Consider the following 144,179-nt stretch of genomic DNA (forward strand, 5'->3'; position numbering starts at 1 on the left):
TGATGCACCTTTATCTGCCATGGCTCCATCCTCTGGTATTTTGGGAGACGGATTTCGATTTGTTTTGAATGATGTTAGGTGGTGCATCTACATTGTAGAAATAATGCAGTTTGACACCACTTGAACTGCAAACTGAGTTCAAGTGGAAAAATTCCGCATCCAACCTTTAGTCCATACAGCTCAGTTGTATCTGTTCTGACAGGCAGCTGCATTCCAGGGTTTTCCGCAGGCACCTTTCCCAGGCATTTCTGGGAATGGATTGAACCTGGGACCTTCTGTAAGCAAAGGCTGTGATCAACCGTTGAACTATACCTCATCCCCTGATCCTATCTGGAAGGAGCATTGGCTTATTTTCTTACCTAAAGAATAGGTGGGGAGTGGGGTGGGGGGTACTGAGGAACAGTCCCCCACCAACTGCCAGCATTTCTTCAAATGCTGGGGAAATTAGCTTTGCAAAAGACTTAGGAATCTTTTGGGCCATTTGCACCAGTATATAACAGTACTAACTGGGAAGGATTCCAGGATTTGGATGAATTAAGAAGGTTTCGTTTAGAAAAATGCAGAGTGCAATCATATAAACAAGATAGCAGTTTAAACAAACAAGGTGTACAGAGCTAACCAAAATGGAAATGTGGAAAGGGAATAGTGGAGTTTTAGGGAGTTATAATTACCTGTCCAAAGAGAAGACCATGAAAGGCTGGAGTGGCTCAAACTGGGAGGTCCAAGGGCAACACAGAACATACAGAATGCAGTATGCAGGCTGGGTTGTGTGTGCAGAGGTTAGGTTTTGAAACCATATTTAGACCTTAAAACAAGCCCCTGGCTATAGACTGTCTGGCAAGGTAGCAAAGGAATAACATAACAATGTTATTTCTAGTAACGTTGACCTAGGAATCGACAATGGGATTCCAGGCTGGTTGATAGCTTTAATTTTAGTAAGAAAAAACAGTGATTGAATTAGGACATCCCTGAGATGGATGGACAGGGAAATGTAGCTGAGGACACAACAGAGGGTAGTAGTAAAGTAGTAAAGCTTACTACTTTAGGTGCAAAGAGATCCTTTGTCTCAGTTTTGAGAGGAAATGCAGATTACATGGGAGAAGGAAGGAGTCCTTTAGATTTTATGGTTTTGTTTACTAGATATACACATGCCTCAGGGAAAACAATCCTTTTTTTCCCTGGGAATCTGACCTAGTGTTCCTGGAAGGTCATTGATCTCTTAAAAGCATGCTATCTCCAGCTATGAGATATAAAATGTGAGGATCCCAAGATAGTGCATGGGGTATGCAGGGGTGCTTACCCATTAAGTTATTTCTTATGTGCCATTAAAAACACAACAAACTTAATTCTGGGATGGCAGGGGGTACGGTGAATATGCGTATGGTGCCACTTAAGCATGTTACTGATTGCCCCAATTTTTTACAGGTGGGACCTGTGGATCACTGAGCCTGTGGAAGATTAATTCTGAGGGATTGTCCTTTCTTTCCATGTGGATGCTTTGGAAGAAGTGGATCCAAGCCAGACAGAAAGTGGCCAGGGCCAGTTGGGGGAAGTAAGCAACTACAGCTGTACCTTCAAAGCTGAGATTCCCAACCAGGGCACTAGGATGGCCACATTTCAATGACCAAAGGAAGCAAGTGCAGCATTTCCCCAGGTGGATAGGCGTCTGAGCCCCTAGTGGATAGGTCGGTGGATACGAATCCCTTGGTTTGAGACCCTCTGGAAGCACACAGTCTCACCAGCTGAGTCACCACTACTGCCAGGACTCTGACACAGCCTTGCTTCATCCATCAGCCAAGAGAGCGCCAAGGAGGAAATGCCTGGAAGCAGAAAGCCTTCCTGAAGGTCTATGCTCCATGCTCAAGGCCCTTTGCCCAAAGGTCACCACCAGCAACAGCACAACAGGAAGCCATGCAGGGCTGTCTCTGAGTGCTAGGAAACTATGCAGAGAGCATCCCAGAAAACACACACACATACATAGAGGAGGGAGTCCCTCTGGCCAGTGTTCTGCACAGCAGCTGCCCACTGCCTTCGCATGTCCCAGTGTGAAAAGCTGCCTTCAATGGAAGCCCAACAGGAGCCAGAGAACTGCTACTGTCCCTGGGCAGGAAGATGCTGTGATCAAGTGGCCACCTTGGCATGGAGTTGAACCGTGAGTGCTGGCCAAATGGACATACACACAGCTTTCCATCTGTCTCTCTTTTCCCTTGTTAAAAATATCCTAATATTATTGGGAAATATGATCGGAACTCCTGGGTCCTCAAGGGAGAGGCTGGCAGGGGGCAATGCTTGAAAAGTTACTTTTTAAAACTATAACTCCCAGAATCACCAATGCTTGGAAAAGGTGCTTTCTTGGAAAAGGTGACAACTTCTCAGAACTGGCCATCCTGGTTGGGGAATTTGTGATCCAAAAAACTAACTTTTCCAAACAGTGACTGTCTGGGGGAATCATTCACACCCCTTCACCTTGGAAGCTCTTCTTCCTAATTCTAAAAAGATATGGGATGTTTAGGAACTAAGAGGAAAGCACTCTGTACATGCACAGGTGTTAGGAAGCTGATTCCAGCCAAATGGGCTGAACTTCTGGAGGGTTGGGGCACCACAAGGTGGCTGATCATAATGGAGGAGCATGTCAACAATACAGGCTCAAGCAGTTATGGAACCCTGCTTCGTTTGTGAAGAGTGAGAACTGCAAACCCTGGAAACAGGGTCAGGGAATAAACTGATTCCCAAACCACTTCAGTCTGGAGGGAAACAATATTAAAAATAGAGTTGGCCCTCCACATTTGCAGCTTTGACTTTTGCGAATTTGATTGTTTGAGGTTTTGATTAATATGTTCTCTCTAGGAATCTCTAGGTCCTCCAGCGCAACTCTGCCAAAAGGTAACCATAGATTTTTGATGGAGAACCTAGAACTTCCTAGAGAAAACCCTTCTCTAGGCATTTGTAGATCTTCCAACATGATTCTGTGATCACCTTCTGGCAGACTCACACTGGAGGACCTGGAGATTCCTAGAGAGGTGTTCTCTCAGGTACAAAGAATAGTGTTTTTTTAATCTGCATTTTCCCCACATTCACAAGGGCCCTTCACTAACCCCAGTGAATGTGGAGGGACCACTGTAGTTTGCAACCAATTTCTCTTTTGAACATTGAAGTGCCTGACTCAGAAAGAAACAGAAACCAGATTACATAGTTTATGCCCCATTGATCTCAGATAAATGATTAAGGCCAGAATGTTCAGTTTCACTTTTTCCAGGATCATGCAGCATTGACAAGGGAAAGTGGACAAAATCCGTTGGTTTTGAACAGAGCCTCTTTCTCAGTGCCTGCTTTCTTCCACAGTTTTCCCCTTTCGGTTGTCATCGTTTATCCCATGGGTGGGCAACTGTGGAAGGCAAGAGATCTGTCTGCTTACACCCTTAGACAGCTTTAAAAAGGCTGTTAAGACGGATCTCTTCTGGCAGGCCTTTCCAGAACCCAGCCTCAGGAAACTCCTATGAATAAATAGATACCGCCGCTCCCATTGATTATTGTTATATTGATTATTGTTATGTTGTTTGACCTTTGGGTCAGTTTTAACTTGTATGGTTTTAATTCTCTACTAGATTTAATACCTTTTTAAGGGGGGAGGGTACTAGGGATTTGATATGTTTTGTATTTTTAACTTGTTAGCCTCCCTGATTGTTCTCAGAGGGGCGGGATACAAATACATTTTATTATTATTTATTATTATTATTAATCTGGAGGGGAAAAAAGTGGGAATGTATCATGGATTTGAGGCGAAAAAATTCAGATATTTGGCCATGCGTGTGGACTGCACTCCATAGTGACGTTGTTGTGAGGCCGGAGGGAAGAGTTCACATATACAGATCTGGGAACCTTAGTGTCAATCTTTGCTCTTCCTAGATCTAGCAGTTAGGACCATGGAGCTGATTTGGTGGGTGCCAAACTTCTGACAGGCTGTCTCTTTGTCTCTCCACTCCCTTCCCAGGGCTCCTTCTCCTGACTACCTTCCTGCTCCATATAAAACTAGCCAGGATGATTCCCACACCACTGATCTGTGACAGGAGACTAATCCAGAAGTACATCAGTGAAAGCATAGACCTGGAGGACCAAGTGGTAAGAGGCACCTATTTGTTGTTATCCTGATGACATAAAGACCTAGGTGCACCCTCCCTTTGCAAAATGACGTGTGGGGGTGAGTTTGGGTTTGTTTGCAACTCTTTGTAAGGTTGTACCTCTGGGTGGTAGCCAAGTCCTTGAATGGAGCAAGGACTCTGATTGCACTGTTTGGCATGTCACCTCTGGAAGGAAGGACTGGAACATGGAAGTACAGGCTTAGCCTCCCTTATCTGAAATTCCAAATCCCAAAATTGTCCAAATGGGTAGCTGAGTTAGTGACACCTTTGCTTTCTGTTCAATGTACATAAATTTTGTTTCATGAACAGGATTATTACAAATATTGTGTATAAAATTATCTTCAGGCTCCATGTATAAGGTGTACAGGTAACATCAATGAATTTCATGTTTAGACTTGGGGTCCATCTCCAAGATATCTCATTATGTATGCAAATGTTCCAAAATTGAAAAAAAATCCCAAATCCAAAACCCTTCTGGTCCCAAGCATTTCAGATAAGGAAGACACAACAATAGCTTGTTATGAATAATGAATTGTAGTCGTTGTTGTTGCAATTGTGTTTTACGGTTACTTTTATAGTTACATAAGTATATTGCCATGCCTTAGGTGCATCTTGTACTGTAGGCCAGTGGCTTGCAGCCGTTCGTTTGTTTAAAAAATAGGTATTACTTCGTTATTTTGAATAATAAAAATAAGAAAAGTTACTTTTAAAAAAATCTTGCATGCTTTGCAAGCACACTTCCACACTTGTTCTGACTCCAAACCCACAGTCTAAGTATCTGCCATTTGCACATTGCAGGAGCCTCTTGGGAACCATAGAGAGCTGACTTATTCCAGGCAGTGTCAGCAAAGGGCTTCCATATGATTGTGGCAGTGAGTTCGGTTTTAATCCAAATTGTCCAAAGGGAATTTTTGATCCAAAACACACGATAGAAATAATCAATTCTGAAACCTCTTTAACTGCCTGGCTCAACGCTAGGTAATTCTGGAAACTGTAATTTCATGAGACATTTAGCTTTCTGTGTCAGAGCGCTCTAGTGACACAATAAACTACAATTCCCAGAATTCCGTAGCACTAAATCAAGGCAATTAAAGCAGTCCCAAACTGGATTATTTCTGGAGTATGTTTTGGATCTTTCTGGGAATCACATTCAGCACCTTTGATTGTTGCTTTAAAATTTAGCCTAAACCTAGTGTGGATTCACCATCCCACTCCCACTGTTTCCCGATCGGATAGCTTCTTGATCTACAGCAACGCTGTCTACTATACTACAAGGATCAGCAGCTTTTCCAGGTCTCAGGTATTATAGAAATTTGGCAAACAGAGGAGTTCATCATGACAGTTTCAGTCCTCCAGCAATCCAAAACAGAAGTAGGCAGAGAGACAGAGGCATTGCTTTTCTATTATTTATGCTCAAAGGACTTAACATTGTAATTAAACATTCCAATACTAAACAGACATTACCTTCTCCCAGGTAATAAATAATCTACTATAAAATCTCCCAGTTTATATGTCAGCAATTGTCACAGTTACCAAGGAACATTTTCTCTATTGTATAAAGTAAAATATAGGACTTGAAGACATCTGTTAACTGATGGCAACCCCATGAGTTTCAGAAGGTTTTATTAGGCAAGAAATACTCAGAGGTGGCTTGCCATTTCTTTCCTCAGAAAGATAGCTTACAGCACTTGCTATTCCTTAGTGGTATTCCATCCAAATACTAACCAGGCCTGACCCTGCTTGTCTCCTGAGATCAGATGAGATCTGTTGCCTTCGGGATATAGTGCTATTTGTCTGTGATCTCGTTTATCTGTCTGTGATCTCCAGGTAGTAGAGTCTCACTTATCCAACATGCTTGGGACCAGAAGTGTTTTGAATTTCAGATTTTTTATTTTTATTTTGGAATACCTGTATTTGCATGTACATAAATAATGAGATAGCTTGGAGATTGGACCCTAGTCTCAACACAACATTCATTTATGTTTCATATATACCTTGAAGGTAATAATAATAATAATTTGTTTTATTTATATACCGCTATTCCAAAGATCATAGCGGTGAACAGCAAGTAAGCTAATTAGCAAGTAAGCTAATTTGCCCCCAACAGTCTGGGTACTCATTTTAGCAATCTCAGAAGGATGCAAGCCTGAGTCGAGCTTGGGCCCTTTTGCTGGTCTTGAACTCGCAACCTTGTGGTTTCGAGTGAATGGCTGCAGTACAGGCATTTAACCACTGCGCCACCAGGTAATGTTATACACTATTTTAAAAATAGTTTGTGCATGAAACATAGTTTGTGTCCATAGCACAATCAGAAAGCAAAAGTATCACTATCTCAGCCACCCATGAAAAAGTTTTTGTTTTTGGAGCATTTTGCGGATTTTGGATAAGGGGAACTCAACCTGTATGCATAACTTTCTTCCCCGCCATTCCTATCTTCACAACCGTTTGAACAGGTTGAACGAAAGCGCAACTCATCTATGGTTAGCCAGAGAATTTCAATGCACAGCACTCTAAACACTTTTGTGCCACTTACAACTGACAGCATAGGTTACCATATATACTCAACTATAAGTCAACCACATGTATTAGTCAAGGGCAGGTTTTGTGAGCAAAATTATGGATTTTTATATGACTCCTGGCTAAGTCAAGGGCAAAACTTAGGGACATGCAACAAAGGACCTAAATGATGAAGCAAAAGAAAACAATGCCAAAGAACCTACAAAATTATGGCAGCATAACTGTTTTGGTTCACACTAAAGGCTGGATGGAAGAGAGAGTAAAGGGAGGTCAGTGCCTCCAGGACAAATTGCCTTTCACCAGGGGATGACTCTTTTTTAAATAAGAGTATTTGCATTGACCCGTGGATAAGTCAGCCTAGGTTTTGGGGGTCAATTTTTTGACTAAAATTTCTAGACTTATACATGAGTATATACAATAACTTATAAAACATATTGCTTACAGAAAGATATCCTGACTGCTAAAGGCAAAGTTTAGCTTTTGTTTAGAAATGCAACTAATCTGGCAGAGTGTTAAACTGTTAGCATGAAGGAAGAATCTCATGAAAGAAAGGGGAAGAAATATCCAGATAATTGATAATTGCCCCTTTTCTCTAACATCACTTATTCTTTGTCTGTGTGCCTTCAAATCACCTGTGGTTTTCCACAAACAAGAGTAAAATTTGAAAGCATTGTTATCACTTCATTCAGTTGTCAGCAAAAAGAGGTGATGAGATCTGCACTGAAAAATATCAATTGGTAATGGTGAACAAGGAGAAAATGCAGAAGACTTCTGCTAAGGGAAGCTTTTCTGGGGTGTGAAGTCTTGACGCAGCCCTGTTAGCTGGCCCTGGACTCCCTCTAAATGTCCTTTCTCTTTGCAGAGCCAATGTGAAAACCTTCCCATTCTCCAGCAGCCTGTGCTCTTGCCCCTGGTAGGCTTCAGCCTCCGAGAATGGATGGCAAAGACAGTGAGTATGTAGGAATGGGTAAGAATGTTCACAAATAGTCAGTTCAGTAACTACATTTGTGTATGTGTATGTGTGTGTTGTTGTTGTGTGCCTTCAAATCATGTTCGACTTATGGCAATCCTAAAATGAACCTATCATGGGGTTTTCTTGGCAAGTTTCTTAAGCGGGTTTTGCCATTGCCATCCTCTTGAGGCTAAGAGGGTGTGTCTTCTCCAAGCTCACCCAGTGGGTTTACATGGTCAAACCACTACACCAGGCTTACTGTGACTTACTCTGCAAAAGAAGTTGTGTGGAAAGCATAAGCCTTTGTAGATTTGGTCTGCTTCCTCAGATACATTGGGGGAGAGGGAGGCTGCATCCACACTGTAGAAATAATCATTTCTAACACCATTTTAACAACAATTGCTCAAGGCTATGGAACTCTGGGATTAGTAGTTTTGGGAGGCAATTTAGCCATCTCTGTCAGAGAGCTCTGGTGCCATAACAAACTACAGATCTCAGGATTCCATAGGATGGAGCCATGGCAGTTAAAGTGGTGTCAAAATGGGTTATTTTTGCAGTGCAGCTGCAGTAGAGTCAGGGGGAGGGAGAGGTTTCTCCATGGACTAGGAAACTACTTGAAGGAAATCTTAGGCATGAAGAGATTCTTCACATTCATAATTTCTTCAGTGCAAAAATTGCCATGTGTTGGTTGGTTTTGCACATAAGAATGAGATTTTCTGCACAGGAAACATCCCCCCCTCAATAGTACAGAGAGGATTGTCTGTACAGGAAGCTTGCTCCCAGAGCAGAAAATCATGTTTTTAATTCCAAAGCAACAAAACCCCACCATGTGCTTTTTTTTTGCACAGTGTTGACCTGCAAATACTCCTCAAAAACTGTAAAGCTTTCAATGAGTCACTCTCACTGGAAAGAAAAACTGCATGATTTGTGGAGGAGAAAGACAAGTTATAAAAATTACATCAAGAGTGGATGAAAGAAGGGATGAGTTGGGTTTATCAGATGGTGCAGTCTAGTCGATTTACAAAATACAGTATGCAATGCTAATATCCTGCGATCTTGTCCTTTTGTAAAATCATGATTTGGCTGCGAGAGGAATCCAATTAACCCTCCCACAGGTCTTCCCAAATGTATTTGACTGTAAAAACCTGTATTCTTCTAGTCCATCATATTGGGATGAAGGTCGGGAGAAGGGCAAGAATTAAGAGGTTGTACATTTGGTTGTCTTGTCTTTCTTAGAATCAGGTCAAAGCTCAAGAAGTTCTCCGTGACCTGCTTACACTGGTGGATGTCATAGCTATCACCCAGCAAGAACTGACGCAGGCCTGCCCCTCTCTACTTCTTCAGAAGCTTTATGAGAAAGCCAGCTCCTTCATTCTGCATCTACAAAGTTATAGGTCACAGGTGAGACTACCAGCAACTCTTCCAGAGCACTGTCCAAAGCTCCACTGTCTTCTTCATCAGGCAAAAGACTTTTTTTAAAAATCATACAGAAGAAAAGCGACGATGTTAGTCAGAAGTCAGTGTTTAGTATCAGGTGCTGTTTCTGTTGTAGTTGACTGGAAGGGATCTCCCGATTCAAAATGCAGGGTGTATTTTCATCATTTTGGTTGGCCAATAGAGGTATCGCTCTTTTGTGCATTTTGCATTTTGTTATTTTGCTACATGGCCAATACAGCTATCCCTGAATATGTCTTTTGGGCATGATGATGGTGATGATTGGCAATTTAAGTTTTCTTAGGTTTCAGCCTTTAGTAAGGAAACAAAAATATTCAAATGTCAAAGCCAAGCCTCTTAGGGTCTAGCTTTAAATCAGCAGAGTAGCAGAAATGTGATCTTGCCTAACTATGGCCGGTTACAAACCGGCACTTGGGACGTCTCTTCTAGACGCCCCTGGGTCTAATACGGACTCTGTCCGTACAATATGGCACCGGCCGTTCCACATGGCCGGCGCCATCTTTACGTATCGGACGCTGTGCGTCCGAACGAGTCGCGGTGCCTGTGACATCGCGAATGCGCCCCTGGCGCCTCGCGACATCACAGAGGTGCCGCAGAAAGAAGCTCCATTTTGGAGCTTCTTTTTTGCTCCGTAAGGGAGCTGCGCGGTGTGGCTGCGACGGCTCCCTTACGGAGCAAACGGCGGCGGCGGCAGACCGCCTCAAAGCGGCGGTCTATAACCCGCCTATGATTCCCTAAGAACTGATAGTGACTCAAAAACAACAAACATGTAGCTTGTAGTTTAAAACAAAAGTTTACTAATGGCTTTAATCTATACCTACATAAAAGCTATATCCTAATCTAGTTAGTGAATACTTCAGGTAAAAAGAAATCTTTATCTCACCATGTCACCCTTAGAAAGTCTAATGTCACGTAAGATTTTCTTGCAGTTAAGGAGCTACTTGTGATTCTCCCCCTTGAACTTGAACCTGATTGTGGCAGACAGCTTGGATTCCCACCTGCTGTCTCTGAAGTGCTGGGTTTGGACAGGCACCCAAATTTGTTTTTCTTGTTCCAGGGACAGGAAATGACAAGGCAGACAGAAAGAGCCCCTCAGCTTATCCCAGAAGGAAACCTCAGGACTATTTTCCAGACCTACAAACAGCTCTTGCAAGGAAAGATCCACTTCCTCTTCAATGACTTGAGGAAAGATTTCTCTTGCAGCCTTGGTCGCCAGGCTAGGGCTGCCGTGTGGGCTCAACATCCTTCCAGCTGGGCTACTTCAAGGGGCCAGCAGTGAGAGACCCTGCAGGTCTAAGCCATTTGGAGAGAGTGGCTGGCCCTTTCGTGGCCAAGAGCGGAACAGCGAATGGAAGAGCAGTGCAGTCCAGACCCTTGAGATGATGGTCTTGGGGAAAAACACTGGGAGAGGAATATAACAATGGCTTCAGAGAAGTCGGAGCCCTCAAGTAAATAGCTGCTTGCTTTAGCTGCCTGCAAGAAAAAGGAATCCCAGAGTCAAGTGAGTCCAGCGATGCTCTCCAAAGGACCATGCTCTTTGCTCCCCTCATTGTACTTGGCTGATGGCTATCCAGAATTTTAGCACCTCTGATGCAGTGTATGCAGCTAGAGAGAGCAGAAGGGAACTGGTATTGACCATTCTCTTGACAGAATTGTGGGCTTTCTTTCTAGCCACGCACACTGGATGCCACTTGGCATCATTCCCGTGCAAGAAGGTGACATTACCAGTTGATCACTATGTCATTTAAGGGCCCAGTGTATTTTAGGCTTCTTGCCAAGACCAGACAGGCACACTTGGTTTGTTTGTTTGGATAGATTGCAAGCTGCACCCACTTAAAAAGCACTAGTAGCTCAAGGAAATTGAGACACAGAATAGCTAGCCATGAATTCCAGCTCCTCAGTAAGTCCTAGATACATTCTCCTAGTTATGGTTCCAGCTTCATTTAACAGACTACAGAAGCCATGTTTTGGTAGGTAACAAGTGACGAAACACTAATAAATTTAAGAGCCAAGTAACACAATTATTGACTTTGGGACTTTTCACTTTATGCCAAGACCTGCCTCAAGAATTTGGAAAAGGCACAGCAAAAGCATTTTTGATACTCTAATAATTAAAACGGAGCCAACAGGGACACACTTCATGGATGTTCTCACTTCTATCCCCAGAAACAGGACACAGGGTACTTGGAAATGTAAGCTGACAACTGTAAATAAGAGATGGACTCTTAGCAGCAGGTACAGAAGAAAGAAACCTCTTTGCCTCTCGCAGACACTTTGTCCTGTTACACCTTTATTCCCAAGTGTCTGCAGGCCACTGCGTCCACCCATGGCAAGGCCAAGAAGAGCCAGATCGCATCTCTGATGCAGTATATGCATAAAAGTCTGTTACAGAGACACTGCTTGGAAGGGAGCTATAAAAGGCTTTCTGTCTATACTATTACCACAATAAAGACTTGCCTTTTTTTTTTAACAAAAAGAAGTGTCTCATCATATTTTCCAAGGCACATAAAACTAAAGGTCAGCAAAAGAGATGGCCAAGGTCTTGCACACAGCAGACCAGATGTAGAATCATGGAATCTTTCACTGAAAGGGGGCCATTATGGCCATTGGATCCAACCCGTTACACAGGAATACACAAGTAAAGCACTCCTGAAAGATGTCCATCCAACCTCTGTTTAACAGCCCCCAAAGAATCCACCACCTTCTATTCCAATATTGAACAGTAAAGAAGTTCTTCCAAATTTTTAAGTAGTTCCTGTGCTAGTCCTTGGAGCAGCAGAAAACAATCCATTTTTATAGGACATCCCTTCAGATATTTAAAGATAGCCACCATGTCATCTGTCTTTTCTCAAAGTTAAACATACACAACTTTCTTTCATTCCTCTAAAGATTTGGTTTCTAGATCTTCTACCATCTTAGGCTGTATCTATACTGCAGAAAGAATCTGGTTTGACACTTTAACTGTCATGGCTCAATGCTATGGAATTCTGGGAATGGTAGTTTCTGGGACACCTGACAACTACCATTCCTAGAATTCCACAGCATTGGAATAAAGTGGTGTCAAAACAGATTATTTCTGCAGTGCAGATGCAGCCATTGTTACCTTTCTCTGGACATGGTCCAGCTTGTCCACATCCTTCTTGAATTGTGGTGCTCAGAACTAGACACAGTATTTCCAGGTATTTCTTCCCTTGATCTGGATACTGTGCTTCCCTTGGTTGATGCATCTAAAATTGCATTTGTTTTCTCAACCAGTGCGTCACACCACTGACTCATATTTTTTAGCTTGTGTTCTACTAAGAACCCCAGATCCTTTTTGTATGTATTGCTGTCGTCGGGCATCTCCCAGCCTATAACTGTGAATATCAATTTTCCTGCCTAGATGGGAGTACCTTGTATCCCTGTTGAAACTCATTTTGTTAAGGCCCACCTCTCTAAACTGAAGGTCATCAAGGACAAAAAAGCTTCCAGATGGGCCTCCCCTTTTAAAAAGTTGCACCCCTCATCCCTTTAGCTACTGAGGGTTGGAAACTAGTCTCCAGAACATTAGAGCTTGCCCATCCTTGCAGTAAGACTTGAGTGATAAACTTCTGGCCTCAGAGCCTTGAAGTGTGGCTTGTACTTTCTCTTTGTTGTTAGGAAGGGGAGTGGATGGGAAATAATTAAAAAAGAGAGGACCTCTAGTTTGTGCAGGTATTTTAAAGTATGCACATACATTAGGGGGGCTCAATCTGTGTCTTATCTTCTTACTGCCATAGCATTAGAGTAAGGCAGAAGATCTGCAGGAGCCACGAAAAACAGCAGAATACAGTTAGCTATTAACTTTGTTATTATATTTTGTGTTGCTACAGCTGAGCAAAGGCACACCTGTGAGATTTTCTGTCTTATATGCCAAGCTAACATGGCTGGCTTTTGAAACACTACATCATGGCTTGTACAAAGGAAGAGAGGAGATGATGGTTGCCATTTGCTGCTTCAACCCAGGAACAAGGTGTCTAGGGTTGCCCGTGTTGTTTAGGGGTGCTGTTTCCTTCCCCATTTGTGATGAAATCTGAAGAAGGGGAGAAGAGGGAAGGGAAGGAGAATATTCCACGAGTTTTGGCAATTTTCAAGTGTGTGGAAATTACCTCTGCCTCATTTTCCAGCACTGGGTCTTTGTGGGGTACATTAATTTTCTCTTCCACCTCTTTTTTTTAAAAATTGAAAATAGAAAAGAAAATAATATTGGGGCTCCCAAAAATAGATGGCCAAAAAAAGAGATTAAAACAGACTAAGGCCTGAAACAGACAGGCCAAATAAAGCAGCTTTTAGCTGCTTTGGGGACGTGGCGTTTAGACAATGCATACCCCTGAAGCGGCTGGAGCGGATTTAATCCACTCCTGCCAGCAGCCTGCTTGGGACTGAAGTGGTGGCTTGCTTCGGGAGTGGGCCATCCAGTCCCCATGATCCCAGAGTTCACTCCTTCCGAGCCATCTGCTTCAGCCCTAAGTCTCCTGGAATCTTTTGTGGGGCAGGGGTGTCCAGTGTTGATGAGACTCTGATCTAAACCCTGAAGAAAATGCACTCCTGGTTCAGAATATGGAGGCCCAATCCATTTGTTTTACTTAAAAAAAAGAAGGAGTAACTAATCTCAGTCTGCAGAATGTGGATGCCTCTTGCAGGTCTCTAGCTCTTCTAGTATAAGTGGACTGCACCAGACAGAAGTGCAGCAAGTACAAAAAAACCTCTACGTTTTTAATTAAGGCAACAAACTAAAGTCAAACAGAGCTGCCCCCTACATTTGCTATACAGCAAAGAGATTGTGTCCACAGTCTACCTGAAATGTCAATAGTGACTCTCAGGGAACAGAGGTCCCTGTGTAATAATAATTAAAAAAAGAGTCTGTTAACCACAGCTGTGTAGACACTTGGAGAATGAAATGGAATCTCTCCAATATTAGCAGGGGGTTTTCTTCTTTAGCCTGGCGCTTGACTTGCTCATCATCTGGGGCATCTCGGACCAATTTTAGCAGCAAAGTCTTTATGCAATCTGAAGAAAAAATAGTTTCCTCTGAAGATGCCAATTGGGAGGGCAGGAATTGTTGGTGGTGGGAAACACAAGAAATACTGGTAGGCCAATAGTCTCTCTAGCCCTCTCTTTCTATACTTGAGGGGCAACATTTCCACGGTGTCCCCAAGAGTCCAAGCTGCTTCTCTAATCTCCAACCATGCAGCACCTCAAGGTGATTAGAAGGCCAGTTTCTTCATCAGGAGATAAACTCTGGAATCAACTTCAAAACCATGCAGGTTGTTAGCATCTCCCTGGAGCCTCATGAGCAGACCCCCATAGGACACGTAGGCAGAGCTAAAAGGGGACAGAAACAAAGCCTTTAGGTTGCATGAAGAACCTTTTGTTGTCCAGGAGTCATGGACTACAACTCCTATAAACCCTTACCATTGGTTACTTGGTGGAGCTTCTGGAAACTGAAGTCCAAAACACTTGGCGAGCTTCATGTTTGCAAAGCTTGCGTTGGGCTATATCCATCTGACCAGCCCTCTCAGAACTATACTGATTTTCTCAAGCAAGAAATTCTTACAATTGTGAGACACTTACAGGCGTGTGGCGGCTTCTGTGGATGTTTCATCCCCCTCGATTCTGTAGACTTTCCCATACATCACATACTCAAATTGATCAGCCCTGTGGAGAAGAACAGCACAAATGAAAGGAATGTTCTTTTTTTTACAATCACATATATTGTATAAGTTCAGAGACACACAAATTATGGTTAAAAGATCTGAACTGGGATGTGAACCAGCTTACAAAAATTGAAGGACGTAAGAACACATATGGCTAGAAACATAACAAAAGTTATTGTTACAGTATAATTAAAAATTAACAATAGAATTGAGAAGAATTTAATTTATTTATTTTTACTTAAATTTTACTTTTCTATTCTCCTGACATGGGATCCAAAGTGGCTTACATAATAAATTTATTTTATATGTATGCATTTTTAAAATGTATGCACTAAAAATCCAAGATGTACAGATAGAACTAACAGTTCCAAAAACCTGCCAAAATTAAGTATTTTCCTACCACTGGAAGGATAACAAGAAAGGGGCCATTTTAACTTCTTGAGGAAGAGGCCAAGGGGCAGCCAACAAGAAGGCTCTCATATCTCAAAGCCTCTATGGGCTCATCTTGGAGAATACCATCCTTTAGACAGCCTGGATCTGAATTAGGTATGGCTTTGTTGTTGTTGTCAATAGTCATAAAGTTGACTTCAATTTATGATGATTTATGAGAGGCCTCCGAGTCACCCTGCTGTTAACAGCCCTGTTCATATCTTGCAAATTCAGGGCTATGTTTTTCTTTATTGAATCAATTCATCTATAATGTGGTTTTCCTCTTTTCCCTCTGCCTTCTACCTTACCAAGCATCATTGTCTTCTCAAGTAAGTCATCCCATGATGTGTGCAAAGTATGACAGTTTTGTTATCTTGGCTTCTAGGGAGAATTCAGGCTTGATTTGCTCTATAACCCATTCCATGGTATCCAGCACCACGTTTCAAATGAGCTGATTCCTATCAACTTTCACAATCATACATAAAAATTGGAAATACAATGGGAAGTGCAGCTAATTAAGGCATGCAGATTCATTTCTCCTGCACAGTTTAAGGCCAGGACAAGAAATACATATCATGACCTACAGATTTTCAAGAACCCCTCATCTTGTGGAACTGTAAACTTTGCTTGCCTCCCTTTTTCTTATGCAGCCCAGTCTGCTGTGATGGCTAGAGTGATGGACTAGGATAGAGGAGGCCCAGATTCAAATCCTTATTCAACCATGAGGCTCACTTTGGCCTAGTCACATAAACCTTACAGGGATGCTGTGAGGACAAAGGTGGTGAGAACCATGTATGCTGTTTCCTTTAGGAGCTTGGATACTTTGGGGCCATTCCCACTTGCTGTTTAAATTGCACTAAATCAATTCCTCGCTGCGCTTTAGAATTGAATCCCAAAAGGTCCCTTGTTCCCACTATCCAAGAGATTTTTTTTCGTACCCCAATGGAATTGGTTCATTTTGTGGAAGGCTTGTTGTTCCCACTTGGCACCCCTCTTCGAAATACACATCAATCAAATACGAAATACATGTCCCCCATGCGGGGGATATCACACACGCACACACACCTTTCCCCCTTCACATCTCTCTCTCTCTCTCACACACACACTCCACACACACACACTTTTCTCCCCTCACATAATGGCAGCGGTGGCTGGCTCTGGCCCCTGGCAGTCCCCAAGGCCCCCAGCCGAAGCACAGTGAGCCTTGGAGAATGGTTGGAGCTCCCCGGGTCTGGGCTGCTACTGGACAGCTCCATGGAGGTGCCGGGGCTGCGTTCTACATGGGGACTGTCGGGAGTGAGGAGAGGAAGGCAAGACAAACCTTTGGGTTTTTGTTTGTGAAATCAATAGAGCAATTTCACAATTTAGCAGTTGTGACATCACTCTATTACTATGTCAATCAAATTTTCTTTCTTTTTTTTAAAGCAAAAAGGCAGCACTGGGGGTGTGCGACATCTCCTGCCCCTCTGCCATTCGTCCCTCCCACTCCAAATGATACAATTCTGATCTGTTGTTCCCACTTGTTGAACCCACTGCAGAATCGTTATTTTAAAAAAAGAGCGCCAGGGAACTGCTCTTTGAACAATGCGGGCTTTTTTCATTTGCCTTGCATCGTGACAACTGCTATCGATAGCACCGGGATCAGAACCGTTTCCAAATGGAGACGAGGGTCATATAATTTGCTTGCCAATTCGTTTTTTTCATAGTAAGAATGAGGCCTTAGTAAAACAAAATATGATGCTGTAAACCCATTGCAATATAAACAACAGCTGCACTGCTAGCTCCTACTTTCTAATCTAGGATGAAAAGCATGGAGACCCCAGAGGACTCTCATGAACTGAATAACCTGGAGAATTCTACAAACAGCTGCTGCATATAGGAGGAGCAAATTGCATAGAATGTAGCATTATATACACTGAAACAGTAATATTTGCACTCTTTTTACTGAGGCCTGAGAGAGAACTCAAGCAAAGCATTGACTTGCACACCTTGTATTGGTTAATTCCCTTTATGTTACTCAGTGCTGTACGGTAGTCCAAAATGTTGTGTTGGGACATGGGAGATTCAGGTCCCAGTTCCTCTTTAATCTCATTGGTGACCTTGGATTACTCACTCTTTCTCATCCTGGCCAAGTTTATAGAACTGTTCTGAGGATGATTGTAAGGAAGAGGAAAACCACACAGATCTTGAGCTCTCTGGTAGAAAGGCAGGTTATTAATTAATAACAATCTCTTCTAGCTTTGAGAATTAAGGCTAGTCTGGATGAGGTGGAAACAGAACATTAGATTCATGATAGAACTGTGGCTGTATATACTCCCCAAAGAATGGAAATTTCTAGCAATACACAGATCTATCTCTCCATTTTTGACTTGCCACATTAAGTTTATTCCAATCAGTTTCTGCATGAGTTTGTGATGTTCCTCCCACAGAAAATTCTTCCATACTTTCACATGCATTTATTTCAATATATGTCTCTTTGTATGCACTTTTCCTAATATATGCATTTCTGGTGAGGGATTAATCTAGTGTTATAATGAGGTTTTATGTGCACTTTCTCCTAACCTATGTATGCCTGTGTGTACTCCCCCCATCATATGTTTTCCTCAAAGTGTGCAAACTATGTTGCAAAATTCAGGGAAGTGCAACTGTCACAGTATAGCCATATCCCCATCTGTTGATAGGCATGAGAAGTGTACATTGTATAAGTCTGCATGAAAATATGAACTAGGCACATTTCTCTCCCATCACTCACCCAGCACCCATCCATTTTGCAGAACTAGCTCCCCATTACCTGGATGGTCTATCATCTGTAGGGTTATATTCTCCATCATCCAAGGTTCCATCTTCGTACAAGGTGCTGGCAATCACTAGGCGGAATTTGTCGCCTGACATGAAAGAGTACATAAGACATAAGAGCTAGCATAGTGTAGTTGGACTGCAACTCCAGGAGACCAGAGCTTGACTACCAACTTGGCCATGGAAACCAGTTGGGTGTCTTTGGGCAAGTCAGACTCTCTCAGCCTCAGATGAAGACAGTGGCAAATCTCCTCTGAAGAAATCTTGCCAAGAAAACCAAAACATGGCATCAAGCAACAGTTGACATTAGGCACATAGCCAACAACAGTTGAGAAGGAAAAGATGATGCTCTCCACTCAAAATAAGGACGGGCAACTTCAAATGGTCTGGGACTATTTTTGCAGGTGGCACGGTGGCTAAAATGATCATGCATATTGCTGTCTTTATTTCAAATACTTCAAATTCTGCAAGTCAAGAAGCTTGAATTTGCAGGGAGAAAGGGCTTAAGAATAAAGACATAGACATTCCACCAACAAAAGCTTAGCCATTAACCAGCATTGTCAGACCAGTTACTGAAACCTCACTTACCAAGATCAACAGGGTAGATCTGTACATTGACATCCAAGATTAAATCCATCTTGAAGGACTCACTCTCACAATGCAGTCGGGAAACTGGTGAAACAAATCTGGGTGTCAGTTATCGGAGGGTACAACATTGGGTGTGTATTGTCATTAGGATGGAAGTGGGAACTTTTTCTAGAAGTCACAGCGACAGACATGGGTGGGTGGAAGCAGAGGGTCCCTTATTTAGATTTCACTATTAAACTCAGGGGGTGACTTTTTACTATGTACTAACTTTTGGCCTACCTCACAAGGTTGTGGTCTGTAAGTGGGGAGGGGGACTATATTTAGCACCTCAGGTATGTGGGGGCAACATTGGGCATAAGGACAACAAATGAATGCGAGGGTTGAGGGAAAAAAAGAGAGACTGAGAGAAGAAATAGAACTTGGGAAAGATACTTTTGGGATGACAACTCCCAGAATCCCCAGCCAGCATGCACAAAACTGTGTGTTCAAGAGCAGCAAAATGGGATGGGAAAGAAGAAGGGATATGGCTGCATCGATAGGAGTGCAGTAGCTAGATGAAGTAATACAGTAAGCCCTCCTTATCTATGGATTTTTTATCCACAGATTCAAGCATCCACGGCTTGAAAATATTCATAGAATCCTAGAGTTGGAAGAGACCGCAAGGGCCATCCAGTCCAACCTCCTGCCATACAGGAACACATAATCAAAGCACCCCTGATGGCTGTCCAAAAAACGTAGACATTCCAAAAAGCAAACACTGATTTTTCATTTCATATAAGGGACACCATTTTGCTCTGCCATTATATTTAATGGGACTTGAGCATCCACGGATTCTGTTATCCACGGGGGATTCTGGAACCAAACCCCAGTGGATAACATGGTCCCACTGTAGTATCGTTCTATTCTGCTTTTTCAGACCTCAAATAAAACGCTATGTCCAGTTTTGAGCAGCACAATTCAACAGGGATGTGGACAAGCTGGAGGGTGTCTAAAGGAGGGTGACCAAAATGATGAAGGGCCTGGAAGCTATGCCTCATGAGGAGAGACTTAGGGAGCTGGGGATGTTTAGCCTGGAGAAGAGAAGGTTAAGAGGTGATATGATAGCCCTGCTTAAATACTTGAAGGGATGTCATATTGAGGAGGGAGCAAGCTTGTTTTCTGCTGCTCCAGAGACTAGGACCCAATGGAGCAATGGATGCAAGCTCCAGGAAAAGGGATTCCAGCTCAACATTCGGAGGACCTTCCTGACAGAAAGGGCTGTTTGACAGTGGAAGACACTCCCTCAATGGAGGATGGTGGAGTCTCCTTCCTTGGAGGTCTTTAAGCAGAGGCTGGATGGCCATCTGTCAGGGGTGCTTTGACTGAGACTTCCTGCATGGCAGAAGGGGGCTGGGCTGGGTGGCCCTTGGGGTCTCTGTGCTGCTATTACCATCTCCATGTATAACTTTAGTCTAGAGGCTCACCTTGATAAAACAATGCGCACCATCCTCCTGTCAAAGCACAGCATTTAATCGCTGAATCACTTACTACTTTGACCCCAGACTAGTCAGAGAAAGGGAGCCTCCTCAGGTCCTCCTTTTCCAAGGCATGTCCTACATTCCCAACCTTCTTATATTTTATTGTGTTTTTAATATTGTTGTGAGCCGCCTCGATCTCGTTGGAGAAGCGGAGTATAAATAAATATTATTATTATTTAATGACATGACTCCAAAGGACGAAGCCACAAGAAGGCGAGATATCCTACAAATCCCAGGATTCCCTAGCACGAAGGCCTACAAATCCCAGGGGCCCAAAGGCCAAAGCGTGGGGCTGCCTCCTTCTTCGTACCTCGGTCGAACTTCTTGCCCTCGGGGTCGATGTCTTTCACGTCGAAGATATCCTCGAAGAGGATGCCTGCCATGGCCAGGCGGAGGAAGGGGAAGGCTTGGGGCTGACAAGGCAGACGCTGCTCTATCAGGGAAGGGAGGAGGGGATGAGGCCGGAAACCCAGCGCCAAGCCAAGAAGGAGCAGCAGAAGCCCCAAACCCCTTCCGCTCTCCTTGGAGCCAGGATTGGAACTGGACCCGCGTGGATGGAGATTCGAAACGCTCTCTCAGAGACACACTTCCGTCGCTTTCCGTGCGGGCACTCGCAGATGACGTCAGAGGACTGAAGCTCAACCAGCCATCTTGGAAGCGGGCAAAACGACGTTGAACGGAAGGTGGTGAGAAAGTGGGAGGGGAGCATGGCGGGCGGAAGCTCGGGCAGCCATCTTGGTAGCGGGCAGAGGGAGGGAAGCGGAACTGAAAAGGCAGCGAGAAAATGGAGGCGGGCGGCGCTGGAGTGGAGGTTTTTTGCGCATGCGCAGAAGAAGGCTTTTCAAGCTCTGAGGCGAATCAGCGATGTTTTGCTCCAACGGAAAAGAAAGTCAAGAAGAGTCTTATTCATGTCTTGCCTCAGAATCAATGAGATCAATATATTGATAAAAGTGGATATATAATTTTACTGATTAGAATGGATATGTCTTTATATATATACATACATACATACACATATGAGGATAATATAGGGATAGCCTTAATTTTAGTCGAATTAGATTGTTTCTTTTTTATATATGTAGTAAGAGAAGAACAGTTTGGTTTAAAAAGAAACAGTCTATTTCTACTAAAAGTAAGGATATCCTTATAGTCTCCTCAGATATATATATATATATATATATAGAGAGAGAGAGAGAGAGAGAGAGAAATACATATCAATTCTAATCATTAATCCTATATATCCACTTTTTTATCAGGAAGTTAGGCTTATGGTGATAGATGGAAAAAGAATATCCCTTATTAAAAGATGCTAAACATGATAGAAGATAGGTTTATCAATGACAGGTGTATGTAAGAAAATGTGGATAATAGACATAGAAGGAAATGTACTTTTTCTGTTTAGATAGTGATGTAATTTTAAATGGATTGTTTGTTTGTTTTTACATATGTTTTATGGGTTTTTTAATGTCAAATCAATAAAAGAAGCCATGGGGCTACGTTTATTATAGCATGAGTTCTTTTCTTTTCAAGTAATGTTTTTATTAAGGTTTTCTGCTGAAAATGAAAACAAAACACAAGAAGGAAGAAATGGAAGAAAGGAGGGAAGAACAAGCCAGACGCCTTCAAGAAACGAAATACAAAAGCGACTTCCAACTTTCTCTTCTGTCGTGTGTATATAATACATATACAGTAGGTTATGAATGTTTGTTTTATGGTGTTATTTTAACATGTTTTATATTTATTCTGTTGTCTAATGGCCTTTTGGCTGAAATAAAGGTATGGAGAAAAATATATACATTTTTTATTTGGATAAAACCATTAAAAAAGGGACACCCACCCGCTAAAAAAAAGCTGTAACAAAACAAGGTTAAAATGGTAAACATCTAGTATTTACTTTCTAACCCAAAAGACTCCCAGACTCTCTTAACTATAATACCTTTGTTCAAATGACTCTTTAAGTCTACTCTGGTCTTCCTCTTAACCGACATTCTAAGTTAAAACATAAACATTTGATGCTAAAGTAGCAACTCAGGTATAATCATTATCCCATTACTTAAAGGCTAACAAATTAAAACAGAGAAAAATGAAATACTTGGGGGGAGATGCTTGGGGCAGAGCTGGGTTGGGATGGATGTCCTCCAGGTGCCCTGCCTGCCTCCAAGAAGAAGAAGAAGAAGAAGAAGAAGCTTCCCGGGGGAGGACCAGGAGGAGGATGCAGCTGCTGCTGATTGGTGGGGCTCTGTGAGGAGGCGCGCTCTGATTGGCTGCCGTTGGCTTTCCAGGTGACAGCCACCGCAGGGCTGGTCCAGGCGAGGAGGCGCCCTCGGCATTGGAGGCTCCTCTCTCCTCCTCCTCCTCCTCCTCCTGGCTCCTGCCATCCAAGTTTCCCCAGGTTGCCTGGCCGGCCAGAAAGAGAGCCGTTTCCCTCGGGACTGGGAGGGCGAGGGTGCCCCTGGCCATGTACAGAGTGCCCCCCTGGGCGAGGAGCATGGCCCTGAGCTTGTGAGGTCTCTTTGGAAAGGCCATCGCAGCCGCCAGCCCCTCTCTCTCTTCCATCTCTGCCGGCCAGGAAGCCCCCCCAGGTTGCATGGATGAGCAGAGGAGGAAGAAGAAGCTGACCAACTACACCATTGGTCTCCTCTTCCTCTCCGGAGGGATTGAGTATGGTAAGGGAAGGATCATGCCTGGGAAACGGGCAGTGTCGCCTAGTGGTCAGGGTGGGAGGCAAGAGGCCCTGCTCTGCAGGAGGGTCCCTCCACGCTTTTAGGCCAGGTCCTGGGGGCCAAGGCAGGCTGACCAGCCGTCCTCCTTTTCCAGGACAGGCCCTACATTTCCATTTCAGCCAATATTACAGTCAACAAACCTACATTTTAGGTTTGTTGGCCAAGGAGGATCCCCAAACGCCCTCCATGTTGAGCTAAGGACCTAAGAAGCTGGGTGACCTTGGGCAGGTCACACTCTCTCAGCCTCAGGGGATGAGCCCTGCCAAGAAAAGCCCAGGATAGGACTTGCCTTAGGGTCGCCCTAAGTCAGAAACAACCTGAAGGCACACAATGAAGAAGAAGCAGGGATTGACATTTCTATGAGTGTTTTGAAGCTTTCCGTTTGGTCACGTCCTCCATTTTTCTGGGATGGCCCTCCACTTGGCCAGTGCCTTGCCCTCCTTTGCAGTGAGGACATCTGGTCACCCTGCCTTTTCCAGGACATGTCCTCCGTTTTGACCTTCCATCCAGGAGAAATTCCAGCATGTCCTCCACGTTCAGCAGGACAAAGAAGCGTATGTTTATATTTCTATGAGCATTTTGAGCTTTTCTTTGGTCATGCCCTCCATTTTCCTTCAGCGTCCTACAGTTTTTCTTTTGGGGGGGGGAATGAAGGAAAGGGGTTGTTTTTATTGTGTGCCTTCAAGTTGTTTCTGATTTAAGGTGACCTTAAGGTGAGATGACCAGCCGTCCTCCTTTTCCAGGACAGCTCCTCCATTTCAGCCTTCTGTCCAGGAGAAATTCCAAAATGTTCTCCATGATGAGCATGGATTTCCATTTCTAGGGAGTTTATCGCATGAAGGAGAGCAGGAGTTTAGTCCGTGAACATCCCGGGAAAATCGCGTAATTACACGTAACAATTTCACATGACGTCGCACAAAACCCGCCATTAAAGTCGTCACAAAGAAGCTTTAATGCACATCTTTTTACTTTTGGGATTTCAGGGACAATGCATTTCCAATATCAATTTTTTTGCACAATTACTCGCCATTTCTGCTTTATTTGTGGGATGCTTTAAATGCACTTTCATCTCTCTTTAATGCCGAAATCAGCCCCAGTGTGATAAAGTCCTATGAGTGTTTTGAGCTTTTCTTTGGTCATGTCCTCCTTTGTGGAAGGATCCCCAAATGCCCTCCATGTTGAACAGGGCTAAGAAGCATGCGTTTATATTTTTAGGAGTGTTTTGAGTTTTTCTTTGGGAATGTCCTCCATTTTTCCTTGAGCGTCCTGCATTTGGCACTGCCTTGTCCTTCTTTGCAGTGAGGACATCTGGTCACCCTGTGCCACCATTACTTTCAGCTTTTACCATGTTCCTATGAATGAGAGTCCTTTAAGAGCCCTTGTTATATATAGGTCTTGCAGACTCAGGGCCCTGGTTTTCTTGGAGTGCATCTACCCCAGCGGTTTCCAAACTTTGGTCCCCCAGGCATGTTGGACTTCAGTTCCCAGACTCCCCAGCCTTTTTGATTGATGCCCAGGGATTCTGGGATTGCTGTTGTTGTGTGCCTTCAAGTGGTTTCCAACTTATGGCAACTCTAAGCGGTTTGAGGGTTGAACTATGACTCTGGAAACCAGGCTCAGCCATGGAAACCCATTGGGTAACCTTGGGCAAGTCACACTCTCTCAGCCTCAGAGGAGGACCGTGGCAAACCCTCTCTGAAGAAACTTGCCAAGAAAACACCATGATAGGTTCACTTTACAAGTTGCTGCAAGTCAGAAACGACTTGAAGGCACATAACAACATCATTGTCTCAGGACATGTCCAAAGTACAGTAATCTCAGTTTAGTTATCATGGTTTCTAGATAGACTTCAGACTTGATTTACTCTCAGCCCCATTTGTTTGTCTGTCTTTGGCAGTCTGTGGAATCTGTGGATCTCTCCTCTGGCGCCATAGTTCAAATGAGTTCATTCTCTTTCTCTCTGGTTTCTTCACTATTCACTCCTCACACCCATACGCAGTAATCGGAAATACGATGGCATGAATCATTCCGCTTCTGATATTTTAATGATATATTTTTACACTTGAGGATCTTATCCGGTTTGTCATAGCTGCCTTTCCAAGCTGTCGATTTCTTAGCACGCTCACCATTTTCATTTATGAGTGAGCTAAGGTATAGGAAGCCTTTTAACTCTTTTGCTGTCTTCTTCACCCGTGTAAAGATTCTGTAAACCGTCTCTGGTCATTTATTTTTGTTCATTTGGTAACCGAGCTTCAACACTTCCTTCCTTGACATTTATCAGTAGTGGTTCTGAGTCTTTGCAGCTAATATTGTGCCAGCTGCATGTTTCTTAAACTGTTGATATTCTTTCCCCCGCCTCCTTCTTCTTGAGTCTAATCCCAGTTTCTGTACGGACTAGGAAAGGTTTTCCACCCACTTTATTTTGAAATAAAGGTATGTGTTGCCATCTAAACATTCCTGCCCTTCATAATGCTATTAAATCCAGAGTTTTCAAATTGCACGCCCAGCATGTGGCAGCATTGGGACCTTCGAACCCAAATACTTAGTGGTGAAGTGGTTTGAGCATTGGACTACAACTCTGGGTTCGATTCCTGGCTCGGCCATGAAACCCACCGGATGATCTTGGGCAAGTCACATGCTCTCAGCCTCAGGGGAAGACACTGGCAAACTTCCTCCCCACAAACTTTACCAAGGAAACCCCACAATAGGATTCCAAAACAACATTGTACAAGCAGCTCATGGCCTGAACAGGGCTCATCCTGTCATTGTGGGGCGAGTCTCCTTCTCTGCTTAGTTGTTATTCAAGTTATTTCCGACTTGTGGCAACCCTAAGGCGAACCTGTCACAGGGTTTTCTGGGGCTGAGAGTGTGTGACGTGCCCAAGGTCACCCTGGGGATTTCCATGGCTGAATGAGGAATCAAATGTTCATCTCTAGAGCTGCAGTCCAACGCTCAAACTACTATAGCACACTGCCGCTGCTCAGACCATGAGGTATTATATATTGGTGCTTGGCTGTTTAGGCCAGAGTGGAAATCCTGCAATCCTCCAAATGTAGTTAGAGTGCAGCTCCCAGCATTTGTCACCCTTAGCAATACTGGACTGTTGGGAGTTGCACTCTGATAGAGGACCACACAATTTCCAGCCCTCTTTTTGCCAAAGTTAGGGAAATGGTGGCTATCTAGATATAGTTGGAAATCAGTTCCCATCAACTTGTCTGAAGTTATATTTGATACTTTCAGAAACCTTCTCATTCTCTCTATGGTATTTAGTGGCCCTAGATTTCATTTTATTACACTATAGCACACTATAGCATGTATGCAAATCCAGAACAGGGTAGGAGGTGTCTGTTGTTATTGTGTGCCTTCAAATAGTTTCTGATTTATGGTGATCCTATCATGAGGTTTTCTTGGTGAGGTTCTTCAGGGAGGGTTGACCGTTGAGGCTGAGAGTGTGTGACTTGCCCAAGATCACCCAGTGGGTTTCCATGGCCAAGCTTGGATTCGAACCCTGGTCTCCAGAGTCATAGTCCAATGCTCAAACCACTGCATCACACTGGCTCTTTCAGGAGGCATTGACAAACATTAAAATGGCTTGACAGTATAGGGATAGGAATTGTGTGGCCTTCCAGATGTTGCTTAACTACAGTCCCCAGCAACTCTCACCATTGGCTATGCTAGGGTTGATGGGAGTTGTGGTCCAGCTCTACGTAGAAAGCTGCACAATTCTCACTCCTGCTCTTGTAGATGAAGTGGTGGGATATGTCCTTATTATAGAATGTGTTTTCATGGACTAAAGGCCATTTCATTAAATAGCCTATTGTCTATGAAAAGACATGCTAGAATAAACTTGTTTTTCTTTAAGGTGGCACAGGACTCTGGGTTGATTTTTCTGTAACCTGGTATCTATGTTGTAATGGAAGAAACGTGAGATATTTATGTAAGGAGTCAATAATCTATGAAGGTCACTTGAGAGATGCAAGTTCAGTAGAAGGTGGCTAAGTGCTATGTGTTTCTAAATTAAGATCTCTGACAGGACACAGGGTACAGTGAAAGTGTGAGCCAGTGTGACGTAGTGGCTTAAGTGTTGGATCATGACTCTAGGTATCAGGGTTTAAATGCCCACTTGGCCATGAAAACCTACTGATTGACTTTGAGCAAGTCACATTCTCTCAGCTTCAGAGGAAGCCTATTAGAGTACTCTGCTGATCTGATTTGTGAGAATCCTATTTCATTCCAGTCTTTTCCTACGTAAGATCAGAGATTTTTAAACCCCATCTCCTGCAGACTGTATTGTGACCTGAGTTGTTGTCTTATTTATCCTTTTACCTTAATGATTTGGGGGAAGCAAATGACAGCCTAGCACTGTGCTGTCTCTCAGAGTCCCTTATGGCTTTGGGCTGGTGACATCTTCCTCATTGCTATGCCTGTTAAGATCCAGCCACAAACGCCTTGCTCTCTTCCTTTCTTTTCTGTTGTTTGGAGTTTGGGATATTAATATGCACAGGTCAAATGGGTGCAATAACATTTCAAGGTTCTTGTGCTAACCTTGTGCATGTCACAGCCCAACCTACCTTGCGACACTCAGAAAAAGAGGCTGGCCTGGGTGGGGAGATGTAAACTGTAACAATAAAAGGATCAAGTTGTAAAACCAGTGCTACAACACAGTTAAAATGAGGTGGCACCACAACTAGGGCCGAAACTGCAACATAAAATTACGTATTCAGGACCTGTCGAGCTTTTGTTTCTAAAAACATGTTTCGAATTCTGAACTCTACCCCAAAGATAACCGGCAGAAAAATTCTCAAAAGGTCAACTAACAGTACTATTCTGGAACTGGGGACATTATCAGACAAGGGAAATTGGAAGTATAATCCAATGGCAATCTGAATGCAATCATTGGGTTTAACCTTATTGCATGATAGACTACCACACGCAATTTTGGGCAATGGGAAGTCAGTCCGAACGCAATCATGGGGTTTCACATTATTGCATGAAAAGTGATCACACGTAATTTCGGGCAATGGCAAGCTATTTTCGGGCAATCGGAAGTCAGTTCGAACACAATTCGAATTCACGTAAATTCACTGAACTAGCGAATTCACGTGAATGCGTTCTGGCCCCACTTTCTTTTCATTTGAAATGAAAAGAAATTCCTCCCGTGTGATAAACTCCCTGGTCTGAAAAGCAGGAGTATGCAGTAATACCCCAGTGTACACCCTACAAATCTACCTCTGTAAAACAATATATATGTATAAAATAATGAATATGTATATATCTTGTTTATAACAAAAAACAATATTCACATAACAAAAACATAAAGTATTCACATAACAAAAAATTAATGTATTTCTGTTACATATGGTTACTGTAAATTATTGGTCAACACAGCTTTGCTATGTTTTGTATTTTATTAGAATGCATGTATATGAATTGTGAATACATTATTTTCTGTTATGAACAATCAAGATACATGCATATTTATTATTATGTATAGGTTTATAGAAGTAGATTTACAGGGCATACATTGGAGTGTTATTGCATACTCCTTGTTGTTGTGTGCCTTCAAGTCATTTCCAACTCCTGGCTACCCAAAGGCAAACATATAATGAGGTTTTCTTGGCAAGTATCTTCTGAAGGGGTTTGCCATTGCCATCCTCTGAGGCTGAGAGAATGTGACTTGACCAAATCATAGTCCAGCACTCAAACCACTATGCCACGCTGGCTGATACTCCTACAGTGTGCTTTTCAGACCAGGTTCCATGAACAGTGCTTTCAGTTTAAAAGCTAAAGGAACGGTTGAGCTGTAGTAGTAGTAGGATGAGGGGGATCCTGGAGCAAATGGCATGCCCTCAAAGGATCCCAAATTGGCAGGGGCACCTCTGAGTAATCCTCCATCATCTGGCTTTCCCCCAGATTCTTGTAAAATGCTCCACTTTCTCCCTCCTCTTCCTGCTTTCCTCCTTTGCCCTCAGTTTACATCCATTATTCCAAACTTTGCACTCAGTTAAGACAGCAGAAGAAAGAGAGGAAAAACAGAATCGTTCCTTTCCCAGTAGGCTCAGGCAAAAGTCAACTGCTGCAGCATTTCCTAGGTTGCCTGTTCTTTCTCATCAGTAACCTTTGCTATATTGACTAGTCAGATGTTGCAAGCCATACACCTTTTGGTTTTCATCTGTGGTAGGTTGAAGGGTATTAAAATTTTGGCTGTTCTCCATGGCATTCCCATTAAATAAGTGGATATGTGCAAAATACCCAGAAATCTGTTTTCATTTTGATGCCAAATATTCACAGCTTGTTCTGCAAGTGAAACCATACAGTTATACCACATTGATATCAGTTGAACTGTCATGGTTCCATCCTGTGAATTCCTGTGATATGTACTTTAGTAAGAATCCTCTGTAGGGAGATATTACAAAGAGAATTTTAAGGATCTCACCAAACTGCAAAAATCAGGCTTCCATCTGGCAGTAAAATTGGTATCAAACTGCTGTAGTTGTATAGTGTAGATATATCTTAAGAATGAAACTAGAGAATAGAAAACTCTCTAGTGTGACATATGCAAACAAATTCTTCCTGGCCCTTTGGACAGAGTGAGTTCTAAATTCAGAGCTAAGGATTGCCTGTAAAGGTCAACAACAAAACCTCAAATGAAGGTGAGGATCTCAAAGTTAGAATGGATAGAACACCAGCGTAGTAGGGGGGAACATATTTATGCATTTGTTTCACTTACTAGTTATGTGTACAGACAGTCGTCCATTTGTATCCACTGGGGATCTATTCCGGGCACCACCACTCCACGGGTAATGAAAAATGCGTTATTCGTTTCTTCCTAATGTTCCTAATGATACTGCTTTTCATGGATGCTGTTTTAGAGAATTTTCCTTACTGAAATGTTCCCCCCCTGTCCTCTTTTCCTCCTGTTTCTTAGCGGTGATCCTGCCAACCATCTGGGCCTACTTGCAAACTCTGAATGCTGAGCCCTATTTCTTGGGCCTGGGCATCTCTGCCTTTAGTTTTGCTGGACTGATCACAGGACCGCTTTTTGGATATTGGTCTGACCGTACCCGTCAAACCAAGGCCATCATCCTCTTTGCCAACCTGTTTCAGATAGCAGGTAGGTGCTTCTTCTTTTTCTTTCCAGTTATATATCTCTTTTCATTTTTGTTTTAAAAATCCCAGACAGGTTTAAAATAATAATAAAAATAAAAACCTGTGGCAAGTATAATAGTGGCAAGAAAGATAAAATTGGGGGGGTGGTTTGAAAGCAGTTTATAGTCAGCCCTCCAATATACACAGATTCTTTATCCATGGATTCAGTCATCACTTGAAAATCTTCCACGTAAAGCAAACCTTGATTTGCCAGTTTATACATTTTACTATGTCTTTGTATTTAACAGGATTTGCGCATCCTCACATTATGGTATCAACTCTCTCTCTCTGTATGTGTGTTCTGGAAATAAACCCCAGTAGAAACCAAAGACCCATTGTAATTTTGGTGCTGGAGGACAAATTTGGCCCCAACAACCAAAGGCCTGTTACAGACTGCCAAAATAAAGCTGCTTTGGGTCTCTTTGGAGATATGCTATTTAAATGATGCATGAGTCCTAAGAGTCCAGAAGTCGTGCCAAAGCCACACTCCATTCCTAAGCACTGGAGTGCAGCTTTTGGTGCAGCTTCCGGATTCTTAGGATACATGCATATTTAAATAGCATATCTCCAAAGAGATCTGAAGCAGCTTTATTTTGGCAGTCTGTAACAGGCCAAAATTTCCCACTCCTGTTTTGCAGGTTACCTGGAGAAGAAGGGAAATAGGAGAAAGATCATCCATTGGTCTTTCCTTTTTCCTTTACTTTATATAAACATGTTTATATACTGCTTTTTCATACCAGTTTTAGCCATTGATCTTCCCTTTTTTGTTTGCTTTAAACATATTTGTATACTGCCTTTTCATACCAGTTTTAAAATCTTTTCTGCAGAAAGGAATATATGCAGAACAATGCTGTCAGTAATAAAAGCAAAAAGGAAAATACAGAAGCAGTTTTCATATAAACAAGGATCATACAGAGAGAGGTTTTTTTTGTTATCATTGAAAAGTCTCTTTTCATGCATCATAAATGTACAAATTAGAGTCAGTTTTTGCTTATCACAAATACATACATAGGGTCATTGGTATCTTTGGAATTTGGTTACGGAAGCTCCCATGGATACCAAAATCAATGGATGTTCAAGTCCCTTTAAATACAGTGGATAGTAAAAGGGTATTCCTTATACAAAATGGCAAAATCAAGGTTGATTTTTATAATTTATATATTTTTGAATATTTTTGATCCATGAAATCCTGTATCTGTGGATATGGAGGGACAAATATATAAGCAAGAGCCACAAAGAAAGATAATTTTCTTTTATTTACAAAGTCTCTTTTCATGCCTCAGAAATACACAGTCTGGAGTAATACATGGTTTTTGGTATCACAAAGATTGCAGAAAATTAAATAAGCCTAGTGTAATAACAGAACAAAGAAAAGCAGGAGGTGAGTATTCTCATATTTTTCACTGACATAGGAATGTCAACTGCTTGCTCATGCAAAGAGGGCAGAAGAAGAAACAGGCACTGAGAACAGCTGGTGCAACACGGCCAGAACAAAGTGTGTTTGGAAGTAGTTAGTGGATTTCTCAGAGGCATGCGTCCTGTGATATTGACTTTCACCCCAGCCATGTACACAGCCAGTCACTCTGGGCCCTTGGCTATTTCGGGCTCTGATACTAGAGAGGTTATCTTTCTGCTTCAGACAGTGGGATGTATTTCAACGAAAGATAGGGTTCCAAACTGGAGACAGCTCTTGTACCTTTAATGGTTGTGTACAAAAGGGAAATTCAGCAGGTGTTGCTGCAGCACTTCCTGCAATAACCTCTTCTATGCATCCATTAAAGGAACAGGAGCAGTCTCTAGTTTCTACTCTCGCTACCTTAGAAAAGGGCATATCCATTGCATGAATGATGTTCCAGGTGCAGTTCTTGTTATCTCAAATGGGAAAGACCTAGAAATTGTAAAGTGCAAGGGGGGGGGGGAGATTGAATTAAAAAAAAAACCACAACCTTTCTCCTCCCCCATTATTTTTTTCTGAAGTAATTTTCCCCCCAGGAAAAACTGAAAAATGCATTATGATATTTTATTTTCAAATAATGGATCAAATATTTAAGGTGTGTTATTCTATTCACTGTTCTCACATTATTTCTAAAATGTATGTAGTTGGCAGACTTTTAGAAAAGTCTGTGTATAATATCTCACTTCACTGCAGTTCTAGGTCTTGGTTTCCTTTTCTGAATTGGTTTTATAGGAGCGAGTGCTTTATGTCTGCTTGGCTCTACAGAGGGCAAGAGGAGTCAAAAGGATTTTCTTTCCTTTGTTAATATTGATTGTTTCTTCTTTTTTGGCTGGCTTTTAAATATTTTTCCCTTCATCTCATTGGCTGACAAAACTGAAGGAGTGCCTTTTAGTTCAGGTTGAATGCCTTGTGGCTACATTTTAACCTAAATAAATAAATAAATGTTAAATAAATACATTCAATTTTCTGAATAAATAGTAGTTTTAATATATCATAATTATGTCAAACCAAGTTATATCAAGTTTATTTGATGTTTCTATAATAACCAAGTGAATTTTAGCCTGTAAAGGGTATTACTATTAGATTTTTTTTCAAATGCAATAGATTTTAAAGCATTGCAGTCCCAAAAAGTACAATTTCCATGCTCTGCAACAAATAGATATGGACAGTCTCTCTCTCCATTTTATAAATAGTTATAGGAAACTACTTTTTATAAGTATTTGTGGGGGGGGGAGGAGAAGTACTTTCCAGATGAGGTCTTCTAAGAAGAAACAATCTACATTCATCTAACTCTGGAGTCAATATACAGTGGTCCCTCCACATTCACTGGGGTTAGGGATGCAGGACCCTGGTGGAAGAGGAAAAACTGCAAATAAACAAGTACTTTTCTTTTAACTTGACACAACACCTCCCTAGGAATCTCTAGGTCATCCAGTGCAACCTCTGGCAAAACATGGATGCTGGAGGACCTGTCCTAGAGATTCCTAGAGAGAATGTATTAATCAAATCCATGAATAAATCCGCAGATGTGGAGGGTCGACTGTACAGTGCATACATCAGCAGCAGTGCATATTCTGTGAACTTAACTGGCATAAATCACACCAGATGAAGGCCACATAAGACTATGCTACATAAAGCTTGTTAATCTTTAAAGTGCCATCAGATGCAGGCTTAACACAGCTTCCTACAGGTTGAGTATCCCTTATCTGGAATTCCAAATTCTGAAATACTCCACAAATTGCAAAGCTGTCCACATGGGTGGCTGGGATAGTGACACCTTTGCTTTCTGGTGGTTCAGTGTACACAATCTTTGTTTCATGCACAAAATTATTAAAAACATTATGTATAAAATTATCTTCAGAGCTATGTATATAAGGTATATATGAAACATAAATGAATTTCATGTTTAGTCTTGGGTCTCATCAACAAGATATTCTGTTATGTGTACGCAAATATTCCAAAATCTGAAAAAAGAAACAGCAGCAACAACAAAAAACAAATCCCAAACATAGCTTTTTGTGGGTTTTTCGGGCTATGTGGACATGTTCTAGAAGAGTTTCTTCCTGACGTTTCGCCAGGAACAGAACAATACACATGCAAATCACTCCTGCATTCCCAGGCTCACACAGTATATATATATATACCCAACTCCTTTCCAGGCAAGCATTCTCTGAAGATGCCAGCCACAGATGCTGGTGAAACCTCAGAAAGAAACTCTGCTAGAACATGGCCACAGAGCCTGAAAAACCCACAACAAACTATGGATGCTGGCCATGAAAGCCTTCGACTTCACAAATAAACACTTCTGGTCCCAGGTATTTTGGTTAAGGGAAACTCAACCTGTACTTCATATTCCTGGAAAACTTGCTTTATCTCTGCTCTCTCTTTCAGGGAATTTTATGTACTTTGTTGGGGGTTCCAAATGGATGCTTCTCAGCAGTCGACTTGTGGCAGGTAAGAGCTGTAATGGAAACAACGATCAAGTTGAGCCTTCCTCAGTCTGTGCCCCAAGCAGGTATATTGGGCTACAGAATCCATCCATCCCCAGCCATCCTGGAAAGGAATAGAAGCTAGTACATTGGGCAGGGAAGGATGAGTGGCTTTGTAACAAACGTTCTTATCTTGTTCTTATTTTCTCTGTTTCTTTGGATTTCTCTTGCAGGTGTGGGGACTGGTGTGGGAGCATCCATTTTTGGCTACCTCACACGATCCACCACCTCTCAGGAGCGTGCCACTGTGTTTGCAGCTGTCATGGCATGCCGGCAGGTTGGGCTACTCATTGGTAAGGCTGATTGCTCCACCAGTTCTTGACAAGATCCTAAATACCTGCAGTTTTGTCTATTTTCTTGAGAATTTCTTTTGTCTTGCCTTCATTATGATATCACTAGACAGAGATGTCTTCCTTTAACTTTACTTATTAAAATGGCCAGAATGCTGGCCAGGGTCAGTTATAGGGAGCATATACCTCCCCTGGCTACAGTTTTTTCCCCAGGCAAATTCAAAGTGCTGGTCATGATATATAAAGCCCTAAATGATTTAGATCCAGACTATCTGAATATTGGATCTCCCTATACGACTCTGCAAGAGCTCTAGATCTTCAGGGTTTCATTACCATCACAGGCCTGTTTGGTGAGAACACGAGAGAAAGCTTCTTGGAGCCTCTGGAACTCCTTTCCACAGGAGGCTAGGCTGGTCCCCTCCCTGCTTTCCTTTTTGTTTTAGCAGCCTTCAATATGTAACTGCATCATGGAGGTTTTTTTTATTGGTGTGTGTGTTTTATTTTCTAAACTTTTTATATGTTTTCAATAATTTGATATTGTTTTAATGGTAATGATTTTAACTGTTTTTTAAAAATGTATGGGTAGATTTTAATTGATTTCTTTATGGGAACCACCTTGAGCCTCACTCCAGGAGAAAGGCAACTTATTAAATAAATACATAAATAACGTATTTTCTGGCGAATAAGACGACTGGGCATACAGTATAAGATGACCCCCAACTTTTCCAGTTAAAATATAGAGTTTGGGATATACTCACTGTATAAGACTACCCCTCTTTCAACGCATACCAAATAAAAATTAAAAAAACATCAGATTTGATTTCAATATGGTAATTTTAATTCAAATGACATGCAGATACTTAGCAGGAAACCTTGTTGTATACAAAGCCTACTTGGATTGGTCAGATCTCCCTGCCTGCTCAGCCCTCCCTGTTTCCAAGACTATCAGAGCGGTAGCTGCTTTCATATGATCGTCACATCCGGTGGGGATGTGGTCGCGGCTGTTTTTGAGCTCCCCCCACCATATACGGCGACCGCAGATTCTCCATTCGGCTCAGACGTTTCAGCACCTGCCCTATAAGATGACACTCGGCTTTGGAGAAGATTTTCCTGTGTTAAAAAGTAGTCTTATACACCAGAAAATACAGTAAATCCTCCTGAAGCACTGACATTAAAGAAACATACAGTTATCAGAAATAGGTTTGCTGCCATTGAGGCCTTCTATGGGCTGTAAATAACAAGGTGCATGTTTAACAAATATGGAATTTATTACAGCTGCTTGATCTTGGCCATGCTGGTGTGACATCTCTTACCTTAAAGTGTTTGTTATTGTTGCTGGGTGCCTTCAATTCATTTCCAACTTATGGCAACCCTAAGGCAGGTACCATGTTAAAGAAGGATGTTCTACAGACACACAGGGAAATATCCAAAGGGTATTGGCTCTATGCATTTAAAACATTTTAATGAACAGACCTACTAGGAATCTGCGAGGAATGCCAGAAAATTTCAACCAGCACCTTCCCAGTTCTCTCCCTCTCAACAAATTACCCCAAATGCTCCACCTAAGGTGAACTTATCATGGTGTTTTCTGAGACTGAGAGTGTGTGACTCGCCCAAGGTCACCCAATGCATTTCTGTGGTTGATCAGGGAAGCAAATTTGCAAGGCTTCCAAATGAGGCTGCCCATAATTTCCGTTCATTATATATCTTGAAACCATGTTACATGTCCCCCTCTTAGAGAGTCATGAGAGAATCTGCATGGTGTCATGCTTTGAGTGTTGGACGACTCTGGAGATCAGGGTTCAATTTTCCCTTGGCCATGGAAACCCCCACACTCTCAGCTCCAGAAAACCTCATGATAGTTTGCCTTAGGGTCGCCATAGGTTGGAAATGACTTGAAGGTACACAACAAGAACAACAGACTTGAGCCAGGACATCTTGTATAGTGGCACCTCGCTCTTGTTCAAATACTTCTTTTATCAATTAAGCAGCTGTTAGTAACAAGATGGGTTTGCTGAACTTTTAATACTTATATACCACTCTCCAATTTTACTATTTAATCTCTGGTTTTATTGTCCAAGAAATGGTCAGCATTTTCTCGTATTTCATATATTTTATTATTTCTACTATTTGCTTCTTTTTACATCTCCTCAAGCACTAATTGAGCAAGAGGAAGAGCCAGTAATATTCTAAACACCAAAATAAAAATGTGTGCTGAATCAAAATGCCTTATTGTGTGGACTGCAAAATAGAGGTGGAGCATTTCTGACAATTTGATGAGTGATGGAGAACCTTTTACAGACCGAGTGCCCAAACTGCAACTCGGACCCCACTTATTTATTGCAAAGTGCCACGTCCCTCTGGCTTTCTAGTAAGAAACTCTGGCAAACTCTGTGCTAAGGCAATAGCATGTGTGCCCACAGAGAGGGCTCTGAGTGCCACCTCTGGCACGCGTGCCATAGGTTCGCCATCACTGAGTGGAGATTTAGGGGGAGCTGGCTGAAATTGACTGGCATTCGTTGTAGATTCCTAGCAGTCTGTTATAACCCTTATCATACCCAGCCAGCATGAGCCTCCTGATCTCGGAAGGTTTGTAGAGAAGCAAGATGGCCTATAGTTTTGGATGGTAACTCTCATTAATCCTTCACTATTGGCCATGCTTGCTTAGGGCTTCTGGGAGCTGAAGTCCAAAATGACTGGAAGGCTAATGGTGTAGAAGATCCAGGTTTGCCTAGCTTTGGTATTTTTTTTAACACCTCCCCCCAAAAAAATCCAAACAGCTTCTAGATTATTTTGAATTGATTTTATCTCTGTGTTACATGAGATGACAGCAACAACAACAACTTGTCCTGCTACATTTGCTCCTAGGACCAGCCTGCAACCTCTTCCTGCGACTCTGTGACTTCCGGGTTGGGCCCTTCGTGGTCAACAAGTTCACATCACCGGGGGTGAGTAGCAAGTATTTGAAAGTAAGGCATGGCTGCTTCTTGAATGGAGCATTTCCTTCCTATGATTTCACAAAGCTGAACCATATTCTGAGATAATGCCTTCATTCTGTGCCCCACCAACAGAGTAATAGAATCATAGAGTTGGAAGAGATCGCAAGGGACATCACGCCCAACTCCATCTTTGTCTTTCTTTCTCCCCTGAGCTGCATTGACCCATAGTTAAGTCAACCCAGTTTTTTAAGGTTAATTTTTTGACTAAAATTTCTTGACTTATAGTCGAGTATATACGGTATTTGAATTATATTATTGTTTCAAACTTAAATGGTTTAAATTGATTATATTGTAAGCTGCTCAGAGAGCTTATGATATGGGGAATATAAATATTTTAATTAATGAATAACGTTTCAGGTGCATTCTCCCTCTCCCTGACTTGAGTCCCTTTTTGGAGGAAAGGTAGATCAATCAAATCAATAAGTAAAAATAAAGTGTTGATATCGTTCTGTGTCGGGACTGCAGAGATAAACATGCTGAAGAATCTTTCTGTTCCCTTATGCTTTTGCTCTTGCTTCTGTGTGCAGCTCTTCATGTGTCTGGTGTGGATCCTGCTTCAAATCCTTGTTGTGACCATGTACTATGACCTGCAGCAGCCACTTTCTGCCCGCTCCTCCAGGGCTGTGCCGACAGCATCGCGGGATGCCCTGGAAGAAGAAGAGGAGGAGCCTCTCATGAAGCATGAAACTGGTCAAGAGGAAGCTGCAGAGACTGGCAGCTATGGCAGCACAACTGTGGAGCATCAGGGACCTTACCTGGGGGACGAGTGTCGGTATGTCCCCAATGGACACCTGGCGGATGAGGATGCAACCGCGGAGAAGGACAAGAACCCCTTCCATGATTTCAGCTCCATCAGAGGTTAGCATTTCCATGGGGTGAAAGTGGACATGTGGCTATCAAACACTTGTTCTCCAGTGGAGAACATGGGACAAGCCTGAGATAGGCAGATTTTTGCTGTTTGGCTTGGCAAGCTTATTATTATTGCCATTTACATATATAGTGTAGATGGTCCATATAATTTTTATCATAATGTAAACTAATCTTGAGAATACTTTCCTTAAGTCCTGGTTTTAGTTCTGACACTGCTGCTGCTGTCACGTAAAATACTTATTATTCAAGATTCAGATGAGAAAGGATTTCTTCTTGTGATGGAAGTCCTGAAGACCAAATGCTCCCCAAGTGGAGCTCAAAAGAAAAGGAAAATGGAGGCAGGGCAGAATTAAGGTGATTATGGCCCGTTACAGACAGACAAAATGTGGCGTGGTGGCGGTGGTATTAGGGTTAAGGAGCGCGCACCAATCAGTGCTCCCTAACCCTAGTACGTATTCCGTAAGTCAAAATGGCGGCACCCTGTACACATGTGCGCCGCCATTTTGACACGACCGACGCTTAGCGTTCACACGTCGTGGCGCCCTTGTGACATCATGAGTGCGCCATTGGCATACTCAGACGTCACAAGGGCACCAGAAAAAGAACCTGCTTTTTGCGGGTTTTTGCCGGTGGGAAACTGCATGGTTTATCTGCTGTGGCTTCCTGCCAGTGGAAAAGGAGGCACCGGCAGGGCGCCCTTTTTGGGCAGTCTGTTCCACGCCTATTTTATTATAAGACTGAAAAAAACTGTTTTTATTCTTTAATGGGTACCTGGGTAGTGTAGAACTAAATAAAGTCAATAAAAACACTAGCCATAACTTAAACTAAGGAAAAGCAAATATATTAAAGCAAAGAAAGTCAGCTGGGGTGCCACAGGTGAGAAAGTTGTCTTCCCTCTTAATGCATAGTGTACCCAAAATACTTGTAGAATAGATTCTTTAGATAACTTGCTTAAGATGTGATAGCAGTGCTCAATTTTTAATTAGCCCTGGCTGTCTTTCTATGGCAGGAGATCTTAACTAAAGGGACCAGATCCCATCTAATCTTGGAAGCTAAGCAGAGTCAGCGCTTGTTAGTACATGGATGGGAGACCACCAATGTATCCCAGGTGTGGTAGGCTATATTTCAGAAGAAGTACCTGGCAGAACCAGCTCTGAATATTCTTTGCTTGACAAAAGCCTGTGAAATTTATGGGGCCACTATAAGATGACAGGCAACTTGAAGGTGCACATGTACCACTGCCCTACACACAGTAGCACACACCCTAGTAGCACACAGCATCTAGCACCCTGATGTCAGCATGAATATGACAAAGGCAGACAGAACTTTTCTTGTTGTTGCAGAGTACCTGAGGGAGGAGGTGGTGGTTCTTCTCACTGCCCAGTTTATCACACTCTTCAATCAAACAGCACTTGAGGTAGGAGTGTATATGTGAATGGCCCTCTGTTCCAGACAAGTGTCCTTTGTTTATTTAATGCAGAAACTAGAAAATTAATAAGTTGGGCATATGGAACACATTTTGCTTTCCTTCCTCCTCTCGCTGTTAGTCTCTATACTGTCTAACCATTTTTGAAGTTTAGAGATGTATTGACAGGGTGAAAGGGTTGAAAGTGGTGATTTGTGAACGATCTTGCAATCTAGATAGACCTTAGAAGCAAGTGATCAGGCTTGTGTTCATGTCCATTTTCTTCTTTAGACCATGATAACCCCAGTCACACAACGGTACTTGAACTTTGGGGAACTGGAGAACAGCATCATGTATTTCCTATGTGGTGTGGAGGTGAGTGTGAAACGCATTAGAGAAGGAGTCTAATAGTATTCTAGCAATCAGATTTGCAATTATTGGCTTCCTGCCTGGGCCAGGTTAATTATTGTTAATCAATTACAGAGCTTTGTTTTTTTGGTCTGTCTATATGTATTTACAACTATTGTTTTTTGGTCTCTCTACATGATAGAATGATAGAATTGGAAGGGACACTCTTAAGCTATCAGGTTCAACTCCCTGCTCAATGCAGGAACTCCAGGTAGAGCATCCCCTGCAGGGGTCTTTTCTGTTCCTGTATCAAAGCCCATTGTTTGCACATGGAACATTTCAAATTTTATCCTAACCATTTAAAAGATCGGGTAACAAGTAACAGGAAAGGCTGTCTTTCTGAGAGGCTTCAGAGATGCTGCCAGCCAGAGCAAATAATATTAAGGTAGATTGGCCAACAAGCTGGTTCAGTGTAAGGCAGATTCCTGAGTTCTTGTCTTTCTTCAGGTCATTGGTGGCTTCTTCCTGGTGCGCTGCCTTAGCACTCGCCTGACAGACCGTGTGATCTTACTCCTGGGTCTGATCATCTGCAACATTGCCTGTATCTGGTGCTTGGTCTTCCTGGCGTGGCCCCGAGGTAATGAAGCTGGACAACTGGAAAGAGGGAGTGAAGTCTTTGTGCTGATCTCTGTATGACATCCTTTATAATACACTGGGTCCTTTGGTATCCACTGGGGTTCGGTTCCAGGACCCCTTATGGATACCAAAATCCATGGATGCTCAAGTCTTACTGTATAGTGTTCACTATATACAATGGCAAAATCAAGGTTTGCTTTTGGAATATATTTTTGAGGGGAATATTTTCAAACCATGGATAGTTGAATCTGTGGATGCAGAATCTGTGGATACAGAAGGCTGACTGCCTTGAAAATATTTCTTTTTTGATTGCAGCTCACAGAATCCTCCAGAGGCTCTGCTAACTGGGAGATTCTGGGAGGTGAAAAAAGCAACTTTCCCAAGCTCTGCTGATATGATAGCCAGCTCTAATAAAATTTCAGTTCCCAGTCTATATCTGAAAGATTTTGCAGCTGGAATAAAAATGGGGGAACATAATATTGAGCTTGGTGTTTTGTCCAGTGGTTGTTAATCCTTCCAGATCTGAGACTTACTTTTGCACCAAAATATAGATTTATAGACTGGGTTCTTACTTTTATTTTTAATGGTATATTTTACTAGTGGTAAGGGGGCTGGTGTAACCCACTTTGTCCAACTGCAACCCAATAGTGGATCCTTGATTAGAGATGTACACCGTTGTCTCTTTCATCCTCACATGCAAAACTGAATTATTTCAAAAGTTTTCTTGTTGCTGAGAGAGATCACAAGAATTTTTATGGGATTTTTGAAGGAGGGTTTTTTTTGCATGTTGGAATTTTGCAAAAAAAAATTGCACAAGAACATTTGTGCAAGACTGAAGATTTTTGTACAGATAATGGTTTGTTCTGTGCAAAATAAAAAGCTGTAGTGCTTTGTAAAAAAATGTTTTTGTTTTTTGTTTTTTTGCATGAAACCAAGACAATAAACTTTTCACAAAAGATGCCCTGACCTGTATAAAATCTTGTGTACTTGCCCATTTTCTTTGTGGTGTGTCAAGACACAATTTTTGGTTGTTGTTGAGAACAAGAACATTTGGAAGTATTATTTATTATTTAAATTGTGACCCAACAGCTTAAGAGTAACAGTCTAGCTCAGGATCCTGCTTTCAACAATTGCCAGCCAACTGTTTGCCAAAAAAAAGGGACTTTGCTTTCCCTTGTTTGTTTGCAGCAATATTCAAGATGTAGACTGCCTCTGGAACTCAAAGTTTCATTTAGGCTGGAAATAATTTCTGGTAAACCAGCATGCCGTGAATTTGTCTAGTCAAATAAATCATGTAATTTATTTATTTAAACCCTTTGTGTAATCCATTGGGGCCCCTGAGGAGATATAGAATGAATAAAATAATTTTAAACATATACAAATAAAAACATTTGAAACTGACCAAAACACATTAAAAACAGTAATTATCCCCACAGTAGGGTAAAGCTCCTGTGAAATACAAAATAGTGCCATCACTGGAAATCTTAATTATAATCTTTAAAAAAAACACAGAAATTTTAAAAATCTGTATTTTAAAATTAAATTTGCTGTATTCCACCTCGAGAACCTGTGTGTTCCCATGATAAAAGACAGATCTCTGAGTTTCTGACAGCCTTGTGTTTTCAGACATGGACACTAACTATTGCCTCTCCTTCCCAACATGCAATGGTAGTTTTAACCTAATACTTTCATATCCTTAGTGATCCATTCAGTCACTACTCTCCATCTTGGGACTATACATTAACTGCAGACCTCATGGCCATGACATCTGGCTTTTAAGCCTTTTGGTTTCTCCTTCCAGTCCCCTTATTTTGTTACTGTTTGGAAGGACAATTATCCCCTGAAAAGTGATCCATAAATCCCGATCTTTTGGAAATAGGTTGAATGCAAAACATGCATGCATTTGTGTGTTGAAACAGATATATCTCATTGGTTTTCCTCACATTTCCCCACCCATGGGTGCAGTATTTGAGCATTTTTGTAATTCGGTCCTGATGTGCCAGAGGCAGATGCAGTTTCATCTTTGCAGGATGTGGAAGCAAACAAATGGAGTGCTAGCTTTGATTTCTTACCTGCTTGTCTTGTTTCTATTGCTGGTCCCCTGGTTATGAGTGTGAATTTGGCAGGTGCACAGAACATTCCTAAGTAAAGCTTTGTGGGCTGAATTTTGTCTATGCAGCATAAAATGCACCATCTGTGACTGGTGCTGCATCTTAGTATCCATAGAGCACCATAATGCACACCTGGCTGATTGCAGCATTTAATGGAAATACAGTGGGCTATCCATATCAGCAACTAGCCATTCACAGGTTTGAGTGCCCATGAATCACCCTTCCCAATATTAGCCAATGGTGGTTTGTGTGGACACAGGTGTAGCTATCTATTGACTAATATGGGGTTTGTGTATCTATGTTTTCCCCCATCCATGGGGGCAGCACTGAACCCATATAGATGGGAGGTTCCTTATATAGAATGAGAGCTTGAAAAAGTTCCTTATGTTGGATTACAGCTTTCAAAATTCTCTAGCCAATGTGGATATTGAGAATTGTAGGAGAAAAAGGAATTTTTCAGACTGAATGAACTTTAAATAGGCTGACCTCAATCTATTTGAAATGTTATTGGGCATGTGTTTAATTTTTCAAATGTTTTCATTCATTCTGTATTGCCTGTGCATGTTCACCCCACTCACCCATCCTCTGATGGGTCATTTCACACAGAGAGATCAGAGAAGTATGTGTGTGTCAACCAGCCTCTATTACATATAAATTAAAGGCATTGAAAATTCTTACAGTTGATGTAGGAGTGGCCACTAAAATAACAGATATTTTGGTCACCATGTGAGTCAGCCCGTGATCCAGGTTGCCCCACAAACTATTAATTATGTGTGAATCAGTCCTGAGGAAAAACCTCCTCCTTACCTTATTTCATCATCATCATCATCATCCTTATTTATCCTCAGGTTCCTTTGCTGTCCTCCTGTCGGAGCTGGTGACTGGCATATTCCTGCAGGTTCTAGGCCTGCCCTTTGTTGCAGTCTCCCAGGTGTCACTCTTTTCTAAAGTCACAGCTGAGAGAACCCAAGGTAAGCTCATGGGCATCCCACTCATGATGGCCTTCTTGTGAGGGCATAAAATGCTGACTTCTTTCTATTTCTACTTTTTCTTAGGAAACAAGTCATGATCAAGCCATAGTTGTGGGTTTGGATGTCGCAGCAAGCTATGGTTTAATCAAGTCAAAGTTCAGAGTACAACAACAGATCATGGGTTCTGATTGTGGTTTGTGGATGATAAATAAACCATGGTTTATTAGAAGTAGGTTCACGTACACAATAAGCCAGCTTTCAGTGAACACAACTCTTTGAAAATCATATTTAAAAACAGTAAGTTACAAGTATTGTTCCAAGTCACTTGGAAGTATTTACTTCATGGTATAATTGGCCCGGTACATACCGCCAATAAATGACATACCTGGGCCGATTCTAGGGTTGCCGTGTGGCCCCTAACCCTAGAATGTAATGGCAGCATAACAGTGGTGGCGCCCTCTGTACATGGGTGCCGCCATTGTTACGTAAGCGCTGCATGGTGTCTGTATGTTGCCGTACAGCGCTTACGGAATGAGTGTTCCAGTGGCGCACTTGTTCCACTGCCCCTGCGGCTTTAAAGCAACCCACTTTTTGCGGGTTCTTTTTCTGCCGGAGGGAAGCTGCGTGGTTTGACAGCTGTGGCTTCCCTCCAGAGGAAAAACAGGTGCCGGCAAGCCGCTGTTTTTTGGCGGTCTGTACAGCGCCATTGCCACTTTAAAATGGAACACTTTTGCTTCCAGTTTTTCAAGAAAAGTCAAAATATTTCTTCTTTAGTTACACAACAATATAATTATTAGAAGGCAAAGGTCTTTGGTATTAAACACATTCTTTTCCCATCCATTGTTATTCTTGTTCTTTTGTGCCTTCCAAATTGTTTCTGACTTATGACAACCCTAAACCAAACCTATCATGGGGTTTTCTTGGTAAGATTTGTTCAGAGGAGGTTTGCCATCGCCTTCCCCTGAGGCTGGGAACGTATGACTTGCCCAAGGTCATCCATTGGGTTTACATGACTGAGTTAGGATTTGAACCCTGGTCTCCAGAGTCCTACTTCAACACACAAAACCATTACACCTCCATCTACCTCATTGTTATTTAACACCCACAGCAGAATAAGAAGTGCCAATATGAGCCAGCACCTAAACCAAATAATACTCTTCATCCTCCCTACATTTAGTGAGGCCCTTTTGCTATAATTCTGCATGTTGTACTGTAGAAGGAGATTATTCATCATTTAGCTACAGTAGTAAAGTAATGTATGATTTGTTGGCATATCACAACAATGCAATTATAGTTGTTGTGGTGTGTCAATGTAGTTACATGCTGTTGCTGAAACATTTGCCAGCATAGAGCTGGAGTAGTGTAAGGACTACTGAGGATTGTATAGGTCCCGCTTGGCTGTCGAAAACCTGATACAGCCAGACTGTATAAGGACTGTTGGTCCGTGTAGATTAACATTTGCTGGCAAACAGTGGCTGAGGCTGCAGACAGGAGTCTTTGTCATACCTTTAAAATGTTACTTTTTAAGACTACAACAGTCCGAGTTGTGAGAGTTTCAGCAAAACAACAAGCCCACAACTTTTCTGAGTGCAGGTCATGAGGTTCTGCCTATCCTTCCACTGCCACCAAATGTGAAGTTTTCCACTTATCCCCACTTCTGCCATTCATGTGAAGATCTCCTCCTGTCCTATTTCTCTGGCCACCAGCTTTGGGGACTACCTAGATGCCCACATGGTTCCTGTGAAATGTTACCTATCTTCTATCCGCACCAGACAGGACCACCATTCTTCATTATCTGCTGCCATCACAGACACTGTATCTGAACTCAGCTTTCCAATATGTAGCATTTCTGGAGGCAAAAGCATATAATACAAAAATAACAATTTTTGAACAGAAATTGAACATCACAGATTACTTATTTAATGATTCTAAATTGCGTATCTCATTCTCTCACACACCTATCTCTTAGCTAACTCTGACCCTGAATCTAACTCTTCTCTGTCTCTAACCCTGACTGACTCTCCTAACCACTCAAACTCCTCAACTCCATTAATTCCTACTCCTACTCTTAACAGACTACTCACTCAGTCCCTGTCACACACCAACCTTTTCAAAATCCCTTCAGCGATTCCATAAATCATCACTTACTCCCAACATTGTGTTCTCTCAGACCCTCCCAGCCAATCCTTATACACACACACTCACACTCACACTCACACACACACTCACTGTATTATCTACATTACCATATATCTGGTTATCTGTACTGACTATTTTGTTTTATTTTGCATTATGTGTGTGTGTGGAGGGGAGGGGGTAATTGTATTTCAATATTGTATTTTAGTGCAGTGGGCCCTTGGTATCCACTGAGGTTTGGTTCCAGGACTCCCTGTGGATACCCAAATCCGTGAATACTCAAGTCCCATTAAATATAATGGCACAGTAAGATGGTGTCCCTTGCATAAAATAGCAAAACAATTATTTAAAATATTTTCAAACTGTGGATGCTTGAATCCATGGATAAAAAATCCATGGATATGGAGGGCTGACTGTATATATTATTGGAATAGTTATAAATGTTTTATTCTGTAACTGTAAAGTGCCATGTACATGGATTACACTATATAAAACAATAATAATTAGAACATCTAATACACAGTGCAAACATAACAATTTGACCTTAATATCTAATAAATGAAGCAACCGTTTCCCAACTATTTTTCTCTGATGGCAGCCTCTTTTTATTCCACCTCTGCCACCAATATGTGACAGCTACCTCCCTAGCTGCCACCAATAACTAATGGGGTGTCCTGTGAGATTTGCACTCCAAACCCCCTGGTTAGTTTTTTTCTTATTTCACCCCACTGCTTGCCACCAAATTGCATGACGAGACTCTCGAACTTGGATCCCTCGCTTGAGTGACACACTTTTCCTTGCCTCTGGGCCACTTTGTAGGAAGACAGAGCATGCAGTATTTTGAGTGTTCTCAGCAATAAAAGTATTATTAATCCCTGGTAGTGTTTGATTTATCATTTCTTAAAATACCTCAAATGACCACATGTTGAACCAAAAAAAAAAAAAAAAAAAAAAAAGAGAGAGAACTTTATTTAGAAGATGGTTGATTACAGTGTCTTTCTTATGATTGGTATTTAGAGTTGATAAACAGGTACCGAGAGTTACAGTATCTGTTACTATATTCTGTAAGAGGCCTCTAGGTTACAGTTTCACAAAACAATTTTGACTCAACTCTGAGCTTTAAAAGGGAGCAAGCTTGTTTTCTGCTGCTCCAGAGACTAGAACACGGAACAACAGATGCAAGCTACAGAAAAAGAGATTCCAGCTCAACATTAAGAGGAACTTCTTGACCGTAAGAGCTGTTAGACAGTGGAACACACTCCCTCAGTGAGTTATGGAGTCTCCTTCTTTGGAGGTCTTTAAACAGAGACTGGATGACCATCTGTTGGGGATGCTTTGATTGTGATTTCCTGCATGGCAGGGGGTTGGACTGGATGGCCCTTGTGGTCTCTTCCAACTCAACAATTCTACGATACTATAATTCTATGTTGCTGCACTATGACTTTACCAGCCACACCTATTCAGTTTCCACACTTGACCCAGGCCAACCTGGGTTCTCAAAACCCCTTCCAACTGTAGTGTATCTCAACCACCTTGGCTGTTAAAACCCCTCAGGGTCTAATAAACCTCTGACTAACTCAGAGCTCTGTCTCTATCTGGTCTTTATCTACCTAACACATCTCTCACTCAGCCTATTTATATCTGCTCCTGAGAGTAACCTTCACTTTCTCTTGGCTAAACTCCCATTAGCTGATGCCAGGCTCACTCTGAGTGGATGTTGCCAACATTGCAATCTGCCTTTTCTCTCCACCATTTGACCTCAATAGCTAATAAATGAAGTTTCCCCCATAAAAGTCCAGAACATCACACCGTTATTTTCCAAGTCTAATTGGTGGTGCCAGGGATTGAACATGGGAACTTTTGTCTTGCAGAGCATATGTTCTGCCACTGAGCTGCGCTCTCCATCTTTGCAACCCACCTTGAGCCATTCATACACCCAAACTATTTTATTTTGTAAGATTATTATAAGAATAAAATGGGATGGAGGAAAGAAAAGGCAAATGCCATTTGAACAAACCTTGCCAAGAAAACCCTGCCTTAGAGTCACCATAAATAAAAAATGACTTGAAGACACACAGGAACAACAACAAAATGGGATGGAGTGGGATGAAGGGGATCCATGAACACACCCTTAGAGGAAAGGAGGAATATAAATAATGGAAGCTCTTCTTCAACACAGTAAGGTGCTTCTCTTTGACCCAAAAGACTTTGGGCTTCGAAGTTAGAAACTGCAAAGTCCAGTTTTGGTTGAAGGCGCAGTTTGTAAATTTGAGAGATGGTCTTTATTTATTTATCCCCTAACATCTCTGGAGTAGTTGCAGCAGGTCACAGTGTTCATTTCCAGATGCTCTCAGCCAGTGTTCTCTTCCTGATCGAACTGCACTTTCCTGGGTCTTCTTACAGCCGCACTTTACCATCTTGTGCACTTGCCACTGCAGAGCTTTATTTTTTTTAATGGTGTTGGGTTGCTTGCTGGCCTGTGTTTCTGTTGCTGCCTCCCACTTTTGAACATTGAAGCATTGTTGCATGACATTGCTTCCAAACTGGAGAAGATAACCACCTTTTGCCTTCTTTTTTCTGCTTGTGTATTTTAATAATACCTTGTAAAGTAAGTGAAGTGGAATTGCAGGATCCACGTTGCCAGTGCTAGAGTGAAGTGACACATATCATTGCTTCAATCTCAGACTGCATCTGCACTGCAGAAATAATCCAGTTTGACACCACTTTATCTGCCATGGCTCAATGCTGTGGAATTCTGGATATTGTAGTTTGTTGTGGCACCAGAGCTCTCTGACAGAGAAGGACAAATGTTTCACAAAACTTCAACTGTTCCTCATACTTATCTTTTTGTTTTGTTTTGTTTTCTTCTTGATGTTTCTTGTTAATGTGATATTTTCCACTTTTTAAAAAACAATAAATAAACTCTCTTGCAGGGTTCAGCCAAGGTCTCCGTCGCTCTGTCGGGGGGATTGCTACCATCCTGGGTCCTCTATGGGCTGGAGGTTTGACCAATAACCTTTACATCATGCTGGGGGTAATGATGGGGCTGCTGAGCTTACTAATGGTGAGTGCAAGGAGTGGTGGTGGTGGTTGATTTTATGTGACTATTCCTTCCCACTGCATCTTTGAGTGGAAGAATTTGTTCCAAGATCTCTGTTATTCAACAGTTCTTGGTGCCTACAAGTCTCCTTAGAATTGTATATTCTGCAAAAGGATGGGGAGTCTGTCTGTGTTTCACCTAAAACTTTGGCAAAGCTTGGAAAGCCCCCTCCTTTTCTTTTTCTTTTTCTTTTACTATAATTCACAGAATTTTCCAGCCAGCATAGCGACTGGCCATGTTAACTGGGATATTGGGAGCTAATGTCCCCTGCCTCCCAAGAGGAGAAATTGTTTCAGACTCTCATCTTTGGGAAAGAGCTCTAGAAATACTCTAGTAAAGGCAAATCAGGAGGAGAAAAAACTGGAGACTTGGTTTCTTCTGACCATACAACTTAAAGATATTTACTGGTAACCAGTTGCATCTGGATGTGGATCACAATTTCACAGTGGTGTACCACTGAAAGTCATGCAAATTTGTCCTCATTCATAGGCGAACTGGGTTTTGCCCATGGCATAGCCATTCATTCCATTCAAAAGCTCAATCAAACATCCCAGCTCATGTATGTTGCCACAGGTGGCCATTCCTGCAGCCAAAATAGAAAACCTAGTTTGAGATCTGTGGTCTTAAGCAATTATCTACCACATGGTTTTCCCTGATTTCTGTCTGTACTGATTGGGCAGAAATGTATGTTAAGGCAATTTCTGATCTGCCTGCTGTGTACTTCTCCCCAGCTTGGCAACCAGACACAAACAACCTTCATGCTTGGACTTGCTTAAGAAAGCTCAAACGCAAAGTCATATGTTCAGTTTTATTTTGGGGATGGTGCGTCTTTCTTAAGTTTGGCAAGTTATGTTCAAATATTGCTATCTTAATTTTTCAGTTTAGGAATATGTACACAATCTTTAGCCAACACCAGGTATGGCCCCTAAACCTCCAAAGTTTATGCACTCTTGGTTTCATAGGAAGGGTGGGCATTGGGAAGGATTTGAATTAGGTCCAGGATTAGTAGGCATAGATGTAGGGTAGGTAGGGTCCTCAATATATTGTATGGCAGCTCAGAATGGACCAGGATAGGATAGCAAATGTCAAAAAATGCTGCTGAGGGGTACAGACCATCAACAGCTAGAGGACCACGTGTTCTCCACCTATCTTCTAGAATGGAATTGACAACTGTCAGGAGCTATGGGGCTATTTTCTCCTCCTGGGAATCTTGGACTGCTGCACCTATATTGAATTCTTTTCGAAATGATATTTTTTTGCTATCAAATGGCCTTTCCAACAGCCCTAGGAGCCACGGAGGGCAGTTTCATCGTAACGTGACAAAATTGCATCCAGTGTCCTATGGGAACATTTGGAGCTGGGGAAAAATAATTTTGAGGAGAGTGATGATGAAAGTGGGTTCTGAGGTCTACAGAGCAGCCTCAGCAACAGTCACACTTTCCTCTTCCTTGCTGCAGAGCTCTGTCATTACATTAAAAATAGGTTCTGGGGCCAAGTTCAGAATTGCTCTCTCTTCATCCTTCTGCAGCTGTTCAGCCTCTGTGCTGCTGTATTTTCTGAGCTGACATGCTCTTTTTAATTCCTTATCCCTGCCTCTCCAGGTTATGGTAGGACTATCATATGCCTACCTTGTAGAACCACCGGCTGGTTACCTGTCACCACGAACATCTCAAGACGAATGCAATTCATGAAAAGTCCGGTTGACTGGAGATGCCTTTGAAGGAATGTGAAGTGCACGCTCACCCAGGTGAGAACCAATGCTCGCTTCTGGCTGTGACATTTGAATTCCAGGAGACAGCTGAGGTCTGGAGAACCTGGCGATGGAATCCTCCAGGGAGGAGATGAATTGTCTGGCATTGTTCCTCCTCCAGGCATGTTCATGCTGTCTTCATTTGAATGCCTCCTCTTGTGTGCGTACACACATCTATAGTTTTTTAGTCCTTTCCTTGATGCTTTGTAGAACAATGGAAAATGTAGATGCTTCAGGATCAACTGAAAGACTTTCAGTGATGGGTTTCCTTATTGTAATGTGGAACAAATTATCACATAGTTTTAAGTGAATAAAGGTTTAAAATAGCATGACCCAAATGCAAAGGTTGCTCTTTTTAATAAGTCTCAGTTGTGATGATGTAACTTTTTGGCTCCTCATTTTATTTAAAATATTTTTAAATTAATTTTTCTTATCATAACCAGACACTTTTATCAGTTGGAGTTACAAAGCCAATCCTGGCGAGCTCTTGCTTGCAAATGCTCTCAATGCCTCCCCCCTCCCCCACCACAACAACTCAGGTAAGGATAACTACAAATAAAAAAGATCAAGCTACAAAATTATCCTCTATAATCTCTCCTTGTACCTTATAAATTCTCACTGTTTGGTTACTCATGGCTGGATGCTCAACATTGGTTGCAAATACTGACTGCAGTGAATACACTAAGCACTCCACTGCTAATCTGCATCTTTCTCCTATTGTGGGGAAAACTGTGGCCCACAGGTTGCATGAGGCCCATTTAAGACTATTTTGTGGCCCTGAGGACCTTCTCAGGCCTCCCCTCACTGCTCTTTTTTTGGTGGAGTGAATTGCTACTCCTATAATCCTCCAGGAGTGGGAATTGTCTTCTGAGGCTGCATCCATACTGCAGAAGTGATCCAGTTTGACACCACTTTAACTGCCATGGCTTAGTGCTAGGAACTGTGATAATAGTATTTGGTTTTGGCACCAAAGCTCTCAGACAAGAGAATGCTAAATGTCTTACAAAACTGCAATTCCCAGAATCCCATAGCATTGAGCCATGGCAGTTAAAGTAGTGCCAAACTGGATTGTTTCTGCAGTGTAGATGCAGCCTAAGCAATGTGTATGGTCTCCCTTTTAAAAGTTTTTAAAATATTTTTTTGTTTTGTTTGAAAAGAAGACTTGTTTTAATTTCTATTCTGGGTAGCTGTTGTGGGGCCAAGCAGATTCCAGGGATGAGAAATTAGCCCCAGATTCTTGGAGCTTGCTCACTTGCCCTGTAAAGATAAAGTTCTTCTTCCAGTTGCTCTAGAAACTAGATTATCACATGGGAGGAATTCCTCTTCATTTTGAATGAAAAGAAAGTGGGGCCAGAACGCATTCATGTGAATTCGCTAGTTCAGCAAATTTATGTGAATTCGAATTGCGTTCAAACTGACTTTCCATCGCCTGAAAATAGCTTGCCATTTCCCAAAATTGCGTGGGATCACCTCTCACGCAACAACGTGAAACTCCATGATTGCGTTCGGACCGACTTCCCATTGCCCAAAATTAAATGTGGTAGTCTATCACGCAATAACATTAAACCCCATGATTGCGTTCGGATTGCTTATTACTTGGAAATTACTTCCAATTTCCCTTGTCTGATAACGTCCATGGATGACGGAAAAGACCAAATTCTGCTTTCTCACACAATCTCATTTTTAAAAAGCTCTTTTCTTCCCATCTGTAACTTGAGAAATTTTCAAATAGTTGTTAATAATCCTCCCCCCCCCCCTTCCTTCTCCCTTCCCTTTGAAAAATATTTCATTTGACCCTAAGCCCTACAGATGCGGTTTCTGTGTTCTTCAGCTTAGCCCCTCTGTTGTTAACCATATGGACAGCCAGGCTGAAGTCCTCGCTCACCTACTGACTGGGCATCTTAAGAGTTGCTGTGACAAATTACCCTTGTGACACCACCCTTGGCTCCTTGTCACCAGTTTTGCTCCTGAAACCTTTAAATCACTCCCTGGATTTATTATTATTATTATTATTTTGGTCCTAATGGCACAGTGAATATGTTCCACTTGGGCCTGGATTTGTATATGTGTCACAGGTTTCTTTTCAAAACCCTCAGCTGAAGGACACTCAGGCAGAGACATAAAACGATAACCAAAGTAAAGGTTTTTTGAATACCAGGATGTCCAAAATATCAAGGATATAAGGTGGCTCTCTAGTTCAACATAACAAATTATATCAGTTTAAACATTCCCTGGATTCTTCCTTCAGATCCTTCCCCATCACCAACAAAACCTCCTCCTATTGCAGTTCAGGGGGGAAAGAAGTTGCTACACTTTTAAATAAATAGGTCAACCTCTATGTATGACAGCTTGCAAAACTTCCAAGGAATCATCTGTTCTTCAGCTTTGCTGGAACAAGGCTACCTATTTTTAAAGCATGTTTTAAAGTTGAAGAGAGTCCTCTTAAATCCATGTACTTTAGACCTGAATGGTCATGAAAGAGCCTGCTTGAATGCTCATAACTGCAGGCTAAAAATAACTCCCTGCCATAAGCTCTTCCTTCCTCTCTTTGCATAAATTACTTTACATTTTGGATGAGACAACTTTTGGCCTTAAGTACCAATGGAAGAAAAGTTGCAGCTGGCAGTTGTAGCCATTCAGATTTTGTTCAGTCACAGTTTTGAGGCTCTTTACTGCTGTCCCACCTGAGCAAGATAGTAAACCAGAGGGAGGGAGAACCAGATTATCTGCCTTTTAACAGCTTAGCAGCTTTTTCCATGCTGCTTTTTTGGTAACATCATAGGGCTGAAATGGACTGCCAGGATGATCTAATCCAACTGTTTATCATGGCAGAATTCACAGGTAAAGCAATACCCACCCAACTTCTGTTTAAAGACCTCAAATGAAGGAGAGTGTACTGCCTTCCAAGATAGTCCATTGCATGGCGAAACAGGTGGAATCTCTTTTCTTAGAATTTCAGTCTATTGGTTTGTGTCTTAGGACATTATCACACAAGGCTCTTCTAGTGCTACAGCAGCATTGCCTGTAACAACACTATTCAATTGGGATTGCTCTCTTTCTTTGCACAACTTCAGAACCATCCCAGCACTACAGCGTTTCATTTACACCAAAACCGCATTGCACACACCACCATTTGGGGCTGCCCACCCATTCTTCCTCCAAGATATTATCGCTGCTCCTTTTCATTGTTTGGCACAAATGTAAATACGCACATGGATGCACCCCCTGAAATAGAAATGAAAACAGTCTTATTTCTAAAATGGCCTTTCCCCCTTGTGCTGGGGCTTCCTTGATCAGGATAGATCAGACTTCCCAGACTTACCTAATCGCTTGCAGAGGAAAGTTAGCAGCTACTGACCTATTTGTCTGATCTTTCCACGGTTTTCATGTGGCAGCAATTAGTCTGTCTGAATGGAGAGGCAGAGGGTTAATGAAATAAATGCGTTATAAAATTGTTAGACTGTTCTGCCTTTCCCTCTTACATTTCCAGGTGTGTGTGAGTGTACCTGTGAGAGAAAGCGGGTGTGAACGCACCACGGCATCACAGCACTGTAGCAACAGAGAGACTCCAGAACAGGGCTGGAAAAGGAGGTGGAATGGGGGAACTGAGCAAAGTTTTGGCATCTCTGACAAGCCCTATTGGGGTGGGGTGGATTTTTTTTTCTTACAAAGAAAAAAAAAACAAATTTAAAAATTGCTTGCATTTATTTAGGCAATTTAAAGGAAATCAATTTGAAATGTTCATGCCTTTTTCACCTCTGACCACTATGCTTCCCCACCCAATGCACACCCCCTGAACATCTTAAATCAATATGAAAGTGCAACTGAACTTTCACACAGGAAAGCATACCACAACAGATGCAGGAAAGGAGATCAATAATGGATAATAAAAAGATGATAAAAAGTAACACTTTTAAAATGGTCTCTCACGGCAAAACAGAAGAGGGAAGAGTGTCAAGCCCCATCAAAGCTGCTATTATCCTGATGCATTTGCAATTTACCTGCCTCATGTGATAATGCTGTTAATTTCTGGAGAGCAGAAAACAAGTTTCTTCCATGATATCTCTTTAAATGTTTAAAGATGCTGTCATGTCACTTTAATATCCTAAAGGCACCAGATCCTATCTAACCCTGGAAGGTCAAGATCAGCTCTGGTTAGTACTTGGATAGGAGACTACCAATGAAGACCAGGTACTGTAGGCTATATTTAAGAGGAAGGAACAGACAAAACCACTACTGAGTATTCCTTGCCTAAGAAAATCCTATTAATTTCATAGGGTCACCATAAACAACAAGTGACTTGAACACACATATGTGCACATCGTGTCATCTCAGATAAATCTTTATCTGAAGGCCTTACATACCTTTATGTGGAAGGTCTGCACTCCTAGTTATAGGTCAGGGATTTAGGAATCTCTCTCGGTGATCTCCAGTGTTCAGTTCAAGGACGTACACTGCAGAAATTTAAGTCACACGCAAAACTACAAACCCCAGAATTCCAAAGGATAGAGCCACAGAGTTAAAGTGGTGGCTACACTTTTGGAAAGCTATCAGGCCTGTTACAGATGGGCAAAATGTGGCGTGGCAGTGGCGGTACTAGGGTTAGGGAGTGCGCACCATGCAGATGCTCCCTAATCCTAGTACGTACTGGTGTCGTCAAAATGGTGGCACCCTGTCTACACGGGCACTGCCATTATGACATGAAGGATGCATAGCCATTTGCGCACTTGGGCGTCACAAAAAGAACCCACTTTTTGTGGGTTCTTTTTCTGCCAGCGGGAAGCCTCACTGTTTGGCAGCTGAGGCTTCCCTCCGGTGGAAATCCAGGTGCCGGCAGGCCACCATTTTTGGGCAGTCTCTTCCACGCCTGAGATAAATGCAGCTTAGGGTTGGATGCACATTTGATTAACCACTCTGTACCTTATCAAACCAGTGTGATGTAGACAGATTTGTCTCTGAGGGTTAGGTCAAGAGTTCTCTTGGGATTCCTCATGTGACGCTCCTACATCTGTCATTCTCATGCAGGTATCATTTTGACTGCTGCTGTGGACCCCCACCCTTCTCCAGCTGGATCCTGGTTCCATATCGCTCATCTCTTGCTGGGATGAGAAGCAGGCAAGAGCTTGGATTCATCCAAAAGAAGAACAAGATCCAGCCAAGAAGCTGGCTATGCCTTCCACACTCCATCTCCACCTGATCAGACCTGCTTTGCTCTCATCTCTGCCCTGTGCCTGAGACCTGGCTCAGTGCTTCCCCCTAAGGGTGGGGTCTGCTGTTTCCTTTCACACCCTCCGCAGCGTCACTTTTTTTCTTGCCCCTATGGGGCCCACCAGGCTATTGTCTTTGGACCCTGGAAAGGAACTGTATAGGAGATTGTCTGAACAACCTCAAACATGTGATTTGTTCTCTGACTCATGCATTGGGCAGTGAGCCCCATGAATGCTGCTCTACTCCACTCTTCTTTAAAACTGGTGCCCCCCACATGTCCATGCAGGTTGAGTATGGTAAGGGATTGTAGTCCAGCCTGACTTGGGGTGGGCTGGTCTCTCCCTTCCTACACCTTCAGGAGTCTTTGTGTTCTCTCATCATCCTTGTTCTCTTACGTAGGAACAGGGCTCATGTAGCCCTCCAGATGTTGGACTACAGCTCCCAGCATTTCTCACTATCAGCTATATTGGCTAGGGTTTACTAGGAGTCACTGGCCATCAGCATCAGAAGAACTCATGGAATCGGCCATGTTTTCTTGGAGACATCCAAGGGTGATGGGGGTAAAGTGGGGTGCCAATGTAAGTGGAACAGTGAACTGCTCTGGATTTAGGCTGGATTTTAAGAGGACATACCAAGGGGGCAACTGCTATGATAATGATGATTTATTTATATTTCCCACCTCTCCCTACAGATCGAGGTGGGATTACAACATTGTAAAATACAAAGTCATAATAAATTTACAATAACTCCAAACCCTCCCTCCATTAAAAATAATAAAAAATTCAACAATTAAAAACAACATCAATAACATAATATAATCAGAATGGAATGGACTGTCATGGACCTTTAAAGGGAGGATGGGGCTATCTATCTACGGGGGGTCAGTCTGGGAAGGCCTGCAGGAAGAGATTTATCTTGACGACCATGAGGTCGTTCCACAATTTCGGAGCGGCAGAAAAGAATGTCCTCTGGGAAGTTACAGCTAATCTGGTCTTCTGTGGCTGAAGTAGATTCTTCCCAGAGGAGCTGAGAGTGTGGGGTGGATTGTATAGGGAGAGGTGTTCCTGCAAGTAGCCTGGACCCAAGCCGTGTAGGGCTTTAATGGTAATAACCAACAACTTGTACGGTGCCCGGAAGCTGATTGGCAGCCAGTGGAGAGCTTTTAGAACAGGTGTTATATGGTCGAACCTGGGCTTACCAGTGACCAATATGGCTGCCATATTTTGAACTAATTGAAGCTTCCAAACTTGACACAAGGGTAGCCTCTACCTAAAAGTATTGAGGGATTAGCCTTCTCCAACACATCCATTGTTATTACAGCAGGTCACTTCATTTCTAGAGACCTTGGAAGTGGCTCACCACTATTTTAAGAAAGTGTGCATGCAGAGACGGTTGATCTTTGAATATTGCACCTTCATACACAACCAAGGCTTCCACATACATGTGTGGGCGCAAGTTATTGCCATCACCACCACTACAGCCATGCCTCTTCAAACCAGTCATTACTGTAGGCAACCCTAAAATTTTGTGGAGACAGTCCCAATTAAAATGCACCAGTATCTCTTCCTCCCTCTTGCCCTATTTGTCCTCAGCTTGTGCAAAGGTAGTTTGGACTCAGTTAACTTAGGTTCAGAACACAGTACAGAAATAATCCAGTTTGAGACTGCTTTAACTGCCCTGGCTCAGTGCTAGGGATTCCTGGGAATTGTAGTTTATTATGGCACCAGAGCACACTCAAGAGAGAAGGCTAAATGTATCACAAAACTACCATTACCAGAATTTCCTAGAACTGAGCCAGGGCAGTTACAGCGGTCTCAAACTGGATTATTTCTGCAGTGTGTTTTGGACCTAGGTAGGAGGAGAGGAGAGGCCAGGGCAGAACCTTGTCCTTGCCAGTAGGCTCAGACAAAAGCAAACTGCTGCAGCCTCCCCTAGCTTGTGAGTTCTTTCTCCTGAATAACTATTGCTCTCTTGACTCTGATATTGCTCTCTATTGCTCTCTTCACTCTGATGTTGCCTAGCCACATGGATCATGGTTTTCATCTGTAAGACTTTATGCCCATAATGCCAGGATCAGAAGTCCTTGGGCAAAGCCCTCTTTAGCTAGAAGAAGAAGGCATTCTCTGAGTGTTGTGTATTAATTATTATTATTTATTTATTACCTATGTCTATATCCTGACTCTCATGCTCCAGCGAGGTTGTGGTGGGGGTACGTGGCTCTCCTCCTCCTCTGCACTTGGATTCTTACAACAACACTGTGAGGCAGGTTGGGCTGAGAGCGAAAGAGACTGGCCCAAGGTGACACAGTGAGTTAAGGCTTGTGGCTCTTTTTCATGACTTAGCGGGGCATGGAGCCTACTTCTGATTTGCTTGCTGACGTGTGAATGAAATGCTGTTTTGAGTTGTGGGCCCTGAACTGGTCACAGACAACTTCCTTTAGTCCTAGTTATCATAAGCAAAGCTGAGGAATGCAGGGTGCTGCAGTTCAGCAACATCAAGAGGGCTGTATGAGTCCCACCTCTGCCTTAGATATTGCTAGTGTGAGGCTGAACTGTGACTTACTGCAGCAGTTCTGGACATTTGGTTCTCTTTTGGACTTTGGATCCAAGAAACCCTAGTCAGCATACCCAGTGGTTAGGGATTCTGAGAGATGAAGTCCAAAACTTCTGAAGGACCAAAGGCTGAGAAACACTGGTTTATTGGGAGGGATCTTGCCAAAGTAACAGGTGTTTAGCAAACAGGTGGGCATTTCTTATGAAGAAGTAGCTGATTCTAGGAAAGTGCTGCTACTTAGCATATCCTTAAACCTCCATCACAGCCAGAGTGTGGCTACTGCTATGACTAGTGGATCCTGGGCATTGTAACTTTTTAAAATATTTTTTTCTTAGCCTTAGTAGCGCAGTGGTTAAATGCCAGCACTGCAGCCACAAGATTGTGAGCTCGATCCCAGGGCTCCAGGGTTGCCTCAGCCTTCCATCCTTTCGTAGGTCACTAAAATGTGTACCCAGCTTGTTGGAGGCAATTGGCTTACAGATTGTAAACCGCTTAGAGAGTGCTGAGTTCACTATGAACTGGTATAGAAATGTAAATGCTATTGCTGACAGCCATGGTTTTACTAGTTTATTTCCCAGAGTACGATAACATCCAAAATCCACAAAACAGTGATACATTTATTGGGACAACCATAAATGCATAATATACATGTGGCAACCCCTCAAAGCTCCATTGGTTTCATCAAGCAAAGTTGTTAAAAATCATAAAGAAGAAAGACAGAAAAAGATGACTACCTTAGTCATAGGCCTGCATTTTGTCGAGATGTTGCTGTTGTTGTCCTCAGTTCATATGGTATGGAGGGTTCATATGGTATCCCGTTCCTATTTCTGGCCATGTAAGTATGAGGAGATTCTCAAAGTCAAGGACTAACATCACCCTTGTTTTTTTCTTTGTCCTGTATGATTTTTGCCTGATGAAGAAGCCAGTGGAGCTTCAAAAGCTTGCAACATATATATTGTGTGTTTTGGTTGCCCCAGAAAAGGTATCCCTGTTTGGTGGATTTTGGATATTGTTATACTTTGCTATAAGGCTAACACAGCTGCCCCTGGATATATTTCCCAGAGTGGAAATGAGCCCTAGATATGAGCTAGGATGGAGAAAGCCATGCAAAGAGAAGCTGTAATGAAAAAATAATAATGAGAAGCAGAGTTCAGCATCCTTTCCTTTCACCACTTCTCCAGCTGAAATGGCTTGCTTTATGCTGCTTTTTGACAGTTTCGGTGATGGTGACCTACATTTTAAAGACTTTGATCTGTTGCTGTAATGTCTTGCTCAGTCCTTGTCAGCACTACTCTTGCCTCCATGTCAAATTGATATACATCTGTTCTCTAGGACCCCTGGTTAAACAATTGACCATGCTGCTGTAAATTAAACCTGCTAAACATGTTTACATGCTAGCCTACCCACGCAGATTTGTATTAGGTTGAAATGACACATGATGTGCAGGGAACACGGCTCCTTTCACCATCTTTTTATTTTTTCAATGGCAAACAGCCTCGAAGGCTGAGAGGGAAGTGTGTGTGTGTGTGTGTGTGTCTCCTCCCTGAGTTGTTTTGCTGATCAAAATTCATCAAAGTGGCTTTTTTCATCTTCATAAGTTAGAGCAGGGAAGGAATTAGATGGTTCTCCAGATACTGTTGGACTGCAACTCCTAGCAGCCATAGCTAACACAGCAGACAGGGAGGAATACTGGGAGGTGCAGTCCATTAACATCTGGAGGGCCACACAATTCCCACTGTGGGTTAGTTACATTGGAAAAAGAGATGAACAAGATGGCTGACTTTTCTGGCATGATGATTCTCACAGAAGCAACAGTGGTCCAAAGAGGAGAATGTTCCATGCAAAACCATTGTGCCACATGACTCTTTCTTTATGGACATGATGCCAGTTGTATAGAGGCAGATTCTTTGTGGAAACAAATGTTTTTCTTTGGTCTGGGCTCAAGTGACATCAGCACTGCAGTTTCCATGAACAGAATATGGGGTTTCTCTAGGCTGGCCAAATGTGTTGGGATATGACTGTTTTTATTGCTGTATGTGCTATTTTTATTTCTCTTGTCTCCGGGCACACCACACAATTATAGCACAACGACACCATTTTATCAACTCTGGTTCCAGCCTATAGGATCTTGGGATTGACAGTTTAGGCAGGGCCCTTTAGAATTCTCAATAACCTACAAACCACAGGATTCCATTGGTTGCAGCCATAGCAGTTAAACTGGAATCATAGTGCTATAAAGGTGTAGTGAGAAAGGTTCCCCAGCATATATTCCAGTAATACCCATCAACTGCCACAACTTTATAACTGAATCACACTTTCTTCTGCCCCGGTGTATTTTGACACATTTGGTGAACATGTGGATTCAGAATTCCTATTTTTGCAGTTTGTTTCATTTTGGGTCAGTGTCTTAGGATGTAATCGTTAATGTTTTGTGCTTTGCAGGCCACTAATTGTCCCCCTTTTAATCCTTGTCCCCTTGCACAATACATATCCATAACTGGTCACTCTTCCATGTAAATAGCTCTTTATTTTATTTTATTTTAAAAAGACCTCTGTAGTGGCATCACTATTTTTCTTCAGCACAGGATTCCACCTCTCTCTCTCTCTCTCTCTCTCTCTTTCTGAGTGAATGAGTGAGTGAGTGGGAGACATGAGACATGGAGAAGACTGATGACTATGGAAAATATGTGTTTGTTTTGAAGTGATGATCTCATGCTTAGGAAAAACAGAGTGATACTGCCATAGCAGTTTATAGCCATAGTAGTAAAAATCTGGAGAGATAAATAATAGTAATAAAAACCGGAACGAGTTAAGAGGCACTATGGGAAACAAAGGAGATTGCACAAGAACTGTCACACATGTGGAAATCCATCTGGAGGTAAAATATGGAGGCATGTGAGGGTTCTGACGCATTCATATCTAATGTCACGACCTGCACCACAAACTAGATGCTCACCAATGAATCAAAATGTGCTGCCTTTATAGTAAGGTGTATGTTTTTTTTTAATAAAAATCAGGGGAGCCCTTGGACAGGAAACAACTAGGAGTGACGTAATATGGTGTGGCACCGTGGAGCACAAATCTTCAGTCAAAAGAAGCCCATGGCATTTGAAAATGTTGGTTCATGGTTTCATGCAACATGTGCCCCATCCCATTCCTGTTTCTTGAACCTTCTCTGTTGTTTTTGTTTTTATTTTTGGCTAGTGTTGGGGGGTCATGGTGGTGCATTTCTCCAACAGGCTTGGTGTCTGTAAGTATGACAGAAAATAATAATAATAATAATAATAATAATAATACTGTTTATTTATAGCCCACTTTTCCAAGGAGATCAAAGCGGGTTACAACAAGGGTACTAAACAATGTACAATTTACAACAGTATGTACATTATAAAATCTCATGAAAATACATCAAATTTTAAAACAAGATAAAAATTACAAACATTAAAAACCACGACAATAACTAGCTTAAGAGTGCTAGTGTAATGGGGAGAGAGCAGATGTCACAACACCTAGGGGAAAGCCTATTGGAAGAGGTAGGTTTTCAGCTTCTTCCTGAACAGGTCAAGGGAGGTAACTGAGCGGAGCTCGCCGGGAAGAGAGTTCCAAAGCTGCGGGGCCGAGTTGGAAAATGCCCTCTGTGCAGTCACGGTGTACTTCGTATTAGGAACCCTCAACAATTGCCTCCCGGCTGATCTGAGAGTGTGGGGCAGATTATATGGGGAGAGGCAGTCCTCCAAGTACCCTGGGCCCAAGCCATTTAGGGCTTTATAGGTAATAACCAACACCTGTCCAATTAAAAAGATTGTATGTATAGCACTGTGTAAATATACAGCGCTTTATAAATAATAATAATAATAATAATAATAATAATAATAATAATAATAATGCCCTTAGGGTATTGTTGGCAAATGGTGTGGATATACTCTGGCTAGTACTTGGATGGGTGCCCACCAATTAATACCAGGTATTGTAGGCTAAGGGCCAATTCAGATGGTGTAAATAATTCAGGATGAATCCAGGTTGAATATACTAAATGTATATGTTGCACCTTGCCCATAATTGACTTGTTACCTGCCCTTGAGTCAACCTCAACTCATGGAAACCCTGTGGATGAGACATCTCCAAGTCCCCCTATACTCCACTGCTCTGCTTAAGTCTTGCAGATTCATGAGCGTGACCTCCCTAACTGAATCCATCCATCTGCTGTGCGGTCTTCCTCTTTCTACTACCCTCCACCTTTACAAGCATTATTGTATTTTCCAATGAGTTATGTCTTCTCATGATGTGCCCAAAATATGGCAGCCTCAGTTTTGTCATTTTGCCTTCCAGGGAGGTTTTAGGCTCGACCAGCTTAAGGACCCATTAATTTTTTTGGCTGTCCACGGTTTCTTAAGCGCTCTTCTCCAGCACCACTTCTCAGATGAGTTAATTTTCTTTTTATCTGCTTCCTTCACTGTCCAGTTCTCACATCTGTACACAGTGGTAGGGAATACCATGGCTTGGATGATTCTAACTTTAGTGTTCAATTGTATACCTTTGCTCTGTAAGATCTTGGGTTGCTGCACCTTTAAAACATCTGGATGATTTTCTGATACTTGAATCAGGAGGCAGCAGAGAGCAAACCTGTTCCAGCAGGGGGTACTACAGTATTAGAAATGACAGATTGCAGTGCCTAAAGGTAAAAGAGGTTGCTGAGCTGGATTCCTGCTTTCCTATGGCTTTGTAGAACTGGCAGGGAAGGAAAACAAGCTTACTAGTGGGCAAATGAGCTGAGTCCAAAAGCAGAAGGCAACTCTCATTTGCACATGCACCCACAGTCAGCACAGTGTGTTGAGGCAGACAAGACATACAAATTAAACGGATGAAAGCCTGCCCCAAATGTGGATTATCTGGTTGATGGATCTGGACCATGGCTCTGAACAAGCTGCTTACTGCCCTTGGTAGGTGGGGAGTATTATGTTTTTTTTAACTAGGTGTAGGAGTGATCATACAAGGAGAGCCAAGCACAGGCCTGATCCAAGTTGGCAGCTTCCCTGAGATATGGTACATGAATATTGTGTGCCAGGTCAGTTTGCCCATGATGCATCAAGATACAAAGTACTCTGGAGACCAGCCTGGAGGAGTTTGCAAGAGTCTCCCTACATGAAAGTTTTGTGGCCACCAACTGTTTTTCTTTAGGCATCAGAGATAGGAGCCACACCCAGGGAGATAAGTTTGTTGAGATGGTGTGGATTTACTTGGGGACCAGAGAAAGGAATGCAAAAGCCTCTTATCCTGGTAACAGTTAAGGGTTGAAGTGAAGCGTAACTGTAGCACAGAAGGATAAATAATAATAATAATAATAAATAAAACTTTTATTTGTATCCTGCTTTTCTGTAACTAGACAATCAAGCAGCTCACAACATATTAAAATCCACATTTACAACATTATGTCCCAAATTCCCCCCCTTAAAACAGGATTAAACATGTTACAATTAAAATATCTATTAAAACAGAATAAAAAAAAGGCCTTATAGAAGGAGGTATCTTGTACCTTCTGCAAGACTAGCTCCCCGGTGTGCAACAAGAGCCTGCCAACTACAACATCTAACAACAACAATTGAGGGGAATGTGTGCTACCAGATGCAGTTCCATTGCCCCAGCCACTGAACAGCTGCTAGAACAGCTGCTACATGCTTTTCATTGGGGAGAAGCATGGGCTTTATGCTTCTGCTGCTCCAGAGACTAGGACCTGGAGCAATGGATGCAAGCTCCAGGAAAAGAGATTCCACCTCAACATTAGGAGGAACTTCCTGACAGTAAGGGCTGTTTGACAGTGGAACAAACTCCCTTGGAGGGTAGTGGAGTCTTCTTCCTTCAAGGTCTTTAAACAGAGGCTGGATGGTCATCTGTCAGGGATGCTTTGATTTGGATTTCCTGCATGGCAGGGGGTTGGACTGGATGGCCCTTGCGGTATCTTCCAACTCTGGCGCGTTACAGACCACCCTAAAGCAGGCGGTCTGCCTCCGTCGTCATTAGCTACGCCGAGAAGCCCTAGTGGCCAGACCACGAGGCTTCCCGGCGCAGCTAAAAAGGAGCGCTGAAATGGCGCTCCTTTTTGGCCCCTGGAAGTGGCGCCACAAGGCACAAGGCGCACACTCGTGGTGTCACTTCCACTGCACCACGTCCGGACTCTGTGCGTCCGAGACGTAAATATGGTGGTGCCCGTGTGGACGGGCGCCACCATTTACTACGCGCTCCGTGCATCCTAGGAATGGGGCCAGTTAGGAAGGTGAGACCCTTCCTAACCCTAGCACGCCCCTTCCTAACCCTAGGATGCGTGGAGCGCGTAGTAAATGGCGGTGTGTAACGCGCCTAAGATTCTATGATTCTATGATTCATGTAGCCCCAAACCTCCATGAAAAACTGTGGATTCTGGCCATGAAAGCCTTCAACTTCACACATCTCTGCATAGATTTGCATCTTTCCCCCATATACACCTAGCCAATTTTTGCTCCATATACACCTAGTCAATCTTTTTAAAAATATATTTTTAATAGTCCATGCAATAAGGCAACAGTTATTGTTGCAGGGTTTCAAGTTGTTCCCAACATTTGGTAATCCTAAGGCAAACCGATCATGAGGTTTCTTTGCAAGACTTAGTCAGAGGGAGGTTGCCATTGCTGAGGCTGAGAACTCTGGGTTTCTGTGGCCAAATGATTCAGAGCCCGGTTCCCTAGAAATCTGCTCCAACACCGAAACTACTACACCTCATTGGCTGGTAAAGGCAATATTTACTACAGTTTTATTGTATTTATTTCCTGCACTGAGAAATTTTGCAAAAATTAGTCTCAAAGTGGCATACACTTTCTCCCATACTTAACCAAAAAAAAAAAAAAAAAAAAAAAAAAAAAAAAAAAAAAAGGGGGGGGGGAAGCTACACACATTAGCCCATCATATTTCAGCGAGAAATGTTTGTTCATGTGTTTTGCATGATAAACATACACTTTCCTGTGGACCCACCTCTAAGATTGATTTTGTTGAAAGGCCCAAGAAATAGGGCCTTTTCTATTGTGACACCCAGGTTCCCTCCATTATTAGCTTCAGCTCTGTCAATCTTCAAGATCTCTTGTATTTTGGGCTATATTTTCCTCTTATCTAGTTGGGATTAATAAAAGAATCTAGGCTAAGATGCTAGAGAATATAGTGGGTCCTTGGTATCTGCTGGAGTTTGGTTCCAGGACCCCCTCATGGATACCAAAATCCATGGAGGCTGAAGCCCCATTAAATACAATGGATAGTAAAATGGTGACTTTTATATAAAATGTCAAAATTAAGCCTTTTTGGAATTTACATATATATTTGTGTATATTTTCAAGGCATGGATGCTTGAATCCATGGATATGAATGGACGATTGTAGGTTTTTTTGTCATTCCATAGTTAAAATATTCCTGAGAAGTGGCCATTCAACTTTTGTTGGAAAACCACCAATGAAGGATAGTCCAGTATCTTCTAAGGTAGTATATTCGACTGTCAAATGTCTCTCAATGCCAGGACGTTTTCCCAAACAGACCTATATCAGAAAAAGAATAATTCAAAAGTTGTAAATATTACTTTTGTGGATGAAAACTCTCAGATTGAGGGTTCTTGGGGGTCAAACTAACTTGTTTGAGTTCTGCTTTGTGGTGAATCAGATCATGGACACATGCTGCTCAATATTCTGGGTGTTATGCACCCCAAAAGTTAACTTTTATGAGCGCTAGTACATGTTGACTCCGGTTATGGATACATGCTGCCCAGTAGTAGCTTCTTCTGTATTTAGCATGCATTTGAAGAAGAATTTCACACCCTAGGAATGTGCAAAAACAAACCAAAAACCTTTGCAGTGTTAAGGCCAGATTTTGAAGAACTTCTGCATGCAAGAGCCCTGAATTAAAGGTCCAGCTGGGACTAAGGCATGCTTGGTAGATCACATGGGGGTGAATGGGTTTGCCATGGGGTCCTTGTTACCATGGCAATACCCGTTCTGCTATAGAGGAGATGTGAAAGGGGCCATCTCTGTTTGGACATTCCTAGGCCTGGATTGGCCCTGGAGAGAAATTGAGAATATGGGCTTATAAGTGAAGCTAACCAGAGGCCTCTCTACCTTACTGTCTTGCACATATGCTTCTTAAAGAAAGCACCAGGAAAGCCGACATGTGCTCTTTGAGGATGACGGCCATTATCCTAACCAGCTGGGCAGAGAAGAGGGTCAGGGGGTTAAACCCCTACCAAGTAAACTCTTCATCTCCCATCCGGAATTTCCCTTTCACAGTGATACACACTGACCTCGCATCCAGCTCATGTATTTGCTAAATATAACCATAGATGCCACGGGCGGGGGGCGCGCACATGGGTGGGGTAGTTGCCAAGGCGAGTCACCCAGTGCCCTGCAAATGAACCGGAATGTTCTCTAATCCCTGGCAGGCATGGAATGGGTGGGGTGGATGGGCAGGCGAGCGGAGGCGAGGGGGCTGACAAAGTGGGTTATGAAAACACAGCGGCAACCTGCTGGCAGCGCCACGGGGCGCCACGGCACTCGGCATCTGCTCGGGCACCTCGAAACATGGGGTCAAAAGTTCAGCTCTGCCTTCCTTTCTGATCCTGCCAAATTCAATGGCAGCCCCCCAACCTCCCTTCACAAGGACAGATGCAGGAGGTTGTAATTGTGGTTTGTGACAGCCACATAAATGGGAACGGGCATCCGATATGCCCAGGGGTAGGAATACTAGGACACTGAATGCAGATGAGGATAGGAACTTCCGCTAGGATGGAGTCTTTGTCCACTTAAGTCTCGTATTATCTATTCTTGGGGGGTAGTTGCTCCCCACAAATAGGGTTTCAATTTTGAAAATGGACAATGGTTCCTGTACCTTTAACAGTTGTGTAAATGGGGAAGGTCAGTAGGTGTTGCTTGTTATGTGACAAGCAACACCTGCTGGCATTCCATCTTCTACACAACCATTAAAGGTACGGTGGCCATTGCCAGTTTTCAATCTGGCTGTTTTTGCCACTGTTTTCTGTAGTAAAAGATCTTTCCCATCACCCACAATCTGCTCCTTTTATCTAGAGATTGAACCTGAGAACTTCTACATGTAATGCAGGAAGCATCCCTCTAAACTGTAGTCCTTTCTCAATGCCAGGAACCCAATACCAAGTGATAATGAAGGCAGTGGCTGCAGAAGTGGCTCAACGGGCCCCTGAAAGCATCAGATGCTATAAGCAAACTTCTGCCAACCAGTGGTTGATGCTAAGGCTGTTTGCTTCCCAGCCACATGTAGTCACTTGTCAAAAACATGACAGTCACACACCCTTTGTCTCTCCACTTGGCATGCTTTTACAGTTATAGGCAGGCAATACAAATGGGAGGTATAGTATGCCCTTGGTAGGCCATATTTGGCCTGTTGGGTTATAGCAGTGTTTCTCAATTATTTTCTGTCATGCCCCCCCTAGGAAGAAGAAAACATTTCGCGCCCCCCACGTGACTGTAAATAGTATCATTTGTCTATAAAATTGTTATAAGTACACCTCTGCATAACATACCTTTACGGAGCCTCGCGCCCCCCTTTACGGAGCCTCGCGCCCCCCCGGGGGGCCCACCCCACTATTTGAGAAGTACTGGGTTATAGGTACGGGTTTCGTTTGTGGGCATCCTGTAGCCATCTGGTTGGCAGCTGTGAGAGCAGAGTGCTGAACCAGAGAGACATTTGGCCTGATCCAGCAGGAGTCATCTCATGGATGTAGAGTGTGTAGGATGGGATGAAAATTGTTTCAATGATGCAACTTTGACAATGGGGCTATTTCTGTCTTTAAAAGATGCAGGGCAGACTTATGTGGGAAAATAATCATCAACCTTGGTATCAGACAAATGAGAACCTTGATGAAATTATGCATGTCTACCTATCCTGTGAGCTGAGAGTTCAGAGAAATAGCCAAGAACTAGGGAAGGCTATTATCATTTCCCCTTCCAAGAGCTCCCTCCTTCCGTGATTTCATCTGGGGAAGCCTGAAGTGAAGATTGTTTCCCAAAAATCTATAGTCATGGGACTGGGGTCAGGGGAGGCAACCAAACTGGTTGGGTTGTGCTGATGGTGGGTTCCAAGAATTTGTTCTGAGAATGATGACGAGGGATATAATTCTTCATTAAAATTTCTTTTCAAGGGAATTAACAAGTCATTTTAACAATTTACTTCCCACTGTGAGAAACTTTTTCAAAACCAGTATTCTGATCTCTTTGCAATTCAGGGCATATTCTGTGCAACATCACATGTGGTGGTTCTGCACATAAAACATTTCTATGCAGAAATATTAGTTCCTGTGCAGAAAAAGCTGTTTTCTGTGCAACTCATGCATGTGTGAATTTTGTGCAGAAAAAGTCCCTCAGTGTACAGCATTTTCTGTGCAGAAAAACAGAGTTTCTTTGTAGAAATAATTTTCTATGCACAAGATGATCACATGTGAATTTTGCACAGAATAAATTCCAAACACAAGGAATCTTATCAGTTTGGGGTTCTTCCCATTAAGATTTCTCAAACTCAGAAAACATGTTTTTCAACCATTTTTTGAATATTTCAGATATTTTCTTTACATCCCTAATACTTATAGAATCATAGAGTTGGAAGAGACCACAAGAGCCATCCAGTCCAGCCCCCTGACATGCAGGAACACGCAATCTACACACAGTTTCTTAATGACTTAAGAAAATTGCTCAAGGGAGGAGGCAAGAGGCCTTTCTTACCACCATTGGTAATATTTCTTTGGTGGATGCAGAAAGTTTCGTTTGAATGAAGCATACCTACCTGACTCTAAGGCTAGCTCCAGATACTCATGAAAGTGCCAGTCCCATGAGTTTTCCCCTACATGTGCCATGATCTACAGCAAGCCATTGTACCAATCCATCCTTAGGGACTGTTGCCATAGTGTTGTTATCACAGTGACCTGACATAGTGGCACTCTGGAGCAATCCAGCAGTGTCGAAATGGCAGCTCCTTGGTTATCTATCATGGCTGCCCAGTAAATTCTGACTAGGAAACATCCAAAACTGAACTCCTGCTGGGTTCTTCTGGATCGACGTATGCCCAAGGATGCACTAGACTTGTCTTGGTCAATACCATACTCTCTTCCTTAAGAGACTAGGCTTGCTTCTTCATTTTCTCTTATCTCCCTTCATCAGCAGTCCAAGGACATGTCCTGGCAGGATGAATAGGGTTCGCATGAATAGACAGCATAGCTTGCTGTGGTTGGGGTTTGGAAGGGATCTAGGGGACTTTTCTGTGCCCTGGAAGATAAGGGATAAGGGAGTGTGTCCTTCACTATATCTGACACATCAAGCTAGTTTAGGAGGAACGGGACAAATGTCGTACTGGAAGGAAAAGTTCCATCACTGTCCCCCATCATCCGCTGCCTAAGGTGGTTGTTTCTCTCTCTCATATGTAAGTGTAGGGTTGGCCCTGGAGCCTTGTAGGTTTTTTACCCTGCAAGCATTTCTGCACATGAGCAGAGACCCACTGCTGCTCCAGTTTGTATCCCTAGCAGCATGCTCATCCACCACAGCCGAAAAAGTGCCTCCTTTTTTGAAATATGAGGAACAGTGCAGGCTAAGCACACTCTGGGGAAGGTCAGAGGTCAGAAGGTGCAGGCAAGAAGGCATCTGTGCATGAAAGACCAAGGAAATGGAGCTTTGCAACTAAGGGTGGGGGGCTTGGAGTCATTCATGATGGGATGGAAAGAGTTTGAGTTCATGGCAGGGGCAGAAGGGGGAAATCTGGCCTTGCAGCTAAACGGGAGTTTGAGTTCATGGTAGGGTCACCATCAGGTTGTTTCACTGCCAAGTGTAGGGATGGGTCAGCTCAGCTTAAGCTTTCTCTGCAATTAATCCATGCAGACATGAATTTCCATCTCTGTTCATTTAAATCACCCCTTCAGAGCAATTCTTCTCCCAGATCTTGTGTGCACTCCCCCCACCACCTCATGCCAAGCTAGACTGAGATGCTGAGACACAGTGAAATCCAGTGGTTCAGCATCATCTCTACTCTAGGTCCAGTCACTTCCCAATGCTGGGAGTATCTTTGGAAGAAAACCTAATTTGGATATGAACATAATTGATTAAGTAGATTTACAACTTTCCTTGTGGCTCACCGGACACTTAGTCATGTAACCATCAGACTGTTAAGAAACTTTGGCCCAAGAAAGGGTCTGGAAGAATTGCCTTTAGAAAATGTCAATCTACTTGGAAGTAAAATGAGAACCAAATCACATTTCTATTTCCAGTATGGTGAAGCCACATCATAGGTTGATGTTTTTTTGGAATAATCATGATGATAATTGTACATTATCAGATAAAGAAGAAAACATTCAACAAAAAAAGGACAAAAGAAGTCATAGATGGGCATAAAATTTGTACTCTCATTTAGAAATGAGAGCCAGCATGGTGTACTGATGGACTATGACTCTGGAGACCGGGGTTCAATTCCTCATGTGGACATGGAAACCTACGGGGTGATCTTGGCCAAGTCCACACTCTTAGCCCCCCAAAAACCCATGATAGGTTTGATTTAGGGTTGCCATAAGTTTTAAATGACTTGAAGTAACACAACAACAACAACAAGTTTAGAAGTAATTACTATAATTTAAATAGAAATATAATACATCATGGCTGAGACACTGGTTGCATAGCATAAATCTCTAGGAACAAGCATAGTGTAGTGGTTTGAGCATTGGACTATGACTCTGGAGACCAGGGTTCATATCCCTGCTCAGTCTAGGGAAACCATTGGGTGGTCTTAGGCAAGTAACACTTTCTATGTCTTAGAGGAAGGCAAACTGAACAAATCTTGCCAAGTAAACCCCATGAGAGGTTGGAAAAGCCTTGAAGGCACACTACAACAAAATGTAAATCTCTACGTGCTGATTTGTACATTGATTGTGCTATGCAATGGCAACTTTGTGCAACTAAATGCACGCCTGAATGTGTTTTTGTGCTTACTGCATGCACAATGACACCACATGCATGATACCACTTCTGCAACCTTGAACTGAATGCAGATGCTCCATATTAGACAAAAATTCCCACATATTTCTATAGGGTAATTTATACTTGTGTAAGACACCAAGTGAATTCCAACACTTAACAATGTGGGGAAAACTGTGATCTGCATGCCTGTTCTATCTGGTGTTCAGGTACCACCTGTTGTTGCACAGCATCAAGATCTTACCTCTCCATTCTTGATGTCCTTTGTCTTTGAACTGAACTTGGACTAGTCATTACTTCAGCCAGAGGACACCTTTCGGTGGAGGACTATCCTCTTAAAACAATTCCAATATAGGTCTGTCCTCTATAAAATATGACATGGAGCTACTCTTAGCAATAGATCTTATTTGGACATTTCCAGCTCATTCCTTTCCACATTCCTCTTAGAAAATGTTTGAAAAGTGAACCACAAATTGATGAACAGCAATTTTACCATGTGCTACACACAGGGATTGAGATACTGTATCAAAGAAACTTGACATAACTTTATACTCATAGTCCTAAATCATGTTATTAGTCATGACCAGAGTAAACTCATTGAATGAATGGGATGTATGTATGTATGTGTTGACTCACCATTCAACAATTGATTAAATAGGGCTACTCTGGTTGGGAGTAACCAATAGGTGCTTGCCACAGAGTTATGCCTTAGTTGAGCCGTACCAGACTTGGAACACTGCACAACCAAATGCTCACAGCACATGGACATGCACTGTGAAATCACCCACACCACCAAATAATCAATGAGCAATGTGCAACATGCAACCCACATTGTACAATTATGTTCAATGGCACCACATATGTAACTCTTTACCTTCAGTTGAGTATGGACATTATGCATTGCCCAAAAAAGGACAACTACTTGCATAAGGGGACATAAGGACACGTAAGACAACAACAGGATGCAGCCAGAATTATTAATAAATTCTGTCTTGAGAGTCTAGACAGAAATTTCTGGCTCCATCAATAAGGATCTCTCAGACAAATGAGATCCTGGGCAGTCTTGCACTGCTTTTTGTTTGTTTGTTTGTTTTTGCAGTACCCACTGAATGTACAAAGCAGAAAAGACTATAATTCACTGTGTGAAACCAGTTTCAACAGAATTACCACCTCCTGAATTTTTAGACTTAAAAATAATAAAGATCCTCTTTTTTATCTTCCAAGTTAAATGGAAGGCCAAATGGAAAACTGTCAGGACTGCGGGCAGGGCTTGGGTGGTTGCATAGGCAGGGGATGGTGGTTCCCCATTCCTAAGGGAATAGAGAAATGACAGCAGTGTCCACTATTTTCAGAGGCCTTCTGGGATGGATGTGCAAGACTTCCACTCAGACCTCAAGGCCTCTGGTGATGATGATTGATTTTGCAGCCTCCTGGCATGCTGGAACATAAGGAGGCTCAGCACCGGAAAAACATGCCCTCTTCTGCCTCCTGCTCTCCTGCACCTCATCTCAGCTTTTTGGTGCCCATATATTCACCCTGAAAGTATTACTTTCTTCGCAAGGATGGAAAGGTCATGACCTGCCTGGGGCCCTGTGCGCTACCAAAGTGATTTGCCATCACTCTGTTGATGGCCTTGGAGAAGCGTGTCGAAACTTATCAGCATCCATGCTCCCTCCTAGGCAGATGTGGCTGTAGTTCAGCTGGTATGCCATGGGAGGGGAAGTTTAGGGTGAAGTGTGGGGGAAGCATTGTGCCAGTCCCACTTCCTTCTCACCCCTAAACTTTTCCCCTTCTTGATCTTGTTGACATGGACTTCACCAACTGCACTCACACGCGAAGCTTCAGAACATTACTGGCTGAGATCCTTCCTTGGGGTTGGGAGTAGTGTAAATCTCTGCATGCAGAGTTATGGTCTAATCATGCTGCACAACATTTTTTTTGAATGGCAACATTGTGCAATTGAACCAAGACACCAAATGTGCAACTGAAAATGCACAACCATATTCATATGGGCAATGGCTCTGTATGTACAAATCTGCTTCTGCAACCTTGAACTCGAAGTCCAAGTGCTTCTGTAGGGTAGCTTACATATGTGTAAGATACCAATGGGATTCTGACTCCCATTTTGGACTATAACCAAAGTTTGAAAATTTTACTGTTTGTGCTGAAACTTCCCCCAGCAAGCTTGGCTGCTGGGAAACATAGTGCAGAAGAATAACTTTGACATATTCCAGAGGATGATCTGAAGTTTCTGGATAGGACATCCATTGAAGGAAGTCTGTGCTTACAGAATCTGAGAGTTATTTACAGATACTTGAACTGACATCTCAGATCTTGAAACCTGCCTCAGATATTATCATGTAAAGGGGATATGCAGAAAAGGGGGATGTAGGAACAACTGGGTCTCCAACGTCCAAAAAGACAATCAATTGTCTCCAGACGTACTGATGAAGAACAGGGCAGCCCCCGGTTATTTTGTCACCTGGGGCAGAGCAGCACATAGTGTTTCCAATTCATCCAGCACAAAGTACGTGCTAATTATTTTGGCTGATGAGACAGGAAAATCCCACAAGCAAGCACCTCTCAGATTCTTCCTCTTCATATGGCTTTTGTGCTGTCCCATAAGCACTAAAGAACAAATCATTCCCTGCCCTGTCATTCTCCCTCAAATCTCTTGCCAGAGGCAGCTGACTCGGGATGCATCTACATTGTAGAAATGATGCAGTCTATTCCACTCTATCATAGCTCCATCCCACAGAATCCTGGGGTTTGTAGTTCAGTGAGGCAAGTCTGCAAGTCCTGAGGTCTCTCATTCATAGTCTTGTCATAAGTTACAGTTGACTTGATGGCAGTTAACAACAAAGTCATGCACAACAGAATCAAATAGAAGAACAAGATAGAAACAACACTGAACGGTCTAAAAATCTATCTTAAAAAGCCAAGACACGATATGTGTGTAAAGACTTTGCTAATCTTGTTAAGTGGCAGTATTTTAAGCTGTGTAAGTTCTTCAGCTTTTTTAAACTAAATTTTGCACTTGTTTATTTTAAATCACTTTTAAAGGAATCCCTCAGGGAAGAAGTTCTAAATTCTGAAACAGTTTTAGATTCCATAAAACCCTGCAGGCACGTTGCAATTGATTTCCAGTTAGTTTTTCTTGAGACGACAATGAGACAGTGGGCGGGTGATTATGGTTGCTTGATGCCACACATAATTCATGCTGTTCCTGCTTCTGATGTGGGTTAGAAAAAGCTATTGGATGCCTGAGTGGGGCTGGTGGAGGACAGAGATTCATAGGGGATGCCATGTCCAGTTCACACTCTGGGTATCTCCCTCTGCTTTCTTTCTGTGGATAGAAGAAATTTGCAGCTGGCTGTAATGGGAAGATGTCTGCACTTTCCATGGGAGAAAAAAAGAGGTCATAATGAGAGCAGCCAGTTGGGATGTTTTCATCCTGTTTCTCACAATTGATGCTTCGAGGCGTGAAGATCAGGCACAGGGGGGTTGTGACAATAATAAGAGGAACACCAATGGGGGTTATGGGTCTTGTTTGCAACATTCACCAGACCATGCACTTTTGCCTGTGTGATCATGTAAACACATCACCACCCTGGGCAAAACGCTGACATGGCAGCTCCCGGCTAACCCTATGATTTCAGACTTGGCTGCAGTCCACTGGCTCTGATCGCGGCCTTCCCTACTTTTATAACATCTCATCCCAAATGGATTCCTGGAAACCAAAGGGGAGCTGCATCCAGTTTCCTGCATATAAATCATCATGTGGAACAGTATGCATGTAGTATGTTGCCGCAATGGGTGGAAACATCCTTTCCATGCAAGTTTTAAGGAAACAGGAACCTTATATTTCAAAATCTCAACCTGGCAAGTATAGCAAAATTATGTTTTACAGTCTTCCCTCTCCATTTTGTACAGTGGCCATGGGTGAATATTTTGTTTAGTCCACATTTTTCAATGAACTGAACTAATTTGTGCTTCCTACAGACTAACAGGGTTTTCTCCCCAGATACTATGCAGTTTCAAATTTTGCAACGTAGTTTTCTTCCCAAATATTGAATACTGTACAGAAATTTATGGATTAGAGGAGATTGGGTGCAAATCCTTATATATGGGGAAGTTTATTTTTTAAGAATAATTTTTTATTCTTACTGTGAAAATGCTTTTATGCTGTTTTAAATTGTGGTGGTTGTTGTGTGCCTTCAAATCATTTCTGACTTCTGTTGATCCAAAGGGAAATCTGTCATGGCGTTTTCTTGGCAGAATTTCTAGAAGTGGGATGTTGCCTTTGCCTTCCTCTAAGGCCAAGATGCCTTGCCTAAGGTCATCCAGTAGGTTTCCATGGCACAGTGGAGACTTGAATCCTATCTCCCAGTGTCTTAGTCCAAAACATTAACTACTACACTATGCTGGCTCTGTGTTGTTTTAAATTTGTGGCATTTAAATCAGACAGTTTCTTTTATTGTTTAAAGGATAACTTTAAATTGTTTGTTGAAACAAATTGTTTTTTTCTTTGTTTCCTTCACGTTGACTCTTGTATGGTGACTCTGCCATAAGGTTTTCTTCACAAGAATTTTTAAGAAAAGGTTTGCCATTGCCTTCCTATGAAGCTGAGAGTGTGTGACTTGTCTATGGTCACTGTGGGTTTCCATGGCTGAGTGGGGAACTGAAACCTAGTCTCCTAAAGTCCTAGTCCAACACTCCATCCATCATCCTGCCTCCTTTTTATTCATTAGTGTGTTTTTTTTTAGATGTACTTTGTTTTTAATCTATGCTATAAATTGGCTTGGATGGAATATAAATGAATACAATTGTTTAATTGAGAGAATGATACTATGATTTTAGAGCTTGCAAATGTTACTTTTTTCAGGCAGCGACTCCCAGAACCCATGCTAGCTAGTGGATTTTGAGAGCAGTAACTCCAAAGAAACCTTTTTAAAATGCCGGGTTTAATATACGTGAAACTGCAGGGACTGAAAATAGGCTGATCTATCCATCACTGGCACCAAATGTGCAACTCCCATCTTTCCATTTTCCATTTCATGAGTTCCCTTTTGTGTGCATGAACTGTGGATTGTGTCCTAAAGGACTGTGGATTATGTCCTAAAATCTTTTTTTTATATAAGGTAAAAATAAATACATTTTATGAGAATTACTTAATGGTATCACTTTCTTTAAGTAAGTAATTATATACTTTTTAAATGGAAAAATGTACGCTGTCACCACTGGTGACACATTCTAAAATTATATAATAATATTTAATAATGAATAACCCTGCAATGCACACATATGCAATTAATTCGGGCTTGTGGCTAAAATTAATCTTCATTTTTTTCCGTGTTTGACTTTTACTTCTCTTCTTTGCCTTACAAGATATTATTATTCTACATAAATAAAGTTTGATATAACATGTTTTTTTAATATATATATATATATATATATATATATATATACACACACACACACACACACACACATATAGTCATATGGGCCTAAATCCAGCTGTTACTCCCAATTGAAGTAGAGACATTGAATCAAGGAAACATACATAAATGTTGCTTTACAAAAGGTCTATTTTAGTTGTGACTAAGAACTGAATTTAGACTACAGTGTGTGAAAAAGAGCCCTTTGGGCTGCAACCTTATACTGAATATGCCTTATTCGATTCAGTAGAGTTTGCTTCTGAGTAAACCTGCTTAGGATTGTGCGTTATGCATCTTCCCCCATGTTCAGAAATGCGGAGTCTGAATGTCTTCTCCCATCTGATTTTGAAGCTGTTAGCATAATTTATTTTCATTAGCAATAATATATCATACGGTCAGAACAATAAGTCTATGCATATTATAAGCCTAAGACTTGAAGGGAGTTAATAGTGGACTCACATTACCTCTCCATGTAGACTGAATAACAATCCAACTCAGTTGTCAAAAGTGTAAGTAACCACTGGAGAATTCCTGCCTCATTTCTCAGCGATCCCTTCCTCTGACAAACTGTGCCCCGCATGGATTAAATCTTTAAATGCTGCATTGCCATTATGGAGGAGTCTTTAATAATTGGGATGTACTCATTATAATCAAAGAAGGACCACAGGGAGATCTCAGATTTCTTCAAGACCAAGGCAGCAACTAAAATACCAATAATGAATTTCAAACTAAGCTGTGAGTTCTTAACTATAAATTTTCCACGCTGTGATCATACACTGAAGAGATGGAAGGCTAAATTTCACAGTTATGCAGTGGTTGCGCAACACTGCCTCATTAGACATTTTTCCATTTTAAAAAAATTAATATATTTTAATAGCAATAATTTACTATTATACATAGTGCCCTTGTGTATAATAGCATAATAGTAAATTATTCCCTATCGACTCTTTCACACCACAGACAACATTTCCATGATTCAGATTGTAATCATGGCTATCAAAGACAGACAACAGATCACAGTCAGTATCCATGATCATCATGATCACTTCCAAAACATCATAGAGTTTCATGGTGGGCCTTCTCTAGAAGTGAGGTGACGTATATATTATAAATAGATAACATGTAATCTCAAAAGTATCTTCTGCTATTTCACTTTTGGAAAGCTTAAGTGTCAATTTCTCTAGCAGAATCCAAACACTGTCTTCTTCTTCTTGTTGTTGTTGGGTGTTTTCAATTCATTTCTGCCTTATGGTGAACCCAAGGAAAATCCATCATGGGCTGCTTTGGGTCACTTTGGAGGTATACTGTTTAAATGACACACGCATCTTAAGAGGCCAGAAGCTGTGCCAAAGCTGTACTCCACTCCATAGGACTGGAGCGTGGCTTTGGAGTGGCTTCTGGCCTCTTAGGATGTATGAGTCATTTAAACAGCACACCTAAAAAGTGACCCAAAGCAGCTTTATTTTGGCCTCTCTGTACGGCCTCTATGTTAACCATTTTCATCAAGTCTAATCACCACTGATATCCCATTGGTGTCTTACGCATGTTGACATTTCCTCATGCATGTGGTAATACCGTTTTTGGCCAATGCGTAACATTGGTATTCAGTCAAAGGTTATGAAAATGGAGTATGATTGCTATTGCAAGTATCATGCACTGCAAATATCACACATTATCCATTGTACATTCTTGGTCATTGTGAATTGATTCCATGGTTTGGTTTCGCCTAGTACATTGCCCATCAGTGTGCAATGCACATTTGGTCGTACCATGTCACAGCTCTGTAGTACTATGTCTCTTTGATGCAGAATCTTGGTCCATATCTTTTTTCTTTCTACCTTGCCCCCTTTTATTTGTTTATTTTTCCTTAGGAGTGGTTAGTTCACTTCACTTTTCTTCAACTCTTCTTCATGCTGAATTTTAATGTTTCAGCATATTCTGGTGAAGTTGAAAGCTCTCCATTATTTGTTTAAAATACACACCTGCCTTTTCTTTCCAAAAATATACTGAGAACAGCTCATGAAAGAGATTCATAGAATACGTTGTATACAAATTTAGTGGTGGGGAACAGTTAAAACACCACAAAAGCAGTTCAAATAAAATTAATTTCATCCAACAAAACCACAAGCAGGATAAACGAATTCCACACAAAAGCAGAAAGGCTAACATTTAACTTGCAGTAAATTCATGGGGTCGCTATAAGTCGACAGGCAACCTGAATGCATACCCATATACACAAAAAAAGCTCAGCATAATGAAAAGGTCTTAGCAGCTCACCAGAAACTGATGAGAAGAGGGAGCCAATTTTCTGGGTAAAACCCCACAAACCATTCAGTCACAAACATATTAGATTATCATGTCTCTATACCTTCCACCTGTCCAAATTTGGTAGGAACAGTCCTGATTAATCTTCTGTCATCCCACTTTTAAAGCTACTTTTAAAATGTCCCAATTTCTCTCTCTCTCTCCCACTTTCTCCCTTCATCCTCAGCTTAGTTCAATGGCTGCAATGGCTGCAAGCTGAGTTTAAAGTACAAAAGTAAACCATGATAAATCAAATCAGCATTGGAGAAGGAGTGGAGGGTGGAATCTTGCCCTTCCCAGAAGACCGAGGCAAAAGTAAACTGCTGCAGTCTCTCCTACCTTCTGTGTCTTTTCTCATTAATAATTCTTGCCATCTTGACCATACAGATGTTGCTTAGCCACATCTGCCCTGGTTTACATCTGTGAAATGTTGGACAGTACGTTTCTTAGTCACAAGGAAGGATGATGGAACAGACTATTTCCTGTCCAACATTTATAAGTCAGTTCCACCTCCCTTCCACAATAAAATGTCTACATGAAAAACTACATAAATATGTGGCTGGAATCTTGTTGATGTCACACAAGGACACTTCATGGGTACATTAGCAGAGTTCCACTGGAGTAACCATTTCACATCAGCCTAAATCCTATTGTTAGTCCCACCTAGAACTGAACCACTGAATCAATTAGATTTACCTACATGTTGACTCACCATAAACAGTTGATTCTATGGTTCTACTTTAGCTAGGACTAATCAACAATGGCCTCATACACACCACCAGGACATGATGTCCTGTCGGCAGTAGTAGGGCTCAGGACCGCACACCAACTGCATGGTCCCAAGCCTACTACGTGCCGGCGGCGCCACTATTCAGTGGCACTGCCCACATGGGGGGCATAGGGATGATGTGTGGGCTTCTGAGCACCCACACATCTCAGCAAGGAAGCGGCGTCGTAAGGGCTGCAATGCAATGCAGCTCTTACGCCGCTGCAAAAAAGAAGCCACTCTAGGCAGATTTTTTACTGTGTGGCTGTGCTGCACCATTTGCTTGCCATGGCAATGCTGTGCAGTACAAAGGGCTGGTGTTTCCTTGCCGGTCTGTACTGCGCCAGTGTTACACTTTGTGTGTGTGTGTCTTCAAGTCACTTGTTGACTTATGACAACTCTGAAATTCATAGGGTTCTCTTAGGCAAGAAATACTCAGAGGTGGGTTTTGCTAGTTCCTTCCTCTGATAGTCTATAGCACCTGTTATTCATTGGTGGTTCCCGATGCAAGTACTAACCATAGCTGACTCTGTTTAGCTTAGAAGATCAGATGGGATCTGAGACTTTTAGGGCATTGGTACACAACTATTTGCCAGGGCCTTCAGTGTACCCCTAGATTCTGGGACTGCAGAGACAACCAGTGGGCATTCCCAACTGCACCATGGGACAACACATAGGGACACAACCAGTTGGACAGTGCTGTAGGTTGTGTAATGCAGCCATGGTGTGACAACATGAATGTAGTGATACATTATACAAGCATAATGTAGGAAAGCAGTGCGTGTATTTCTGGATGTAGTTTCTCACAAACATTGCATTTATATTTTGTCTAAATGTACACATGTTTAATTGCATTTTACCCTGGCTTACATATTTTCAAAGGCTTGTTAGTATCGCTTTTCAGCCAAGAACTGCATCACAGAATTTGTTAAAACAAAACAAAACGTGCAAAATCCAAAGGAGAATTACATTCCAGCTCAAACAGAAGTGTGGGAGGTGCAGAGCAGCTTCCACAGAAATTCATAAAGATTTATTTCCTTAACCAAAATTCTCCAAAAAAAATTACTTGATTTAAATGTCAATAATATGTTAATGCAAAATGAAAAGTCAGAGAATGCCAAGAAGCAAGTGATAAATTTTACACTAACGCCAGTATACAAATCCTCAGTAAAATTAATTGGATGTTTAAGAGGCAGTGATGAATACATGCAGATGAATTTCTATTTTAGAGTTTGATTTCCAGTAGTCAATAAAGGAGCTCCACTGTTTTGCTAATGCAGATTTTTCCTCTTCCCCTGTCTCTCAGTCTGATTGCATTTGCTAATTGTTAGTAACTAAGCTACTTGTCATCTGCCAAAATGACAAATAAACAGGTCCGAGAGCAAATCAAGGCCAGACTCTCCCTTGAAGCCAAAAAGACTAAACTGAGACTGTTGTACTATGGACATACGTACCACGAAATGTCGGGGGCAGTAGGAAAAGAGGAAGACCACATGCCAGGTGGATAGATTCCATAAAGGAAGCCTCAACCCTGAGTTTACAAGACTTTAGCAAGGCTGTCTTAAAACTCTCTCACTTGTAAGGTCACCATAAGTTGCAGCTGACTTGGCAGCAATTACAACAGCAACAACAAACTTGCCATAGCCATGGAATTGAGTTTCTGTTTTGGTATAGTTTTGGATTGTGGCACCTTACTCAGTTGAGTATCATTGGTTGCCATCATTTTTAAATGGGTCTGGCTCCCATGCCTTGACTATTGATCTTAATACTCAGAAGCAAAACACACATTTCCCTTACAGCATTAGGGTTGCCAGATCTCAGAATCTGGTCTCTTCTCTGGATGAGGAATCCCAGACAGAGAATGCTACCCTAGAGAATGTGTTCATGTGCATGCGTGTGTGTGTGTGTATTCCTTATTTATTAAGAATAAATAAATGAATGAGATCCTGCATCAGAGTTACAATGAGTAACTTGATGAGGACAGAGCTACATCTCTGACACAATAAGCAAACATGCTAGTGAATTGTGACAATGCACAATGGAGATTTCACAAGACTTTGTCCCATTTTGCAGCAGGGGCTCCCATTGTGCAAAGGCATATATTGGCCATCAGGACCATTGCACAATGGCCATGCTGCTGGCTTAGCTTGCACAATGGTCCTCATAGTGTAGCTATGTCTGTGCTCACCTCCTGAGACAACAAACGAACAGCACAATTCCGCTTTACACAATTGTAAGTCAGTTTACAATGTTGTAACTTCCCAACAGGACGCCAGCCAAATGTTTTTTTTTATTTGAATACAACTGTAGGTGATGCATAATATATCATGCTTAATAACATCACCAGGTTTCATCCACCACAACATCACTATTGGGTCACCATGAAGTCTCAGTGTGAGTAGACCTGACCTGGCCACCTGAAACACCAGAAATGAAGAAACCCTTGTCCATTGCTAGTCATGCATGGGGACTGAATGTAATGGAAATAAAGCCAGTACAAAACTGGTAGGCAATAACCAGAGGATTATTTTTCTGTTGCTAGCAGGAGCTTTAAAAAAATGGAATTTCTCAGCTTATTAAATAATTTTCCTGTCTTGAAACTGATTAAGGCATTAAATCAATGCTGGAATTCTAGGTGGAATACTAGTGGTGGTGGGTGTTCAATAAATGTCACCCAGAAGGCCCCGACCCATTTCGTCTCCCAAAGATTGACAAAATTATGAATCCCCTGGTAGCCTTCTGGAAACAACAGCTGGAGGACTATTGGAAAATGGAAGGGGGTGGCCAAATTCTCAAGGATCCACTGTAACTGAAGCACAGTGGATTAAAGAAATTTGCATAGTAGCCAAACATCCAGCTCAGACGCTTTTGAGGGACTGCAGGGAATGTGAGAAAATTTAACCAAAATGGCTGCTTTTTCAGGGTCTGTTTCTCATTCTCTGTTACTGCAAAACGCAAGGATAAGAGAGTATCAGAAATATACAAAGTGGGTCCTCCATGATTAAAAAAAATGGGCTCCTGCCAATGAATCAACTAAGATTTTAGTTGGCTACTTTGATTATTAGATTAGACCAACTAAAACATCTTTTTCTATTTATTTATGGTGTATATGGAGAAGTATCTCTGCATGTGTTTAATCTAATAAAATAGAAACCCCTAAAATACATGAAAATGGGTATAATGGGAATGGTACATGCTCCTGGGAGGAATTATTTTCCCACTGAGTTTACATATGCCTCCAAGGCCACCATCTATAACAGCTTCCCTTTAAAAGAAATACTTTAAAAAAGGGATTTGTTCTCATTCCAAGGTTCAGAAAAAAAGATGGCTATTATCAGAGGTGAAGCTTTTCAAAAGCAATGCTTTGATTCCTTGTTATTCAAAAGGAATGAAGTTATCACTTGTTACATAACTATTACTATGTAAGTTAGTTACTGTTGTGGTAAGTAATTGCAGAAAACAAATCAATTACAAGTTTGTCATTATTTTCAACAAGCTACTCCCATGCTCTGTTTAAATGATCTTAGATTAATCAGGCTCTGGAGATGACCCACGTTTTGTTACCATTGTTATTAGGATTGACGTAATGGATGGATGGATAAAGGAGTACTGCTTCATTTAAATCTCATGAAGATCAAAGACGGTAAGATCTCAGAAAACAAAAACCATGCCCAGACTTTGAGAATTGTAGGCAAGCCCATTATTTTGGTGCAGAGGGTTTTCTTAGTGACTACTCTCCAATTTTGGAATGCCCTTGAGAAGGAGGCTAGGTTAGCCCCATCTCTTCCTGTTTGTCCTGGACTGCACACTCTCCTCTAGTGATTGTGTTCGCAGTCTGGGGGTGCTCCTTGACTCGTTGCTCTGATGACAAATCAGGTAAATGCAACAGTCAAGAGCGCCTGTTATCAGCTTTGGCTGATATGCCAACTGCGCCCTTTTCTGGAAGTAAGGGATCTCGAGACTGTTGTACACGCGCTGGTAACCTCACATCTAGATTTCTGTAATGCGCTCTACATGGGGCTACCCTTGTGCTTGATTCGGAAACTGCAATTAGTGCAGAACATGGCAGCCAGAGTAGTGTCAGGAACATCGAGGAGGGACCATATTACTCCGGTATTAAAGTCCCTCCACTGGCTGCCTATTAGTTTCTGGGCCCAGTACAAGGTGTTGGTTATCACCTTTAAAGCCCTAAATGTCTTGGGTCCAAACTATCTCAGGGACCGCTTCCTCCCATATAATCCTCCCCGCACACTCCGGTCCTCTGAGAGGAATTTGCTGCAGCCTCAAAGATCTAGGCTTTCGGCTACCTCCCAGAGGGCTTTTTCTGTTGTCGCCCCCAGATCCGTCAATTGACATCTTTAGACAGCTTTAAAAAGGCTGTCAAGATGGTTCTCTTCCGGCAGGCCTTTCTGGGATAGATAACCTGGCCTCAGGAACTCTCTTCTTATCCTCCCTGGAAATGCCACCTTAGTTTATTGTTTTGTTTTCTTTTGTTTTACTTGTTTTGTTTTGTTTTGTTCTGGTTTGTTTTTGTATTGTAATGTGTATGTGTTAATGTTGTTTAATTTGTTGGTTTTAATTATAATTGATTTAATAGTTTTTAAGGGGGGGAGGGATTTTGATGTATAATGTATTGTATTTTATTGCTGTTAGCCGCCCTGATTGACCTCAAAGGAGCTGGATATAAATAAATATTATTATTATTATTATTATTATTATTATTATATGCAAATACAGAAATAAATTTTAAAAATCCAAAATCCAAAACACCTTTGGTCCCAGGCATTTTGGATAAGGGAAACTCAACCTGTAGCACAATTTTTTTTTTTTTAAAAAAGAGTATTTGGGAAAGTTATAACCAAGAAAAGACAAGGAAGAAAGGTAGACCAACCAGATAACATTGGGTAATGTTGGTAGTTTAACTTGCTTTAATTTAATATGCATTTTTATAGTGTAATTAATATTTATTGTGCTTTTTGTCAGAACTTCTTTTTAATAGGATCTGACATCTTGTTGTTGTCTTACACAGATGAGAGTCCTTTATGCAAGTGACTGGACATTTTTGGCTGATGGTTAAAGCATGTCTCCAGTTGAAGCTTATAAACACAGTTACATGTGTGATCCCATTGCACATTGTTGGACAGTTTGCATTGTAGCTCATTTCCACTGCACACCCTTTTGCAATGGACATTGCACATTAATGACCATTGCTCATTTGGTTGTCCAACACTGGCATTCTATAATGACTTGGCATAGCATAATGAAGGCATAACTCCATGAACATAAAGGCCAGAATCCTGTTGATGAATTATGAAAGCTAGACCACTTTTGGGGATGTCAGATTTCTGTCTCGACCAAATAATAATATGAATAATTTTTTATTTCTTACCTGCCTCTCCCCAAGGCTTGAGTTGGGGTACAACAGAGATTAAAATGCAATACTATATTGATAGATAGATAACATTTATTTATATATTTATATCCTGTCATTCTCCTAAAATTGGGACTCAAGGAGTTTTACAATACAATATATAACTGAACACATTAAACCATTTAAACATATAGAATAAAAAGGTCCTCTGGGTGACAGTCGCCAATCTAGTTCTGGCTGTTTGAAATACTGTAAATGCCCCCCCCCCCCCCCGAGGACATGACTGCACAGGGTGGAATATATGGGGAGATGCAGTCCTGTAGGTACTCTAGACTCAAGCTCTGTAAGCTTTAAAGGTAATAACTCTTTGTATTTTGTCTGGAAACTAACTGGTCGCACCAAATCCTTCTGTAAGCAGTAGGGGCCCCTAACATGGCCATTTTCATATTGCTAGAGACCACTACCAATGTGGAGTAGTGGTATGAGCACTGGACTATGATTATGGAGACCATGATTTGAATCCCAGCTCAACCATGTAAACCCATTGGGTGACTTTGGGCAAGTCACATTCTCTCAGCCTCAGAGGATAGCAGTGGCAAACCCCCTCTGAAGAAACTTGCCAGGAAAACCCTGTGATAGATTCACCTTAGGGTGAGTAAAAAAATGACTTGGGGGCACACAACAACAACAGAGATTAGTGGGGATGAGTCTAGCTATAGTTGTGTAACTGGATGTACTGCAAGGATGTCATCTGTAGGGATTTCTTATCAACCTTCCACCCCCCCCCCACCCACAAAAGTCCCTGTGGGGTGCCTGCCACAACCCATCCAGATCCCTTGATCACCCTACAACATGAAAATGGCTGTGTTATGGGGTGAGCGGGGTTGTGCTGCTTACAAGGTGGGTTTTGAAAGGGGGGGGGGAGCATTGAGAGACATAGGCATTGAGAGACATAGGCACACTGCAGTATTTAATGAAGTTTGACACTGGTGTCATGGTTCCATCCTAAGGAATGATGAGATTTGTAGTTTTTTGGGGGGCACCAGAGCTCATTGACAGAGAAGGCTACACAACATTACAACTCCCAGACTTCCATAGCATTGCGCCATGGCAGTTAAAGCTGCATTAATCCTGCAGTGCAGATGCAGCCATGGATATGTAACCATAGGACACACATACATCTCCCAGTTCAGGATTCCAGCAAAAGATAAACTACATCATCTTGATGCAAGATCTCAGCAGGTCAGAAGCCGCTTTATATCCCAGACCTCTGGAAGAAAGGAGACCTATACATCTGACTATTCATATATAAACCCATACACAAACTTATTGAAGTATGCACAGGAATCCACAAAGAACACTCTTCAAAGATGAATGTGGCTCTCATAATTATGTCTACGCATGTCCAGAAGGTGGGAGTGTTGTACTTATAATGATTGCTCACTTTTCCAGCAGATGCTAAAGGCATCCCTGGTAGATGGTTCTCTACAGATCTCAAAGCAGCAGGAGAGCAGCATCAACTCTGAAATGTAGTGTTCCCCATGAATGCCACCAGATATCTGAGGAGTGCAACATTTCAACAGTCCACTCTCCCTTCTCCCAAACTTGGTAAAGAACTGTTTCCCCCCAGCTCTGGGACTATTTCCTAACCTCCACTTTAGTTCAGAAATATATCATGGGCACACGTGAGCTATTGTCTCCAAAATATGTCAACAGTATTGATCTCATCCTAAGGTACCAGCTAGGGAACTAACAGAGTGGCTGAAGTGCAAAATAAGAAGTCATATCAGTCTGTAGTTGCAAAATTGAGGGGAAATTATTCTGGAAACTTGGGTCTGTGTGTGAACCCAGTTGTTAATACCAGTTAAAGATGTTACCTGGAAGGATAGTTCAAAAATAGCATGTTAAAAGTAAAGTAGTTACTTGCTAGTAGTTCCTTTTAGAAGTGTAGTCCCTGCTCAGCCATGTAAACCCATGGGGTGACCTTGGGCAAGTCACACTCTCTCAGCCTCAGGGAATGGCAATGGCAACCCCCCTATGAAGAAACTTGACAAGAAAACCCTATAATAGGTTCACCATCAGTCAGCAATGACACAACAGTGGACCCACATTTCATAAGGAAATGTCAAAGTAAATTCATTCATTTGGGGTTCATCTTCTAGACTGTGGAAATAGTGCAGTTTGTCACCACTTGAAGTGCTGTAGCTCCCTCATATGAAATCCTGGGATTTGTAGTTTTACAAGGTCTTTAGCTTTCTCTATCCAAGAGTGCTGGTGCCTCTCCAAACCACATAACCCAGTACTCTGAAGGATGGAGCCAAAGATGTTAAAGTGGTGTCAAAGTGCATTATTTCTATAGTGTGGATGCACCCTTTGAGGCAGCATTTTGCACTGTTTAACAGCTCTTACTGTCATGAAGTTCTTCCTAATGTTGAGGTGGAATCTCTTTTCCTATAGCAGCTGTTGCCGCCGCCGCCGCGGTGGCCGCCCGTCACGGCTTTTCACTGCTCTGGGCGCCACCATTTTGGGCGGCAAATGGCGGTGCCCATAGCGGCCTCTGCAGCTATGGGCACCGCCGTCTTTGGGGCCCTCCAGGAGGGCTCTGAGGGCGGCAGGGGGCCTCTGGGGGTCCCGCTGCCGTCTCTGGGGCCCTCCAGGAGGGCTCCGAGGGCGGCAGGGGGCCTCTGGGAGGCCCGCTGCCATCTCTGGGGCCCTCCAGGAGGGCTCCGAGGGTGGCAGGGGGCCTCTAGGGGGCCCTTTGCCATCTCTGGGGCCCTCCAGGAGGGCTCCCAGGGTGGCAGGGGGCCTCTGGGGGGCCCTTTGCCGTCTCTGGGGCCCTCCAGGAGGGCTCCGAGGGTGGCAGGGGGCCTCTGGGGGGCCCTTTGCCGTCTCTGGGGCCCTCCAGGAGGGCTCCAAGGTCGGCAGGGGGCCTTTGGGGCCCTTTGCCGTCTCTGGGGCCCTCCAGGAGGGCTCCAAGGGTGGCAGGGGGCCTCTGGGGGGCTCGGTGCCGTCTCTGGGGCCCTCCAGGAGGGCTCCGAGGGCGGCAGGGGGCCTCTGGGAGGCCCGGTGCCATTGCTGGGGCCCTCCAGGGGGCCCTCCAGCACTGGCGACCGCCCAGCTTTTTTGCCGGTCTCTGACGGGGCCTGGGGCCCCGTCAGGGGCCAGCAAAGATGGGGAGGCCCGGCCCCCGGAGGGTGGAAGCTCCGCCCCCGGCATGCGGCCCCGTCCCTGGAGGGTGGAAGCTCCACCCCCGGCACACGGCCCCGCCCTAGAGGGTGGAAGCTCCACCCCCAGCATGTGGTCCCGCCCCTGAGGGTGGAAGCTCCACCCCTGGCATGTGGCCCCGCCCCGGAGGGTTGAAGCTCCACCCCCGGCTTTGGCCCTCCAGTCGCCTGAGGGACAGCAACCCAGCCCCCGGCTCAAAAAGGTTGCCTGCCCCTGTCCTATAGTTTGAATCCATTGCTCCAGATCCTAGCTCTGGAGCCGCAGAAAACAAGCATGCTCCATCCTCAATATGACATCCCTTCAAATATTTAAACCTGGCTATCATGTCACCCCTTAACCTTCGCTTCTGCAGGCTAAACATACCCAGCTCCCTAAGCTGCTCCACATAAGGCATGGTTTCCAGACTTTCACCATTTTGGTCACCCTCCTCTGGACATGTTTCAGGTAGTCAACATCCTTCTTGAATTGTGGTGCCCCAAAATGGGCACAGTATTTCAAGTTAGGTGTGACCAAACAGAGAGACAGATATTCCTGTGTGGAAATTAAGACAGAAATCTTAACTAAAGGGACTTTTCCCAGATTAAAGTGAAATGACACTATATTCCCCCTCACCTATGTAGTGTGATGAAATAAGTAACCTTGAATCTAGCCTCTTTGCTTAATAATAATAATAATAAACTTTTTATTTATATACCACTTTTCCTTCGGATTCCTTCGCCAGAAGATGGATGCAGAGCAGAGGGTGAGTCCTGGCACTGCAACAACTGGCAGGGGAGGAAGAAGCTAAATGCATAGATCAACCTGGAGAGTATTTGTAAGTTACAGCAACAAATCAAGTAAGCATTGTAAATTGTAGCATGGTGCTGCTCAACTAGCTTGGACATTTACACATAGCCCTTTCCACTTTCTTCAGAGACCAGCAAAACTGGAGAATTTGCAACCTTGTCTCTGTTGCCAGTCCTTAAGATCTGGCAACTCCAGTTGATGGTAGAGGAAACTGTCCTGAACAGAGAGGCTGCACACACATTAGCAACTCCTCCCCCCCACCCCACTACAACATAGGCCATAATTTGGGACTGAGAAAGGAGTGACAGCCCAGTGTAGCAACTCCGCTGTCCCCCTCACTTTGTGAGATCTTCCTCCCTGTCAATTCCACTGATGGCCAGGCCTTTGAAAATGCCAGCCTGTCAAAATTCCCTCCCACAGGGGAGACTTTGCTTTTTCCAACTGAGAACTAGAACAATGCAAGATGACTTTTAGGCAAAGATTTAGATGAAGTTAGACAAAATCGACAAAGATTTTCTGTCGCTGGGAAAGCAAAAACGAGACAAGGTTTCATGGGAGATGTTTCTCAGTCCACTGTTCTCCCAATTAGATGAAGTGTTTCTTTCTTGATGACATTTCCCACTCTCACCTGTACCTGTAGCAGGTATTCAAATGTGATAGGATGCAGTTCTGGATAGCTAGGCTATCAGGTCTTTTTCAAGAACCTCTTACCCTGAAGACACGTGTATCAGAACATGTGAAGGGGTGTTTGCTTTTTGCTACAGAGCTTAGAAAAATTACCCCCCCCTTTTTTTTTTGACAACAGTCCCTCAAATCACTCAAACAACAGGGACCATGTGGGTGGATTCTGTAGTTCAAAAAGTAATTTTCCTGTTCTCTGATCTTGCATTGTGAGCATGCAGGCTGTCTGAAAATTCTGGGAGCTGTAATCTAAAAAGTAATTTTCCATTCTCTGTCTTTGCATTGTGGTCACATGTGCTGAGTGGAATATTCTGGAAGTTGGAGTCCAAAAAATAACTTTCCCACTCTGATCTTGTGCGATGATCATGCAGGCTGGTTGGGGAGATTTTGGGAGCTGAAGTGCAAAAGTAACTTTTTCAAGAACTCTCACACTTCCTCCCCTGACCCCTTCATATGTAGATCTCCATACAAGCCAGTGAGTGAATGAACAGGGGTAGACTGGGGAGAGGGAATGTGCATGCTCCATTCACTGAAGGGAAAACAAATATGACACAATACTGATTGAGTGGGGAGAGGATTGGATGGGGGAAGAGTAAAGACAAAGACAACACTCGGGAGGGGTGGGAGGAGGAGAGACGGGTAGACCAATCTAACCTCTCACCACTGCTCTGATGGCTGAACTAATAATAATAATAATAATAATAATAATAATAATAGAAATATAAAAGGTAAAGGTTTCCCCTTGACATGAATGTCTAGTTGTAACCAATTGTAGGGGCCAATGCTCATCTTTGTTACTAAGCTGAAGAACCAGCATTGTCCGAAGATGACTCTGTGGTCATGTGGCTAGCATGACTGCACAGAATGCTGCTACTTTCCCACTGAAGTGGTACTTATTTATCTACTTGTATTTACATGCTTTTGAACTGCTAGGTTGGCAGAAGCCAGGACTGGTGACAGGAGCTCACTCTGGGCCTCGAACTGTCAACCTTCTGACCTTATGATCATCAGAATTGATGTATACCAATTGAAATATACTTCAGTAGAAAAGTAATAGTAAAGTTTATTGTTAAAAGCTAAAAGCCGTCACAATATAAAACAGATCCAATCAGTAAATACAAAATCAGTATAAAAAGATCAAGGCACAAAAACCACAGATAAAACAACATAGTAAAAATTCAAAGTAGAAAAATTCACTAGACAAACATTGTTACATACACCAGGCTTGCTGGACCCAACCAGTCCTGCTCAACAAACTCTTCTCCCCACACTGACGTCCCACACTGATGTTGCTATGGCACACAGTCCACATGCACAATGAATATCTAGATTTTCGCAGAAATCCAGAATAAATTCCTACTTTTGTTCTTCAGATTAAAGCTCCTAGGCGCTAAAAAGTCCTGCATTCAGCCTGAATATTCTCATAGATTACTTGGACAGCTTGCCATGAAAGTGAAGCTGTTGTGTGTCTTCAAGTTCTTTCTGACTTACAGTGATCCTATTGTGGTGATTTCCTGGCAATATTTCCTTAGAGAAGGTTCCCCATTGCCTTCCCTTGAGGCTGAGAGCATGAGACCTGCCCAAGGTCATCCAGTGGGTTTCATGGCTGAGCTAGAAATCAAACCCTGGACTCCAGCGTTGCAGTCCAACATTCAAAGCACTACTCCACACTGGCTCTCTTTTGCAAAATATACATTCATAAACATATTTTACTACAATGTATGCTTAAATTTCACAAAATTTGCAAAGAATGTACAAAATCCAAGGGAGCAATCACTGTGTAGTTATGTGAGTGTACATGTGCACAATGCAAACACAGTGTTGGTTCATTTGTGACCTGAATTATGTCATTGCATTTAAGTCTTTTTAAAATATATATATAACTGCCCTGATGCCAATGGAGGATTTCTTCTGAATGCAAATAGCACCTGCAAGCGTGGGACTTTCTTAGGACCCCAGCAGGAGATTGATCTTAACCCTTCTCCACACACACAGTCTGCTGAAATCTTGGGAATGACCACACCTTCCTGATGATGCCATTTGCCCTTGGGTGGAAAAACATGCGCATTAAATGCAAGGACACCTTGCAGAGCACTTCTACTTTACCTCTTAACAAGCATCCCACTAAAAGTTATACACCTTATTATTTACACCTCTCTTTTAAAAAAAATCATGCTTAAACTGACCATTTTTATTTAGAAAGGAAAATATATGTGTGACCCAAGCTAGTACATGCTTCTGGAAGACGGGGAGGCCCATTTAAGTACAGCTGAGTTCCATTCAATAACTTCCCGGGTTGCAAGCCATGTTAACTACTCCAGAGGTCAGTTCTTAGGCTGTAGATAGTTCCTTATCATTAAAAAATTCTTTTACCTGTGACAACCAATCAATGATCTCTGATCAGAGATAAGAGCAAAATATAACAAAGCAACCAAACAACCTTTCAGGTTGGATGGGGAAACTACCATGGGCTGCATCTGGCTCATATGGTGGAGGTCTAACACCCTTGGCTGAAAAACTGTGGGAGATGGCTGAAAAACCCCTGAAAGTCTCCTGCTCCCAAATCAGGTCTATAGGGGAATATACCTAGTTGGTGTAGGTTGCAGCCAAAGGCTGTGTCCGCACTGCAAAAATAATATGGTTTGACACCATTTTTACTGCCATGGCTTAATGCTATGTAATTCTGGGATTTATAGTATGTTGTGGCCCTACAGCAAAGCTCTGCAGTGCAGATGCAGTGTAAATCTTATCTCTGAACAAAACCAGCTTGGCTTCTGCAGCAGTTTCCTGTATGATTTGCTGTCAAATGCTCTCAGCATCCTTGCATCTTCTGAATTAATTTCAAGTTGGCAGCTCAAGGCCAAGCTAGAGGAATTGATGGGAGTTTGTCACTGCATCTCTGGTTTCTTGAAAATTTGGGGACGATCCTCATCATCAGGTCCTAATTCACACTGGGAATATCCCATGTAAGTGGGAAGCCAGTAGCTCTTCCATGATGTGATTTTTTCACAATTAAATTTCCCCCAGTTTACAATGGCAGATGATGCCCACTGGGGCTTGTAGGACAGATGGCAAAGTCACCAGGAAGGATCCAAATGTAAGGAATAGTTAGTGAATAAATAAGGAGTGGCAATTGTCACTAGCTGAGATGAGCTTTAACATGTTTAAAATCAAGTCACCAAGGATATTACTTTCCACAATCTTTACATGGATTGGGAGTGCTATTTCTTCCATGTCCTGCCTAGGGGTTTCCAGGATTTTTTGGCTGACCACTGTTGGAGGTAGAGTATTGTGGGCTAGCCATACCCTGGTTCATTCAGCAAGATCATTCTTAAAGAGACAGCAACGCAAGAGGACTGGGCACTGGCATTGAAGTCTGACAACACTTGGAAGTTTGGGAATTATACAGATGTTCTTGTTGTATTTGTAAAAGGGGAGGCAGTGTAGTGTTGTAGTCTGAATGTTGGACTAGGACTCTGGTGTCCAGGGTTCGAATCCCTGCTCAACCATAGAAAACTACTGGGTGACCTTGAGCAAATCACACACTCTCAGCCTCAGAGGAAGCTAAAGGTAAACCCCCTCTGAATAAATCGTGCCATGAACAAAGGATAATCTAGCCTATTTGCATCCAGCCTGAAGGAAGACGAGAGCAGAGTGAAGGGTAAGCCCTGGCATAATGACTGGAAGTGGAAGAGAGTGAAAGTCATTTCTGCTGGGGGGGGGGAATCCTTCTCCCATGCAAAACAGTTCAAGGGATACAAAAAAGATGTCTGTGGCCTGTTACAGACTGCCAAAATAAAGCTGCTTCGGATCTCTTTGGAGGTATGCTATTTAAATGATGCATGGGTCCTAAGAGTCCGGAGGTCGCGCCAAAGCCACACTCCATTCCTAAGGACTGGAGTGCAGCTTTGGTGCAGCTCCCAGATTCTTCGGATGCATGCATCATTTAAACAGCATGCCTCCAAAGAGACCTGAAGCAGCTTTATTTTGGCAGTCTGTAACAGGCCATAATTACTTTGATAGTTACTTTGGTGATGTAGGTGGCACTCTCTGACGTCCCCGTGGATGTAGTGGACCTTGGATTTCTGGAAGGGACCCACCTCAAAGGGCCCCCAATTTATGGGCATTGCCTCCATGTGGCTGGCCTCCATGTCTCAAACAAACCTGCCCAGCTGTAAGACAAGAAGGCATGTTTTCTGCTGCTCTAGGACATGAAACAATACATGCAAGCTACAGGAAAGGAGATTCCACCTAAACTTTAGGAGGACCTTTCTGACAGTAAGAGCTGTTTGAGAGTGGAACGTACTCCTTCAGAGAGTGGTGGAGTCTCCTTCCTTAGAGGTCTTTAAACAGAGGCTGGATGGCCATCTCTCGCGGATGTTTTAATTATGAGTTGCTTCATGGCAGGGGGTTGTACTGGATGGCCCTTGTGGTCTCTTCCAACTCTATGAGACCTCATAAGATCCAATACTTCTATGTGAGAATCAAGGCATTTTACTGCATGGCTGCTAAGCAATCCCTGGTGCTTATTTCCTTCTTTTCCCTCTGCTCTCGAACCATTCTCCTTTCTGCCAGTTCTTTCTGGGAGCAGTTGTGACCTGCTGCCACATCTCTTTGGAAAAAAAATCATGCCATCCCCAACTCTCCCCAAGGATCAAGGGTTCCTGGATCATCCCTCTCAGCATCTCTGCCTTCTTCCTGGACAACCAACCAGGAGTGCTGCTCTGCCCACAGTTCACATCCAACCTGCCAGGGTCTTTGTTCTGCCTGCAGTTCACTCTGAGCAGAGCTGGTTTAATGAGACACTCAAATCACCCTGACAGTGGCAGCCTGGGAAGCAGTGCTAGCCGGCCCATCCATCAACCAAGGGAGACATATATTTGGAGGGGACCCGGGCCAGGCTGGCATGAGTTCATGCTCCCCTTCATCACAATGGCAGAGGGATTTATGGGCAGTGCTCCTATCCAGAAACCAGCTGCATTGAACTTTGGAGAAGAAATGAGAAGGTAGGCTCTTTCACCCATCTATGCAGAACTCATATCCTGGCAGGGCAGAGGGGAAATGAATTGGAAGGTTTGCTATTCATCCCCATTTCAGCTACAGGACAAAACTACTTGTTTGGAACACAGTGCCCAGAATCCTCCAGCAAACATGGCCCATGGATTCTGGGAGGTGCACACCTACACTTTACAAATGAAAACTTGGCCAACACATCATAGGAGTGTGGTCAATATGGCAAAAATTGTTAACAAAGAAGAGCACAGAAGCTGAGAGAAGATGCAGGAGTTTGCTTTTGCTGGAGCTGCCTGGGAAATGTAAAATTCCTCCCCACATTGAGTTAATTGAGAGCAAACTACTTAAGCACTTTGAAACCAGTATGGAGCAACTAAAGTAAGGTGAGGATAAAGGGGAAAAGTGGAGGAGGGGAGAGAAGCTGGGACATTTTGAAAGCAGCTTATAAAGTTTGAAGACAGAGGATTAATCAGGACTGCCCCTGTAAACCCAGGACAATTGGAGGGCTGGGCATATTTAGCTTGGATAGGAGAAAGTTAAGAGGTGATATGATAGCCCTGTTTAAATATTTGAAGGGGTGTCATATTGAGGCTGGAGCAAGCTTGTTTGCTGCAGCTTCAGAGACATGGAGCAATGGATTCAAACTACAAGAAAAGAAATTCCACTTCAACATGAGGAAGAACCTCCTGATAGTAAGAGCTTTTTGACAGTGGAATATGCTGCCTTAGAGTGTGGTACAGTCCTTCTTTGGAGGTCTTTAAACAGAGGCTGGATGGCCATCTGCCGGGAATTTTTTGATTATGTCTTCCTGCATGGCAGGGAGTTGGACTGGATGGCCCTTGGGGCCTCTTCCAAAATGACAAAGAGACTACCATGGTGGAAGATCTAGAAACATCCATTCCCCAAGACAGAGTTGCCATGTACTTTTGTCTTGAGCTGCTCCTGTGTGTTTGTTCCCTTGATGGGCTGGAAGGATTCAAGACTTACCTCTGATGTTTTCCTCTCCTTTTGCACTCAGGCAGACGCCAACCTCACCCATCTCATCTCCACTGACAGCTCTGGAATCTCAGGAGAGACTTTGGCTCCTTGCCCACATCTGACTTGAAGAGAGACAAAGGCCTACAGATCTCTCCAGGCGTCCTTTGAACTCAGGTGATGAGTGGGTGCCTGTGTGCCCCCCTTCTCTCTCCTGAGAGCTGGAGTCCTGCCCAGTCCATGTAGCCCCCACCCTATTTCTTGGACCAGAGCATCAGCACTTCTGAAAGAGGCCTTGGTTTGTCTAGCAAAGGTAAACCTGAGCATTGACCAAGAAATGACCCTGGCTCCATGGCACAGCTGCCAAAGATGGAGGGAGGGACAGATGCAAAATCAGGTCTGAAGGTGACTGGAAACGGAGCAAGATGGGGACATGGAGCTTGGGCACTGTATTTTAATGTATACATTTATATAGAAAAACTATGTATGCCCTTTGGAATTCCACTCTTATCAGACCTTCTAAGATTTGATGGAAGAAATGTACTGAACAAGAGACCCATAGTTTGATGGCAAAGGAGCCTAATGAGAGCCCCCCCCCTCACTTTGTCAGGCATGTGGCATGCCCCAGGTGATGTTTGAACTCTTTAATATATATATAAGAAAATGAGAAAAATAATTATTTGGTAGGGAGGCCAGTTCTAATCTGTCATGCAGCACCAGTTTCCCAGAAAAGACAGCATGCAATCTTGGCTTTCTTCCTTTCAACTACTTGTTGTCAGTCAGGGAAAAGATAAATACAAACCTTCAGACTTGCTTCTGCTTCCCCTTCTATATGACAAGGTATCCCTCCGCGCCCAGCCTTTACTCAATAGGGTAGGTCTAGTTGCCACAGGCTATGGAGACATGCAGGGAAATCAGGGGATTAAAAAGGCATTTTCCTGGGAAAGTTGCAAGATTGCAGCGAAGATTCTCTCACACATTGTGATCTCAAAGGATTTATCCTGGGAAGAACCAGGGATGCTCCAGCAACAAACCATTCACATGGAAATCCTCTTAAACTGTGACATAGTCTGAAAATCTTTGCTGTAAATGCGCAATGTTTCTGGAAAAATGCCTTTTTAATCCCCTGATTTCCCCCCGTGTGATAGTCTCCTATGAAAAGCCATCACTAATTATTAAACTAAGCAGCTCCTCTCCAACAATGCCCATTGAGGAAACAGCCTTAGCTAACAAAGGACTCAAGATAAGTTATCTTACTTTGAGTTATCTCACTTGAGTTATGGGTAGACACCATGTGGGGTGTGGGCCACATTAACACCTCACATTCATTTATGACATGATGGTAAGCAGGTGAAAGAAGGGATGGATGCCCACAATGGATGCGTGCTGAGAGAGGACCCTGAAGCAGCATTTTAAAATTTAAATCTCTTAAAATTTTTAGAGAGAGAGAGGGAGAGAGAGAGAAACCCCAGACTGTTTCATTACTTGTTAATGCATGAATATTTCCAGGCAGACCTCAGTTAACAAAACTCCTGATAACAAATCTCCTTTCACAAAGTTGCTTTACTCCTGTCCCAGCTCCTGCTTTTCGTCTTTATCATCTGTCTTGCTGAAAGTTTTTTTTTAAAGCAGTATTTGCATTGGAAAAATGGTAAAATAGCACTTGAGAAACTCAGGGCTTGTTTTACACTAGCCAGAATACTCTGAGCTGCTCCTGCAGTATTCTCGCCCTGGAGCTGCCCAGATTGCCCCCACTATCTCCATACTCCATAGCAACACTGGGCCGCTGTCTATACATGCATCCTGCAGTGCCACTTGGTGGTGTCACTGCTGGCTCAAGTCACTCCCTCAGAGGTTATAAATAAGGCACCCAATGTGATCAAATGGCAAGGTACCTCATTGTGACCCCAGAGGGATTGATTTGTGCCGACACACAAGGCAAGGTGTGTGTATGCCTACAAAAGGCAAGGTGAACAGCAGCTGCCTCCAGTCCCTGGCTGAGCATGTATGAGCAGCAAAATAGAGAGAAAAGAGGAAAGCAGTTGCAACATGTTAAAGATGCCTAGATAACTATGGACTTTTTCACATGGGAAAAATTAGAAGGTTATACAGGTCACAATGCAGGCTCATCCAGGGCATTAGGGATAATTTCGCAGTTGCTTTTCAGATGACATTGTGCACAAATTGGTCAGACTCCAGACAGAAAGTGAGGTGAATCCAGAAATAAACATCTTCACAAAATTACTGTTTGCACGTCCAGTTCATTCACAAATTCGCTCTCTTCACATAATAGCAGCTGTCTGAAAACCATGTCCCAGATTCTTCCTGTTCCCAGATTTCCCATGGTTCCTTGCTGTGCCAGAAAGATGAATGCAGGCAAACACACACACACACACACACACACACACACACACACCTTTTTCTTTGCGCGGCTGCTCTCTTCTTCCTGCAGCAGAGAACAGCTGGTGGGAGAGCAAGAGAGAGGATGTTTTGGAATTCCTCCTGTATAGTAAGGAAAAATGGAAGCTATGTCCTGGAAAGGGAGGGCATCTGGGAGTTTCAGCCCTCACTGAAATCAATCAGGTTTATGGACCAGCCCCATCCTCTTTCTCTCTAGTGCGTGTGTGTATGTGTGCGTGTGCTTGTGTATGGTTTTAAGGGAGTTTGCAAAAGGAAACCTCAGCCTGCCTTCCTCTGAAACAACTTCTGGGGCAAAGAGGATTTTCCTCCCTGGTTTGCCTTCCCTCTCTGGAGCATGTCTGTGTATGCACTTGTGGAAATGACAGTTTGGAGCATGCGCAAAAAATTATTTCCAAGCTAGCAAGTGTCCTCATCTGTCTGAAACCCAAATTCACTTTTGACCCACCTTCTTGCCTAAGTAATGTGCTTTTAACCCCTTGTTGTGCTCTGTGTATGATAAGCATTAGTGAATTTGCTTGCTTTTCCATCCCATTTTCGGGATGGAAGCACATAGATCCCCGTGTGAAAAAAGTCCTATGTTCCAGTATCAAAGCAGCAATTCTAAGAAAAGTGGAGGCTGGTGAAAGAAAATGTCATCCCTGGAAAAAGTCATCCCTTTCCATTTCACGTGTGCATATTTTGGTGTTGTCAACTGCCTTCAAGTCGACCCTGACTCACGGCAATGCTGTGGACGAGACATCTCCAAGATCCCCTGTTCTCCACTGCTTTGCTTTGGTACTGTAAATTAATACCCATGATTTCCCTAGTAGAGTCTACCCATCTAGCATATGGTTTCTCTCTCTTTCTACTTTTCCCCCCCTAATGAGTCATGTCTTCGCATGATGTGTCCCAAGTACAACCTCAGTTTGATCAATTTGGCTTCCAAGGAAATTTCAGGCTTGATCTGTTCAAGGACCCATTTTTTTCTCTTTTAGGCTGCCCATGATATCCTCAGCACTCTTTTCCAGTGCCACATCTCAAATGAGTTGATTTACCTCTTACCTGCTTTCTTCACTATCCAGCTCTCACATCCGTACATAGAGATGGGGAATATAATGGATTGGACGATCCTGACTTTAGTGTTCAGTTGTATATCTTTACACTTTAGGATCTTTTCCAGTTCTTTCATAGCTGCCCTTTGCATTCCTAGTCTTCTTCTGATTTCTGATTACATATTGTCAGTTTTGGATAAGAAAGTTTGTTGAAGCATATTGAACTGCTCTTCTTTTTTGTGGTATAGGAACCTAGGCCTTTTCTTTATATGCTATTTTTGCCTCTGTTACAAAATTTTCTCTTAAAGAAGTAAAGCCCAGCAACTTGTCTACTTCATGTATTTCTCCATCCCCATTGGATACTGCTCAAGGCATTGATGAAGGGCCTTGAATTCTCTGCTAAAAGCACCATGTTTTGTAACCTGAGTCTTATAAGTAGATAGAATTATGTAAATTGTGCAAATTGACTTAAAGGCTCTTAATCTGCATGGTTCACACGATTTGCAGAGTGGCACAATTTGCAGTGATGGGCTTTTTTGTATGATGTATGTGTGTGAGAGAGAGAGGAAGGGAGGGAAGGAGGAAGGATAAGCTTTTGTGTATGCGTATGTATATTTGAAAGCAGAATTTGGACTTTTGAGATCAGTGCAGTCTGTGAGGGTCTACGTGGGGTGGAGGAAGGGGTGAGCCTATCATAAAAACTGAGCTGGGGAAGACAGCACAGAATGTTAGTGTAGCCTCGGACTACAAATCTAATTCTCCTTTGGATGATAACTCCCATCCTCCCCAAGCAGCACAGATGGAGGAGGTTGCTCTAAGGTCAGAGAGTCATAGAATCTCTGTTGGGGAAAAAAATCAGGCAGATTCTTGGAAGAGAAGATTGTTTCCCAATTTGGAAACATATAGCAATGAGCAGAAACGGGGATGGCGGAAGAGAATCTTGGAGACCGGCTGCCTTGATGATCCTTCTGCTCAAACACTCTAGTTAATCCCCTCTGTTCTCTCTCTGCAAGGAAATAAACAGCTTTATCTAAGATCAACAGGCTGGCTGGACGGCACTGAGCTTCCTCTCATCACCCTCTTGACATTCTCCTCTACTTTTCCCTTTAAAAATACTGGCATTCCAAAGATTCTATGCCATATGCCCAAAGCCAGAAGGCAAGCAAAGCCAAGGGCCAACCGGAGGGCAGGCAGGCATCTAAAAAGGTCAGTGTTTGAACAAAATAGAAGTATAAATTCTTCACTCATGATGCAGAAGTCCTTGGCTGAGACCTTATATTGGGGGCTGCTTTCCATGTGGAATTATGCCTTGGTGGTGCATGGCATCTCTTGCATTGTGAAACTGAAGGCACAACTGACTGTTGAACCAAACAGACAACCAAATATATAACAGAACATGCAACCAGGTGTGCAAATAAATCCAAAACCCAAGGCTCAGGTTAACATGCATTTTCATGCACAATGGCACTCTGTGTGCAACCCTAATTCTGCAACCGTGGACTAAATGTAGAAAATGTTCAACCACTTCCACATGTACAATACATTCTGGTCTCAAACCAACATCTTTTCAATATAGCATAAATATCCACAAGGGTACCTACGCTATGCAAAATCATATATGCACCCCAACTTACTGAAAAACCCTAGAAACTGCCCCACACAGCCATTCTATGTTTCATGGCAAGCAGGCAGGATCCGAGAAGCATCTGGTTATGTTCCTGTAGCAGAAGCACAATGGTTACAACAGCGTCGAGATCCCTGGAAGACCCAGACTGATCTCAGCACTGATGTTATCATTTTGTGTCTGGATATGGGGAGGTATTGTCAGGAGATGCATCTTTCATCTTGCATGTTGTGATTTTAGTGCAAAGACAGAGTAATGGGAGTTGGTATCAACCCCTGCAGTGCCTGCGTAAATAAAAGACATTTGTGGATGCATATATCCGTAACAGGGTATTGGTTCAATAGGACTATCATCCCCACTCCCAAGTATGGAGATAGGTTTTTGGGGTGTATGATGTACAGAGCTTGAAAAAAATCCCTTTTGGACTACAGCTCCCAGAATCCTTCAGCCATTATGCCTAGTCTAAAAAAGTAACTTTTCTAAATTCTTGTTAGGAGCTGGTGTTTAAAGGCCTGGCAAATACCACAGTGATTAGAGGTCACAATTCAGACTTTGTTGCTTTTTGGTCTCATATGGCTAGCAAAATTTTTGATGTTCTTTTCTGGAAATGACATATTGCAGCAAAACCTCTACCATGGCACAGTGAGGGACTGGGGAAGGTTTGGACCACACACTCACCAGTCCCACCCAGTCTGTCTAGTGGTAAGGCACTGTGGAAGTTGTAGTTTAAAAATACCTGGAAGGCCCAAGGTTCCTCCTCAACCCTGGCAAAGTGGTTTTCAAATTTTATTTCCTCATAGGTTTATCAGCCATTCTTTGAGGAGAGGACCAGCGAGGGCAAACAAAGATCCCTTGAAGGATGTCAAGGGAGTGGAGTGCCAGCATCATGATGTATCCAAGCCCTTGTGAGGATGATAGCAACTGGGGCAACATCTGCACTGCAGAAGTAATACAGGTTGGCACCACTTTAACTACCATGGCTCAATGCTGTGCAATCCTGGGAGCTGTAGTTTCGTGATATATTTTGCCTTCCCTATCAGAGAGCCCTGGTGCCACAATGAGCTACAAATTCCAGGAGTCCATAGAACTGAGGCATGGAAGTTAAAGTGGTGTCAAACAGGATTGTTTCTGGAGTGCAGATGCAGCTTGGGGCACATTTTGGATATATTTTGCCTATTTTTCCCAATGGACCTCATGATTAAGGACTACAATCTGGGGCACTTTCATACCAACAATTGTACTATGATTCTACTTGAGCTCCATGATGCCAGTGCGGCTGCCACTGTGGATGTGAGTTTCTCTGAGGTCACAACCAGGCACCCAGCATTGATAGCTTGGATGGGTGTCTTGTTCTGACTTCAGAAGTGGCACTGGGTGATGAATGGGGACTGTGTGGGAAGGCAGCTGCCCATCACCAATGGGGAAAGAAAGCCACGTAAGGGATAAATTTGGGGGGAATTCTAGGGCAGATAACAATCAGCCCTCCATATCTACAAAAGAAATTATCCACGGGTTCAACCATCTACAGCTTGAAAATATTTTTTAAAATGTATACATTCCAAGAAACAAACCTTGATTTTGCCACTTTGTAGAATTCAAAGATATAGCCATGTTAATCTGTAGAATCAGTATGTAGAGAGACCTTGTAGCACCTTTGAGACTAACTGAAAGAAAGAATTTGGCAGCATGAGCTTTCATAGATTTCAGTCTACTTCCTCTATCAAATGCATCTGAGGAAGTAGACTGAATTCTACAAAAGCTCATGCTGCCAATTTCTCTCAGTTAGAGTCAATGGTGCTACACAATCGCTCTACTTTGCCACTTTAAGAGATATCATTTTACTGTGCCATTGTGTTTAATGAGACTTGAGCATCCACAGATTTTGGTATCCATAGGGGCCTAGATGTTTGGGTCCAATTGAACTGAATTCCATGGGACTTTATCCCAAATACACAGGTACAGGAGTTGCCACATACTGTGACAGGTGAAGATTTTGTGTTCTCCAGCATTCTCTATAATCCTCAAAGGGATTAATGTCACTTCCCTCCCTTTGCCATATTCCTCTTTCTCAAATATTTCCCTTTCCCCCCTTTCTTCTTTAAAGGGTCCCTGGCTGGCACCATCTGCCCACACCCCAAATCCCAATGCCCTGTTCGTTCCAATAGACAACTGCCCAGCTGGTATGGGACAAAAGCTTCCAGGCTGGTTAGTGAGTTCCAGGGTGCACATAATCCTACCATGAATTAGCTGACCATCTGCTTAATAGCTGCTGGAGCTGCTCCTCACCAGCTGGGGCTCTGCAGTTGGCACAATGTTTGACAAGATTTCTTCTTGCCCCTGGCACCTGGCCATTGCCCTCTCTGTATGTCCCCTTGGGGTCTCTGCTTGGCATTACCCTCCAAGAAAAAAAAAGTTGTCCAGCCTTCCTTAAGACTGGATTGGAGCACCAAGATATTAGGACAAAGATGTGGCTGAAAATGGCAAGAGACATCACAAGGCACAGATGTCAGATTTCTTTCTTCCACACTTGATTCTTCTAATAGTTACTTCTGCTATATCTAATATTGAACTGGAACTCAAGGATGTTACTCTTTTCTTTTTTCTTTTTGGATCCCATCTGTTAGAGTTCCCCAACCAGTATAGCCCAGTGGCTAGGGAATTCTAGGAGCTGTAGTCCTCCCCAAAAGAAGAAGAAGAAGAAGAAGAAGAAGAAGAAGAAGAAGAAGAAGAAGAAGAAATGTCTAGCAATCTGTTGGTGTTTTACGTACATGTAAATTACCTTATACATGTGGTTGTACATTTTTTGACCACTGTGTATGGTCAGTTCACTATCTGAGTTTTACTTTTTAACTGTTTTTGTAACTTTTATATGTGCTGTTGCACTTTTCCAGTCCTTGTATATTCCTTACACTATTGAATGTATAGGAATTGTCAATACAAATCAGTTATAGATATGTAACGCTAGGCTATACATTTATAACTGTGATCATGAATTCCAACAACTATGTTCTTCTCTGGGTGAAACATACCCAGCCCTTTATGTTCTTCCATAAAGCTGAATGGCAGCATTTGCACCCGGAAGAGACAATAAAGAGGCTCTACACATGTAGCCTCTGGAGAACAGGGGAACACATTACACTGGAAGTGTGCAGTTTGACCATCAAACCATGGTAGCCAAACAATGGACTTGTATTTTTATGATGCGTGCAAAATCCAGAAGAGACAACCAAGATTGTCTGTTAAGGAACTGACCATTAAGAAAACACTGCTGTACATGGCCTCCTTGCAGCCTAAAATAAAATAAAACAAAGACATGTGAGTTTTGAGATGATTTCTGTTCACAAGATGTCCCCATGGCTGTGGTAACACAGAGGTGTGGTGAAGAGAAACCTGTCTTCAGATTTCTATTTTTCAGACGTGGTATAACATTACAGACAGTCCAGATCTTTAAATTCCTCTGATTTCCTTTGCTGCCTCTTGCTACTTGGAAGGGGTGGTGGGAAGGTGTAAGGAGAAAAATGAGAAAGAAATATCTGGTGAAGAATATCTTTAATGTCATGGGATGAGACCATGCAGAATCTGTCTCCTCCTGTGTTAATCCAAGTCCTGTCATTGCAGAAACAGGTTTCAACAAGGCAGGGAGGCACTGGGCAGCGCTTGGAGAAATCCTTTGTTTTGGACTATGGCTCCCAGCCAGTGTACCTCTTTCTGCATTCTGTGGAACCAACTATAATTGCATATTGCAAACACAATCACACTTTTAAAGTCCAAAGATTAACAGTAATACATAATTGCATTGACCATTTTAACTGTTGAATTAAATTAAAATTAATTCAATTGTTTTTAAAATTGCATGGGTAGACTTTAACTGATTTCCTTCCATGAGATGCCTTGGGCCCCACTCTGAGAGAAAGGCAGCATGTAAATAAAATAAAATAATAAATGTAATAATAATAATAATAATAATAATAATAATTTTAAAAATGAGGGCATTTGGGGGTAATGGGAGTTCAGGGGAGGATTATATGATGGAGGTATTTCCCACATACTCACATTTGGGGGAGGCTTTCTGCATGGTTGCAAAGTGAGAAACATCCACAATTTGCACTACATTAATTCTAAAAATGGTGGTCATAATAGTGGCGCCCGGGGGCTGCATGTGGCCCAAAGACCACACTTTCCTCACTCACAATGTAGGATCTCCACTGTTATTTGCCGTTTTCAAGCTGCCAATTCCTCCAGTGGCTTCCTTGTCCCATGGCTGCTGTGCCGGTGGTCTTTTTCTTCCTACTACCACTGCCCACCTACATTGGCATCCAAACACTGGCACAGTGCCCCAAGAGAATTCCAACTGAGGACTCACAACCTGATGCCCATAAAGGAAGAGAGGGCTTAGCAAGTGAGATTCAGGAAGCAACCACAAAAATAGACTGAAACTTTTTTACATCAACCGCAGGCCCTAATGTTTTTTTGAACCAAAAAGCCACACTTTGAGATTTCCCCACTAGCATCCCTTTGCTGCAGCTCAAACTTCTGTGTGAGGGGCCTCTCTCTCTTTCTCCCTGTGATGTTTTATTCACCACCAAGCAACATTGCTTTCATTTCATGTGGTGTCTTTTTGAAGAGCAGGCTGAACACTCTCTGGGTTCATTGGCTCCCCCTTTAAATGCCCCACACAGCTCCAGTTTAAGCCATTGAAAATGGAACTAAGGAAAGGCAGGCAGGTTTGTGAGAGAGCAGAGCCTTTGGATGAATTTAAAGCATTAACTGAAACTTCACCTGAATGATCATTCAGAGCAAAAGGCAGGGATTCCTATGTAGTCAAAATATCCAAGGTGTTTCAAAGGTGTCAAAAGGAGCTTCAGGAAGACGTGTGAAAATGATCTTGAGCAGCTTTTGTGCACACATAGGGAAGAGGATCTTTTTTATGGGGAGGGTTTCTAGATATCTGTCCCAGGATGTGTTTTCACTACCCAGTTATAGTACTTTTATTCCACGTGTCAACTGCCATGTTACCCCTCCTAAGCAACCCTGGTATTTGTAGTTTGGTGATGTAATTCTAAGTCAGGGGTAGGCAACCTTTTTGAGCCGGGGGCCGGGTTGCTGTCCCTGAGACAACTGGGGGGCCGAAAGGGGGGGGGAGCTTCCACCCTCCGGGGGCGGGGCCGCGTGCCGGGGGTGGAGCTTCCACCCTCCGGGGGCGGGACCGCATGCTGGGGGCGGAGCTTCCACCCTCCGGGGTGGGACTGTGTGCCAGGGGTGGAGCTTCCATCCTCTGGGGGTGGGGCTGCGTGCCAGGGGCGGAGCTTCCACCCTCTGGGGGCAGGGCTTTCTCTGCTCCCTTTCTCAACCTCCCGCTGTCTGAGAGACAGCTAGAAGGGGGGGATTGGGAGAGGGGGTGACAGGCGCGCGCCTGCTCCTCCTGCCCTTCCGTGGACCCCAGCTGCCTCTCAGAGAAGCAGTAAGGGCCCGTGAGAGGCAGGAGCAACAGGTGCGCGGCCCCAGCTCCTGTCCTCGGGGCTTTGCCAGGCCTGAGGTGTCCTCCGAAAGACACCTCAGGGCTGCCAAAGCCCCGTGGGGAGGAGGAGGTGTGTGCCTGCCCTCTCCTCCTTCGCCCCTTCTTTCAGCCGAAAGGGCTCCTAGGGGCCCTTTCAGCCGAAGGGGAAGGCCGAAACCACTCTCACTGTTAAAGCAGACCTTTTAGCATTGAAAGCACTGAAAATACACAGAAATGCACTTTGGAAAGTCACACTGTCTCACCTTCAGAAAGACTGCATGTCCCACAAACTGACATATCACCATCACTACCACTCTCCTTGTAAAAGCACACCTTTCAGCATTGAAAGCACTGAAAATACATAGAAATGCACTTTGGAAAGTCACACTGTCTCACCTTCAGAAAGACTGCATGTCCCATAAACTGACATATCACCATCACTACCACTCTCCTTGTAAAAGCACACCTTTCAGCATTGATAGCACTGAAAATACATAGAAATGCACTTTGGAAAGTCACACTGTCTCACCTTCAGAAAGACTGCATGTCCCATAAACTGACATATCACCATCACTACCACTCTCCTTGTAAAAGCACACCTTTCAGCATTGAAAGCACTGAAAATACATAGAAATGCACTTTGGAAAGTCACACTGTCTCACCTTCAGATAGACTGCATGTCCCACAAACTGACATATCACCATCACTACCACTCTCCTTGTAAAAGCACACCTTTCAGCATTGAAAGCACTGAAAATACATAGAAATGCACTTTGGAAAGTCACACTGTCTCACCTTCAGAAAGACTGCATGTCTTCATCTTTCTTCCTCCCTCCCTCCCTCCCTCCCTCCTCCTCTTGCTCCTTCTCTCCTTCCTTCCTCCTTCTTCATCCTCCCTCCCTCCCTCCTCCTCTTGCTCCTTCCTTCCTTCCTCCTTCTTCCTCCTCTTCTTCCTCCTCCCTCCCTCCTCCTCTTGCTCCTTCCTTCCTTCCTCCTTCTTCCGCCTCTTCTTCATCCTCCCTCCCTCCTCCTCTTGCTCCTTCCCTCCTTCCTTCCTCCTTCTTCTTCCTCCTCTTCTTCATCCTCCCTCCCTCCCTCCCTCCCTCCTCCTCCTGCTCCTTCCTTCCTTCCTTCCTCCTTCTTCCTCCTCTTCTTCATCCTCCCTCCCTCCCTCCCTCCCTCCCTCCTCCTCTTGCTCCTTCTCTCCTTCCTTCCTCCTCCTTCCTCCTCTTCTTCATCCTCCCTCCCTCCCTCCTCCTCTTGCTCCTTCCTTCCTTCCTCCTTCTTCCTCCTCTTCTTCATCCTCCCTCCCACCTCCTCTTGCTCCTTCCCTCCTTCCTTCCTCCTTCTTCCTCCTCTTCTTCATCCTCCCTCCCTCCTCCTCTTGCTCCTTCCTTCCTTCCTCCTTCTTCCTCCTCTTCTTCATCCTTCCTCTTCCCTTCCTCCCTCCTCCTCCTCCATTCCTCCTTCTTCCCCAGTGCTTGCCCCCGCCCCCTGGGAGGCCAGAGGCCATCCCAGGGGGCGGGGGGAAGGAGCGCTCCGGCGGCCCCAGCGCTTGCCCCCGCCCCCTGGGAGGCCAGAGGCCATCCCAGGGGGCGGGGAAACGGAGCGCTCCGGCGGCCCCAGCGCTTGCCCCCGCCCCCTGGGGCGGCGGCAATCGGCGGCAGGGTCGGCCAGGGGCCGGTCCTACAGTGCTCGCGGGCCGCATCCGGCCCGCGGGCCGTAGGTTGCCGACCCATGTTCTAAGTGCTTCTTTCTATACAGCAATTTTAGGAAATTCTCTTCCACAGAGCTGTAATGCTCTATCGCAGGAAAATGCATTAGGAAATGAACTGCAAAAGTCATTTTCAATAACTTCTGAGGGTACTCAGGAATGCCCTGAAGATGATGTCTCTGCAATGCATTGAGCTACAGGGAAATAGCTGGACTAGTCGCTGCTCATCGTCCTGCTTTCTGACAACATAGATGTGGCCATCTTGGAAGAGCTGTGCTGTTTACAAAGTGGTTTTCTTGAGGTGGGAAGATTTTCAAAAAGAATGCTGACTTCTACAACATAGCAAAAAAAAAAAGTGGGATAAAATGGTGTAAGTTTGACTTAAGCTATCATAATTTACCAAATATGTCCGTGTAGTTTTCACCTAATATTCACACATCCTGAAATATTTTGGGATTTTTTTTCTTCACAGAAATAGCTGTAGGCTTTTGTGCCTTTTGTGCAAAACCCACATTTTTTTGGACAACTTTTCTCCTAGTCTTTCTTGAAGCACACTTTACTGTGCAAAAATGGTTGGTTTCTCAGAAAAAAACACGATTGTTTTCACAAAATGTGTTTTTTGAAATCGTTTTTACATGGAAACATTTTTGTGCAAAAATGGTGGGTTTGCCAAAAAAACATGGCTTTTGCAGAAAAACATGTGTATGGATATAGTTATTACATGAAAAGCATTTTTGTGTAAAAAAAGACCCTCCTCAATTTCCATGCAAACACTTCATGTGTATTTCCACGCATAATATTTTCCCAGGATTGTGAAGTCTGAGCAAAAACTGCCTGAAATACTCATTATTGCCAATGGTCCAAACCTGGCAATGGAATAGACATACATAGGATCATGTTTTCAGTCAATTAATTAACTAATTATATTTAATATGTGTCATCAAAATTTCAATCAAGTTGTCTTTTTCTGATTTTGAAGGAAGTGAAGGCACACACACAAAATAATTTACACAAAATAACCAAAAGCCATGATTCATTATTCAAAAGAAGGGGAGCTTCTTTAATATTTTGCTTTTCTGTTCACCATCAAAGCATATACCAGAAAAGAGATGGTAGGAGGACTGAAAAACAAATACAGCTATCTTTAATTTAGGCTCAGTCCCTCCCCACTCATTAAAATTTGCTGTTCTTGATTAAAGATGTCTCCCTGCTGATTAATCAATTAAGCTTCTGTTGATAAAGCTACCAATTAAACCTAGTGCAGTTCTGCATTTATTGAATTAGGAGCATTTCATTTAAATGTATTAGCCATTTTCTTTTTAGTTTCTGTTGTTTTTATGCTTTGATTTAGAAAGCAGGGCCCTGGCCAGTTGCCATGGTTGTTTTCACAAATCAGCTCTCAAGAAACTGAACACTTCAGCATCTTTTCCTTGGAATGTGTGCATGTATTCTAAAAAGACACGTTGTGTTGTTGTGTGCTTTCAAGTCATTTCTGACCTATGGAGGCTCCAAGGCAAACCTCTTACAGTGGTTTCTGAGGCCGAGAGTATGTGACTTGCCCTGGGTTTCCATGGCTGAGCTGGGATTTGAATCCAGGTCTCCAGAGTCATAATGCAATGCTCAAACCATTACTGCACAGTGGCATAATGGTAAACTATTTCTGACCATGTAGAGAGTGTCTTTCTCTTCTGAGAGGGAACAACTTCAATAATGAAAGGGGTATAGCTCTTTTTGAGCACACACATGGTCTTCCCATGCCTTGGTATCATCTCATCTTGGCTTTTCCTTGAAAAATTAAAGAAATGTCAATGAAATAAATGAAGCTGCAAAGCTATCGAGTTATCTAGCTATCCTTCCATCCTGGCTTTACACTCTCCTGTTCTGAAGACTGGCCTGGGGATGAAATTAAGAGGTGCAGTATGTCCACAGTATACAGTCAGTATGGACTTGATAACACTGTAGCTTTCACAGTTATGGTTGCCACGTTGAATCTGAGATTCACTTTATTCCTTAACAGATATTGGGAGCAGGAGAAGGCACCACTAAGCTCTATCTGTCATATAGGATGAAATTATTTGTCCTTCCTCACTTTCCAAACCGTACTTTCAGCCATAGAAAATAAAAGTGCTGAACAGCTATTACCCCACCAGTGGAGGCAGAGAAAGAAATGTGGAGGAGCGTCTACTGAGAGGAACAGAGCTGCCTGCTCCTTTATTTCTCTCCCCTACCTCCACTGGTGAGGCAATAGCAATGTTGGGAGGGATAGCTGCAGCTAAAAGTCTGGGTTTGGAAAGTGAAAGACAGATACCATAATTCCACCTGATGGAACTGTACAGTGCATTAGAATCTTAGAATTTTAGGGGCTCGACAGACCACATGGAAAAGGTGGGCTTGAGCCACTCCTTCTTGCTGCGCAGCATTGCCGTAGCAACCAAACAGCATGGCACTGCCACACAGAAGAAAAGGAACCGCCTAGAGCTGCTCCTTTTTGTGACGTGTTAAGAGCTGTGATGCAACTCTTATAACACCGCTTCCTTTTAAAGACGTGTGGGTGCTGAGACACCCACACGTCATCAATACGTCCCCTGTGTGGGTGGTGCCGCTCAAAAATGGTGCCGCCTGCACGTAGTTGGGCTCAGGAGCATGTGGTTGGTGCGTGCTCCCAAGCCCTACTATCACCACCAGGACGCAGCTTCCTGGCGGTGTGTACTGGGCCTTAGAGTTAGAAGAAACTAGAAAGGCCATCCACTCCAATGCCTGCCAATCAAAGCACCCCTGAAAGATAGCCACCCAGCCTCTGTTTAAAAACCTCCAAAGAAGGAGACTCTGCCACTTTCCATGCAGTGTGTCCCACTCTCCAACAGCTCTCACCATCAGGAAGTTCTTCTCAATGTTTAGGTGGAATCTCTTTTCCTATAGCATGAATCCATTGCTTCAGGTCTTTGTCCCTGAAGCTTTTCCCCTCTTCTATTTGGCATACTTTCAAATATTTAAATATGGCTAACGTATCATCTCCTAACCTTTTCTTTCCTATGCTAACATACCCAGCTTCCCAAGCCATTCCTCACAGAGCATGGTTTCCAAACCTTTCACCATCTGGTTGCCCTCCTCTGGACACGTTCCTCATATCTTTCTTGAAGTGTGGTTCCCAGAACTGAACATAGTATTCCAGGTGAGATCTGACCAAAGCAGAATGGAGTGGTACTATTGCTTCCCTCAATAAAGACACTATACTCCTATTGATGCAGTCTAGAATTGCATTGTCTTTTCTATCTGCAGCATCACACAGCTGACTCATGTTTAGCTTGTGATCCAAGACATTGGATCCTAGACATTGTCCTGTTCCAAGATCATTTTAAGGATTAAAATCACAGGAGCCCCACCCCAAATCCCACTGGCAACCCTATTCTGTGCTTTTACAAACCAAGTTTATTTTGGTTGTCAACTCTGAGGCCTGCAAATATCCCATAGACCATGGAGTATAACCTATAAAATATAACATATAGAGTATGAGAGCTAATGCAGAAAGTTATGTGTATCTGTGTGTGTGTGTGTGTGTGTGTGTGTGTGTGTGTGTGTGTTTTACTAGGAACAAAGTGATGTGCTAATGCCAGGCAGAACACCTACTAAAAATTAAAAAATAGATCAGGACATCTATGTTTATATCAACATTGAGATATGAATAGATCTGACTACGAATAAACTCATAGGACGTTCTATGGCTGATTAATCCAATGGAAGGCAGCCAACATTCAAGATCTTGTTTGCTTATATTATCTCCAATAATCTGATTAGAAGAGAGGGCTGTTGACATAAATGGGGTACTGTCAGCACTTTTATTTTGATTGGATCAGATAGGACAGCTGCTAAGGCTAGGGAGAGAATAAAAGAAGCCAAGAGAAGATAGCAATTAGATTGCATTGTCAGTCTCCATCATATGAAGGGACGGTTACAAGGAAGTTCATGATACTTGTTAAACAGGCCAGACGTGCTGGTAAAAATGGACCACACTGGTAAGAGAAAGAAAATCTTTACTTCCATCTAGGTTATGCTAATATAGATATATGTTCCGTTATTATTATGATGGAGGCCCATTAAGATGCTTATGGATGTAATAGATGGTGTTACATTTAGCACTGCTTCAAGGAGATTAATCCTTGGGTGCATGTGTGTTCACAGATGCCTGTTTAGAAATGTATAGTTCCTTAACAAAACAGATAGTATTCTTAATGGATAAAGGACTGAGCTAAATTGTTAAAATGGTAATGTTCCTCTATGAGATAACTATTGAGAAGCCTGTTAAAGAGGTGGAGAGAGAAAGAGTGATGACAGGGAGAGGTTCATTCCTTATGAAGGTGAAACTTACCATATTGTGATGCCTAACATGCAAGGCAATATAATACGATAAAAGCAAAATGCCCAGGCATTGACATCTCTGTGTTTTGCCTACAAAAGCTCATGCTACCAGCTTTTGTCTTTCTGTTAGTCTTGTGGATGCTACAAGATCCTTTGCATACTGCTTAAGTAGAGTATTAACACTGACCATCACGAGTTGGATGCTTAGGTAGCCAGAAGGTGATAGTGGGACCCCAAACAGAACCCAGGTTGGCTGACAAATGGCAAAGGTCCTCTGCCCCTCAGTCTAATGAGATGAGGGGGATCATGCCTAATTCAACACCTAGGCTCATGGCTCCCAGGATTTGTTGTTTGCTGAAGTGATTAGAGTTCTCAGCCAGAGAGTTCTATTGCTATAGTTCAGGAGAGTCCCTTGGCCAACTACAAACACCAGGATTCCATAGAATGGAGCCCATAGATAAAGTATTATCAAAGTGCCATAGCTGTACAATGTGAATACACCTTTACGCTCTGGCCAGGCAGTCACCATTAGAGTTCAGTACTAATACACAGAGCCAAGGTAGCATGAGCCACTGCTCCAGGTGGCAGCTGCTGGTGTAAGAATGTGAGAAATGGGTCTTGGGTCAGTGTTTCAGGACTTAAATGGCTTTTCCAAGAGTTAAATGACTTTCCCATTGAAGAAGAATGGAATGAGATACACAAAAATGACTGGACAATTGGATTGCATGTCCTCAAACAAAAAGAGCTCCCTTCAGAAGGAAACTCTCTTTGTTTGCTGCATGCAAACACTTTCCAAGTCCAGCTCTCTACCATCACTCTCCTCAGTTAAGGGATTGTGCTGATTTAATCTTATCCTGGCTAAGTGCCTTAGCTTCCCCCATGCTGAGTCATCCAGATATCTTGTGGTGCAGAGCCCCTTTTTAGCTACTTGCCTAAAACGTCCCCTTTTGATATTAATTTGATAATATCAATGGTTGAAGAGGGGTGACTGAGGGCTGGATCCTTGGGTAACATCACATTGTACAAAGAGTTCACTCCAGCTGTGTGGTGCAACTTATACCACCTGCATATGTCACCAACAGAATTCTGGCCGGATGTGTGTGAGAAGGGGGAAGGGGAGAGGGAGAGAGAGAGAGAAAAGGAGAGGGAGAGAGTCAGCCCAGAACCTTGACTATGATAGAAAAAGTCAGTTAAGAATTTGTGCTTGATGGAAGTACAAAGATATCTATTTGTTTCCACGAGTTTTCTTGGATTTCTGATTTTGATAGCAAGATAGGTTGTAGAAATCAGCTTTCCTCCTTGTAGAAGAACTTGGATCCCATAGTATGAACTAGTCAGAATTTGGAAAAATATACTTTTTTTGGTCCACAGCTGGAATTTAGGGAGCTATCATCCAAAAATTGTATTTTCTCCAAGCTCTTAAATGTATGTGTTTGTTTTTGCAGATGTCTGTTGTTGTCCACATTCCTGCCTTGGACATTACTCTCCTTCGCTCCAGTTTTCCCACGAGGAACAAGCTAGCTATTCTTACTTCTCCCTCCATTTGCATCTCTCTACCCTTCCCACTCCCTGAATGGTCTCTCAGGGGCCTTGCAAAACCCCCAGAATCCTTCTCCTTTGGTCTACAGCACAGATGGTACTGGCTATGAGTCGAATGAAAGTGCATTCCATATATCATGTTTCAGCTGCGTCTCCTCAATCTCTCTCAGTGCCATAAAGATAGGAACAGTGGGGATGAAATGTTCATGGCACTCAGGAACATTTCTGGTCCTCAGTCTATGACTCCCAGGGTGTTTCTCTTTGCCATTTGGGACTGTCCTCTCTCCCTGGTCAGCAACTAGAAAAGCTAGCTCAGCATTTCTCACCTGGGGCTGGCACAGAGAATGCTATGAAAAAGCTGGGAAGGATCAATAGGCGCCTTCCACTACGAACTGGTCACCAAGGTATTCTTCCACCACAGATGGAATGCTTTGAAATGCTGAGAGAGTGTGGCTTGCCCAAGGTCACCCAGTGGGTTTTTTTGCTTCAGCGGGAGAATTGAACCCTAATCTTCAGAGTCATAGTCCAATGCTCAAACCATTGGCTCTCCTCCTCCTCCTCCTCCTCCTCCTCCTCCTCCTCCTCCTCCTCCTCCTCCTCCTCCTTTTTGGACATCTCTCAAATTTTCCTAGCCAGAATTCTGGGAGGAGTTGTCCCCTGCATTGTCCAGAATAGGCTTGTCATAATTTGGGTACTAAAGCCATGCCTTCCAATGGGGAATCCTATTTTCCCATAAAAAGGCTGAAGATCCCACTCAAAGAAGGAAAAGGAGAATAGTGGTGACTCAGTTGGCCACAGGAAGGATACTGTCAGCAAGACTTTTGTTTCTAACATAACAGTGTGCTGTAGTGGATAGAACACTGAGCATGGAAGAACCATTTTCAAAGCATCATTCAGCCATGGAATTCATTGGGTGGTCCTAGGTCAGTCAGTAACCTACTCCACAGGATTGTTGTGAGGATAAAATAACACTTGGGTCTGGAACCTCAAATGTGGCTTCAGCTTCTTGGAGGAAAGGAAAAGTAGAAAAAGTTCTGTGCTTACAGGCAAAGAGTGCCAGGAGAATCAGATTATAGTATGGAGAAAGAAGAAGAAGCAGTTTACAGGTGAATCAAACCAGTTGGGTTATACACCAGGTAATTAAGGGAGTTTACCAAGGTTGATGGGAGGTACAATAGCAAAGTCGTAGCCATCTGACAATATGTGATGAGAAGCCATCAGGCACAATAACAGAAGCCAAAAGGGAAAGATGAAGAGATGTACATTGTATGCCTGTCCGAGGCTAAGAATCCAAATAGGGTGTTGCGTGTCACCTTGGATCTCATACCAGGAGAAAAGCAGGATGTAAATGAAATAAAACAAAAGAGCAGGTTGGCTGGCAGCAATTTTTGCTTTCCTTGCTGCAAGTAGACTTTCCAAAAATGCCAAGTGTACATTTATCCATTCAAATAATCATTCTTCAATATATTTATTTATTAAAAAATACTACAGAAGCATTTTCAGAAGAGTTGCAGGACTACTTCAGGGATGGGAGGGTGGGTGCAGGTGGGGGGGAAGAGAGCTGGTTGGGTGGGGAGCGGAGTATGTTTAGCCTGGTGAAGAGTTGGTTAAGAAGTGACATGATAGCCATGTTTAAAAATTTGAAGGGATATCATTTTGAGGATGGAACATGCTCATTTCTGCTGCTCCAGAGATGAGGCTCTGAGTCTGGAGCAATGGATGCAAACTACAGGAAAAGATTCTACTTAAACATTAGGAAGAGCTTCCTAATGGTAAGTGGGATAAGGGCAAGGCTGCCTTGGAGATTTTTAAACAGAGGTTGGATGGCCATCTGTTGGAGTACATTGCTTGTATATTCCTGCATGACAGAATGGGGTTGGACTGGATGGCCCTTGGGATCTTTTCCAGCTCTATGATTCTAATATTTCCAAGTGCAACCCACTTTCTGTTCTGCAGATCTAGCTTTGTGACTGTGCTTCCTCCTCTTGTCCTTAAACACCATTCTGAGCCAGCATTTTTTAACTTGTAAACCCCCCCCCCCCCCCCATAATGGCTCCTATTTTCCTTTTTTTAAAAACTTGTAAAGGAAGTGATAAATGGCTCCCTTCTCTAGCTTCAGCTGTATAGTTTAGAAGGGCAGCTATCTGAAACAAGTCTACCTTGGCATGAATATCATTACCCTGGACAAATAGCTCTTGCTCAGTCATGTGCGGGCATGATAGCAGGAGCCCATTAGCCAAACTGGTAACAAACTGGCCCTTGTGCCAGGCAGTCATTCCCAACTCTTTGGAGTCCCATAATGCCCCAAAAGGGTCCATAAATCAGGGCAAGAACCAGATGGGACCTTTTACTTCCCTTCCCTCCCTTTCCCAGCCTTTGCCAAAGATGTGCCTCTTTGTCAGCAGATTGTGGTTAACCCCTTCCACTCTGGTCTTTCAAGTGCAGTTCAACTGTACTTTCCTATCTCTTGATAAGTGAGCAAGGGAACTCAGGAGAGAAAGCTTCTTATCAAGAAGCAGATTCCATCTGATCTTTGCTTGCCATATTATGTTTTAATTTTTCCTAACTTAAATGTAATGACACACACTGGTAAAGAGGAAATGTTCATCTTATCTTCTGCCAGTACTACAGAGTTGGAACATAAGAATGGATGAAAGTAACCTATAAGCAAATACAGAATATAACCTCTCTAAGCTTTTTCCTTTCTTCTCCCACATACAGTAGAGTGTGCCTCAAGATGAAAACTAGGATATGTATAGCCAAGCAACATCAGTGTATTGGAGATGGCAAAAATCATTAGTGAGGAATAAGGCACAATCCAAGAGAGATTGCAGCAGTTTGCTTTTGCCTGAGCCTGTTGGGAAGAGCAAGATTCTTAACCCTCCTGGTCTCTCTCCCCCCATGAGTTAACTGAGTACAAAAAAGTTTTCATTTCAGACTGTTTGCAGCAATTGATGTAATTTGAGGACAAAGGGGGAAAGTGGGAGGAGGAGAGAGAAACTGGGACATTTTGATAGCAGCTGTAAAAGTGGGGTGACAGAGGATTAATTGGGACTGCCCCTGCCAAATGGGGGAGAGTTGGAGAATACGATGTAGAGCTAGTAATGGTTCTGTACTTTAAAGATTAGAGCAAAGCCTTTGACTATGTAGATCATGAGAAATTATGGTTGAGTCTAAAAAATGGACGTGCCAAAACTTCTGATTGTCCTGATGTGTAAGCTATACTCTGGACAAAAGGTCGCTGTCAGGACACATTATATCAGGACATGATATTTTAATTTGACATAGGCAAATTTGTCATTTGTCTGCATTGTCAAATGCAGACAAGACTGTGTTTTATTGGCCTATCTATTTAATTTGTACATGGAAGATATAACAGAGAAAACAGGATTAGACTTGGAGGAACAAAGCATGAAAAATGGTACAAGGAACATCAACAATTTAAGATATGCACATGATACCATAAGAACTGAGACAACTATTGTTGGGAGTTAAGAAAGAAAGTGCAACAGCTTGGCTGAATATTAAGAAAACAAAAATAATGACTAGAGATGATTGACATAATTTTACAATGGCTGTTGATGATATTGAAATAAAGATTTTCCATACCTTGACTCAGTAATTAAACAAAATGCACAGTGCAGTCATGAATTCAGAAGATGAGCAGATACAGAAAGGCAGCTTTGAAGGAATTAGATAAGATTGTAAAAGTTAAAGACCCAATTCAGACTCATCTATGCCATAGTATTTCCAGTTGCTAAGTGTGGTGGTGAAACCTGGCTAAACATTCCCAGACTAAACATCCCAAGCTGCCTAAGTCACTCCACATAGGGCATGGTTTTCATACCTTTTATCATTTTGGTGTCCCTTGTCAATATCCCTTTTGAATTCTGGGGCCCAGAAGTGGGCACAGTATTCCAAGTGAGGTCTGACCTAAGCAAAATGGTGTAATACTATTATTTCTAGACACTACATTCCTGTTGATGAAGCCTCGACTCATACTGGATTTTGTTGACTGCTGAATCACACTGTTGACGCATGTTCATCTTGTGGTCTACTAAGTCTCCCAGATCCCTTTCACATGCACATTCAAGCCAGATGCCACCCATCCTATATATCTGTGTTTCATTTTTACTGCCTAAGTGTAATATCCTACATATCTCCCTGCTGAAATTCATTTTGTTAGTTTGGGCTCAAATCTGTTAAGAACATTTTGAATTGTGATTCTGCCCTCTGGGGTATTAGCTACTCCTAATTTGGTGTCATGTGCACATTTGATAAGCATGTCCTCTATTCCACCATCCAAGTCAGGGATAAAGATGTTGAATAGCACTGGGCCCAGGACAGAACCCCATGGCATCCCATGAATCACTTATTTCCAAGATGAAGAAGAGCCATTGATAAGCACCCTTTGCACCAAATAATCAAGTGCTAAAGAGACTAAGACAGCAGTTGTCATTGACTGCTCTCAGGAATAATAAGGCTCCCTATAATCTATCCCATGCACACTTACTTGGGAGTAAGCACTGATCCCACGGAAGGTACTTTTAACTATACAGTACATTGCCTGGGAGGCCGGCGCTAAAAACCACATGAAGCCAAGTTGGATGAAAGGCCACAACTTTATTAGCACCAGCAAACCAGAACAGAAGGGTTGGCACAAAGCATAAGGTCAAGATCTGAAGCATCGAATAACCCCACAGTTAATCGATAAGCAGCATACCTGGTGACCGCCAGGTGTTGGGATGACCTAGGGGCTAAGGAACACCATCTAGCTGCCATCACACCAGGCGCTCTCTTGTTCTCAAAGCCCTTAGTCACCGGGTGGCTTAACCATGTTGTGGCCCCCGCAATGGCCACAACGCATGCCCAGCTCACCCCCAGGTCCCTATTGACTCCCAAACCAGTGCTCCATAGCCCTGGTAACCAAACCAACCAGATCCTGGCCTATGCTGCCGCCCCAAGTTGTGACAGAAAACCCCAAGCACCCAAGTGGAGGGTGGGTGGGAGAGCCGGGCTGAAAATGGCTGTGGGGTCTGGCCGCATGGCCCTTAAATAGGCCAAGGCCCCGCCTCTTCACCCCCTGGTGAGGCTCCTCCTCCAGGGCAGCCCAACCAATGAGCTGCCCTGGAGGACTGAAGCCTCACCATAGAGGCTTCCTCCGCCCCTACAGAGTGGCGCGGGCGGAAGGGGCGGGCCCTTCTGCCCAGCCCACCAATCAGGGCGGAGGACAGCCCCAACCAGGAAGTTGGGGCCAGGGAGCTGCGCTGACTCGCACAGTCGGGCAGCCGCATTTTGTGTTTGCAAGCATATTCAAGTTTAAGGATGTTTCAGTGATAACGGAGGGGGAAAGTAATTTCCCCTTACTATGCAAGTACCTTGTCAGAAGGCAAAATTAATGACAATCTGCCTGCTAGTGTTGAGTCCACTGCTCACCTTAAAAATAGCTTGGGGTCCCTGTAAGGAGGTATCCTGCAAAGTCCTTGGAAGGCAGGGAAAAATAGACAAAATCAGAATTAGTTAGCTCCACCAACCATTGATTTTGGCTTCATCTTCCATTAGTTACCTTGCCATACCCATCCCAGTGGGTGCCAACCAGCATGGCTGCTTACCATGCTGAATCCTAGTGAGATTCATTTGCTTGTAATAGTGACACCAATGATCTCCCTACTGAAATCTGGCATCCTCACAAAAGGATGTGTTTCCACCCTTAGCTGAGGACTGCTTTATTTGCTAAGGCATTTTTCTGATCCTTAACCATGCTGGTCACTCCTGGTGATTTTAATGCAATATTATATTGTTTTTCTCGTTGGTATTATTATTTTATGAACTGATTTTATTGTGGATTTTAAACTTATTGTATTCTGCTTTGTGGATGTTTTTAAAGGGAAAAAACAGGCTTAAAATTGTCTTGAATAAACCGAACAGATAAATACATCCATCTGTGCCAAATGAAAGTGAAATGCAAAGTCTCATGGCTCAGTTGGCATGGTGGCACAGGGTGTTTTGTCTGCAGGCAGGGCACAGAAGCCAAGCTGTACGAGGTGATTAAGGAGACCCTTTAAACTGAAGCTAAGGCATCTCAGCACAGCCTGTGCCATTGTAACAGGGAGGCCCTTCCTGGTCAGCTTTGTAAGCAGGTTCTGATGTGCCAGCTTTGCCCGGACCAGCCAACTGTGAGCAATGCCAACAGACAGCTTAATGAAGACAGCGGCACTTTCAGGGAGGCTCTCCAAGGCGATTCTGTTTACTGCCAACACAGAAAAACCTATAATTAGGAAGCCAAAGTGAAGAACTAACACAGGCCCGTGACCCTGTGACAACAGCTCCTGAAAAGCAACGGAGGGAGGGAGGCCTGTGGGCAGCCTTCCAAAGCAGTGGTGCTGATTTCACCATTTGCAGGTGTATGTTGCACTGAACACATAGAATTATTATTTGGACAATGTACAATGGTCTTATCTATCTGATGACAGCATAAGTGGAATTGTGCAAGTGGTTCCAGTTGTACATGTGGTAGTGCAGCAAAACACACAGAGTTGCAAGTGAATGTGCGTTGCCTCCATGTATTGGCCATTGGTCATTGCAACTGAACAGCCATGTGGTTTGACCACTGATCCACATAGGTTGGACTATATGGATATTCAGTAAAAAGGATTGCATAACGTAACTCTGCTGGTGGATATTTACTCTGTGCCGAAATAATGTAGAGCCTTAGCCAAGGTCCTTCTTCCTCTTGGTCAACCTATGTCTCCTGTGCAGGGATGGAAAGAATATTTGAAAAATGATTTTAAAAAACCAGTTTTTTCAAGTGTAGAGAAACACTGCCAAGAAGAGTCGTTTCACACTCTCATGCCCTCCACCTGTGTTGGACTATAGCCTGGACCTGCGTGCTGCAATCAGCAAATCAACAATAACCAGCAGAACCTCTGAAAACTACATAGCTGACTTCTTGCAGTCATCCTGGAGCCATTATTTGGGCAGCTGCATCCTTAACAGGTGTAGAGGGATCTCGCATCTTTAACAGGTGTATAGAACATTCATGTAAGTTACACCTGCTGGGGATACTGTTGACAGCTAGAAAGACAAACAAATGAGCCCTTGACCAGATCAAGTCTGAGCTCTCCCTGGAAGCCAAGATGATCAAATTGAGGCTGCCGTACTTTGGCCACTTCATGAGAAGGCATGAATCACTAGAAAATATGATAATGTTAGGGAAGATAATTTTATCAAAAAAGAAAAAAGAAAATAGAAAAAAAAAAGAGAGATCAGATTAGTCTGGCATGATTTGTTTCTCAGAAACCTATATTGACCTTTTGTGATTATGAAATTCCCTTCTAAATATTCAGACTCTCTTTTTAATGATCTGCTCTAGAATTTTATCTGGTCCTGATGTCAGACTAACTGGACAATAATTGTTGGGACAACATTTGTCGTCCTCCAATCTGCTGGGACTTCTCCTGTTATCCAGGAAGCCTGCCTTCCCTTTGCAGCCTTGAAGGTGGGTAATATTGCTTTTGAAATGGTTGAAACTTTGGGAACCAGGAACAGGGGGACTATGTGACAAAAAAACAAAACAAAACTAACAAACAACCAAAAAACCCTGTGATGGAAAAGACAGAAGAAGCTGAGAAAGAAATAAACCTTAGGCTGTATTTGCACTGCTATGGAATTATGGGATTTGTAGTTTGTTGTAGCACCAGAGATCTCTGACAGAGGAGATTAAATATCTTACAAAATTACAAAGTTCACAGTTTCATAGCATGGAGCCATAGCAGTTAAAGTGGTGTCAAACTGCATTAATTCTGCAGTACAAATACAGCCTAAGGCTTCCTTCTAGACATGGCTTGAAAAATCAGTGGCGCGGTACAGATGCACCAAATGTGCCATGCTGGCGGCATACTAGGGTTAAGGGACCACGCGGCAACCACATGGGCCCTAACCCTAGTACGGCACTTCGCTGTAACAATGGCAGAGGCCTGTATATACAGGTGCCGCCATTGTTACATGATGGACCCATAGTTCCACACGTTGCACCGTGCTTGTGATGTCATGAGTGTGCCATTGGTGCACTTGAGCATCACAATGGCGGTGCAAAAAGAACCTGCTTTTTGCGGGTTTTTTTTCTGCTGGCAGGAAACTGCATGGTTTGGCGGCTGCAGATTCCCTCCGGTGGAAAAACAGGCACTGGCAGGCTGCCATTTTTCAGTGGTCTGTCCCACACACACCAGTGTTAAGTTTAAAAGGGCTCAAGGGGATTTGCAGGGGAGAATCAGCAGATGAGGAAAGACTAAGACTTAAATATCTTATACTATCTGCCAGCTTTTACATACAATCCCCTGTCATATTTGGAGTCTTCATGGCATTTAATTCTGTCCTAAAGTGGTTGCTAGTTAATACTAAAATTTGGGGTGAAAAACGCCACTGTGACCATTGTCTCAAAATGAGCTTAGGTGATGCAACAATGCGATAGCCGATTGATCAACCCATTGTTTTATGAGGAGGAAAACAATCTGCTTCCCAAAGCATTTGGTCATTTATTTTCTTGACAGTTCTGTTTTAGAACCTATGTTTTTCGTGGATTTTATTTGTCCCATGACAAAGAACTGGGCAGCTGGAACCAGGGCGTGGGTCTGATGTTGTTGGCCCCATAAAAATGGAATGTGATGTCTCTGTGGGTCAAGCTGAGCTTGTGCCAAGCAATTTTACAGTTTTGGCCTGCCCCTCTTCTCTGCTCTTAGCCTGCCCTTCAGAACACAGGCTTCGCAAATACTCCTGACGCTCCCCTTCCATGTACCTGTTACTGCTTGTTCTTTTCTTTCCAAGCATTTCCTTGCCCTGTAGTGTTGGTAAATACACAGTGGTGCTACATAAACTTGCCAGCAGCCTTTGGAAAGTAGATGAGCATTTGCTATTTGATAACCATCATCTGTGCTGTGGGCAAATCAGCGCTATCCCTTCCCAGTGTGCATGCCACATGAAAACAAGAAACCTTCATAGCAGAGGTCTTACACTATCTGAGCTCCTTATACTAGAACTGAGAGCACATTTCGCTTGCCTGCCACTGACATCATGCAGGCCCATCACTGGCTGTTTTCAGTCAGTGGTTGGCCTAAGCATATACTGTCCAACATTTTGGATGAAAACTGGGACACGTGGGGCCAAACAACATTGGAGTGTGGTCAAGATGACAAAAGTTATTAATGAAGAAGAACACACAAATTAGAAGTGGCTGCAGCAGTTTGCTTTTGCTTGAGCCTACTAGGAAGGGCAAGATTCCACCTCTTCCTCTTCCCACTGATGAGTTAGTTGGGTGCAAACTACTTTTGCACTTTGAACTCAGTTTGCAGCAACAGAAGTAAGCTGATGACAAAGGGGGAAAGTGGAAGGAGGAGAAAACAACTGAGACATTTTAAAAACATCTGTAAAAATGGGAGGACAGAGGATTAATCAGGATAGTATGTAGGGAATGTTGTGAATTCGAAAAAAACTAAGGAAAGTTGGTCCAAGATAGTTTGTAGCCTGATGTGAATGTCAAGGCAGTACCCACACAGTAGCAGTCCAACCTAATCAGTTTGGTGAAGATTTATATCTCAACTTTTCTCCAGTCTGGTACTAAAGGTGGCTTACAAAAGTTAAAACAGATACAGCTAAAAATATGTATAAAAATTAAAAATAGAATTACATTGTCAATAAAATTAAAAGGGTAAAAAATAAACCATTAAAAAGAACATCAAATTGAAACATCACAGTTAATTAAAAGTCCCTCCCTGAGCAGTCAGCTGTCAAAGGGCTGCAGAAACAGAAAGGTCCTTAACTGTCTATGAAAGGATAGCAAGGAAAGTGCTAAGTTTAGCCAATGTAGGAAAGGAATTCTAACACTGGGAGAAGCCAGCTAGCAGGTTGCTCTCAAGGGATATCTGAAGGGAGAGGCATCAAACCTTAACTACAGTTGTAAAGAATAAGCCATTCAAATTTTAGAAAGCATTAAATCTCAGGAAAATATATATACGTGCACTTTTTAAGACAGTGCTCCCACCCTAACATTTCTCCCTATCTCCCTGAAGACTTGAGAAGAGGGTCCATGCTCTGAGATCTGGGATCCATACCCCCATATGTACATGGCATGCATAGGATCCCCTATTCCCTCCCCCAAGTGCGGAGATTTTCTTTTGCAGACAGTTTCATATCCTGAGCAAAACAAGAGCCTTGCACTGTGCCTCCAAAAGGAGGCAGGTTGGATTCTTTCAAGTGGGGTTTGAACATTTAGCTCACCGGACCCAAATGCTTGCAGAAAGCATCCCAGGAATTGCTGAGAATGACGAGAATAGCTCCAGAGGTTATCCCAATGCCATCGCTTTGTCTTGGCCACGTTCCAGACGGCTGTAGGCCAGGTGCTGAGTGACTGATCCAGAATGTTGCCCCATTTCAGTAACGTTCTATTGACCAGGGAATGATACCCTGATACTGGTTTTTTTAAAAAATATTAATGCAGAAATGGGATGTGGGTGTTCTCATAAGACCAGAGCCTCTTTTTCCAGGGTGCTATCAAAAGGTGTGTGTGTGTATGAGTGAAAGAGAGAGAGAAGGAGAGGCAAGTCTTTTCTGCACAGGCTAGAATACTCTGGGGACAGCCCAGAGTACTGGTCCTTGAGCTGCCCAAATGTCCTCTCATTACCTGGCATCCTGTTGAGAAGCTGAATGACTGTTTGCACGCATGTCCAGCTGTGCCAATCACCAGAAGCTGGGTGCCCTGTTCTGACCTCTGAGCAAATGACTCACTGCAGTTGCACCAGGTGGCACAGCAGGACATGTTTTAAACAGCTGCCCAGTGTCATAACGGAGGGCTCAGGATCTTCCAGGAATATCTGGAGCAAAAAGTGGATTATTTTACTTGGTTATAAAGGAAGTATAGCCTGGTTTCAATATATGTCATCTAGACTGTTTGAACCAGACCACCAGACTCCCTGCCAGGAATTTGCAGCTTAGAGAGCATTCTCAGCCAGAGGGGCTCTAGGTCCTCACTAAATTACAACCCCAGGATTCCTTAGAGCATAGTCATGGCAGTTAAAATGGAATCATAGCACTATAACAATGTAGTTTGGAAAGGACTCCAGGACCCCATTCAGCAAATGATCAGGAAGGTTCCTAGATACAACAACACTGGCCTCCTGTAAGACCTTTAAATCCACTTGTACTCCCTATTACCATTAACTCCACAGTCTAAAATATATGGGGAACCAATGGCCTCTGGGATGTTCCTATTCACCCCATAAGCTTCCTCTAAGCCTTATCAGAGGTAGGTACCTAAAGAGAATTCTCCATTTTGTGTGTGTGTAGGCAATGGGTATCTAGTTCTGATGTACTTGACCAGAACTTATTTGGCCCTCAAAAGGTAGAATCAAGTTTCACAATGACATTAATAGATTGGAGAATTGGGCCAGTACTGTAGTGACAAAATGAAATGCAACAGGGAATAAATGTAAGGTATTAGATGTAAGGAAATGAAATGCACTAATACAGGATGGGTGACATATGACTTGACAGCTGTACCTGTAAAAAGGAGAAGCTGGGAGAAAAGAAGACTGAGAGATGATACGATAGCCATCTTTAAATATCTGAAGGACTGTCATGTGGAAGATGGAACAAGCTTATTTTGTGCTTTTCCTGAAGACCGGAGCTGAACCAATGGGTTAAAAAAGAAAGAAAGAAAAGTAAGTAATTTCCAGCTAAGTAATATGGTAAGATGATGGTAAAGAGCTGGTGAGCAGTTAAAGAATGATGGTAAGAGCTGGTGAGCAGTTGAATAAGCTGTCTCAATATGGTGGACTCTCCTTCACTGGAGGTTATTAATGTTGGTGGTGTGTGCCTTCAAATAGTTTCCAACTTATTGTTAGCCCAGTTGGACCCCTCCTCTTTTGATATCAGATTTGCAATAAAATACAAGCTAAGTCGCCGTTCTATGACCCTACTGTGGATGCCATTACTAGGGAGCTTACTGCTTTGGCCATAACTTCACTTCGGGATCCAGGATAACCCCAGATGTTATCATAACTAAATCTCCACTGGTCTATGCGGGATGGCACTGCCCGGGTGCATCCCGGATCAAAACCTCACTCAGCCTGCACTTTTTTGAAGTCGGGGAGCTTCTGACTAAAAAATTGGCTGGCTGAGCAAGGCTTCGATCCGGGATGCATTTGGGCGGCAGCGGCAGCGGCATCCCATGTAGATCGGTGGTGGGTTAGCTATGATAACATCTAGGGACATCCTGGATCCAGAAATGAAGTCTGAAGAGGTAAGATGGCTTATTTGCACAAGGGATAAGCTCCTAGGATTCCTCCATCTCATGTAGGCTAGCAATAGGAGTCACCTGGGCTCTGTTTTTCTGGACACTGAGAAATACCAACAATGGATGGCACCAAGTAGTAAGCACTGGCTATCTTGTGCACTAATCCCCTTTGACTTGGAAATGCACATCCATCATTCACATTCACACCCCTGTGTTACCACCTCAAAAACCGACTGCAAAGTGATCCAAACCCATTTCAAAGAATGCACCACCATTTGGCTTTTTGATACTTTGAATTTTGCCCCAGGGTGCAAATTTCCTATAAACATTGGTGCCCCTCCTTTGTTTCTTTGGCTCAGTCAATTGGCAGGCAGACTGCCAGTCAACCTGACAAAGCACCTCTGCAGCTTGCTCAGCCCCCACCGCCCCTGCAGTGGTCGCTGCAGAGCCCTCCATTCCATCCAGGACCCCAGCCAATTGGAAACAAGATCTGTTCAGGAGTCGTTCTATTCTATTGTTCTATCCTTGATTTTCATAGCCACTTCAAGATGTGTGTGTGTATATTGGTGTTTATCATGTGAGTGTGTTACTTTTTTTTTCTTTAATAAAAACTCATTACTTGTTTAGAAACATGCCTTGGGAATTCTTCATGTCTCTGGACTTGGTATACATAGTGCTTTGATTCCAAGGCTAAGTAATCCAGCCAGTACCTTTGAGCTACTTCATAATTCCCTAAACATACATTGGTATTTGAGCCTTCTTTTTTGACATCCAGGGTTACATAATGTTATGGCAACCCTAAGGTGAACCTATCCTGGTGTTTTCTTGCAAGATTTGTTCAGAGGAATTGCCTTCTCCTCAGCCTGAGAGCATGTCACTTACCCAAGGTCACCCAGTCAGTTTCATGGCTGAGCTGGGATGGGTTTAGTTTTTGTTTTTAAAAAATTGAGATTTGGTGAATCTCTTTAGCAGAATTTGAAATAGCACTGAGTCAGAAGCTTAGGACAGCAAGAATCAGCCACCACACGTTACAATAATAATAATAATAATAATAATAATAATAATAATAATAATAATAATAATAATATTTATTTTTATCCCGCCCCTCTGAGAACAATTGGGGCGGCTAACAAAGTTAATATAACCTAGTAAAAGAATCAAACATAGGGGCTAAACTGACCACCCCTTTGGAGTGGTCTGCTGCTGCCCCTTTCAACACAGGATCAGGGCCACAGCAACTACATGCTGCGGTCCCTATCTGGCATTTCTGTGGCGCAAAAAGGAGCTGCAGAAAGCAGCTCATTTTTGCGCTGCGGAAAGGGTGCCTTTGCTGGAGCAGTGGTACCTTCTGGCACTCCTTTTGGTGCTGCGTCATCTGGATGCAGCGTCAAAGGAGCACTGTGATGCCGCTCACCATGTGGTTGGGCACACGGCATGACAGCGGCATCAGGGCAGCATTGGGGTGTGTGTCGTGTGGACACCACACCCCCACTCTGTCCTAAGGCCGGTGTATAACGCCGGTCTGTACAGCCTCGCAGTCTTTTTTTAAACAGCCATAAAAATAAATTTACTCACAATCTTATGCATAATTCATATACACAGGTTCAGCTTTTTGAGGTAGGAAGAAAGAAGAAAATCTACAAGTTAAGTCAAAGTAGTCTGAGCTTCTCAGGAGAGAGAAGCTCCATTTGCATCCTTAATGGAGGTAGAGCAAGCATGATGTGAGAAAGGTTTCTCAAACACAAAGGAAGAGAGAGAGAGAAGTGTAAACACATAAAATACCACAAGCATGCATTCTAAATCCTGAAGAGAGACCGTGCACTCTAACTATCATATAGTTTCAGGCATGTGAGATTGCAATCTCCAACAATTAAACAGAGATTTAAAAACTCCCCAGGGATGCTTCAGCTGTGTATTCTGGTATGGCATAGCACTGGACTAGATGTCCTTTTGAGACCTTTCAATTCTTGGATTCTTTTCTCAATATGGCCCTTAGGACAAAAAAGTCTCCCCATGCCTTGTCTAAAATTACCTCTCCATGCATCATTGCAAGCATATATACTCTCAAACTACATTTCTGCAGTTTACAAGGTGTAAAAAGTCATGGAGCTAAGCTATATGTGTTATATACTATTGGGTCTGGAAACTTCAGAGTCCAGAATAATAGCATCATAGAGTTGGAAGAGACCACAAGAACCAGCCAACCCCTGCCAGAAAAATTGAAGCTACCTTTTTGGAGTGAACAGCTGCGGAGAAGAACAAGGCTCCTGTACTTTAACAGTTGCATGGCACAGGCTGTTTCACCTACTTCTAAAATGTTCTCCTTCAAAATGTTCTCAGTACAATGGTGGCCCTGGAGGTCACCAGAGTGGTGACACTGCCCAGGTGTGTCTACATCTTGGCAGAATGTGGAAAAGTTACTTTGAGGAACAACAACTTTAATATGCTAGGCTTTTGGGTTACGGTTGGATAGATCACCATTCCTAGCTCCTGGCAGCCTCACATATATTAATTCGTAAATCCATTTCATCTCATTTACACATTAAATGCAGTTTTTTAAAATTCTTATTTCTGTATTTATATGCATATGCATTTTAATGAATTTTCTCACAAAATTCACATTTTAGTTGTGCTGTATTCTATTATGCACATTTTAATATATTTTCTGAGTTGAAATATGGAGATATCTGAAAACAGAGGGATAGCTTTGCTCTAATCTACATGTTAGCCCAGACTATGCAGATGAGCTGGTTCAGTTTGAAATATAGACCAAATGAAATATCACTTGTGGAATTAGTTCAATTGTTTGAGAGAGAAGTTGGTATGGAAAGAACTACTTGGGATGAGCTACCGTATATGTAAGTCGATCTCATGTATAAGCCAAGGGCAAGTTTTGGGCCCAAAATTATGGATTTTGATATGACTCATAGATAAGTCAAGGGTAAAACTTAAGAACATGTAACAAAGGACTTAAAGGATGAAGCATAGGAAAACAATGCCAAAGAGCTTCCAAAATTCCAGCAGGCATAACTGTTTGTACTCACAGTAAAAGTGGATAGATTAGAGAACAGAGTGGGTTCAGTGCTTCCAGGACAGATTATACTCTTGTCTTTTACCAGGGAATGGCTCCTTTTTAAAATAAGAGTTGAAGTACAGTACTTACATTGACCTGTGGATAAGTTGATCCAGGTTTTTGGGGTTATTTTTTTGATGAAAATTTCTAGACTTATACATGAATACAGTGCTCCCGTGCCATACGTGGGTGTGCCATACGTGGGTTTCAGCTTATGCAAAAGCTGTGCCATGGAAAAAACAATGGCATATGTGCCTGTGGCACGTGTGCTGCACCACACCACATGCATGCACACACACCATTGTTTTCAATGGGGCTTGAGCATACACATTTTCCCCTTATGCTGGGGGTGGGTGGGTGGGGGGAATGAATCCCATGTGGAAGGGAAGGGCCCAGTGTACAGTGGATCCTTGTTATACACTGGGGTTTGGTTCCAAGATCCCCTGTGGATAACAAAATCCATGGATGCTCAAGTCCCTTTAAATATAATGGCATAGCAAAATGGTGTCCCTTATAAAAAATGGAAAATCAAGGTTTGATATTTGAAATTTATACTTTTTTTGAACATTTGCAAACTGTGCTTGAATCCATGTATAAAAAAATCTGTGTATAAGAAGGGCCGACTGTATATACAGTAACTGGGTAACCTTGTGCAAGTCCAACCCTTATATATAATACGTAGACTTATATGTAATACAGGAACCAGAATAGTGTAGTCGAGTGTTGGACTATGATTCTGGAGACCAGGGTTCAAATCCCAGCTTGGGCATATAAACCCTTTGGGTGGCCTTGGGCAAGTCACACTCTCTCAACCCAGAGGATGGCAATGGCAAATCCCCTCTGATAAAACCTGCCAAGAAAACCCTGTAATAGGGTTGTCATATGGTCACCATAAGTTGGAAACAGCTTGAAGGCACACAACATCAACAAAACCTTTACCTTTTAACCTAATTTATTCATAGCTGGAGAAACTTACCTTTTTGGATGTTACTCCCAAAATCCCCCTGTTAATTTGATCATTAGCTGGACTGGCTGGGGGATTCTGGGAGCTATACTCCAAAAAACAACTACTTAAAGTTCCAGATCTATCTTACAAGGTGGTTGTTAGTACGTGAACTATAAGAAGTGCCCTGTTAAACTGGTCCAGCACCCTGTTTTCATCATCAATCAGACAGACGCCTTTGAACATACTCAAATAAAGTATGATGGCAATAGTGGTCTTCCCCTGTAACCTTTCTGTAGCTTCTGCTCAAAGTATGTTTGGACTGCTTAGGGAGAATCTGTTTAGTTCTAATGAAACCCTGTCTTTGCCATCTTCAGTTCCATGGAGAAAACATATATAATAAATGGACAAAGAGGAAATACAAAAACAATCTGCCTGCTTTCGCATCAAGCATCTACAGCTGTAGTCCTGTTATTCTAATTAGACTGACTTTCAATTTTCCTGTTGTTTCTGTTACTAGAAATCTCACCCTATACTCCCATTATGAATTTAGTTTTGATTTCTAGAGATGATGAACCATTCCATGTTAAGGGAACATGGAAGCATTCAAAGCAGAACTCCATAACAAAAATATGACATCTAAAAAAAAATCATAAGACATTTTCAAGTAACACAACATGTGCATACATATATATTTGCAAAAGACTGAATTTAGATGAGAGCAATGGCCCAAGATTTACTGCCACCTGGGGCTGGAGAAGAAGACACACACACACACACACACACACACACACACTTGCTGTTTATCCTCTGTGGAAAGCAGTACTGGCTACACAATGGCTGGCACTGCTTTTCCTACAGCTGGCAATGCCCATTTGCCCAGTTCTAAGGTGTCTACATCCACAGAGCCAGACACTGTGGGTGACTAGGAATATCCTGGCATTCACTGCTTCAATGCAGAACAGCTCATCTTCCAGGACATTCTGTCTATGATGCTTGGCTTTGCACTATGATGCCTGGCACTTAGAACAAGGCACTGAGGGCTGGTTTTGTAGAAATGCATACTGGATATTGCTCAGTTGCAGCAATGCCATATGCCCATAAGGGAAGCTATGGCATTTCTACAGATCTTGGCCAAACTACAGCATTTGCTACAGCTGGCAAGCCTCTAGCAAGGCTTTCTGGCCTTGTGGGATGACCTCTGAGAGAGGTAAGCAGCACCCACCACCACTTGAGATGGGCAACTCATTCTGTCCACTGGTTGAATGTTCATCCCTGGGCTGGAGTTATATTTGACTCAGCCAAGCTGTGTCTTCAAACCCCACCTCCTGCCCCCTTTTTTTGCAAATCAGCACTGGATGATGGTGACTTGCAAGAGATGAATGCTGAAATTTTGCTGTTTTCCGCCATCACACTGTTCCATTCAGCCCTCAAAAAGGGCACTAGTCCAGTCCAAAACTGTGTTTGGAACTCCAATGGGAAACTAAATCCCATTTATTCAGATTCACAGAATGCAGCCTCAGTAGACAGTCTACTCAGGTCACATGCCATCAATCTGAAGAAGTAGACTGCAGTTTTCAAGAGCTTATGCTGAAATGAACTGGTGTGTCTTCCAATTTTTTTTACCTTCTTCATTTCTTTTTATACTGAAACAGAGTCTGACACACTTATCTCTTTGAAAAGTGAGAAAGATATGCTTTCTGTTGTCACATGTTCATATATTTATTTTGGTGCTTATGGAGTGTCTTGTTTTATGGTGACTGCTGTGAGGATAATGGCCAAAAGTGCTTTTCACAGGCTTTAAACTGTTATAGTGATGCTTTGATTTGATGAGTTGTATTGCTGCCTTTTATTGTTGTATTGTTTGTTGCTAGTTTTTACCTACCCTGCTTTTAATTTTATTGTGTTTAATAGCAATAGCACCTGTCATTGCATTAATATATATTATTTCTGTACATTGAATGTTTTTTGGGTGATTACAAAAGACTTTGACCTAAAGCAACAAGAATTGTACTGGGGTGGATTGGACTTGCTCAGACCAGTTGAAGTCCGCAAACTGATGGACTTCAGTTAACAGATGTGTCGATTTCATCATAAGGCGTGGACTGGGAAAGACAATTTACAAGCATGTTATCTCAAGGGTCTGAGTCAGGCATTCTGAGCATTTCTCACAAATGACACAATCTAAAATACAAGCTTCTGCCTGTGCCCCCTCTGTCCATGCTAAACTGAAGTGAAATTAAGGTAGAACTCCAAAATCATTGCATGCTACACTTTGTATAAAGAGAGGCAGTGTTGAGTTTCCAGTTGATGTGGGTAGACATCCTAGAGGTGTCAGATTATGAGTCACATATTGGTCCTGGGGACCAATAACCAATATCATTCTTCAGTATAATAGCGTAAATAAACACAGTGGGCCCTTGGTATCCATTGGGATTTGTTTCCAAGACCTCACTTTGAGTACCAACATCCAGGGGTCTTCAAATCCCATTAAATACAATGGATAGTAAAATAGTTTGCTCTTTGGAACATCTATATCTATATCTATACCACTGGCCTGCCACATTTGTGGCTTTGACTTTTTAAGGATTTGATTATTTGCATTTTTGATTAACATGTTCTCTCTAGGAATCTCTTGGTCCTCCAGGACAACTCTGCCAGGTGTTGACCATAGAGCTGTTCCGGAGAACCTAGAAATTCATAGAGAAAATACTTCTCTAGGCATTTGTAGGTCCCCCTGCATGATTGTATGATCACCTTCTGGCAGATGTTGACCATGAGTTGCACTGGAGGATCTGGTGATTCCTAGAGAGGCGTTCTCTCAGGTAAAAAGAATAGTGAAGTCGGAGGTTTTCATGGCCACTATTTATAGTTTTTTGTGGGTTTTTCGGGCTATGTGGCAATGTTCTAGAAGAGTTGATTTCCTACTTGTCTCCTGCATCTGTGGCTGGCATTTTCAGAGAATGCTGGCATGGCAATGAGTGGGGTATGTACAGTACAGTGGGCTCTTCCCTTACGCAGGGGAACTCCCCCCCCGCGTAAGGGGAATTCTGCATTTGCTTGAGCCTCATTGAAGATAATGGGGCTTGTGTATGTGGTGGCACGTGGCGCGCGTGCCAGTACACCTTCTGGACGCTCTGAGGCTTCTTCCAGCATGGACTTCCAGCATATGTTGGATTCTGTGTAAGGTGCACCCGCGTATAATGCAGGCGTACTATATATATAGATAGATATAGATATAGGGGATGTTCCCACTAGGGGAAACCCCGCGTTCTGAATCGAATCCAAGGAGTGGCGTTCCTATTAGGATCCGATTTAAACCTAGAACGGTTCTAGAGCAACCCGCAATCGTCCCCACTACAAATCGAATCGTAGAGCGGTATAAAATTTTGAATCGAGTTTTCGTCATTTAACGCGCGTTAAAAAAATACTAGGGTCTGACCTTCGTTTTTCCCTTGATTCGAGTTAGGAACCGGAGCATTTAAATAGGAACGACAGCCTTTGAAATCGGGTTAGCTGGATGGGAGGAGCGGAGTGCGATGGGGCTGGCCTTGGGGGAGTTGCCCTTTCTGTCCCCATCCTTCGTGGCTGTCGCCATTTTTGCTTCCCTCACCCCTTTGTCCGCTGTGGTCTTTCAATAAGAGATAAGGATTATTTTTATTTTTTATTTTAATGGTTTACAGGCGCTTAATCTCTTCAGCACTTTAAGCGCCTGAAGTCCCGGCTGCTCAAGCGCCTGCATCTACCAAAGGACTACAAGGCTTCCCCCGGTGGATTGCAACCTCCCCTCTGTGTGGGGAGAGCCCATTTCTAACGGAGGAGAGGCAGGAAGGCAAGCCTCCTCTCGAAGAGGCATTCCCTGCCCGCTTGGGCTCTGATCTCGCCCAGGCAGGGAAGGGAAGGCTCCTCGCGAGGAGGCATCTGATCTCGCCCAGGCAGGGAAGGGCTCTGATCAATGGGGGGGGGGGGGGAATAGAGCCTTTCTCCCTCTCTTTCTCAAACGGAATCTGCCTTCTCCTCCAACCCTGGAAAGAGAATCTTTGGGAAGAGTGCTCCCTCCCTGCTTTTCCAGCAGCCTCCTTCATTGATCTCTGTGCTCTCTGAAGGGATTCTCCCTGGCTGTCTTGGGAGACATGAAGAGGGGATGCTGTCATGCAAAACCCATCCCATAGTTCCTCTGGAAACAGCTTGGGTTCCCCAAATTTGCTTTGCCAGAAGCCTCTCCCATTGATCTCTGGGCTCTCTGAAGGGATTCTCCCTGGCTGTCTTGGGACGTCTCTTGCTCTTGCTTTATTTGGCTTTCACTCTCTCCTCTCTCTTAGGTCTGCAGCCTCTTGACGCTGGGATCGTTCTCTTTTCCCCTTTTCTGTCTTGTGTCTCTATCCCACTTAAACTGACTGCCTTCTCCTCCTTGATCCCATTTTCCAACCCTGGGCTTTGAGTCTCTACCCATTGAAACACACTGCCTTCTCCTCCTTAATCCGATTTGGCAAACACACACACACACACCAGACAGACAGACAGACAGACAGACACACACGATTATATATGAATACTCACACACACACATGCATATATATATAAATGCATACACACACAAACATAGGTATATATACACATATATATTTGTGTGTGTGTTTGCACACATGTATATATATATATGCATATGAGTGTGTGTGTGTGTGTGTGTGTGTGTATATATATATATAAGGTAATTATAAAGTAACAACTTTTTTAATTTATGAAAAAACCCTCATCTGTAGTTCCAAACCCACTGTAGAAATAATACAGTTTGAGACCCCTTAACCTGCCCTGGCTCAGTACTAAGGAATTATGGGAACTGCTGTGTTTGTGAGACATTTATCCTCCTCTGCCAGAGAGTGCTGGTGCCATAATAAACTACCATTCCCTGGATTCCCTAGCACTGAGTTATGGCAGTTAATATGGGGAGACGCAGAAGAGGACGTTTGAGCGATGAAGCGCCTTCATTGGTCCATTTGAAAAAAAAAAACGCCAAAAATACATCGATTCACAAACTGTCAATGAAATGGAAACGACGCCAAAAGTTACATCGCTTCCAAATATTCCGGATTAACGTTACGTCATTCTGACGTACTATTGATTGACAGCTCCAAATAAGGTATGGAGGAGAAGAATCGCTTTATTTAAACACCGAATTCATGACAAGTAGGAACGCTACCAGGTAAAAACTTCGATTTAAATAACCAGATGGGAACGAAGATTGATGCGATTCGGAACGCGAGATAAGACCAGGGTTATTTTGAATCGGTTTTATTAAAAACGTTGTATTTTAAATCGTTTCAAATCTTAAGTGAGAACACCCTCATATACACACACATGTAGTGTATGTGACTCTGGGTAGGAAGGAGTGATTTCCATGTTAATCTGTGTGTTGTTCTGTTGTTGAATGGCGAGGCCTCAGGGTGGGAGGATGTGCAAGGAGGATTATGTCTGCTTAATTAGTGGCCCATTGTCTGGTGGGGAAAACCCAGATCCAGGGTGGTATTCACTTGCATTTTGCTGGGTCTTAATTTTGATGTTTTTCAAGATTGGTAGCTAAACTTTGTTTACTTTAAGGGTTTCTTCTTTCCTGTTGAAGTTTTCCAGATGTTTGTGGATTTCAGTAGCTTCTCTGTGCAATCTGACCTGACCTGTGCCCAGGATGGTTTATAATGTGTTCTGCTACTGCTGATTTTTCTGGCTGACTCAGTCTGCATTGTCTCTCATGTTCCTTGGTTCATGTTTGGACATTGTGTTTGGTGGTCCCTATGTAGACTTGTCCGCAGCTACATGGTATGCAGTGAGGTCCTGTGGCTGCAAGAGGGTCTTTCCTGTCCTTCACTGAGCAAAATATTTGCGGGATTATCTTGGTCGGTTTATAGATCACATGGAGGTTGTGTTTCCTCACCAGTTTCCCTATTCTGTCTGTGACTCCTTTGGTGTATGGTAAAAATACCTTCCCTCTGGGTGGTTGTTTGTCTTCACTCCTCTGGGTTTTTCTGGGTCTGGTAGCCCTTTTGATGTCTGAGCTGGAATGACCATTCACCTGTAGAGCCTGGTCTAGGTGCTTCAGTTCATCTTCCAAGAAGTGGGATTCACAGATGTGTTTTGCCCGGTCTACCAGTGTTTTTATTGTGCTTCTTTTTTGTCCTGGGTGATGGATGGTTCAGCTTCATAGAATTCAGAGACATAGCCATGATAGTCTGGATCAGTATGCAAAAGGATTTTGTAGCACAGTTGAGACTAACTGAGAGAAAAGGGTTGGCAGCACAAGCTTTCTTAGGAGTTTATCACATGGGGGACACCTCATGCAGAAACAGGATTTAAAACAGGATTTAAAACCTGAAAAAAACCTGAGAAGACACCCAAAAGCGCGATTGATATTCACATACATTAACGCAACATTAAACTGACTAGAAAGTTGACAAATCGTGATTCTTTTTTACTTTTGGGATTTTCCAGAAGTAAAAAAGAAATGCATTTTATCTACTTTCTAGCTGGGCTAATGTTGAGTTAATGCCCCTTAACAGCGACGTTGTGTGAAAATCAATTGCGCTTTTGCATGTCTTTTCTACTTTCTGTCCAGGTTAATGTTGAGTTAACCTGGACGTCGTCTGATAATAAATCCACTTTTGTGGGGTTTTTTTCACTTTAAATCCTGTTTTTGCATGGGATCCCTTCCATGTGATAAATTCCATAGACTTCAGACTATGAAAGCTTATGCTACCAACTTCTTTCTCCCAGTTAGTCTAAAATGTGCTACAAGATCCCTCTGAATGTACTTCAGCTGTTCTTCTTACTTCTACTCAACAGGTAGTTAGCTGCTTATTGTATTTTATTTTTGAATGCTTCTTGTCCAATCTCATCTGCCTTTTCACATCTGATGGCTTTACTGCCTTCAGGATGCCTGAGGGCGGCTTGGCTTCAGCCACCCACATCTATGATATCGAGAGAGGAAATCCTTCCTTGCATGACCATCCTAATGCCTTGGCTGGATTGCCTTCTGCAGCTCCAGCTCTCTAGGACTTTGCCCTCTGGCATTTCCTATTCTGGTTGAGTGCTACATGTCCAAGGAATTATTCAGTGAACTCTGCCATTCTAACCAGCTTTTGCACAGATTTACAAGTAATAAAACATGCACACTTTCAGCTAACACAGCATTTCTCTCCCCCCCCCCCCAGTTTTGTGTAACAACGGTTGGGGTTGGAACAGAACAATATGTTATAAAGGGGATACAGAGGTTTTCAAGTTTTAGACCTTTCTCTTTTTCTCTCCCTTCGGCCTTTCATTCCTGCCATACTCTGGAGTTTATCACATGGGGGGAAATCGGGGGTTTAAACTGTCATTATCCTGGGAAAGTTGCACAATCACGGGAAGATTTTTACACACATTGTGGTTAAAGAGGACTTATCCTGGGAATAGCCAGGTAATAACCAACAACAAAGTATTCATGGGATTTCCCCATGAATTGTTTGTTGCTGGTTATTCCCTACTTATTCCTGGGATAAATCCTTTTTAATCACAATGTCATGTGATAATCTTCACTGCAATCACATGACTTTCCCAGGACAATGACAGTTTAAACCCCAGATGTTCCCCATGTGATAAAGTCCTCTGTTGGTGTGATCGGGAAATGTGTGATTAAAAATGTAGCTATGGGTAGTGGTCATGGAGGAATGAGAGCATTGTGCCCTCAATAAGAATTCTGACCCTAACATTTCCCCCAGTCTCCAAATTTCTAGCAGTGCAGTAACCAAAATGCTGAGTGAAGCACTTAGAAATAGAACAAAGGCATCCAAAGAAAAGGGGCTGGCAAACACAGCAAATAGAAGAGTTCGTGATGTGAATGATTTTCAACATTTCATTTTCTGCAATACTAGAAATTTGGGGATGGAAGGATGATTTCATGGGAAGCCAGAATTCTTATTGGGGAACAAAATCTTTATTTTGCCCCTTGCATTTACATCTCTGGGAATTATTCTCAGTACCCAAGGTCATCAGACAGCAAGCATAGACTTCCACCACTTTGTTACTTCTCTCACATATGCAGATATTTACCATTCACTCTTGCAAGGGGAAATGAAGTGCAACTCCAGGGACTAAAGTTGCATTGAGAATCATTAATGGTGGGTAGCATCATCTGTCATGATGATGGATTTGTTAACATGCATGGTGTATATGTGCGTTCGTGTGAAGACTCTGGAGACCAGGGTTCAAATCCTCACTTGGCCATGAAATCCCATTGGGTCACCTTGGGCAAGTCACACTCTCTCAGCTTCAGAGGAAGGCAAAGACAAACCTCCTCTGAACAAATCTTGTAAGCTGAGGATAAAGGAGGGAGCTTGAAAGAGAGGAGAGAAAACAGGACATTTTAAAAGCTGCTGAAAAAGTGGGATAGCAGAATATTAATTGGACTATCCCTGTCAAATTGAGAAAGTTGGAGGGTAAGCTCTCCTGCCCTCCTCCCTCTGTCTAATGGAAGGGCCAGTTTTGGCTGCAGCTGTACTGCAGAATTAATGCAGTTTGACACCGCTTTAACTGCCATCGATCAATGCTAAGGAATTCTGGGATCTGTAGAGACCCCTGGTGCCACCACAAGCTACAAATCCAAGGATTCCATAGGATAGAGCCATGACAGTTAAAGTGGCGTCAAACTGCATTAATTCTGCAATGTGGCAGCAGCCTCTGTTGAACACTCAGATATTCTTTGAACCTAGCATACAGAAGAAGTGCAGCGTAGCTTTTTGATGTCAAAACTAGAATTCCTGGGAGTGTCAAAGACTGTGTTCTCTAATGATGTATTTTAAAAAAGGGAAGGTTCACACAAATACTGTGCAAATAATTCATAAATAGAGGTACCTGGCTCTCCCTTCAGCTAAACACTAAACACTGCATCTTCAAAGGCCACTTGAGTATATTTAGCTTTCAAAACCTTGTTCCTCTTTACTCCTATTTCGAAATGTGTTGTGCGGGAAAGAGCAACCATTTATTTAAATCTTTGGATTACAGAGTCTACAGCAAAGTAATAAACCGAGGAGAAGCTGATAATAAGATGAGACTCACCTTTCAATACGCATTTAAAGAATTCCTGTGATATTTTTCTCCTGGGCTGTTCACTGCAGAGCTGGAAGAAGATTAATCTATAATTCCTTAGAGATGCCATGATAATTCAGGCAGCATGACTGGCAACACTATCTTTCTTTCTCTCCTGTTTAAAAAATTTTCCAGTGAAGAAAAAAAAATAGCAGCCATTTTTTGGAGTTGTGCGACAAGCCAGTGAGCATTGGGAGGTGAACTTTATTTTAAATGAATTACTTCACTCTTATGTGGTGAACAGTTTAAATTGGCATACATGGTAAAGACCTGGCATTTGTGGAAGATTCTGGTTCTTTCCTCTGGACTCGTGTCAGATAATTTCTATATAGACAGTGATGTCCATTTTGAGAACTAGGTGCCCATTTTGAGGAGCAGGCAGATGGAACAAGCGGCATCCAAAGACCTGCTTCTTTGCCCAAAGCCCTGGAAATGATTTTATTACTGCGAAGAGACATTTTGACAGCATGAAGTATTTTACTTTTTGGAAGAGGAAGCTTAGTTGGTTGCTTAGGTCTCATGAACTGATAAGAAATGTACATTCCTCAAATTTACCTGAGGTCAAATTTATCTGATAGTCTTAATCATTTTTACAGTACCAAATAGAAGGAATGCACCACCTAAGATGAGGAGAAAAACATGAGACATTAAGCAACAGTGGACAAAATACACCACTCAAATCTCAAATAAGTTCAAGAAATGACAGTACACACACACACATTTTTCAAGACAGTACTCTTGCCCTGAGATTCTTTCTCTCTGCCCTGAGGGCTAGAGAAGAAGGACCAAGCCCTGAGATCTACCACCAATAGCAGGAAAGTATGACCAGGGTATACTCTTAACTGCACATTATAGCAATTTGATATCATTTTAACTGTCCTGGGTCCATCCAGAGGAATCCTTAGGTTTATAGTTTTGTCAAGTAGAGAATTTCATCACCCACACTACAAATCCCAGGATTCTGTCAGATGGAGCCATGGCAAAGTGATACCAACTGTTATAAATGTGCAGTAAAGATAGACTCCAGGGGATCTGTGTTATCTCCTGTCTATATGTTAAATGTGGGTGAATAAATTCAAGAGCTCCTGCTGTATCTTGTGAGTTTTTTAAAAATCTTTCAAACAGGACTTGGAACTGACAACCGCAAATTTGCAAGCGCAGCCAGGCTAATTGTACCAGCATTACACCATGGCCACTTCCAAATGGGATGCTCTATCTTTTTTAGCAAAACTCTGTTTGAATGCATTTGCTGTTGCAAAACACCAACTGTGTTCAAGCAGAGGTTTGCTCTTGGTATAGGGCAGTTCACTTGGAACTGGCTGTAGTGCAGCAGTGGTACAGTTGGCATGGCTGCTCTAGCAAATTTGAATTTACCCCAAGCTTGGAAATCCTAGTTTTGGAGACTACAACCTCTTGCCAGCATGGGGATTCTGGGAGTTTATTTATGTATTTATTAAAAAGGGGCCCAAGGTGGCTCAAGCTGTAGTTCCCCCCAAATAATGTTTCCAAATTTTATGTTTGCCACAGTTCCTTTCCATTCCTCGACATGCATGTGCAAATGGGACATTGTATGTCTATCTCTGTGTTGTTGTTCTTAATCATATGGCTAATTACCATTCCAGCTGCTGCACACAAGGGATCCCAGGGGCCAGGGGCTGACAAAGAGCACTTTCCATTCTCCAAGGATAGAGTCCAGATGGCGGCTAGGCTCCAGCAACACATTATAACCTCATAAGCAGCAGAGCTCTGGAGATAGGAGGAGGATGTGAGCCTAGTGCAACCTGCATTGTGTTACACGGGGGCAAGAGACTGCCTCACACTCCCAATTGCCTCCTATGGGGTTTGCACCACCAGGCTGTGGAGTCGAGTGGCTTAGCACAAGCTGTTTCTGCTCCTTGTAAAGCTCAGCGCTACAGGAATTAGGGGGACTGGCTGGTCCCAAGGAACTCGAGATTAGAGCCATGCAGAAAAGTAAAATGATTAAGAAGGAAACATTAATTAATCCGCTTTGCTGGTGACTGATTCCTTTGGTGGAAGCTGCCTGACTCACAGCCAAGCCACCAATCACAAGCCGTTCTAAGGACTTCGTTCACTGACTGCAGCAGCTTAATCCCCATTGATTTCTGCAGACGTTGGCTAGGAAGGAGCCAAAATACAAGGTCGTTGTAGGAGCTCCCCTCCTCTTTCTTAAATGCAGGCAGGCAGGCAGGGCAACTCCATATACAGGCTTCCATGTCTGTCATACGGCAAGCTAAAACAGGATCCTTTAGCCTTTTGCTTCTTGTAGTAGATGTTGCAGATGGCCTCAATGAAGAAATGAAATGCACAAATATAGGATGGGTGACATCTGGCTTGACAACAGTACATGCAAAAGGGATCTAGGTGTCTTAGGGGACTACAGGCAGAACATGAGTCAGAAATGTTGTGTGGCAATTCTAGGCTGCATCAGCATACTGCCTAGACTGAGAGAAGTAATTCTACCAAACTGTTCTGGTTTGGCCAGACCTAACCTGGAATACTGTGTCTACTTCTGGGCACCACAATTCAAAAAGGATGTGGGCAAGCTGAAGTGCATCCAGAGGAGGGCATCCAAAATGGTGAAAGGTCTGGAAACCATGCTCTGTGTTTATCTTGGAGAAGAGAAGGTTATGGGCTGCCATGATAGCCATGTTTAAATATCTGAAGGGATGTCATATTGAGGATAGAGCAAGCTTGCTTTCTGCTGCTCCAGAAACTAGGGCCCGGTACATACCTCCCCAAAAGTCTGGACTGGAGGCGTTTGTTTTCCTGTGGAGGGACACCGCAGCAGCCAAACTGAGCAGCGTCCCTCCACCCCAAAAAGAACCCGGAAAAATGGGTTCTTCTTGGGAGGCCGCGCACATGTCATGAGTGAACCATTGGCGCACTCATGACATAAGTGATGTGCAGCAACATCTATATGTTGCTTGTCACTTATGTCATGATGGCAACCCTTGTATGGATGGGAGGCCTCCATGATACCAGCACCCTCACGTCCTAGGGTTCTGGAGTGTGCAGTTGCTGTGTGCTCCAGAACCCTAGAATTGGCTGGAGGACGGCGCTTCCTGCCCGTCTTCCTGGGCCTAGAACACAGAGCCATCGATTTAAACTGTAGGAAAAGAGATTCTACCTAAACATTAGGAAGAACTTCCTGATAGTAAGAGCTGTTTGACAGTGGAACACACTCCCTCGGAGTGTGATGGAGATTCCTTCTTTGGAGGTTTTTAAACAGAGGCTGGATGGCCATCTGTCTGGAGTGTTTTCATGGTGTATTCCTGCATGGCAGGGGGCTAGACTGGATGGCCCTTGGGGTCTCTTTCAACTCTATGATTCTATCATTCTATGAACAACACCAGTCCAAATGAGGCCAATTTTGGCCTTGGATTTGATCTCCTACCTCTCCCTATTCACACAGCAAAATTCACCTGCTGCTTCCTGCTTCCTGGGCTGCCCACCATTTCAGATACGATATGCATTCACCTCTACAGGTGGATTTCCTCAAGATGGCAGCCATATGAATTGAGAACAGGTGGCATCAAGTGAGAGATGGAATGGATGGTGCCAGAAGAGATGTCAAGTGGTGGGAAGGTCTGGTAGAAACAGGAAAGGAGGTTGGATGGCTGTAACTTCTCCCCCAACCCTAACCTCACTGCTGAGACATAATCTAGTTATATGGAAAAGTGGGACAATTTGGGTATACAGCTCAGAGACTGTCTTGGAGAGAGGAAGCAGAATGGCCCCATCCATTTCCCACACAACTACATCATGCAGCTTAGCACATGGTTTAAAAAACGATTTACCGCTGCTGAATTCAATTCAAATTCGGGATACATCTGGATTTTATTTCATGGATTTTTGTCATTGTTGCTGCCGGGCAGATGCATCCCAGGTAACTTCCAGCTGGAATCCAAGATTTGTCAACCTCTTTTCAAAGCTGGGAGTTTCCCAGCTTTGCAAATCAGCTGGCTGGACTCAGATGCCAAATGTTTCCTGGGGTGCACGTGCCCGGCAGTGTCAGTGGCAAAAATCCATATGATAAAATCTGGATGTATCCTGAATTTGAATTGAATTCAGCAGTGGTAAATCGCTTTTTAAAGCTGTGCACTAATTCATGCTGCAGTTGTCAGCATGCTATAGTGCAATGGAGACTGTTAGTTTCTATGTCTGTGGGACAGTTAATCTACTCTGAAGTTTACTCTGAAGTTTAAAGCAGCTAGTCAAGGTCCTGCACACTTCTCCACCTTCCAAAAGATTCAGTATTTGGAAAACTCCCTGAAGTTATTTTTAAACTAATGTTTAAGTCATTTTTAACAACTAATCTGCTCCTGCCATTTGTTATGGTGAGAAGTAACATTTTGCCATTACTCATGAGAATGTAAATCATTACAGTACTTATTCTCCTACACCTTACTTTTCTATTATTTTACATTGCTTTTGAGAGAGAGAGAGAGAGAGAGAGAGAGAGAGATGCTAGGATCTATTTGAGTACAACATAAAACATGAATATTCCTGCTGAAATGCTTCCAAAAATGCTCCTAAAAACTTATTTGAAATTCCTAGAAACTGTGGCCTGTAACATACTTATATCCTATCTTATATAATATAGTACTAGAGCCACGTAGTGTAGCGGTTTGAGGGATGGACTAGGAGACTGGATCACGAGGGTTCAAATCACAACTCAGGCATGGAAACCCATTGGGTGATCTTGGGCATGTCACACTCTTTCAGCCTCAGAAGAAGGAAATGGCAAACC

At 42.9% G+C, this 144,179-nt stretch overlaps 3 protein-coding genes across 8 annotated transcripts; 2 read left to right on the forward strand and 1 right to left on the reverse strand.

The window, feature by feature from the left end:
* Window positions 1-1,632: 1,632 nt before the first annotated feature.
* Window positions 1,633-10,345, forward strand: THPO (thrombopoietin). Its single transcript, XM_089508718.1, has 5 exons — window positions 1,633-2,152; window positions 3,992-4,119; window positions 7,519-7,605; window positions 8,845-9,009; window positions 10,121-10,345. The coding sequence occupies exons 1-5, from the start codon at window positions 2,140-2,142 to the stop codon at window positions 10,340-10,342; spliced, it is 615 nt and encodes a 204-aa protein (XP_089364844.1). The 5' UTR covers window positions 1,633-2,139; the 3' UTR covers window positions 10,343-10,345.
* POLR2H (RNA polymerase II, I and III subunit H) lies at window positions 10,323-22,240 on the reverse strand. Of its 3 annotated transcripts, none has more exons than XM_089508720.1 (5): window positions 20,379-20,649; window positions 18,552-18,635; window positions 17,959-18,052; window positions 14,656-14,739; window positions 10,323-13,114 (listed from the first exon to the last, which is right to left on the reverse strand). In XM_089508720.1, exons 1-5 carry the CDS (start codon window positions 20,449-20,451, stop codon window positions 13,078-13,080), a joined length of 372 nt encoding a protein of 123 aa, XP_089364846.1. In that variant the 5' UTR covers window positions 20,452-20,649; the 3' UTR covers window positions 10,323-13,077. The 3 variants fall into 3 exon arrangements, with proteins under 3 accessions (XP_089364846.1, XP_089364847.1, XP_089364845.1); XM_089508721.1 differs by lacking the exons at window positions 10,323-13,114; window positions 20,379-20,649 and adding exons at window positions 13,777-14,406; window positions 22,161-22,240; XM_089508719.1 differs by lacking the exon at window positions 10,323-13,114 and adding an exon at window positions 13,777-14,406.
* A 212-nt stretch (window positions 22,241-22,452) lies between these two features.
* LOC149317952 (major facilitator superfamily domain-containing protein 8-like) lies at window positions 22,453-60,866 on the forward strand. Of its 4 annotated transcripts, none has more exons than XR_016279948.1 (13): window positions 22,453-22,734; window positions 29,720-29,905; window positions 33,788-33,850; window positions 34,059-34,178; window positions 37,044-37,123; window positions 37,702-38,032; window positions 39,388-39,461; window positions 39,741-39,824; window positions 40,305-40,434; window positions 43,393-43,515; window positions 48,585-48,715; window positions 50,353-50,498; window positions 55,527-60,866. XR_016279948.1 is itself a non-coding variant. In XM_089508722.1 (12 exons), exons 1-12 carry the CDS (start codon window positions 22,656-22,658, stop codon window positions 50,440-50,442), a joined length of 1,491 nt encoding a protein of 496 aa, XP_089364848.1. In that variant the 5' UTR covers window positions 22,453-22,655; the 3' UTR covers window positions 50,443-50,822. The 4 variants fall into 4 exon arrangements, 2 of the variants coding, with proteins under 2 accessions (XP_089364848.1, XP_089364850.1); XR_016279949.1 differs by lacking the exon at window positions 22,453-22,734 and adding an exon at window positions 23,274-23,345; XM_089508722.1 differs by lacking the exon at window positions 55,527-60,866 and having other exon boundaries at window positions 50,353-50,822.
* Window positions 60,867-144,179: the final 83,313 nt, after the last annotated feature.

Source organism: Sceloporus occidentalis, unplaced genomic scaffold (assembly GCF_023333645.1).
Source record: "Sceloporus occidentalis isolate IW3139 unplaced genomic scaffold, rSceOcc1.0.p SCAF_2, whole genome shotgun sequence".
Taxonomy (NCBI): Eukaryota; Metazoa; Chordata; class Lepidosauria; order Squamata; family Phrynosomatidae; genus Sceloporus; species Sceloporus occidentalis.

Coding starts and splice junctions, on each gene's coding strand:
- POLR2H (XM_089508719.1), bottom strand. CDS start 20,451: ATGGCAGGCATCCTCTTCGAGGATATCTTCGACGTGAAAGACATCGAC. Junction 18,053..18,551: donor GATCTACCCTGTTGATCTTG/GTAAGTGAGGTT, acceptor CTTTCATGTCAG/GCGACAAATTCCGCCTAGTG. Junction 14,407..14,655: donor ACAGAAGCCGCCACACGCCT/GTAAGTGTCTCA, acceptor GTCCCCTTTTAG/CTCTGCCTACGTGTCCTATG.
- LOC149317952 (XM_089508722.1), top strand. CDS start 22,656: ATGGATGAGCAGAGGAGGAAGAAGAAGCTGACCAACTACACCATTGGT. Junction 34,179..37,043: donor GCAGGTTGGGCTACTCATTG/GTAAGGCTGATT, acceptor ATTTGCTCCTAG/GACCAGCCTGCAACCTCTTC. Junction 40,435..43,392: donor CTTCCTGGCGTGGCCCCGAG/GTAATGAAGCTG, acceptor ATTTATCCTCAG/GTTCCTTTGCTGTCCTCCTG.
- THPO (XM_089508718.1), top strand. Junction 4,120..7,518: donor TAGACCTGGAGGACCAAGTG/GTAAGAGGCACC, acceptor TTCTCTTTGCAG/AGCCAATGTGAAAACCTTCC. Junction 7,606..8,844: donor GAGAATGGATGGCAAAGACA/GTGAGTATGTAG, acceptor TGTCTTTCTTAG/AATCAGGTCAAAGCTCAAGA.